Raw genomic sequence first — 144,179 nt, 5'->3', positions numbered from 1 at the left:
CTGAAGCTCGAGACCCCACAGTATGCTCCACAACCGTGGGGCATTTTAGTTTAACGGCTGTCCCCTCCTCCTCCTTTCTCGGTTGGGACAGTCTTTGGACATATGCCCCCTACCTCCGCAGGTCCAGCACTCTGGTCCTCGTTCTACCGATAGGTCAGGTACATGCCGTGCTGGGGCCGGGTAGGAACGTCTTTCTCGCTCTGGTCTCCGTCTGCGTTGGGCAGTACGGTCCGTAGGTAAGGGGGCAGTAGGGGTCTTTCTAATAGCATTCAACTCACCCCGAATGTCTCGAATTTCCTGACGTATTTCCCGTACCCAATCAGGCTCTTTGTTGGTGAATTCAGGGGCAATTTCCTCATGACTTCTAACTGTGGCTTTGAGAACAGGAACTTCTCTCTCCAGGACTCTAGCTTCAGACTCTACCTCCGGGAAGCCCAGATCAGGGCTCAATCGCAGCCGCTCCTTCAGGATCTGCCTCAGGGAAGGGTCTTTCAAGCCAGCAATCAGTTGGTCACGCAACACCTCATCCAATGGTCCCAGTCCTCGGTTCCCATCTCGAGCTTTCTTGGTGATATGGGCCGTCACTTCCTGCAATGCATTAACATACTGATTTACTGTCTCATTTTCCCCTTGGACCCGCTGAAACAACCGTAAGCGCAAGTGTCCCAGATCTGTGGTGTCACCGTGCATGTCCTCTATAATTTTTATCACTTTGTCCACGGTGTCACGGTCCCCAGGTGGGCGGTATATCACAGTCTGCCGGGCCTCTCCATCAAGGGTTAGGAGGGCCAGCTCCGCCTGGGCTAGAGGATCGAGGGGATACATACGTAGTATACTTCTCAGTCTTTCTATCCAGTCCCACAGTGACATGCCATCCCCCGTAAACTTGGGTAGGTGGCTGAGCATAGCCCCCAAAGGTATATGGCTCCGGCCGGACCCAGTCACAGGCTGCTCCGCCATCTCTGCGTCTGAATGTTGCATCCTGCCGACTACGCTAAATGTAATGCAGGTGCTGGAATGCAACGCACAGAGACACAAGGCGAGAACAGTAAGAGTTGAATATAAACAGTTTATATATATATTTAACAGGTACGCTGAATAAGGGATTGCAACAAGGGTAATAAACAGTAATTTGAAGTATTAGCAAAATGCAAAGTCTCTCAAGGTAATGTGGTGCCCTAGATCATGGGAGACACCACATGAGTTCCTTAACTGTGCATATGGCTCTAGCGGGGGTCACCGGTTATTCCCGCTAGGCCGTGAGTCTTTTTCCGGAAAAATTCAATTAGGTCACGTTGAGCTTCTTTAGCCCCAACTGTTCCCCTCCCCACCTGAGTACCTAAACCCAATTGTCCCCGGTACCATGAGTGAACAGTAGAAGTGACGGCCCTGTTCACGTATGCAGCTCCTCTGCTTTCGCTGGCGTAACTTTCCTGGGGCAGCCGTCTCTCAAGTCCTCTCTGCTTGACCGTTGAAGGCAGTCTCTCAAGCCTTGGGTAGGGGGGTCCAGTCCTCGTCTGTCAGCGGGCGGCGTCGGGTTCCGCGAACTCACTCAGCACCACAAGCAGGTTCCGAGTCTCCTCAGCAGGCACAGCACTCGGGTCACATCTGTGAGGGATCCGGAGCTCTTCTACTGGTGCCCGGCTGTGGCATCTCACAGGCCTCTGGCTTAGGCCTGTCACGCGGGGCTTCTCAGCACGCAGGGAACACGTCTGCTCCTTTCTGCTGCTTGGCGCCAAAGACCCCTCAGGTTTGGCGCGCTGGCCTCTTATCTCCCGGAACTCCTTCCTGAAAGTTACCTGATTGGGCCCAGCATCTAAATCTGCTCTCCCTTCAACTTCCCTTGCATATCTTGGTTCCGCTTGACTGTGTCTGGCCAGCAGATGGCAGCCTCTCTCTATCTTTGAAATATCATGTAGGAATTCCCTTACAAGCTCTCTCGCCTTTGCTACAATAGTACAATGGTTGCATCAGCTTTGAGGCATCTGGAATCCCTTGGCGACAATATGTGTTAATTCCTAAGAAAGCTTGTAATTGCTTAGGTCCTTTTGGTAGAGGAACGGTCTCAAAAGCAAGTTTCCTTTCACCCGTTAGGTGTTTCAGGTTTGGAGAGAGACAGTGGCCTAAAAACACAACTTTGGGCTGACACCACTGGATTTTGTTGAGGGACACCTTACAGTTTTGTTGTGCAAGATGAAAGAGAAGACTGAGACTCGACTCTTCAGGTGTCACCTGATCCGGCCAACATAGTAGGAGATCATCCACTTACTGAAGAAGGACAACTTGATGGTTAGTCTCTTTCCATGGCCGTAAACAGTGGATGCAGTGGTACACTGAAGAAAGCATTGACCAGATCGATGACACGTTTTGCATCTGATGGCATTTCTGACAATGTATGTGGATTGGGCACAATGGGACTTTCTATTACGATTGCCACGTTAACAGCTCGGAGCTTAAGTTTTTGGCAGAACTGAACATCAGAGTCCCATGTGGTGTCACTGACAAGTGAGGCATCATTAAATGCAGTGTCCATAACAGGCCAATATGCATCACCTGCTTTAAGATTTGCCAGGGAAATGAGATCTTGCCATGTGGCGGAGTAATTCCTTTGGATTTGAAGCATGCTTCTATAGAAAGGCATCGGCTGTTTTTCTGGATCTGGGAGTTGGTTCAGCAGAGTAGCAGCTTGCTGGGGTGTACGCACACTTTTCCGGACTATTGGAATTTGATCTCAAAATTCCGGATTATCGGAATTTAGCTAAAATTTTTATTTTAAGCCTTCTGTGTATCCCACTTCTGACACCAAAATGTTTTGCCAAGTATTTAAAGGGCTCGGATACGGCTTTAAAGAAGGCAATTAATTTTTATTATAATTAAATCATTACAGAAAATAGGAAATGGTGTGATATTGCGTACACTTTTGCATAGTATAAATCACAAAGGTAACGTAGTTACAGTGCACACTATACAGGAAAAACTTCACCAGGAGCAACATACATCATCTGTCCAGAAAAATATCAGCTGTGAGAAGCAAAACAGCGAAGACAGAGAAAAGTCCTGGGATGAATCCACACTGCGACGTCAGGGCGTCCCCTTTTAGTCCACAGGTCAACAGGCTTCTGTCTTAGCTGAAAACTTCACTAGCTTATATCTTGTTCAAAAACAAATGCTTGCGCAACCAAATGTTACACAAATTCTGCCAGGTTCTATTTGTTCAATATAGTATCTTTCTTCTGAGTGGCCAGCTGTTCAGATGTCAATTAACACCAAACAAATATATCAAATATATCACCGGAGATGAAATATGCCAAATGCTCCTGGTACCAGATGTCTTACCATTCTATAAACACAGCATATTCTCACCAAATATTGCCAACGAATATAAACATGCATCGCTCTCACTAAACATTGATAATGGAGCTATATGGTACTGGGTGATACTATAAACTAAACAATGATAATGGAGCTATGCAGTCCAGGTGTTTGAGAAAATTACAGAAAGTACAAGGCTATCAAGCTGAACTGTTACTGTGAAATATCTTAAAGGGTTCTTTAAAGACAGGCTACCAATATGAATTCCTGATGACCATTAACATCTTAGCACTACAGCATTACATTGCATCCTTTGGTATCTTCACATTTCATGATGCCTTGCACACAGTCAGGGCACCCAGTGCCAGAGGCAGCAAAACAACCCCAAAACATCTTTGAACCTCCACCATATTTGACTGTGGATACTGTGTTCTTTTCTTTGTAGGCCTTCCAAACAGTAGAATGATGTGCTTTACCAAACATCTCTATCTTGATCTCATCTGTCCACAAGACGTTTTCCCAGAGAAATTTTGGCTTACTCACACACATTTTGGCAAACTGCAGTCTAGCTTTTTTATGTCTCTGTGTTAGCAGTGGGTTCCACCTGGATCACCTGCCATAGCATTTCATTTCATTCAAATGTCGACGGATAGTTCACGCTGACACTGATGCACCCTGAGCTTGCAGGACAGCTAAAGTTACTTTAGAACTTGATTGGGGCTGCTTATCCACCATCCGGACTATCCTGCGTTGCAACCTTTCATTAATTTTTGTCTGCCGTTCATGTCGACAGAGATTAGCTACAGTGCCATGGGTTATAAACTTCTTGATTATGTTGCACACCATGGAAAACGGAACATCAAGATCTCTGGAGATGGACTTGTAACCTTGAGAGTGTTGATATTTTTCAACAATTTGAGTTCTCAAGTCCCCAGACAGTTCGACACACAATGCAAAGATTGAGTCAACTTCTACCATTTTTATCTTGTTTCAGGTGTGATTTTCATATTGCCCACACAATTTTGGAAAGTTGTCAGCAATTTTGTCCTGCTCATTTTAGTTTTTTTTTGTGAAATTATGTCCAATTTGCCTTTCTATCTCTGTTTTTTTGTGTTGTTCCAGTACACAAAGGAAATAAACATGTGTACAACAAAAGATGTGTAATTGCATTAATTTTCTGGAAGAAATACCGTATTTTGCGGATTATAATACGCACCGGTTTATAATTTTGGGCAGGAAAATAGGAATTTTTTTTTTTATAAACCGGTGCGTATTATAATCAGCTTGCCTGGGGGGCGGTGGCGTTGGTAGAGCGGGGTCCCAGGGTTGCCGCTGGCTGAGGCCGCAGATGCTGCGGGGTGCCGGAGATGCTGCAGGGTCAGGACGGGGTGTTCGGAAGTGGCTGCAGGCCCCATGCTGTCTGCCAAGTTCTGCGCTGGAGGTGTCTGGTGGTGTGGGGGATCCGCCGACATCTTGTGGCAGCCGGATGTTGGCGGAGCTCCCGCACCTTCCATGCTGTCCTATGCAATGAACTCCGTGAAAATGGTCGCCAGAGGCGGCGCATGCTCAGATTGAGATCTCGGCACCAAGATCTCAGGAGACGAGATCTCAGTGCAAAAATCTCAATCCGGCAGCCATTTTCCCGGAGCCCATCGCATAGGACAGCATGGAAGGTGCGGGGCTCCGGCTGCCACAAGATGTCAGCGGATCCCCCTCACCACCGGACATCTACAGCGTAGAACTTGGCAGACAACATGGGGGCCGCCTCAGAACACCCCATCCTGACCCCGCAGCATCTCAGGCACCACGTCCGCATCTCTGGCACCCCGCAGCATCTCCGGGACCCGCTCGACCGCAGCCGGTAAGGTGATTTCGCTTTCTAAGACGCACCCCTATTTTCCCCCCTAATATGGGGGGAAAAAGTGCGTCTTATAAATCAAAAAATAAGGTACTTCATTATCTGGAACAATTTCAAGGGTACCAACACTTTCGGACATGAATGTACATACACCATAGGTGATATTGTATATAGATGGATAGATAGACGCTGTAAATATTTTAGATATATATTCAGTAACATTACTGATGTTATCACTGATCTCGCCGGGTCTCGCAGAGCACAGCTTGACCAGGAGTGACCTAAGAGGCTTTGTTCTCAAAACAAGACTCCAACGGCTGTACTACAGAATCGGTCGTGGGATCGCCATGGATTACATGGGCGGCTGCGGGCTGGTATTGTTAGGCAGGGAAGAGGCCAATATCTGTGGCACCCCAGTGGTCCGGTTGCCACAGTGGCTTTGCCTCCCTCAAAAGAGGTAATGCCATGCCTGGAAGCAAGCAGGGATCCCCTAGTCAGGGATACTAAGCATGCAACATTTTCCTGGCTCCAGACCAGCAAGGGGAGCTCCTCCCCTTGGCAACTGGGATTTGGGGGCGGGGTTAGTTAGTCTTAGTATTGGGAGTTGAGTTTAGGACGTCGAAGAGAGAGGAGCTAGGGACTGGAGCTGAGGTAACTCGTCCTAGCTAGAAAAAACCCAGAGGACCGGACACTGAAGTCCGAGGCTGTGGAGCACTGAAGGCCCAGCAGCAGATACCGTAGGGCAGGAGACTGAAGGTCTCCTAGCCCCATCAGATGCCCGGAGGCTCAGCAGCACAGAAGGACAAGCACCCCTACGTGGGATCAATGCATGAGTAAGGCCCAAGCTGCAAGCCATACGGGTGAGCACAGAACGTTACACTCAGGGACGTGGGCTATAGCACAGCTACAAGCAGCAAAGCCAAAGAGTATAGTGAGAAGGGGAGGCCTACAACTTCACCTGGCAAGGAGGACTCTATGCTTGCTTCCAGGCTAACCGGACTCTTACCTGTAGCCAGTACCCCAATCCAGGCTTGCTTAATTGTCATCAGTAAAGACCCTGGGACTGCACTATACTGTCTCTGTGGTTATTACTGCACTACGACACCCTGCACAACCACCAACATCCACACCCTGCCCTGAAGCTAACTCTTCCTGTGGGAAGTCATAACATCCTTGCTGCAATACCACCTGCTTCAGAGGACTGCTCCACAGCGGCGGCCCCTTTAGCCACATTCCACAGGTGGCATAGTCGGACTCTTTAATAAAACCTATACATATAATTTCCCTTGGATTGACCGCCCTGGATCACGGACCGGGTTACCGCCACTGTGACTACAACCCCCAGCATCTACCGGCCCGGCACCGGGTACCCCTTGGCCCAGGGGGCGTGTCAACTTTGGCGTAGTCGGCAGGATCTCGTGCCCGTTGCCACCGGGTACTGTGCGCTTTAACAAACTGTGTCGCATACCGTGGTGAAGTTTTGCGCCAATTACCGCTGTTTCCCGCCATTGTCCGCCATTTCCGAATTGCTGTGCGGGAAGAAGAGGGGCGTAACCGCTGGAAGCTCGCGAAGCCACAGCCCTGCCTCACGCACTGACGCAGCGTCAGGTCCTGGAAGGAAGCCGCCGTGACAGTAAGCAAATGCCCTGACGTCAAACGCAAGGGACGCCAGGTCCTGCAGCGGGAACTGCTATTCGAGCAGTTCTCCTCTTCCCGTCCGAGGGACCGCAGCCGGCTCAACAAGCAGGAAGGTAGGACGTGGTTCACTAGGGGGGAGGAAGATGCCCGACGTGGAAAAGGGTTCAACCTGCTGGCTCGGCCGCTGCCACTGTAATGCCGTTATCAATGCTATACATACTGGGGGCGGCATGGTTGCCCCAGTACTCAGGGGAGTCGCACACCCTGAATGACTTTGAGGAAAGACTGCACAGTTTGTTTAAAGTATACCCCCTGTCTGAGGAGCAGAAAGTCAGCATCCTCATAGGCCAGCTAATCGGTGCAGCCCAGAGAGAGGTGAAGTCCTGGCCAGGCAGAGACAAAGGCACTGTAAAAGAAATACTGGCCCGATTAAAGGATACCTTTGACACCCGCACCTCAGCGGAAATTAAAATTAAGTTTTACGGATGCAAACAAAGAGTACAGGACAGTGTACGGGACTATGCGCTAAACCTGCAGGAGGTGCTGCGGGCCATCAAACAGGTAGACCCTGACAGTGTGCGTGATGAGAACAGATTGCTAACTGAACAATTTATTGAGGGACTCCTGTCCAGCGCTCACAGGACGCAGCTGTGCATTATGGCTCTGCAAAACCCTGATCTGGACTTTGCACAATTTAAAGACAGAGCCATCAGGGTGCTGCGGGAATCAACACCAGGAGGCGCCACATCCCACCGGCGCCCAGCTATCACCTACCACCAGGAGGTGGCATCCTTTTCCCCAACACCTGTGGAGGCTGACGCGCAGACGCTGGACAATGACCCGTCTGCAGACCTGCGCCTTCAAGGCCAAGAGTTGACCAAAAGAGTGGCCGCGTTAACCAAAACAGTGCAGGCCATGCAAGTGTCTCCAGAGGAAAAGATCGAGCTGGCTTCCAGTCCAGATGACGTCCCGTGGCGACGACAGAAAAGAATCCCACCGATCAGAGGGAGGAACAGCGATCGCTACGACCAGGACGGACAACCCATCTGTCGCTGCTGTCAAAAGGCAGGACACTACGCAAGGTACTGTAATTTAAATGAGCAACACCTGGGGCAGAGGGCCAACCCCAAGGAGTAAGGCGACCAGGCCCACAAAGTTGGCGAGACAAGTACGTGGGATCACGGCCGGTCCTACCTGTCGTGCTTGACGGCATCCCATTGAACACGTTGCTGGACACTGGGTCCCAGGTGACCACGATGCCATATGTCCTTTATAAACAATACTGGACTGATTTAGACATTACTCGCCGTCCAGATGAATATGACTCACCCCCTGGGCCAGTGCTGTAGTGCGGCGCGCGTGCGCGCGGGGGATACCCGGAGCCGGATCCGATGGGGGTAGTAGTCTTCTTGTGGCGGTGACCCGGTCCGCGCCCAGGGTGGTCAAACTAAGTGGCAGTTATTGGTATGATGGTATTAGTGTCCGACTACGCCACCCGTTGAATGCGGTTATGAAACCGCCGCTGCAGGGCAGACCGCTGAGGCCGGTGGTATAGGTGTGCAGCAATGTTGATATAACCCCCAACGGGAGAGGTATGGCCTCAGGGCAGCGGATGTGGGTGATGTTGGGAGTGATGGTGTGGATGTCCCAGCACTAACGGTGCGACAAGGAAGCACGGAGACGCGAGGGTACAGTTCAGGGCCTTTACTGATGGTACAAGGCAAAATCCCCCGGGAGTACTGGCTAGTAGTTGGGGCCTGGTTAGTCTGCGAGTAAGCCGGAGTTCCCCTGGCCAGGTGGAGTTGTAGGCCGTCCCGTTAGTCTGTACCCTTCCTGGCTACCCTGCTTTCGGCGGTTACAAGTAGCCCACGTCCCTGGGTATACCGTGTGGTGCTCACCCGTATGGCTGGTGACCTGGGGCCTCCTGTTAGCCTCCGCTCCGGGATGGCAGTGCTGGTCCCTTCGTTGTGACTGAGCCTCCGGGCTTTTATGGCCAGAGGACCTGGAATCCCCTACCGGATGGATTCTGCTGCTGGGTATATCTTAGTCCCCACAGCCTCGGACTCCTGTGTCCGGTTTTAGTACCTTCTCCCAGGGCGAGCTCTGCACAGCTCCAGCCCCTGGCGCTTCTCCTTGGCTCCTACAGAGCTCCTGATGTCTATCTGTCCCTGTTTCTGCGTGTCCAGACCAGACTCCGTCTCTGTCTGGAACTCCTCTCTCTAACCCTGCCTCAGCCCCAGTTTATGTAGGGGAAGTTCTTCCCCTCCCAGGACTGGGCAGGAGGTGTGGTGGCATGCTTAGGATTCCTGCCCAGGAGACCTCCCACCTGCTCACAGACGTAATACTGCTATTACTGTGGAAACCAGACCCCTGGGGTGCCACATTCCCCCCTAGTGAAATTTAGTACTCCCGGACTAAACATATTTTTTTTTTTTTTTTCAAAACATAACAGGGTATAAACAATAACAATTAAATACATGAGATGGTCACGGCGTGTCCGTAACCGGGAAGCAATAAGGGTGTCCATTTCACCAAAGAACAGGGAGCCGTAACCAGGTAGGGGTCTGTCCTGCCCCGAGTCTTTAACAGTCTTTAGTCCATTCCTGGGTTACGCTCCAAACATATTTACAACAGAGTTCCGGTTACTCACTGTCCATAACCTGTCAGTCCATATAAAGAAATCTGTAACTGAAAAACATAAGCAACGGCTACAACAAAACAGGTAAACATAAAATAGTTAAAGCAACTAGCCAACTTAGATTCTCCAACGTACGGGCATCTGGCCTCTGGTAACTCTAGTGGACCTACGGAGCTCACTAACTGGTCCTGCACTACAGGGTGTAGGAGGTGTTATGGGCAGGCTGGGCAGCTTTCTGCGCACTCTTTGGCTCACTAGGGGCACGGCAGGCTCACTACTAGCAGAGGGTTGATCCTCCTGTACTGCTGGTGTGGACTCTTCTGCCTCTTGGGCCGGCTGCTCTTCCAGCTCTACTGGTTCCTCTGTAGGCACTTGCGGGGCTGGCTGGAGAAAGGTGAGGACGGGTACCACGACAGCACCGTTTACTTGTGTCCAAGACCGGGGGAAGTCTCCGAGTACAGTCCTGATCATTTCTTCCCTTTCCTCTGCGGGTCGAGGGTTTTCTTGATCTTCTTCTTCAGGGTTTTGCAGCTGCTCGGGACACTTTTTCAGGTGGTCTCTGGAGACAACGGCTGTGGTTTCTCCTCCATCCTTACTGATCACGCAAATCTTTGGGTTCTCATGGCTTGATGGCAGTACGGTGTACGGGTCCTTCTCCCACTGGTCGTCCAACTTGTGGAGCCGTCTTTTCCTCTTCAAGACCTGCTCTCCAGGTACCAGGGGAACAGCGGGAGCATACTGATTATAAGCCCTCTCTTGCCTTTCTCTAGCTTGAGACAGACTTCACTCCACGCTCTCCTGCACTTTCCGATACTGCTGCTGCCGTCCTGTATCCCAGTCTGCCTCTGGCGAGGTGTCCTCGGGCGTCAGGACTCCCATATCCAGGTCGATAGGCAGCTTACCAGGCCTCGCTCTCATTAGGTAAGCCGGGGTACAGTTGGTAGAACCTACAGGGATGTGGTTGTATAGGTCCACCAGATCAGGCAGCTTCTCAGGCCACAGACTGCGTTCTTCCAGGGGCAATGTTTTCAGGAGGTCTATCACCACCTGGTTCATCTTCTCGCAGAGTCCATTAGTTTGTGGGTGATAGGGCGTTGTTCTTATCTTCATGCAGCCATACAGGTTGCAGAACTCCTGGAAGACTTCCGCTTCGAAGGCTGGCCCTTGGTCTGTCAGCACTTGGTCCGGGTACCCGTGTGGACGGCAGAAGTGCTGCTGGAAGGCTCTAGCTGCTGTTTGAGCCGTTAAGTCCTTGACTGGGACCACCACCAGGAACCGGGAGTAATGATCTACGATTGTGAGGGCGTAGACATACCCAGATCTGCTTGGAGCCAGTTTCACATGGTCCAGGGCTACCAGTTCCAGTGGCTGTCGGGTGATGATGGGCTGCAAGGGAGTCTTCTGGCTGGCACGGTCCTTCCTTCTTAGGTGGCACGGTCCACAGTCTCTGCACCACCTCTCGATGGCTCCTCTCATGCCTACCCAGTAGAACCGTTCACGCAATAAGAACTCCAGCTTCTTCCACCCGAAATGTCCTGCTCCGTTGTGGTATGCCTCCAGAATCATAGCCGCGTCTCGTCTGGGGACCACTACCTGCCAGGTCAACTCATGTGTTCGAGAGTTAACCATTCTCCGGCACAACTTCTCCCTGTAGAGGAACAGCCTACTTTTCTCCTTCCACAGTTGCTTAGTATCCTCTGGGGCGTCTGGGTCCAGACTGGCATCGGCTTGGGTCAGCATTTCCTTCACCAGACGGACTGCAGGATCACTGTCTTGCGTCTCCGCCCAGTTGTAGTGGAGCAAGGGATTGAACGTCGCGGAGCGCCTGTCCTTCACACGGTGGGAATACAAGGTAATCCCATGAGGGTGGAACGCAGGGAGCTCAACTTCTTCCAGATCTTCTGGATCTTCCCCTACGTCCGGTAAGTTCGGCATTCTAGACAGGGCATCCGCGTTGGCATTTGAGCGTCCTGCCCGGTATTTGATGGTGAATTCAAAGTTGGACAGGCGAGCCATCCATCTCTGTTCCAGAGCACCGAGCCTTGCAGTGTCCAGGTGTGTCAACGGGTTGTTATCCGTGTACACGATGAATTTGGAGGAGGCAAGGTAATGCTTGAAACGTTCGGTCACTGCCCACACTACTGCCAGGAACTCCAGCTTGAATGAGCTATAATTCTCAGGGTTCCTCTCGGTGGGTCGTAGCTTTCGGCTAGCGTAAGCGATTACCCGTTCTTTTCCTTGCTGGATCTGGGACAGCACGGCTCCTAGCCCGATGTTACTTGCGTCCGTGTGGAGGATAAAGGGCTGGCTGTAGTCTGGATATGCCAGGATTTCATCCCCCGTGAGGGCCATCTTCAGCTGGCAAAAGGACTCCTCTTCCAGCTTTTCCCACCTGAAGGGCGGCTTCTGGTTTTTGGCTTTTCGAGATTGACCTATCAGGAGGTCCTGCATAGGGGCTGCCATTTTGGTGAAACCGGGAATGAATCTTCGGTAGTAGCCTACCAACCCGAGGAACTGCCGCACTTCCTTTATGCTGGAGGGTCTTGGCCAGTCCTTAATCACGGTGATCTTATCAGGGTCAGGAGCCACTCCGTCAGCACTCACCACGTGTCCCAGGTATTGCACCTTTGGTTTCAGGAGGTGACACTTGGAGGGTTTCACCTTTAGGCCGTAGTTTGCCAGAGCTTCGAACACTTCTGCCAGGTGTTTCAGGTGGTCCTCGTAGGTCTTGGAATAGACGATGACATCGTCCAGGTATAACAGGACCGTCTCGAAGTTCCGGTGTCCCAGACAGCATTCCATCAACCGTTGGAAGGTTCCTGGTGCGTTGCAGAGCCCGAACGGCATACAGTTAAATTCGCTGAGACCCATCGGGGTGGTGAATGCGGTCTTCTCCCGGTCTGCCTCTGCTACAGGAACCTGCCAGTACCCGCTAGTGAGATCCAAAGTAGAGAAGAAGTTAGCAGATTTTAATGCAGCTAAGGACTCTTCTATCCTTGGTAACGGGTACGCATCTTTGTGTGTGATACGGTTGACCTTCCTGTAGTCTACACACATTCTCATAGTGTTGTCCTTCTTTTTCACTAAGACTAGTGGAGCTGCCCAGGGGCTACAGCTGTCCCTGATTACCCCAGCCTCCTTCATGTCTCTAAGCATCCCCTTGGCGTGTTGGTAGTGTGCAGGGGGTACGGGTCGGTATCTCTCCTTTATGGGAGGATGGTCTCCCGTGGGGATGTGGTGTTCTACCCCCTTTACTCGCCCGAAGTCTAACGGGTGTTTACTAAACACTCTCTCGTACTCTTGAACCACCCGATAGACTCCTTGTTTCTGGTGTGAGGGAGTGGAGTCAGTACCCAGATGTAGTTGCTGACACCAGTCCTCCACTGGTTTCTTAGAGCCGTTACCTTCCTCTGGTTGAGATGGAGGCAAGGGTTCCACGGCCTGTACAGAATTCTGGTTTATGGTGAACAATTTAGCTAGCGTGGCATACCGGGGCAGGTGTACTTCTCTCTCACCGATATTTATGATGCGAACGGGCACCCTCCCATGGCGTACATCGACCACCCCCCGTGCTGTCAAAATGGTGGGTCTACTGTCTGAGTAGACGGGTTCTACCATTGCTTGGTAGTCTCTACCTCTTAGACCAATAGCTGCCCGACACCAAATCATCATCTCACTTTTTGGGGGCATGGCAATAGGGAACGGGTCACACATTCACACGCTACCTATCTCACCATCAGATAGTTCCACCTGTTGCCGCTTCATCAGTGCCCGGATCTCTTTTTGGAGCACACGCTGTTGGCCGGAACTGGCGTTCTTGGCAACCTGCTGTAAAATGAGAATCACCTCTGCAAGACAATTTTCAATTACATTGGTTCCCAGGGTGATTCTAGGGTGACTCTCATGACGGTCTATGTCCACTATAATCAGTCCTTGTGCCGCCAGTTCGACTTTACCGATTTTAATGGTCACCTCCTTGAATCCCACCTGCGGCACGGGCTGACCATTGCTGGCGATGATACTCAGGTCGTCGTCTGGGTAGCGGGTTATGTCCGAATAATTCCAGTACTGCTTGAAGAGCACGTACGGGATGGTGGTGACCTGTGACCCAGTGTCTAGTAGGGCACTCATAGGAATGCCATCCAGTACCACAGGCAAGATTGGACGTCCCCCTACGTATTTATCACGCCAGTTTGATGGGCCTGATGGTCTTATGCCTGGGGGTTGGCCCTCTACCCCAGGTTGTGCCCGTTTAAATGACAGTACCTTGCCACATGTCCGGGTTGATTGCAGCGGCGGCAAATAGGTCGTCCGTCCTCGTTGTATCGATCGCTGGGTCTTCCTCTGGCCGGTGGGGTCCTCCTTGGTCGGCGCCACGGGATGTCCTCCGGTCCGGATGCCAGCTCGATCTTCCCTGCAGTAGAAACCTGTAAAGACTGCACAGTTCGGGTTAGCGCGGCAACGCTTTTAGTTAGCTCTTGGACCTGATGGTGCAGGTCTGTAGCCGGGTCACTGTTTAAAGCCTGCGCATCAGCTCCCACAGGCCCTGCAGACAAGGGCGCCGTCTCCTGGTGATAAGTGATAGCAGGGCGCCTGTGGGTCACAGCGCCACCTGGTGCCGGTTCTCGGAGCACCCGGATGGCTCTGTCCTTGAACTGTGCAAAGTCCAGGTCAGGGTCCTGTAAGGCCATTGCCCCCAACTGGGTTCGGTGGGCATTGCACAGTAGACCCTCAATGAATTGTTCAGTCAACAGCTTATCTTCATTTCCCACGCTGTCAGGGTCTGCCTGCTTAATGGCTCTCAGGGCCTCTTGTAGGTTTAGAGCATAGTCTCTTATACTCTCATGTGCCCGTTGTTTGCACCCATAAAATCTTAGTTTTATTTCGGCTGAGGTGCGGGTGTCAAATGTGTCTTTCAGCCGGGTTAGTATGTCTCTGACAGTCCTCTTCCTCCCAGGTGGCCAGGACTTTACCTCCCTTTGGGCTGCCCCGATTAATTGGGCCACCAGGATGCTCACTTTTTGCGCCTCCGTGAGGGGATACACCTGGAAGAGGCTATCCAGCCTTTCTCTGAAGTCATTTAGGGTATGTGACTCCCCTGAGTACTGGGGTAGCCAGGCTGCCCCCGGGATATAGGGCATGGTGAAAGGCATGACCGCAGCAGCGGTGGCGCTGGCGGCGGCTGTGGCGGTGAAGCTCTCCTCCGTATCCGACATCCTCCTCCCCCCTAGTGGACCGTGGCCTACCTTGCGATGATCCTCTTCCGTAGGCCGCGGCTCCGCAGTCGATCGTCGGGGTTGAGGACCTGGCGTCGCGCTCCGATGACGTCAGCGTCGCTCTTCCTCCCTTCCAGGACCTTGCGCAGCGTCACTGTGTGGGGCGGAGCTTCGGATCCCGCGCGCTTTCGGCGTCCACGCCCCTCTTCTTCCTGTGCGGCGTCCCGAAGATGGCGTCCGAAGGCGGGAAGCAGCTGCGGATGGCGGGAAGAAGGCAGAAGACGGCGGGAAACGGTCCAAGATGGCGTCTGATGGCGGGAATTGGCTCCGGATGGCGGGAAACGACTCCGGACGGCGGGAAACTTCACCACAGGTAAGTATAAAAGTCTCTTTTTCAGGCACGCAGTACCCGGTGGTTGCGGGCACGAAATCCTGCCGACTACGCCAAAGTTGACTCACCCCCTGGGCCAGTGCTGTAGTGCGGCGCGCATGCGCGCGGGGGATACCCGGAGCCGGATCCGATGGGGGTAGTAGTCTTCGTGTGGCGGTGACCCGGTCCGCGCCCACGGTGGTCAAACTAAGTGGCAGTTATTGGTATGATGGTATTAGTGTCCGACTACGCCACCCGTTGAATGCGGTTATGAAACCGCCGCTGCAGGGCAGACCGCTGAGGCCGGTGGTATAGGTGTGCAGCAATGTTGATATAACCCCCAACGGGAGAGGTATGGCCTCAGGGCAGCGGATGTGGGTGATGTTGGGAGTGATGGTGTGGATGTCCCAGCACTAACGGTGCGACAAGGAAGCACGGAGACGCGAGGGTACAGTTCAGGGCCTTTACTGATGGTACAAGGCAAAATCCCCCGGGAGTACTGGCTAGTAGTTGGGGCCTGGTTAGTCTGCGAGTAAGCCGGAGTTCCCCTGGCCAGGTGGAGTTGTAGGCCGTCCCGTTAGTCTGTACCCTTCCTGGCTACCCTGCTTTCGGCGGTTACAAGTGACGCGCCCCCTGGGCCGTGTGCTGTGCAGGGGAATACCCGGAGCCGGATCGCTGGGGGTTGTAGTTCTCCGTGCCGGTGACCCGGTCCGTGCCCAGGGCGGTCAAACCAGTGGCAGTCTATTGGTGTTATAATTGTCCGACTACGCCACCCGTGGATTGCGGTCAGTGGGGACCGCCGCTGCGCTGCAGACCGCTGAGGCTGATGTTGTTTGTGCAGCTGAGTATGGGATGACTCCCCACGGGAGGAGTATTGCCTCAGGGCAGCTAGTGTGGATAATGATGGGAGTGATGGTGTGAGTGTCCCAGTACTGATGGTGCTGGTGCGGCGATGAAACACAGAGACTTGTAATTGCAGTTTCCAAAGCTTTACTCACGGTTGTTATTCAGGTCAATGCTGCAGGCGATGACTGCCCAAGCCGTGCTGCTTCCACCAGGTGAGGGACTCGGTCAACTCCCAGGCAATTCCAGAGTGTGGCTCAGAGCTCCCCTCTCTTCCTTTCTACTGGCCGTCCCCACCAGGGACCCACCTTTGTCCAGCTTCCTCGGGCCTTCTGTTGGCGAAACCTCTCCCGGTTTCCCTGACCCTATACGGTATGCCTTTCTGGTGGATGTAGTGAGGGGTCGCACCAAGATGTGGTCACAACCTCCGGTTTTGGCTGAGGATTAGTCGCCTCCACCAATCTGGGTTCCGGTACCCTGCTCTGCCAACCCTTCACCCTGTATCTCCTGGGCATATGGGGTTCCTTCTGCCTTCGTGTCTCTGGGCCTTTCTCTGTGTTCCTGTTCCTTGCTTCCTTTCTCCTCTGTTCCAGTTCCTTTCTTACTTTCCTTTCTGTTCCTCCTTCTCTCTCTCTCTCTCAGGCTCCAGCCTCCTGACAAGGCCTGCCTGCAGAGCAGAGCCCATGCAGGGGCTTTGCTTCCTGTCTTCTCCTCAGACTGTCTCCACTGAACTGAACCCTGAACTAAGATGGTGCCCACCTTTTATACCTCCTTCTGTGTGTGAGCCCAGGTGACTAGCAACCAATGGGCTCCTACCTATGCCCAGAGACCCACCCCTATCTGCTCCTACACCACTGGGTGTACTTTCCCCTCCCCACTCCAGCCAGGAACAGAAGCTGTCGTGCCTGCACTCTGTCTAGTGGGAGCACCGTTGGTCTGTTCCTCGGAAATGGGGTGTGTGTGGTGCATGCAGCTTACTGAGCCCCAGTCCACACTCCATCCTTACCCGGGAGTGGAATATCACACCTCTGGTTCGAGGTGCAATACCCCTGTAGCAGCCGAGTCCTCGGGGTGCTACATTCCCCCCTGGTAAATCACAGCACGTCCTCGGGCTGGAAAAGAGCAAAGACAATTCAAAAACATACAAAATTTTAGAATGCATTCGTATATAAGACATTAACTTTTCACCCATCCCTTTATGGGAGGTACCCTTCTCTTTTTAACGTTACTGGTATAAAACATTTTTATAAAACATTCTACTAATGCCACTGGAACTCTTTTTGCAAAACACCATATAAAACTTTTGCCATTACTATTTTAGCAGCATATTAAACTTTCCATTATAAGACATTTTCACATAAACATTTTCAAAACATATTCTTGAGCTCTGGCCGCTGTGCAACTTGCGACCAGGTAAAGGTGCAACAGTCCATTTTAATTTTGAGGTAGACGTTGCGGTTCTTGTATAAAACCAGTAGGGGGCGCTTTAAGAAGCGCAACTATGTACAAGGGTATGGCCACTCTCAGTCCTCGGCCAGTGGGGATAGGGGAATGGCTGCTCACAGTCCTCAGCCTGGTTAGGGATTAGGGGCACACACGTAACAGTCCTTTAACTATTCCACACGAGTCCCAACGGGGACCACACTTCACTCAGCAACAGTTCCACAACAGTAAACAGTTCCTGTACCCTGACGGGTAACTATGTACAGTTTGTGTACCATCACCTTTCAGTGGCGATGTCCTCCTGCTTCATACTCTTCAGACCCGTCCGGGCCCTCTTGGCACTCGGCCTTGCGACCAGGCCGGTGGTCGCTTGTTGGTCGCGCCCGGGGGTGGCACCGCCAAGGTAGGGGGCGCTGGTGAGGCAGCGGCGCCCGGGTGTGCTGGGTCTTGCGTCCTGGCCCGTGACGTCTCACGCTGTACGGCGCCAGGGTTCAGAGGACACAGCGCGGGGCGGGGCGTGACGACGGTGCTTGCTGCCTGAGGCCTAGCTGGTGGCGGTGGAGGCGTGGTGTCAGGTACGGTCCCCTGGGCTTCGGGTCCCGCAACGGAGGGTGAGGGCAGGCTGGTGTTCCCCGGGCTTGGGGTGGTGGCATCCCCATTACCTGCCTCGGTCTCCGTGGCCTCCTCCGCGGCTTCATCTGCAGCTGCCGGTCCCTCTTCTCCGCGCCCAGTGGTAAGCGCGCTGCCCGGTTCCGGCGGGGTCCTCTGCTGGTCACCTCCGTGCTGCCGGGCCATCTCCTCTCTCCACCCGGCAAACACATCCCGCTGCGCCCGGACCATCCTCCTATTCAGATCTTCCAGCGCTGCGCGCGCACGATCCGGGTCTCTAGGCAGTTGGGCCAGCAGTTCTGTCAGGCTGCAGGGTGGCTCCACTTGCAGCAGGCTGCGGGCCAGGGTGCTGGTGGAGTTTTCTGCTCCCTCCATCTCCGGGTGCAGCAGGTCCAGACTGATCCAGGCCGCACCCAGCCCCTCAGTTTTCTTTCCTATCCGCCCCCATGGGGGTTGGTCTTGGGGGCATCTGCTGACAATCACCTTCAGGGGCAGCCCCCCCACGTTGATGGACATCTCCATTGCTGCATTCATGGCTGGTGGGGGCGGGCTCCTTCTTTGGCGCCACTCTGGGACCTGGCCCACGATGGGAGGTGGCTTCCTGCTGTCCTTTGGTGCGCACATAATGGCGTCCGCTCTGCCAGGGCGGGAAAAACTGATGAAGATGGCGGGAAACGATCCAAAATGGCGTCTGATGGCGGGAATCGGCTCCGGATGGCGGGAAACGACTCCGGACGGCGGGAAACTTCTGGAAATGGCGGGAGACTTCTTTTTAAGGTACATGTGCAGTTTTCTTCAGGCACGCAATACCCGCTTGTGGCGGGTTGGTAATGATCCTGCCGACTACGCCAAAGTTGACGCGCCCCCTGGGCCGTGTGCTGTGCAGGGGAATACCCGGAGCCGGATCGCTGGGGGTTGTAGTTCTCCGTGGCGGTGACCCGGTCCGTGCCCAGGGCGGTCAAACCAGTGGCAGTCTATTGGTGTTATAATTGTCCGACTACGCCACCCGTGGATTGCGGTCAGTGGGGACCGCCGCTGCGCTGCAGACCGCTGAGGCTGATGTTGTTTGTGCAGCTGAGTATGGGATGACTCCCCACGGGAGGAGTATTGCCTCAGGGCAGCTAGTGTGGATAATGATGGGAGTGATGGTGTGAGTGTCCCAGTACTGATGGTGCTGGTGCGGCGATGAAACACAGAGACTTGTAATTGCAGTTTCCAAAGCTTTACTCACGGTTGTTATTCAGGTCAATGCTGCAGGCGATGACTGCCCAAGCCGTGCTGCTTCCACCAGGTGAGGGACTCGGTCAACTCCCAGGCAATTCCAGAGTGTGGCTCAGAGCTCCCCTCTCTTCCTTTCTACTGGCCGTCCCCACCAGGGACCCACCTTTGTCCAGCTTCCTCGGGCCTTCTGTTGGCGAAACCTCTCCCGGTTTCCCTGACCCTATACGGTATGCCTTTCTGGTGGATGTAGTGAGGGGTCGCACCAAGATGTGGTCACAACCTCCGGTTTTGGCTGAGGATTAGTCGCCTCCACCAATTTGGGTTCCGGTACCCTGCTCTGCCAACCCTTCACCCTGTATCTCCTGGGCATATGGGGTTCCTTCTGCCTTCGTGTCTCTGGGCCTTTCTCTGTGTTCCTGTTCCTTGCTTCCTTTCTCCTCTGTTCCAGTTCCTTTCTTACTTTCCTTTCTGTTCCTCCTTCTCTCTCTCTCTCTCAGGCTCCAGCCTCCTGACAAGGCCTGCCTGCAGAGCAGAGCCCATGCAGGGGCTCTGCTTCCTGTCTTCTCCTCAGACTGTCTCCACTGAACTGAACCCTGAACTAAGATGGTGCCCACCTTTTATACCTCCTTCTGTGTGTGAGCCCAGGTGACTAGCAACCAATGGGCTCCTACCTATGCCCAGAGACCCACCCCTATCTGCTCCTACACCACTGGGTGTACTTTCCCCTCCCCACTCCAGCCAGGAACAGAAGCTGTCGTGCCTGCACTCTGTCTAGTGGGAGCACCGTTGGTCTGTTCCTCGGAAATGGGGTGTGTGTGGTGCATGCAGCTTACTGAGCCCCAGTCCACACTCCATCCTTACCCGGGAGTGGAATATCACACCTCTGGTTCGAGGTGCAATACCCCTGTAGCAGCCGAGTCCTCGGGGTGCTACACAAGTAGCCCACGTCCCTGGGTATACCGTGTGGTGCTCACCCGTATGGCTGGTGACCTGGGGCCTCCTGTTAGCCTCCGCTCCGGGATGGCGGTGCTGGTCCCTTCGTTGTGACTGAGCCTCCGGGCTTTTATGGCCAGAGGACCTGGAATCCCCTGCCGGATGGATTCTGCTGCTGGGTATATCTTAGTCCCCACAGCCTCGGACTCCTGTGTCCGGTTTTAGTACCTTCTCCCAGGGCGAGCTCTGCACAGCTCCAGCCCCTGGCGCTTCTCCTTGGCTCCTACAGAGCTCCTGATGTCTATCTGTCCCTGTTTCTGCGTGTCCAGACCAGACTCCGTCTCTGTCTGGAACTCCTCTCTCTAACCCTGCCTCAGCCCCAGTTTATGTAGGGGAAGTTCTTCCCCTCCCAGGACTGGGCAGGAGGTGTGGCATGCTTAGGATTCCTGCCCAGGAGACCTGCCACCTGCTCACAGACGTAATACTGCTATTACTGTGGAAACCAGACCCCTGGGGTGCCACAAATATCTTTGCCAGCAATGGTCAGCCCTTGCCTCAGGTGGGGTATAAAGAGGTGACCATAAAAGTTGGCAAAGTAGAATTGCTATCACAAGGAATGATAATTGTTGATATTGATCGCCGAGAAAGTCATCCCATGATAACCTTAGGCACTAATGTTATAGAAAATTGTCTTTCAGAAATTATTGTCTACTCTAATAGTAGGCCCACCATTTTGACAGCCAGGGGGGTGGTTGATGTCCGCAATGGGAGAGTGCCAGTCCGCATCCTGAATTGTGGGGAGGAGGAGGTCCATTTACCCCGCTATGCTACCCTTGATAAATTATTCATAGTTAGTAACAACTCTACAAAAGCAGTAGAGCCCCTGCCTCTATCCAAACCGGCGGAGGATAATGGCTCTAAGGGACAGATGGAGGATTGGTGTCAGAAGCTACACGTGGGCACTGACTCCACCCCTCAGCACCAAAAACATGGAGTATACCGGGTGGTCCAGGAGTATGAGCGGATCTTCAGCAAACACCCACTAGATTTTGGGCAGGTAAAAGGGGTACAACACCATATCTCCACGGGAGATCATCCACCTATTAAAGAGCGGTACCGGCCTGTGCCCCCAGCTCACTATCAATGTGCCAAAGGGATGTTACGGGAGATGAAGGAGGCTGGGGTGATAAGAGATAGTTGTAGCCCCTGGGCTTCTCCATTAGTTCTCGTCAGGAAAAAGGATGGTACAATGAGAATGTGTGTTGACTACAGGCAAATTAACTGCATTACACATAAGGATGCCTACCCGTTGCCCAGAATTGAAGAGTCCCTAGCTGCATTAAAATCTGCTAATTATTTCTCTACATTGGATCTCACCAGTGGGTATTGGCAGGTTCCTGTAGCAGAGACGGATAAAGAAAAGACCGCATTTATAATGCCGATGGGCCTCAGCGAGTTCAACTGCATGCCATTCGGGCTCTGCAATGCCCCAGGAACCTTCCAGCGGTTGATGGAGTGCTGTCTGGGACACAAGGACTTCGAGACTGTCCGGCTGTACCTGGATGATGTCATTGTTTACTCCAAGTCCTATGAAGACCACGTGAAGCACCTGGCAGAGGTGTTTGAAGCCCTAGCTGGGTTTGGCCTGAAGGTGAAGCCGTCCAAATGCCACCTGTTGAAGCCCAAGGTACAGTACCTAGGTCATGTGGTAAGCGCCGAAGGTGTAGCACCAGACCCTGAAAAGGTCACCGTAATCAAGGACTGGCCAAGGCCCTCCACTATTAAGGAAGTGCGGCAGTTCCTCGGGGTGGTAGGCTACTACCGAAGGTTTATCAAAGGCTTCACCAAGATAGTGGCACCTATGCAGGACCTCCTAGTAGGCCAGTCCAGAAAGGCCAAAACCCCGAAGCCTCCGTTCAAATGGGATAGGCCAGAAGACGAATCCTTCACCCGACTGAAGATGGCCCTCACGGGAGACGAAGTCCTGGCCTACCCCGACTATGGCCAACCCTTCATACTCCATACGGACACGAGCAACGTGGGGTTAGGAGCGGTGCTGTCCCAGATACAGCAGGGCAGAGAGGGAGTAATTCCCTATGCCAGCAGGAAGCTCCGGCCCACGGGAAGGAACCCCGATAACTACAGTTCCTTCAAGTTGGAGTTCCTCGCCGTAGTCTGGGCTGTGACAGAGCACTTCAAGCACTATCTCTCCTCCTCCAAAGTTACAGTCTTCACGGACAATAACCCGCTGATGCACCTGGAAACTGCGAAGCTTGGTGCCCTGGAACAACGATGGATGGCCCGACTATCTAACTACAAGTTCACCATCAAGTATCGGGCTGGGCACAAAAATGCAAATGCTGACGCACTGTCCAGGATGCCCAACTTTCCAGATGGGGGGGAAGACCTGGAAGAGATAGAGATACCAGCTTTCCATCGTCATGGGGTAACCCAGTGCTCCCATTGTGTGAAGAACAGGTGCTACGCCAATAGAGAGGTCACGTTCAACTCATTGCCCCACCATGGATGGGCAGAAACGCAGGATAGCGACCCGGTTGTCCGCCTAGTCAAGGAGTTGCTGACGCAAGCTGACTCGCGCCCTGACCCAGATACTCCACAGGAGACCCAACAGTTGTGGAAGAAGAAGGGCAAACTGTTAATTTACGAAGAAAAGCTGTGTCGAAGAAGCATCAGCTCCCAGACGCATGAACTTGTCTGGCAGGTGGTAGTCCCGAGGCGGGATGCGTCGATGGTCTTAGAAGAGTACCACGATGGAGCAGGACACTGGAAGAAGTTGGAAGTCCTGCTACGTGAGCGATTTTACTGGGCTGGCATGAGAAAAGCAATCGAGAGATGGTGTTGAGAATGCGGACCATGCAACCTGAGACGAAAAGACCGTGACAGCCAGAGGGCTCCCCTGCAGCCCATCATCACCAAACAGCCACTCGAACTGGTAGCCTTGGACCACATGAAGCTAGCCCCAAGCAGGTCAGGCTATGTCTACGCTCTCACCATCGCAGACCACTACTCCCGGTTTCTGGTAGTAGTGCCAGTGAAAGACCAGACGGCTCAGACGGCAGCCAAGGCATTTCAAAAGCACTTCTGTCGCCTGCACGGTTACGCTGACCGTGTGCTTACTGATCAAGGTCCAGCCTTCGAAGCGGAAGTGCTCCAGGAATTCTGCAACCTGTACGGCTGCAAGAAAATCAGGACAATGCCGTATCACCCCCAAACCAACGGGTTGTGTGAAAAGATGAACCAGGTGGTGATAGACCTGTTGAAGACGTTGCGTCTTGAAGAATGCAGCCTGTGGCCAGAGAAGTTGCCAGATCTGGTGGATCTATATAGTCACATCCCGATGAACCAATTGTACACCCGCTTACCTGATGAGGGCAAGACCTGGTAAGCTGCCTGTCGACTTGGACATGGGGGTCCTAACACCAGAGATAACCTCACCAGATGCGGATTGGGATACCGAGCGGCAGCAAAAATACTACAAAGTGCAAGAGTGTGTTGAAAGAAGTTTGTCCCAGGCAAGACAGAAGCAAGAGAAAACTTAAAATCAACATGCACCTGCTGTCCCCTTGCTACCTGGAGAACAAGTTCCTAAGAGAAAGAGACGACTCCACAAACTAGATGATCAGTGGGAGGTAGAGCCGTACACCATCCTACCCTCGAGTTACGATAACACCTAAGTGTGCCTCATCAGCAAAGATGGAGGAGAAACTTCAGCGGCAGTCTCAAGAGACCACTTGAAGATATGTCCTGAGCAGTTAAAACACACTAAACAAAATCAAGACAACCCTCAGCCCACAGAAGAATTGGAGGAAGTGGTCCAAACAGTGCTCGGAGAATTTCCCCGGTCGTGGACACAGGTAAACAATGCAATTGTAGTACCGGTCATTAACTTTCTCCAAGCAGCCTCACCGGAAGTTGCAGAACTCCCAGAACAGCTGGAAGACCAGTTGGCCCCAGAGACGGAAGTTTCATCATCAGCAGACCAGGAGAATCAACCCTCTGCTAGCAGTGAACCTGTCGTACCCATGGTGAGCCAAATAATTCGTAGGAAATTACCCAGCCTACCAGTGTTACCTCAGAATACCTGTAGTGTAGTTCACACTGAACCCACCACACCAGGGGTAGACACAAGGGACCAGGGTAGAGCAGTAACTACCGATGTACTACGTAGATCGACTAGGAGTACAAAAGGTCAGCTCCCTGCCCGTTGGAGAAACTAAAATGTAAAGTTTAAAGTATAAAAGTATTAAAATGTATGCTGTATATAGTTACCCGTAAGGGTATGCCAGAGACATTGCCAGTTTGACAAGTTTTATATGTGTTTATCCAGTTACCTGAAAGGGGTACAAAGACTTGTAGGTTATGGACAGTGAATAACCAAAGAACTTTCCATTGTAAATAGTTGCACTTATTAGAGTGCCCCCCTTATTGGTTTTATGATTATAACAAATGACCTTAGAACAAAAACCCGTTTGGCATGGCCGAAGACGTGGTCCAACACCTGGATCATCCATGCCCTGCAGCCACGCCCAGGGCCTACGTTGAGGGTTTGCGGACGGGTCCCTCATGTTCAAGTTTGCACCTTAATAAGGAAAATGGACACCTGGTTGCAGATTATACTGTAACCTGCTAAAGACTGTAATGTTAATAATTTTCTATGTGCCTTGTTGTTGTTATTTGTTACTTTTGAAAAATATTCTCAGTCCGGGAGTACTGAAATTAACAAGGAGGGAATGTGGCACCCCAGTGGTACAGTTGCCACAGTGGCTTTGCCTCCCTCAAAAGAGGTAATGCCATGCCTGGAAGCAAGCAGGGATCCCCTAGTCAGGGATACTAAGCATGCAACATTTTCCTGGCTCCAGACCAGCAAGGGGAGCTCCTCCCCTTGGCAACTGGGATTTGGGGGTGGGGTTAGTTAGTCTTAGTATTGGGAGTTGAGTTTAGGACGTCGAAGAGAGAGGAGCTAGGGACTGGAGCTAAGGTAGCTTATCCTAGCTAGAAAAAACACAGAGGACCGGACACCGGAGTCCGAGGCTTTGGGGCACTGAAGGCCCAGCAGCAGATACCGTAGGGCAGGAGATTGAAGGTCTCCTGGCCCCATCAGACGCCCGGAGGCTCAGCAGCACAGAGGGACCAGCACCGCTACGTGGGATCAACGCATGAGTATGGCCCGAACTGCAAGCCATACGGGTGAGCACAGAACGTTACACTCAGGGACATGGGCTATAGCACAGTTACAAGCAGCAAAGCCAAAGAGTATAGTGAGAAGGGGAGGCCTACAACCTCACCTGGCAAGGAGGACTCTATGCTTGCTTCCAGGCTGACCGGACTCTTACCTCTAGCCAGTACTCCAATCCAGGCTTGCCTAATTGTCATCAGTAAAGACCCTGGGACTGCACTATACTGACTCTGTGGTTATTACTGCACTACGACACCCTGCACAACCACCAACATTTACACCCTGCCCTGAAGCTAACTCTTCCTGTGGGGAGTCATAACATCCTTGCTGCAATACCACCAGCTTAAAAGGACTGCTCCGCAGCGGCGACCCCTTTAGCCGCATTCCACAGGTGGCGTAGTTGGACTCTTTAATAAAACCTATACATATAATTTCCCTTGGATTGACCGCCCTGGGTCACGGACCGGGTCACCGCCACTGTGACTACAACCCCCAGCATCTACCAGCCCGGCACCGGGTACCCCACGGCCCAGGGGGCGCGTCATATCCATAGACCTTCCCAGCCTGATAATATCAGTAATATCAGCCTGTAGCTGTCTGCTTTACCTTGGCTGGTTATTAAAAATAGGGGGGACGCCACGTCATTTTTTTAAATTCATTACTTATTAAATAGGTCAGAAAATGTTAAAAACACCATGAAAGGTAGTAAAGGGTACAATTGTATAATATTTAGGGTGGGACGTAGAATAATATAAGCTCTCCCTTTTTAGGTCAACTCTCTCTGAACTGCTTCCAGAGGACAGTGTGGTAAGCTTCGCCTCACAGGGTCTTCTATAAACCCGATGGCGCAATGCAGCCGGCCAATCACAGTAATGCCAATAACCAACATGGCTAAGGCCATGTGTATGGAAAACATTTCCTGCATGTTTGTCAGCTGTCACAGCCGCACAATATGCGGGCCGGGGGCTTGAGCATGGCGCGTGAGCATAGTAGAATTAATTCTCAGCCTATTAGTTCAGCCACAACAGTCACAATTTCTTATGTGGCCCCTCAGGAAAATGAATTGCCAACCCCTGATCTAAATGATTTGTAACTTGAGTCGCTTATCTTTAATTGCTCAATAGTTGTCACAGTTGTTAATAGTCATGTGCAACCAATGAGTTAAATGTTCTATGGTAAAAAAAGACACATGAGAAATAAATCTACACAATGTTTCCAGTAACATAGCAGAGTATATTTTTAAGGTATGTTCACAGTTGGCAGTTTTTTTTCAGCCTTTTTTTTTCTTCTGAGGAAATAAAACGCTGCATTTTACAGAGCCGGCTTAGAGATGAGATTTCTAAACTCTCAATCACACGCTGCATTTTACAGAGCCGGCTTAGAGAATGAGATTTCTAAACTCTCAATCACACGCTGCATTTTTTTTCCTGTGTTTTTTTAAATCTGCAGCTTGTCAATTCTTTCAGTTTTGCAGCGCTTTTCACCCATTAAAATGAAAAAAAAAAACATTAAAAGAGCTGCAAAAACGCGAGTATTGTATGCAGCGTTGTTCCTCCTACCACTCAGGTTTTCGGGGTAGAAAAAAATGCTGTGAAAATGCAACGTGTGAACATCCCCTTATCCTGGTTGTGCTGTAATTGGAAATAAAATAAAACGTCCATAATAACATGGAGATGTAATTCATTCTATGGTGTTTGCACTTTCAGTATTGCTAGGTGGCATCTTTTTGTGCAGAGCCGCCAGTTTAACATTCTGTGACAAGATTCTATGATGACATCACTGGTGATGGTCGGCCATTATGACATCACAGCTCACAGCCATTACTTATAGAATGTACACAGGGTCACGGGTGCCTTTCTTGGCTTCATAGCGACTGATAGCATTTGCAGTTTTTCGCTATGGCTGAATTACTTTTGGATAATCTTCAGGTAGACGCACTATGGGAGATTATTATCAATAATAACCCAGACACTGCGCTTCTACCACCTGATGGCGTCCTCAGCTTCACTCACCGGATGGTGATAAAGCTAGTAAATGACTGCCTGACCAAACACTACCAAGGTCATCTAACGTCAGACTATCTGACGGATTTACCTCAGAACATCAGGACTTTACTACAGCAGGTAAGCGGTGGACGCTCCGCACAAATCTTCTCCATAATCATAGATAATAATAGCGGGACAGAAACTTCTTCAGAGGAGCAGATGTCGCATACAATGGCCGCCTCCATTGTGCCCTTTCTCACTCAGGATTTTCATTTTTATTTCTTTTCTTTTTTATAGGCTGAAAAAAGATTTCAAAACGGCGATTTGGCTTTTATTAAAGAACTCGCCGAGAAAGTCCTGTCTGTACTGGAACGTCCGGCCCGCTCATCGGAACGCCTGGTAAGGAGCCGTCATCTTCCCTATCACACGTCCTTGTTCTCTGATCTTCTCCAGATCAGCAGTCAGATATCAGATCTGGTGGTAGATGTTACAGGCCTCCTGTCAGCTCCTGGCAGGCTCAGCATATGTATGGCCGCCAGTCTGTGCTGCTCCCTCGCCTGTGAGGACAGTCTGTATTCTGCTGATGTAGTCACAGCTCAGTGGTGGGAAGTCTGTATTACCGCTTCTGTCTATCACTATTATCAGAGTCTTCCTGCTTGTAAATGCTGAAGCTGAGATAATAGGCGATAATAGTGCACACAAGTCTCTTCTACACTATATTAACATGGACTTGTGGAGAGGAACTGTAGTGTAAAGCAATTCCACCCAATACTGTAGGGAATGGAGTACAAGATGTACCCATGATATAAAGAATGCAGGTAACACAGCTCTGGGGTATCAGTGCAGAAAAGTCGAAGTTTACACTGAACGTTTGATTTTTCAATCTAAATTTATCTTAATCCACCTAAATCAGAGAACTTTCTGAGAAATATTATCAAGATGGCGCATTATTTGTATAGTTACAATTGCTGCATCTGTAAATGTGGGTTTAGTGCTTCCTGATTTATGTGTTTCGTGATTTGGTGAAATCTTCCACATATTAAATATATATATTATAATTATTAGGAAACAGCAAAAGGCAACACCAAAGATGGGCAAAATCTACACCCGGAAATAATCCCTGACCCTAATACGAGTCAGCCGGAACTGACCAGTGATCTGATTACAGGTAAGCCGATCATCCGACCTTCTACCTATAATATAATCAGGGATGTGACAGAGACAGAAAGACACATCCCAGACTGGGAGGGAGGAGGATGAGGATGGAGGAGGAGTGTGGTGACTGATAAAGCGGTATGCGTAGGCGCTTACCGTGTATTGCGATCTCCAGTGGGGACATACCCTGATCTTCAGAGAGGCCGGTGGAGGAGACTGGCGCCAGAGGATGAGGGGGAGCATATACCAGGATGGGGGACCAGGATGGGGGAGCATATACCCGGCTGGGGGGGAACATATAACATGATGGAGGAGTATATACCAGGATGGGGGATCAGGATGAGGGAGCATATACCAGGATGGGGGACCAGGATTGGGGAGCATATACCAGAATAGGGGACTACGATTTGGGAGCATATACCAGGATGGGGGGTAGCATATACCATGATGGGGGAGCATATACCAGGATGGGGGATCAGGATGGAGAAGCATATACCAGGATGGGGGACCAGGATTGGGGAGCGTATACCAGGATGGGGGAGCATAGACCAGGATGGGGGAGCATATTCCAGGATGGGGGACCGGGATGGGGGAACAAGGACCAGGATGGGGGACCATATACCAGGATGGGGGAGCATGGAGCAGGATGGGGGAGCATATACCAAGATAGGGGACCAGGATGGGGGAGCATATACCAGGATATGGAACCAGGATGGGGGAGCATGGACCAGGATAGGGGACCAGGATTGGGGAGCATATATCAGGATAGAGGAACAGTATTGGGGAGCGTATACCACTATAGGGGACCAGGATTGTGGAGCATATACCAGGATGAGGGAAAGCATATACCAGGATGAGGGAGCATGGACCAGGATGGGGGAGCATATACCAGTATAGAGGACCATGATGAGAGAGCATATAACAGGATGGGGGACCAGGATGGGGGAGAATATACCAGGATAGGGGACCAGTATGAGGGAGCGTATACCAGAATGGGGGGAGCATATACCAGGATGGGGGACGAGGATAGGGGAGCATATACCAGGATAGGGGATTAGGATGGGGGAGCATATATCAGTATAGGGGACCAGGATGGAGGGGAGCATATACCAGGATGGGGGACCATATACCAAGATGAGGAACAATATACCAGAATGGGGGACAATATACCAGGACTGGGGAGCATATACCAGGATAGGGGAGCATATACCAGGATAAGGGAGCATATTCCAGGATGGAGGAGCACATACTATAATGGGGGCCCAAGATGGGGGAGCATATACCATGATGGGGGAGCATATACCAGGATGGGGGAGCATATACCAGGATGGAGGATCAGGATCCAATGTCTTAGTCATGAGAAATCTAATATAAATCTGGATGGAAGTTCACTGGGGGGGGGGGGGGGAGTCAGAGTGCAGTAACATGCCCCCAGTGCTCTTCCAGGCTAATTTGCATATGGCTGCTCTGCTTGAACTGTCTCTTCCCATCACTCACATGTACAGTGAGGGTGATGAGTTCCTCATTCATGTGATGATTGGGGATTCCTCCATCATTTATATTACATGTATCTGTCTATGGATGTGCCGTACGTTCTCATATTTAGAATCCCCATATAATTAGTAATAGCCCCATTTACAGACGTTCTGCCATTTCTCCATTATATTGCTGTATTGTGTATATAGGATTGATATCATCTAATACATTTTATTTCTTCATCGTTTTATCACTATTTTAGATACAACTGAGCTGGCGGATGCTGACAGTGTAATCTGTGAGATCCCAGAGATCCAAGAACCTGCCGCTGTAAGTATCATAGAGGGAGATGTCAGTATATCACCAGATCATGGGGTGTGAATGACACGTCCAGTATTATCCCCATATAACCATGGGACATCTCTATTCTAAATGTAGATGACACTATTGTGTTAGATAATAGCACTTATACTAAAGGGAATCTGTCACCAGATTGTGCTACTCATCTGAGAGCAGCATGATGTAGGGGCAGGGACCCTGATTCCAGCAATGTCACTTACTGGGTGCAGCAGTTGTGATAAAATCTCTCTTTCTCTGCATGCTGGGCTATGTATAACTGCCCACAGCACTGATTGGCAGCTTTCTTGTACAGTACGCTGTGGATAGGCAGAAATCCGCTAATCAGTGGTGGGGGCAGGGTTACACAGAGCAATAGGACTACATGGCACAAGACAACTAGTCCTGTAGTGATAATCTCTTGCTGATTAAACACTGATTTTAATAAAACAACGACACAGACCCTAGTAAGTGACACATAGCCGGAATCAGGATTTCGGCCCTTACTTCATGCAGTTCTTAGATTACATATAAAAAACAACTTGCTGACAGATTCCTTTTCAGTTCTCTTCTGTGATCTCCCATATTATTCTGCACTGTACAATGATTCCAGTGTATGGAGGATCCCCCTTAAATTACCCCCATGTCTGCGGGGCGTCCTGCTTGTATCGCCCCCTACATACAATCAGTGTAAATCAGCCGGGACATAACATAGGTGGAAGATGGTTTTGTATCCGGAGCTTTTTTCTTGCAGCTTTTTTATCTGAAAATCATTTCTTATTTTTTTATAGAGTGTGATCGAATCATTGATTCCGGCGAGAAAGCCGCATATGAGCGACTTCAAAACATCCAAACTGATCGGCAGCGGAGCTTTTGGGTGAGATTTCTGCTGGTATAATTCATATTTCTCAGGTTCCCTATGACAATGCTTCTGCCTCTGTGCTCTGCCATTCAGTGTTATCATAGGGAAATGATCTGAGTCCACATCACTGTTCTAATTCTCACTATTCAGGTCATTTATATACAGCTGAGCAAACTGATCTATAACAAATCAGACTGTAAGGGCCTGTGCACACATTGCAGATTTTTTGCATTTTTGCTGTTTTTTCTGCTCAGAATTGTCACAAAACCTGAGGGATTTCATGTTGCCAGCAAAGTGATGGAGATTCCTGAAATCTTATGCACACGATGCTTATTTTTCCTTGCAGATTTGCAGCACATCTGCATCATGTCATTTCTTTCAGTATTTTTTCTGCAGATTTCACACATAATAATAAGTGGGGAAAAATCTGCAACAAAAACGCAGGTAAAAACATGACAAAACGCACCTCTTTTTTGCATAGTTTTTCCTGCCTAGGGATGCAGATTTGGTGGAAAACTTTCTGCTCCAAATACTTCATATGGACACATACCCTTAAGGAAAGAGATTAAAATAATAGATTCCATTCCCCTGTCCTAGCCCCTCACCTGTTCTTATGCTGCACCTCCACCAGGGCTTCCTTCTCCTCCTCAGCGGACTTTGTTTTTTTTGGGGCGGCTCCATTATGGAGCTGATAAGAGAGATTGGCTGCACACGGTCACGTGAGGATTGACACGATACTGACGTCAATGACATCTGCACCCACATCCTCCACCATGACAATGTGAGTCCAATCACTGGCCTCAGCACCAGAAGGGGGCGCCAGAACATCCAGAGACTGGCACAGAGGACGCAGGACTGCAGTGATGGACAGGCGAGAGCCTAGGATAGGTGGGTATAACATGTTTTATTATTTTTTAACTACTTCCATCCCCTCCTTTTATTATGCCATAGGGTATGGGAGGAGCATAACAAATTTCTTCTTACAGCAATTGGAGGAATTTCAATTTGCAGTAAATTTCACTTGGACAGAATCGTATCTATTCACCAAATATAGAGAATCTGGCCAAGAAGAATTTCGGTAGATTCTGTCCCATGTCTCTAATGCGACATGGGTGAGGCCTCAGACAGACATGGCATTGCGCAGATCTCCCATAGTTGATCTAGAAAGTGCTATTTTATTAATTTCTTGAAATGAATATCCAGTGACGGACAGATTTCAAGAATTGGTACAGAAGATCATGTAATGACTTCTATAGATGGACTATTAATAAGGATTCATTATAACCCATAGATTCTCCTTTTCTCCAGGGCCGTATACTTAGTGCACCATAAAGACTCACACCAGATCTTTGCAATGAAGAAAATGGCCAAGCAGAACCTGGATACTCCAAGAAAAGTGGAATTGGCCTTTCTGGAGAGGGACATCTTAACATTCGCTGATTGTCCCTTTGTGGTCTCCATGCTCTGCTCCTTTCCAACTAAATCTCACCTGTGTATGGTTATGGAGTATGTAGAAGGTAGGACATGTACATTATATTATATTCAATCCATGTCTGCTTACATCTTATCACCGCTCATATAATTAGGATTTGTCCAAGTGGTTGGCTACATCCCCACAGAGAATTTACTATAGGTTATATATTACCAAGATACCTGGAAATTCATTGATCTGTGTGCACGGGTACTATGGTGCCCATGAGTCGGAGGGGTCCTGCACCACTTTGCTTTGTTTCCCATCCCTGATCCTATCATCAAAATTTCAGCATAGCCACATCCTCAGAATGCGAATATGGCTGAACAGAATGGTGGATAAAGAAGCCAAAAGCTCCCTGATCCACCATCAGCCTGTGGTGAGTCTGAGACTCTGTGCACTGAAGGTGAAAAGTCGCAATAGCATCACGCCTGTAGTGTGGCGACTCAGTACTCACACTGCACTGACCAGAATGCCTGGGGAATGGGGTGAGATGAGTAGTGCTTTTTTATGTTAGTATTTGCAGGGGCCATAATACTGAATGGGTGGCTGGCAGTAGCCAATCATACTGTTTGGGGCACTGGTGGGGGTCATCATGCTGATTTCAGGGGGGCAAAATACTGAGTGGTGGGGCTGAAGGGAGCAATAATAATGAGCTGGGGGCTAGTGGGGACAATTATACTGAGTGGTGGCAACCATAATACTGAATAGGGGGCTGAAGGTAGCCAATCATACTAATTGGAGCATTGATGGGGGCCATCATACTGATTTGGAAGATGGGGGGGCATGATACTGATTGGAGGCTTGGTGAGGGCCATAATACTGAGAGTTGGTGGGTGCCATAATACTGTGTAATGGGGCTGGAGGGGGGCATCATACTGAGTGCTGGGGCCATTTTACTGATTAGATGGATGGTTAGGGCCATAATACTAAGTGGTAGGGCTGGTGGAGGCCATGATACTGATTGGAGCGCTGGTGAGGCCCATAATACTGATTGGTGGGGCTGGTGGGGGCCATGATACTGATTAGATGGCTGGTGAGGGCCATAATACTGAGTGGTGGGGCTGGTGAGGTCCATAATAATGAGTGATGGGGCTGATGGGGGCCATAATACTGAGTAGTGAGGCTTGTGTTAGCCATAATACTGAGTGGTGGGGCTGCTGGGAGTCATAATATTGAGTTAAGAGGCTCGTGGGAACAACTATACTGATTTGTATAAGTGGTGGGGCTGGAGGCGGCCATGATACTGATTGGAGGGCTGGTGAGGCCCATAATACTGATTGGTGGGGCTGGTGGGGGGCCATGATACTGATTAGATGGCTGGTGAGGGCCATAATATGAAATAGTGAGGCTGGTGGGTGCCATAATACTGAGTGATGTGGCTGGTGGGGGGCATAATACTGAATTGGGGGCTGTGGGAGACATAATATTGTGTGAGAGGCTATGGGAGACTGTGAATGCTCCTATATTGAGTTGCCGACTGTGAATGCCCCTAAACTGAGTGGGGTCCTCATACTGAGTGGTGTGCTGTGGGAGTCCTTATTCTGTGTGGGGATCCTCATTCTATGTTGTGGTCAAAATTATGTGTGAGGGGCCACTCATATTAAGTGGGACATGTATTTATGTAATTAGTTAAGGACCACATTTTACCACTACTTTAGTCTAATATTATGTGCACTATCCTTTACATCTGTATATATTCTCTCCTGCCAAATATATCTGCTGACTTCTCATTATTCGTCACAGGGATCTGATTTATAAACCCCTCACCTGTCATATTTCCTTTTTTTCTATAGGTGGAAACTGTCAGACCCTTCTAAACACCAGGGGTCATTTATCTGTCCCCTTGACCCGCTTGTACTTTGCAGAAGTGGTTGTTGCAGTGGAATACTTGCACAGCTGTGGTGTGGTGCACAGAGACCTGAAACCGGAGAAGTAAGTGCCCCTGTAGTATAATAAGGAGGGAAAGTTATTATTTATTATCATATAGTCTGTAAGGCTAAAATCATCTTTTTTTTCGCAGCCTCCTGATAACATCTGCTGGACACATTAAAGTTACCGATTTTGGGCTTTCAAAAGTTGGTGTCATGATACCAAAAACCAACATCTACAAGCAATTAACAGAGGACATCACCAGAGAGTTCCGGGACCATGAGGTCAGCATCACTTACAGAAACCCAGCTTGTTCTTTACAAATCTCATCACACTATTGCTTCTTCTCTACGTTCTTCATTCCTAGAGAACTTTTCCACTGATATTTTATCTTCTGTCATTGTGTTTTTATGGTGAGAACTTGTCATATTAATGGTATCATCAATCTCATCTCTTTCTTCTATTGGTTTCCAGGTCTGTGGCACCCCATATTATGTAGCCCCAGAGGTCATCCTGAAAAAAGGCTATGGGAGACCTGTTGACTGGTGGTCAATGGGGATCATACTACATCAATTTCTTGTGGGATTGGTTCCATTTTATGGAAATTCCCCAACTGAGATTTATGAAAATGTTGTCACAGGTAAGTAGAATAATCCGATTATAGCTTTGATTGGTTACATTTTTTTACTTATTTCCTTTGCTTTATCGTACAGTCCAATAAAGAGGTTTCATTTTCTGTCTTCTTCTATATAACAGGAGGCGTAATTTGGGATTGTAATCCCGTTCCTCCCTTTGTTGCTCAGAACCTCATCACTAAACTGCTCAGAAAAATTCCTGCACAAAGACTTGGGACAGGTAACAGTTTACTTATTACACCAAGGACATATCGCTCAAGTCCATGAGACTCAGCACTTCTCTATCAGCTCATCCATTTTTAGTTTGCCATAATATGACTTTCAGTATATTTCCTGCATGTTTGCTCAGTTATGTCATTAGTTCAGATTAAGTTAAACAGTTCAGATATGGAGCAGTCTCTGACAATATCCGCAATACTTTTGTTTTGTCTTCTACAGCAGGAGCATTTCAGATCAAAGGTCATCCATTCCTGAGTGATGTAGACTTTGACAACCTTTTAAGTCAGAAGCCTGAGTACGTTCCTCAGCTTTTGTCAGACGTGGACACAAGCTCCCCTATCAGTAAGTAGAAGGAGACGTCATCTAGACAAAGCAGCTATTTGTCTCGTCTACCATAATTTGAGACAATTGGCTCCCATTAATATTATGGATAAATGGTGACTGTGCTAAACTAACAATCTCTAATAATACTTCATTACTTATCTCTGGTAGATCACTCTGATATAAACAAACATCTCGTCTCAGAGGATGAGGAGGACAATGAGAGCTTTAACTTCCAGAATTTTACATCTTCTTCTGAAAAGCTTTCTAAAGTAAGTATGAGAACAATAAATCTAAAATATGTAAAAAAAAGACCTCTAAAAGTAAAAAAAAAGTATTTAATATCTTCTTGTTGTCCGCATTTAGCTCTGTACCACCGCTACCAGGAGGATGAACAATGAGGATCCCAAGTCCCCTCCAGAGTGTACCCCGGCATCCAGCACAAGCATCTCAGAAATGTGAGTAGATTCTAGGGTCATTACTGGGAGCTCCATACTGACATATATGCACAAACCCAAATATAGGACATAAACACCATAACAACAAATACAGCATGCATCGCCCGTGATTAGCAGTCATTGTGCTTTTGGCTTCAGAAACCTCTGGTGGTGACAGCCCATAATTGCAGCTAGTCATGCACTTTTAGTGCTGCCCACACTGTAGGAGAGATGTAGTACTACATGCCAGCCATTCTTGGTAGTGGTTTTTCGCTCTGCTTTATAGAAGGTAGTTTTGAGTAGGAAACCTTCCCTACCATAACTGTTATATATCCTAATAGGCCTTATTGTTGATGTTAATCTAGTGAGACAACCCCTTCTATACCGAATTTACTTGTAATTTACACGTTTATCTTCTTCCAAACAGGCAGAAAGAATCTTTTCCTGTGTCTATTAGAGATGATGCTATTACCAGCTTGCCACCCTCGTCCCCATTGTCAGGTATGTACATGTCTACAGCACAAAAAATGAGAATGTTGATGTCAAGGCTCAAATATTTTCATATGGTATTTTTGTTAGTGGTCTTCTATGTTATACATGTTTCATGGATTCCAATTATGTTGCCCATAGGCCCATACTGTATCTCCATTTGCCTAATTTTGTAAAGCTTTTCCAGATTACCAGATGTATAGGGGACAGGAGTAGAACAATTCTACTATATGCAGGAAAGATACAAAGCAGATCCTATAAGAATATATTGTTAATGAGGGCTTTTTTCTACTTTCTGATTAGAAATTCCAGCTGACGTGGAAAGAAAATCTTCAATATATCTGAGTATAGAGCAAGAAATCTCAGAAAATGAAGAAAAGGGGGAAAAGAGACGAGGTAAGTGTGAGAGTCAGCTCCATGTTGTGTGATGTCATTCAGTGAGAATAATTCATGTGGAGCAGTTGTTATTAGGGATGGGCAGACCCGTGGATGTTCGGGTCCATCAGGCTCAAGAATGTTACCCTAACGTGATCCCGAACCCGAACGGGATGTGGTGAATATTCATGGGACTTTAATAGCGGGCACACAGACAGCTGAGCGCAGCAGGAGCCGCGCTGCGGCTACCACGTGCAAACTATTAGGGAAAATGAGTGGTCACTGCTCCCCACGCATGCAGTGAATATTCCAGCACAGAGGGGAACACAGCGCTGGAGGAGAGAGGAGGTGAGTATGATTGTTTATTTTTTTTATGAGCAGCGTGACAGAGATCAGGGGGTGCCAAGCATACCAGGATGAGGGGGCCATACATACAGGGATGAAGGGGGCCATGCATATAAGTGATGAGGGGGGCGATGCATACAAGGATGAGGGGGGCTATACATACAGGGATGAGGCATGAGGGGGGCCATACATACAGGGATGAAGGGGGCCATACATACTTGGATGAGGGGGTCCATACATACAGGGATGAAGGATGAGGGGGGCCATACATACAGGGATGAAGAGTGCCATACATACCAGGAAGAGGAATGAAGGTACCATACATACCAGGAAGAGGGATGAAGGTGCCATACATACCAGGATTGGTGTGCGGGGGCGCCAAACATAACAGGATGAAGAGTGCCATACATACCAGGAAGAGGGATGAGGGGGCCATGCATACCAGGATGGGGGATTGGGGTGCCATGCATACCAGGGTGGTGGATTGGGGTGCCATTGCATATCAGGATGGAGATGAGGGCCACATATAACAGGAAGGAGGGGGCCATATATACCAGGATGGGGGATATTAACGGAAGTGGGGTACATTACCCCTATAACAGTGTCAGCAGCAGACCCCCTCCAGCTTAACAGGGCATCATGACAACATTTTTTGCTTAAATTTTTTTTCTATTTTGCTCCTCTAAAACCTAGGTGCGTCTTATAGTCCGAAAAATATGGTATTCACCAGCCGGTGCCTGTGCATAGTTAGAAATTTGTCAGTGAGATATATAATTTAGTGCAGTGTGTGTGTGTGTAGCTTACTGTACATGTATTTAGATAATAATTAAAAAAATAAAATAAAAAAATGCCCAGATGAGGGAAAGCAGACAGCTCGGGTCTGGTGTTATTATTCTGGGAAGAGGCCAATGTCCATGAAGCTTCCCAGGCTATTAATATCAGCTCACGGCTGTCTGCATAGCCTTTACTGATTATTAAAAGGGGGTGCACCCCCAAAAATGACGTGGGGTCCCCTTTATACTGCGCCGGCCAATCACAGGCATACCAATACTTGGCATGGCTGTGATGGGGCCTGAAGTGCCCACACCAGAAAAGTTTGTTGATTGTCTGTGCTGCATCCTTTCAACAAGCTTTGTTCGGACTGCTGAACCCAAACAGTAACACAGACTTCCGGGAGACACTAGATGTCCAGTACGGACCATCACATATATGATGGCTAACAATGATCCCTGACCTCTTTATGAATAAGATTCCTCTGTCGTTCAGCCACAGTGACCGCACAGTAGTATCAAGTAATAAGTCGTCCCTTTACTTACATTATAGACACAAAGCAGATCTTATAAGAATATATTGTTACTGTTTTTTTTTTCTACTTTCTGATCAGAAATTCCAGCTGACGTGGAAAGAAAATCTTCAATATATCTGAGTATAGAGCAAGAAATCTCAGAAAATGAAGAAAAGAGGGAAAAGAGACGAGGTAAGCGAGAGAGTCAGCTCCATGTTGTGTGATGTCATTCAGTGAGAATAATTCATGTGGAGCAGTTGTTATTAGGGATGGGCAGACCCGTGGATGTTCGGGGAACACAGCGCTGGAGGAGAGAGGAGGTGAGTTTGATTGTTTATTTTTTTTATGAGCAGCGTGACAGGGATCAGGGGGTGCCAAGCATACCAGGATGAGGGGGCCATACATACAGGGATGATGAGGGCCATGCATATAAGGATGAGGGGGGCGATGCATACAAGGATGAGGGGGGCTATACATACAGGGATGAGGCATGAGGGGGGCCATACATACAGGGATGTGGCATGAGGGGGGCCATACATACAGGGATGAAGGGGGCCATACATACCGGGATGAGGGGGTCCATACATACAGGGATGAAGGATGAGGGGGGCCATACATACAGGGATGAATAGTGCCATACATAGTATACATACCAGGAAGAGGAATGAAGGTACCATACATACCAGGAAGAGGGATGAAGGTACCATACATACCAGGATGGGTGTGCGGGGGTGCCATACATAACAGGATGAAGGGTGCCATACATACCAGGAAGAGGGATGAGGGAGCCAAGCATACCAGGATGGGGGATTGGGGTGCCATGCATACCAGGATGGTGGATTGGGGTGCCATTGCATATCAGGATGGGGATGAGGGCCACATATAACAGGAAGGAGGGGGCCATATATACCAGGATGGGGTATATTAACGGAAGTGGGGTACATTACACAGTGTCAGCAGCAGACCCCCTCCCCCTTAACAGGGCAGCATGACAACATTTTTTGCTTACATTTTTTTTCTATTTTGCTCTTCTAAAACCTAGGTGCGTCTTATAGTCCGAAAAATACGGTATTCACCAGCCGGTGCCTGTGCATAGTTAGAAATTTGTCAGTGAGATATATAATTTAGTGCAGTGTGTGTGTAGCTTACTGTACATGTATTTAGATAATAATTAAAAAAATAAAATAAAAAAATGCCCAGATGAGGGAAAGCAGACAGCTCGGGTCTGGTGTTATTATTCTGGGAAGAGGCCAATGTCCATGAAGCTTCCCAGGCTATTAATATCAGCTCACGGCTGTCTGCATAGCCTTCACTGATTATTAAAGGGAGGTGCACCCCCAAAAATGACATGGGGTCCCCTTTATACTGCGCCGGCCAATCACAGGCATACCAATACTTGGCATGGCTGTGATGGGGCCTGAAGTGCCCACACCAGAAAAGTTTGTTGATTGGCTGTGCTGCATCCTTTCAACAAGCTTTGTTCGGACTGCTGAACCAAAACAGTAACACAGACTTCCAGGAGACACTAGATGTCCAGTACGGACCATCACATATATGATGGCTAACAATGATCCCTGACCTCTTTATGAATAAGATTCCTCTGTCGTTCAGCCACAGTGACCGCACAGTAGTATCAAGTAATAAGTCGTCCCTTTACTTACATTATAGACACAAAGCAGATCTTATAAGAATATATTGTTACTGTTTTTTTTTTCTACTTTCTGATCAGAAATTCCAGCTCTCGAGAAAAGAAAATCTTCGCTGTATTTGCTTAGAGAGCAACAAAACTCAGAAAATAAAGAAAAGAGGCAAAAGAGACGAGGTAAGTGTGAGAATCAGCTCCTTTACTTACATTATAAATACAAAGCAGATCCTATAAGAATATATTGTTACTGAGGGTTTTTTTTACTTTCTGATCAGAATTTCCAGCTCAGAAAGAAAGGAAATCTGAAAAAAATCTGAGTACACAGGAACAAAACTCAGAAAATGAAGAAAAGAGAGGAAGGAGACGAGGTAAGTGTGAGAATCAGCTCTATGTTGTGTGATGTCAGTGAGAATAATTCATGTGGAGCAGATGTCATCTGTCAGTGATGGGATTGTCGCATGTATGATGGCTAACAATGATCCCTGACCTCTGTATGATAAGATTCCTCTGCCGTTTGGCCGCAGTGTCCACGCAGTGGTATCATGTAATACGGAGTCCCATTACTTACATTATATTTATTTCTCTTCTCATAGGTTCCCTCCTCCGCCGGATCTTATCATCCTGCCGGCGTGGATTGTCCAGGGCTGCTCGGATATGTGCATGTTGTCACTGTTCCCCCAGCATCATCTAAAAGACTGAAAACCTCCGCATCTAGCGCCCAGAAATGCAGCAGATCCACCATCACTGCTGAACCTGTATAGAAGGACCTTCACCAGCTTCCTGTGGCCTTCTCACTGGAACATCTTTACCCGGATATGTTTTGCCTCTATCATCAGGCTCCGCGGTATTCATACTACTCGCCTGACTTGGCTTTTAATGATCACCTGGTATCTGACCCCAGCTGTGTTCATGACTATGATTTCATCTATTAATAATATTCATGGTTTTGTTCATGTCTTAACCTTCTATCCTATTATTAATAATAAAAAAATAAAAATAAAAGCTGTTACTGTTGCTCTGATTTTTTTTCATCTTGAGTTCACAACTAATTGTAACTCACTAATTGTGCTTCTTAACACTAAATGCATTTGTCATTATTCTGAATGCAGCAGCCAGGCTCATATTTCTGTCCAGCAGCTACACCGGCGCCTCCACAGTACCAGTCATTGCACTCTCCCACAAAGCTCTCCACAGTGCTGCACTGTTCTACAACTCCTCCCATATGTCAGTCTACTACCATATCTACACTCCAATGAGCCAAGACTAATATCCTCCATAATCAGGACCTCCCACTCTCACGTCCATGACTTTTTCTGTGCTGCACCAGTTCTCAGGAGTGCATCAGGTTCATTCCTACTGTCTATGGATTTAAGTGTTCACTAAAAACAGATAATTTTTAGCAAGACTATCAAGTCATGTCACTAATCTAAGTTTTGCCCCCAGCACTTAATATCTGTACATATGTACAGATATTGGCTGGTGACCTGTTCATTTAGTCCAGGGCCGGCTCCAGGTTTTTCTGGGCCCCGGGCGAAAGAGTCTCAGTGGGCCCCTTTAACACATACCATGATTCATGATGCAGAGACACGGCGGAGAAATATATATATATATATATTAGTACAATGCAAAGATTTCACTTCTTACATTACATGAGTGATATCCATTATAAATTCCACAATAGCTCAGAAACCGGTGAATCGCTCCACACAGAATAGTGGCCCCCATATAAGGCTCCATACGGAATACTGGCCCCCATATAAGGCCCCATACAGAATACTGGCCCCCATATAAGGCCCCATACGGAATACTGACCCCCATATAAGGCTCCATGCGGAATACTGACCCCCATATAAGGCTCCATGCGGAATACTGACCCCCATATAAGGCTCCAGGCGGAATACTGGCCCCCATATAAGGCTCCATGCGGAATACTGACCCCCATATAAGGCTCCATGCGGAATACTGACCCCCATATAAGGCTCCATGCGGAATACTGGCCCCCATATAAGGCTCCATGCGGAATACTGACCCCCATATAAGGCTCCATGCGGAATACTGGCCCCCATATAAGGCTCCATGCGGAATACTGGCTTCCATATAAGGCTCCATACGGAATACTGGCCCCCATATAAGGCTCCATACAGAATACTGGCCTCCATATAACGTTCCATACAGGATACTGGTCCCCTTATAAAGCTCCATACAGGATACTGGCCCCCATATAACGCTCCATACAGGATACTGGTCCCCTTATAAAACTCCATACAGAATACTGGCCCCCATATAACGCTCCATACAGGATACCGGTCCCCTTATAACGCTCCATACAGGATACTGGCCCCCATATAATGCTGCATGCAGGCTGTTACCCCCCACATAATGCCCCATACAGGTTGCCCCCCCTTATAATGCTCCATGCAGGCTGTTCCCCCCCACATAATGCCCCATACAGCCCCCCCCCTTTTAATGCTCCATGCAGGCTGTTACCCCCCCACATAATGCCCCATACAGGCTGCCCCCCCCTTTATAATGCCCCATGCAGGCTGTTCCCCACCTTATAATGCCCCATACAGGCTGTCACCCCTCCTCTTTATAATGCCCCATGCAGGATGTCCCCCCCCTCTTTATAATGCCCCATGCAGGCTGTTCCCCACCTTATAATGCCCCATGCAGGCTGTCACCACTCCTCTTTATAATGCCCCATGCAGGAATCCCCCCCCCCTCTTTATAATGCCCCATGCAGGCTGTCACCCCTCCTCTTTATAATGCCCCATGCAGGAATCCCCCCCCCCTCTTTATAATGCCCCATGCCTCCATACATAAAAAAAAAAAATCAAATACTCACCTCCCTTCTCACCTGCTGCCGCTGCTCGGGTCCGGACTCCAGCGTTGTCGGCGTCTTCCCGCTCAGCGCTCCCTGTGACGGCTCAGGGGAGGGCGCGGTGTAAAGGTGTCACTGCGCCCTCTGACCTGAGACGTCACAGGGAGCGCAGAGCAGGAAGACAGCGGATCTGCGGCGGCACGGGGAGAGGTAAGTATCCAGCTGCCGGGGCCCTGAGCAAGCGGCGGAGAAGGGTGGGCGCTGACACCGCTCTCCTCCGCCCATAGCCCAGCGGGGTGCGTGACCGCCAGTGGGCCCCTCTGCCTGCTCAGGGCCCCGGCATTTGCCCGGGTGCGCCGGGTGCTGACGCCGGCCCTGATTTAGTCTTAACTCCTCGAAGATAGGTGCTCCCTAAAACCACATCTGTTTAGGGCGGCCTATCACGCTCCTTAATCAAAGTCCTTTTATATATTTATAGCCCATTCATTATTTCTCCAAACATAAGTCACTCCACCGCACCCAAAACCACTACAAATCCTGACTGGTGACAGCTCCTGCAGCCTTTATCTCTCCCTCATCCCCTCAAGATGGCGGACCATCATTGTAAATAAGCCCCTGTACTTTGTGTCCCCCCACCTCATTATAGATTGTAAGCTCTTACCAGCAGGGTCCTCATTAGTTTTGCTTTAATTATTGTATTATCTTTAGCTATGTTACTTATGACTGTTGTATATGAACCTGAATTGTAAAGCGCTGAGGAATATGTTGGCGCTATATGAATAAAGATTATTATTATTATTAAAGCAAAACAACAACATGTTTCATACCGCCAAATCTTCCTTAACTCCTTAGTGACCAAGCCAATTTTGACATTAATGACCTGCCCAAATTTTTGAAGTTTGACCAATGTCAATTTATGTGGTAATAACTCTTTAACGCTTCAACGGATCCCACTGATTTTGAGACTGTTTTTCTCATGACATATTGTACTTCATAATAGTGGTAACAATTTTTCAATATGACTTTCATTTATTTGTGAAAATATCGGAAATTTGGCGAAAATTTTTAAAATTTCACAATTTTCAACCTTTTAGTTCTTACGCCCTTAAATCAGAATGTCATGTCGCACAAAATAGTTAATAAATAACATTTCCCACATGCTTACTATACATCTGCGTCCTCTTTGAAACATCGTTTTTTCTGTTAGGAAGTTATAAGGGTCAAGATTTGACCAGTGATTTCTCATTTTTACAACAAAATTTACTAAATATTTTTTTTAGGGACCACATCACATTTTAATTGACTTTGGGGGGCATATATGACACAAAATATCCAAAAGGGATACTATTCTAAAAATTGCACCCCTTAATTCCTCAAAACCACATTCAAGAAGTTTATTAACCTTTCAGGTGCTTCACAGGAACTAAAGCAATGGCAAGGAAAAAATAAACATTTTTTCCACAAAAATTTTACTTTAGCCCCATTTTTTTTATTTTCACAAGGGTAACAGGAGAAATGGACACCAAAAATTGTTGTGTAATTGGTCCTGAGTATGCCAATACCCTATATGTGGGATAAAACTACTGATTGGGCGCACGGCAGGGTTCGGAAGGGAAGGAGCATAATGTCTTTTTGAATGCAAAAATAGCTGGAATCGAGAGCAGACGCCATGTCGTTTGGAGAGCCCCATATGTGCCTAAACAGTGAAAACCCCTACAAGTGACACGATTTTGGAAACTAGACCTCTCAAGGAATGCATGTAGATGCCTGGTGAGCACCTTGAACGCCCAGGTGCTTCACAAAAGTTTATAACGCAGAGCCGTGAAAATAAAAAAAAATCTATTTTTTACCACAAAAATATACTTTTAGCCCCAAATTTTTTTCCCACAAGGGTAATGGGAGAAAATGGACCCAAAAATTTGTTGTGCAATTGCTCCTGAGTACGCCGATATCCCATATGTAGGGGAAAACTATTGTTTGGGCACATGGCAGGGTTCGGAAAGGAAGGAGTGACGTTTTGGAAAGCAGACTTTGATGGAATGGTCTGCGGGTGTCATGTCGCGTTTGGAGAGCCCCTGATGTGCCTAAGCAGTGGAAATCCCCCCTCAAGTTACCCCATTTTGAAAACTACCCCCCTCAAGGATTTTATCCAGGGTTATGTATAGTGAGCATTTGTAAACCACAGGTACTACACATAATTTGTTAACATTAGGTCGTCATATTGAAAATTGTCATTTATTTCACAAAAATGACGTTTTAGCCCCAAATTGATTATTTTCACAATGGACAATAGGTTAAAAAATAACGCGATGATCAAAAACTTCTATTTGGGCACATGGCAGGACTAGGAAAGGAAAGAGAGCTATTGGTCTGGAATATATTGTGAAGGCCATGTCGCATTTGGAAAGCCCCTGACATGCGAAAACAGCAGAAGCCACCACAAGTGACCCAATTTTGGAAACTAGTCCCCTCAAGGAATTTATCTAGGGATGTATTGAGCATTTTTAACTTACAGGTGATTCACAAAACTTTATAACTTCCAGACGTGAGAACAAAAAATTATTTTTTTATACTAAAATACTGTTTTAGCACCAAATTTATAATTTACACAAGTGGTAATAGGAGAAAATGGACCCCATAATCTGTTATGCAATTTTTACCGATCACAGTGATACCCCATATGTGGTTGTACACTAATGTTTGAGCACACAGCAGGGGTTGGATAGGAAGGAGCGCTACTTGGCTTTTAGAACACAGATTTCGTTTTAATACAGTAGTGTTCAAAACAATAGCAGTGTGTCCAAAAACATGAGTTAAGCACAAAATCTTTCTACTAGTTTTTATTTCCAGCATTGGGAACATTACACACTGTTTTCTAATTCAAAACATGAAGAGAAATGTATATAATTTTTAACTACTTTACAGAAAATAACAAAAAAAGGAGGCCAAGTACTTAAGCTACGTAGTTGGGAGAGGCGAAATTAAGCCACAGGTCAATAAGAACGAGGCAATTCAGAACTGGCTGCAACCGCTCTCCAAGAAGCAGGTGAGAGCTTTTCTTGGAATCGTGGGATATTACCGGCGGTTTGGCCCAAATTTTTATATGATTGCCGCACCACTGACGGACCTTCTGAAAGGCACAAAATCAACGAGGGCGAAATGGACGGTTGAAACCGAGATGACGTTCCAACAGCTGAAGCTGGCACTCTGTAAGCAGCCGGTCCTGGTTGCACCAGACTTTACTAAAGAGTTTGTGCTCCAGACAGATGACTCAGAAGTTGGCCTAGGAGCCGTGCCGTCACAGGAGATAAATGAGGAAGAGCATCCCATCCTGTATATGAGCCGGAAGCTCTCATCCTGTGAGAAAAATTATGCCATTGTGAAGAAAGAATGCTTAGCCATAAAATCAGCCATACACACGCTAAGATATTACCTACTTGGCCAAAAGTTTAAATTGGTGTCAGACTATGCCCCTTTGAGATGGTTGAGGGAAAAGAAGGGTAAGAATGCCTGAGCAACTAGGTGGTTCTTAGGTCTCAAAGACTTTAATTTTCACATGGAGCATAGACCTGGGAAGTTACACGCTAATGCTACTGCCCTCTCCAGAATTCCCTGCTGGGTGACTGAAGGTGCCCCCCAGCTTTTGGCAGAGGGGGGGAATATGTGACAGAGTCACTGGTATTATATGCGAGGGGAGGTATGCGTCACTCAGGATTCTCTCCTGTGTGAACTGAGACCTACTGAATCTCTGCCAGCATGTTATATGCTGTGGGTTACCTCTTTTAAAGGGTGTGGTTTTATGGGAATGATGTAGAGATGGGAGGGAAGTCATTCCCCATATCTCCTCCTCAGGGTGTGGCTGAGCAAGCTTTAAATGTTCAGTCCTGTTTTTTTTTCTTTGTGTTGTGTTTGGAGAGGCAAGGTCTCCAGGCTGGACAGCCATAGCTCAGGACAGAGCTGAAGGGTGGACATAACCTGTGTGGGTGAATGGCACATACACATATGGACTGTGCTATTGTTTATCTTTTGTTATGTTGTTTTGCTAGTAAGGCTGTGTTTATCTTTGCTGGAGTTGCAGAGCTTTTGTCACGGGTGTGTCAGAGGTGACAGACAGTCGCCCTACAGTGGGTTGCAGGAGACATCTACGTTTGGCATTGCAGACAGCTTCTTAGATAAGAGGCTGTCTTTAGGACCAAGTAGCTACCTCTCTCTTGCTAATTAGCTCTCTGGCCTGGGTGTATATATACCTGGTGTGTCTGAGAGGGAGTCGCCGGCTATATTCATTTCTACTTGTGAGGCTTATCAGGAGCAGCACTTCATCCTTTCTGGAGCTTGAGGCCATGTGTATATTTGAAATCATCTAAAGCTAAGCAATTTTCCCCTGTTTTGTCTTCTCTTGTTGTCTATAGTGTTTAGTGGAGGTTGACTAGTTCTCATCTCCTTCCATCCCTAGCCGTAGCCGTACGCCAGGGAAAGTAGGGCGAGGCACGCATACGGTGATTGCTGAAGAGGCAATATAGGTACGGTAGTTAAGACAGGGTGACGTTAGACCATACTAGGAGGTCTCTACTTCCTCCTTTCCCTTTTCCCTTTGTGTTGCACTAACTCCTGGCGTGACATTATAGCCGGCCGAGCACGTTTTGAAAAGAAAAAAAAAAAAAGCTGTAATTTTTTTTCCTTTGTCTGGAGAAGGGATATATCAGACCCTCATCTTCGCTAGTGGTGGCAGGGTTCTTCTTTGTGAAGAAAAAAGATGGCGGTCTACGTCCCTGTTTAGATTTCCGGGAATTACATCAAATTACCATCCATGATCCAAACCCTCTTCCTGATTCTTCCCTCCAGGCTTTTTCTTCCTTAAAGAACCATTTTGCCACTGCATGTATACTCAGTCAACCCGATGTTTCTCAACCCTTTAATGTGGAGGTTGATGCTTCTGATGTTGGGGTTGGGGCTGTGTTGTCTCAGGGTTCATCCCCTGGTAAATGGCATCCATGCGCCTTCTTTTCTAAAAAATTGTCTTCAGCAGAGAGAAATTAGGACATGGGTAATAGGGAACTTTTGGCGATCAAATTGGCGTTCAAGTAATGTCGACATTAGTTGGAGGAGGCTGTCCATCCTATTACTGTTATTACTGACCATAAGAACCCGTCATATCTCCAGTCAGCTAAATGTCTCAACCCTGGGTTCAATTTTGTTGTCACTCTTCGTCCAGGGGTCAAAAATGTCAAGGCTGATGCTTTGTCCCGGAGCTTCCCTGGTGGTGGTGACCATGAGAACCCTGCCCTGATATTACAGAAAGGGGTAGTCATTTTCGCTCTTTATCCTGAACTGGACGGTGAGGTGTTGGAGGCTCAGGGGGACGCCCCTGCCTTCTGCCCTTCAGGAAAGTTATTTGTACCATCTGACCTGCGCCGCAAAGTAATCAAGGAACATCATAACTCTGTGCTTGCTGAGCATCCAGGTGGTAAGGCAACTGCGGACCTCCTCTCTCATCGTTTTTGGTGGCTGGGGTTGCATCGGGATCCAATTGAACACTTAGCTGCTTGTAGTATTTGCGCGCGTTCTAAGGTTTCGTATACCCCTCCGTCTGGTACTCTTCTTCCGCTACTTATCCCTAGTAGGTCATGGACACACTTGTCCATGCATTTTATTACTGACCTACCGGTTTCTGCAGGTGAAACGGTGGTTTTGGTGCTAGTAGATAGGTTCAGTAAAATGGTTCACTTTGTCGCATTACCTGCACTTCCCAATGCCAAGACACTTGCTCAGGTGTTCATAAATTATATTGTGAAGCTTCACGGGGTTCTCTCTGATGTGGTGTCTGATCAGGGGACCCAGTTTGTTTCCAAGTTCTGGAAGGCATTCTGTTCTCGACCGGGGGTGCAGCAGTCCTTTTCATCTGCCTTCTACCCTCAGTCGAATGGTCAGACCGAGCGTGTCAATCAGAACTTGGAGACATACCTCAGGTGTTTCGTTTCCGAAAATCAGGAGGATTGGACATCCTACTTACCGCCAGCAGAATTTGCCATCAATAATCATCGTCAAGAATCCACTGGCAGGTCACCGTACTTCGGTACATATGGTTATCATCCACAGTTTGGTACCTTCAGTGGGGGAAGAGCTTCATGAGTTTCTGAGGAGGAACGGTTTACATCATTGCTCTCCTCCATATGGCAGGGTGTTCTTTGAAACTTAAAGACCATGTGAAACAGGTATAAACGTATGGCCGACAGAAAAAGCTTGCCAGGTCTGGACCTGAATGTGAATGATTTTGTATGGTTGTCTACCACGAATATAAGATTAAAAGTTCCTTCTTGGAAGCTGGGACCTAGGCTAATAAGCCCTATAAAATAACCACCGTCATTAACTCAGCAGCGTTTCATCTTGAACTTCCTCAGGCCCTTAAAGGTCCATAATGTGTTCCACATATCCTTACTCAAAAGGTATGTGGAACCTCTTGAACCCTCAAGTCTACCACCGCCCCCAGTACTGGTTGATGGTAATCTGGAGTTCCAGATTTTGAGGATTGTAGATTCTCATCTCAAATGTCGTTCTTTACAATACTTGGTGCACTGAAAAGGCCATAGTCCAGAGGAGAGGATGTGAGTTTCAGCGTCAGAGGTGAACATTCCCAGATTGGTTAGCTCATTCCACACCTCTTTTCCTGAGAAACCCGGTCCTGAGGCCACTCGTAGAGGGGGGGCTACTATCGCAAGTGTGTCAAAGGTGACAAACAGTCGCCCTGCAGTGGGTTGCAGGAGATCTCTACGTTTGGCATTACAGATAAGATAAGATTGTAGATAAGAAGCTGTCTTTAGGACCAAGTGGCTACCTCTCTCTTGCTAATTAGCTCTCTGGCCTGGGTGTATATGTAGCACCCCGAGGGCTCGGTTGCTACAGAGGTATTGCATCTCAGCCAGATGTGCGATATCTCACTCTCAGGTATGGATGCAGTGTGGATCAGGACCCTGACACCTGCATGCTTTACACCACATTTCCAGGGGGCAGGGCGACCGATATGCTCCAAGTAGAGCACGACAGTCCCTGTCCCTGGCTGGAGTGGGGGGAGGGAACACCGAGGAAGTGGGAACCCTGTAGTGCAGGAGCAGGGAGGAGGTAGTTCCTGGGAGCACCTAGAGGGAGGTATAAAAGGTGGGCACCATCTTAGATCAGTGTTCAGTCTGAGAGAGGAAGTGACAGAGCAGGGCCTCTGTGGAGCTCTGCTCCGGAGGCGGGCCTAGCCTGTGAGGCCCAGCAAGCACTAAAAGAGAAGACAGTTCAGTGAGAGAAGAAGAGGGAGCAGGAGGTGGGAGCAGAGGCTGGTGAGCACAGTACGACGTAGGCAGCCGTTACCTGCAGAAGTGGTCTGGATAATAAGAACTGTGAGTAAAGACCCTGGACTGCATCACTGACTCTGTGTCGTCACTGCTACTCCTGCACCATCACTCCCATCCTCCGCATACACTGCCCTGAGACTACACTCCTCCCGTGGGGAGTTGTACTACACTCTGCTGCACTTACAACACCAGCCTCAGCGGTCTGCCCTGCAGCGGCGGTTCATCCTGACCGCAATCCACGGGTGGCGTAGTCGGACATTTAATATCATAAAAACCACACAAATAGACTGCCATTTGAGTTGACCACCCTGAGCCACGGGACCGGGTCCCCGCCGCACGAAGACTACAACCCCCAGCATCCGCAATGAGTCCGGTTCCGGGTTTCCCCACACGCGCGCGGCCCAGGGGGCGTGTCATATATATACCTGGTGTGTCTGAGAGGGAGTCGCCGGCTATATTCATTTCCACTTGTGAGGCTTATCAGGAGCAGCACTTAGTCCTTTCTGGAGCTTGAGGCCGTGTGTATATTTGAACTGATCTAAAGCTAAGCAATTTCCCCGTTTTGTCTTCCCTTGTTGTCTATAGTGTTTAGTGGCGGTTGACTAGTGCTCATCTCTTTCCATCCCTAGCCGTAGCCATACATGAGGGAAAGTAGGGCGAGGCACGCGTGCAGCGATTGCTGAAGAGTCAATATAGGGGCGGTAGTTGAGAAACAGTGATGCTAGACTAGACTAGGAGGTCTCCACTTCCCCCTTTCCCTAGTGTCTGGGCTCCCTTTCCCTTTTCCCTCTGTATTGCACTAATACCTGATGTGACAGCATTATGCCATATAATAAAGCCTGCAGAGAAAACCTGGTTCCTGAGTCTACTTCCGGAAGCGGCCGAGCAAGTCGACCTACCACACCATGTATAAAAAGGCTACCACACCATGTATATTTTTACTGTCCCTATTCTAGTCCTATTAATTACTCTCATTTTTTTTAATTGTTTTATCACACACAAAAAAAATAAATAATCGGATGCCGATCAGCGCTCAATGGCTGTAGGACGCATACACAGATCTGGTGAAAAAAGAGGATAAAAAAAATAGAAAGGAAAGAAAAAAGTCCTAGCCAAATGTGAGCATTGGTTCCAATTAGTGATGCGCGTCTGATCAGCGGCTCGGCGGCTGCAGGACGCATGCACGGAAGTGGTGTAAAGGAAGGGTGGAGGTCGGGGATTAGAGGAAAAAAAATTACTGGAAAACAGCGAGCACGAGTGACGATTAGTGATTTGTGTCACTGATCAGTGCTCGGTGACTGCAGGACGCATGCACGAGTAACTAAAATGCTCCTTACTCGGACCAAACAATTCCTAATGCTCGGGTGCTCGTTTCGAGTAACGAGTATAATGGGAGTCAATGAGAAATCTGAGCATTTTTCCGGCAGACCCTACAAGGAGGTCTGGGGGGCAGAGAAAATGTGCAAATGGATGAGAAAGGTGCTGAATGGAAGGAGAACAGCATGGGGAAGACCCCTGGAAGCATCTCTGACTCCCAGATCACAGCTGAGAACAATGGTTTCACACTTTTACTCCACTTTAAGGACTGACAATAAAACATTCCAAATCAACGATAAATTGCATTTTAGATGAAAAAAAATGTTAAGAAATATGTTTCCTGTATAATAACTTGTATATAAGGCAAAATTTAAAAAGCATTTTAAAAAAATTATAATTTAAGTAAACCAAAATTGTTTTTTTTATGAAAAAATAGTAAACTTCAGTGTAATTTATGAAGGAAGCACGAACTGCCAAAAATTATCGACTCGGATACACCCTGTATTAGACATAAAGGAGGGTCTCATACACATTCTGTTCAAATTGTCATGTAGTGGTACTCCTAGACTCATAAAGGCTATGCACTAAGTGCAAATCCTGCCAAAAATTACAAGCAGGGTTATCCATACTCTCTTGAAGGCACCAACTGTAGTGCCTCATTCAAATATTGTGAACAAAGTGTAGTTGTGGTACTCCTACATTCATAAAGGCTTTGCACAAGTACAAAGGCAGGAACAAATTATAAGTAAGGTCATCCATAGACCCTAGAAGGCAACAACTGGCAGGCCTCATTCAAATATAGAACATTAAAAACACTTTATATGCTGCTGTCATCAGGTGGTGTGTAAAAGCCTGGTATAATCCATGCTTTGTTCATTGTTATCAGTCAGCCTTTCTGTTGCAGGAGAAAGCGCCTGTCCGTTATGACCCCCCTTTGGCACTAAAAATCTGCTGAGACAAGACCCTAGCGGCAGTGCAGCACAACACCTCCAAGGCATAGAGGGACAGCTCATGCCAGGTGTCCAGCTTTGAGACCCAATAGCTGAAGGTCGCAGAGGAATTAACAAATAAGCTGGTTTGGTCGGCCAGGTATTGCTTGACCATCTTTGAAAACTTTTCCTTCCTTGTCAAAAATACCTGGCCATGATGACGCGCCCCCTGAGCCATGGGGATACCCGGAGCCGGGCCTTGTAGATGCTGGGGGTTGTAGTCACCGTGGTGGTGACCCGGTCCGTGACCCAGGGCGGTCAAACCAAGGGGGTAGTCTATATGTACAAATGTTAATGTCCGACTAAGCCACCTGTGGATTGCGGTCATTGGTAACCGCCACTGCGGAGCAGTCCGCTGAAGCTGGTGGTATGTGCAGCAAGGTGATGTGACTCCCCACAGGAGGAGTGTAGCTTCAGGGCAGCGTGCTTGGATGATGGTGGTGATTGTGCAGGGCGTTCTAGTGCTATGAGTGCTGGCGCCGCAAGGAACACAGAGACAGGATAGTGCAGTCCCAGGGTCTTTACTCACTGTTGTTGTAGTTCAGATTACAGGTACCAAGCAATCTTCCCCCGTCGTGCTGTGCGTACTCAGTGAGGGGTTCAGTCCACCCTCAGGTATTTCCAGAGCACTTATCAGGACCCCGTTCTGTGTACCTTCCTCTGGCCTCTTCCTGCACCTCACACCCAGCGCCACTTCTATCCGGTACCCTCGGGCCTTGGCGGGCGACGTGTGTTCTGTCCCCTGGGTCCTGTGCTGATACCTTCTTAGTGTACTGGTGTGGACTTGTGGTCTGCAGTACTTGAAATGCTGCAGCCTCCGGTTCCTAGTTAAGCATTTGCTGTTTCTCTACTAGTTGAAGGACCCGGTTCCCTGTTCTAGCCTGACCCCTCTACCTCCTGGTACGGGTGGCTTGCTGCACGGCCCGTACCCCTAGGGTCCCTTCACTCCTCATTCCTGGAGCCGTCCTGCTCCCTCTCCTCTCTCTCAGGCTCAGGCCTCCTGACTTGGCCCGCCTTTGGAGCAGAGCTCATACAGAGCCTCTGCTCCCTGACTTCTCCTCAGTCTGTCTGACTGGAACTCCACCTGCTCTTCTGTCTGAACCAAGATGGTTCCTTACTTTTATACCTCCTACACATGTGCTCCCAGTATCTATGTCCTCCACCCCATCCACTACATAGTTCCCCCTCTCTAGGTGGTTCCCCCCACTCCAGCCAGGGACCAGGGACTGTGCTCTCCTGTAGGAGCAATCTCGCCCTGTCCCCCGGAAATGTGGTGTAGTGAATGCTGGTGTTAGGGTCCTGAGCTGTACTCTTTCCTTACATGGGAGTGAGATACCACACCTCTGGGTGAGATGCAATACCTCTGTGGCGACCGAACCCTCAGGGGCGCCACACACCCCCCTGGTAAAACACAGCACATCCACGGGCTGGAACAGAGCAAAAGACAGGGTAAATTAGGACATGCAAATTTTTGGATGCATCACATTATATAACATTATGGATACTTTTTAAAGGACATTTCTCTTCACACTTATAAAATATTTCTTCACACATATAAGACATTTTTAATATAAACATTCTTCATATCAACACATTTTCAAGTAAAACTTTTGGTCAACCGGTCACAGTAATGCCTGCAACCAGGTGTCCATTTTTCGATAAAGTGCAAACTTGCAAACATGAATATGACGGACCCGTTCCAAACCCTCAACGGAGGCCCTGGGGTGGCTGCAGGGCTTAGACGATCCAGATGCTGGACCTCGTCTTCGGTCACCTACAACGGGTTTTTGTTCTGAGGTCACTCGTTGTAGTTCTTATAAAACCAATAAGGGGCACCTCAAGAGGTGCAACTATTTACAAGAAGCGGCTGCTCCCAGTCCTCAGCCAGTTAGTCTCTGGACCCTTTACGGGTAACTAAACAACCTAGTAAAAACACAAACGGTGAACCTGCAGCGTCTATGCTGCTGTACGGGTACTGATTACTACTGGCAGTCCTTAGTAGTATTGCTCCCTCCAGGGAGGCTCTAGTTCATCACAAGCTGACCCAGCCGGGTCTTCAGCTTCATACTGGTAGAAGCCGTGCTCTTCTACCACCTTGTGGACATTTAAGGCATACCAGCCTCTGACTCCTTTGTGATGGGTATAGGTCACGATGTCTCCGGGGTAGAGGTCCCTATCAGGGTGACCTGCTATTAGGTGGGACTCCACGTCCCTCCTGTTGACGAACAGATCAATGTCTGTGTATGGGTCCCGGATGAATCCCCACCCGGCATCCAAATTGAATTTAACTACGGTCCCTTCTTCCTTGGGACCGTGGGTGGCTTTGTTGGCCTGGCAGGCCCGGGTCTTTTCCTGCATATTCTGGGCCTCTAATTTCTCCCACCGCACGCGCCGTGAGCTGCGCTCTTTTTCCTTTTTGAAATTGGACCAGCTGCTGGTGGCAGAACTCTTTGCGATGGGCTGCGGCTGCCCTGGTCTCCTGGGACAACCCCATCAGGTCCTCCCCAGAGTGATCCCACTCAAACTGGACCTCGTCTTCCGGCAACCGGGAGATGGCGGCAGGCTGCGGAGCGGGTAGGAGCGAGGGCCGCTGGTCCTCCACCTCCGTGGACCAGTCCCACCTGCGACGTCTGTATACCCACTTGGCTGGTGGGGGAGTTGGTTCCTGCAGGGGACCCAGAAGCTGGCTGGCTGTGCCGGTGCCCGGAGGTGGCGGTGTCTGGGCTTGCGGGGCGTGCAGGGCAGGCGCGCCCGGGACTTGTGGACCTTGCGGCGGGGTCAGGTGCGGGCCTCCGCTGGTGGCGCCTGGGGTCAGCAGCTCCACCAGCGGGCCCAGGAGCAGGTCGACGCTGGCGGCGCCCGGGGCTGGAGGGCTTGGCTGGGGGCCTAGGAGCGGGCCGCCGCTGGTGGCGCCCGGGGCTGGAGGGCTTGGCTGGGAGCCTTGCTGCGGGGTCAGGAGCGGGCTGGTGTTGGTAGCGCCCGGGGTCAGCGGCTCCACCAGGGGGCCCAGGAGCAGGTCGACGCTGGCAGCGCCCGGGACAGGGAAACTCCTCCTACCTGCTCCCGCGGCCGCTCCTGCGTCACGTGTCGCCTCCTGGCGCTGGTTGGGCTCCGCTAAGGCTGGGGCACCGCCGGTGCTTGGTAGCGTCGTCGGCTGCCGGTTCGCCATCCGCAGTTCCATCTCCCGTCTCCACCCGGTGATGGCGTCTCGCTAGGCCCTCTCCATCCTCCGGCCCTGGTCTTCCATCCCAGAGCGGAGGAACTCCGAGTCCTCCTGGGGCAGCTTAGCCACTAGCTCCTCCAAGGTGTAGGGTGCTGCGGCCTGCAGCAGGCCGCTGACTGGGGCTCTTGTGCTGCCGTCCTCCATCTTCCCTACAGGGTGCGGTCTGTCTAGACTGATCCAGACCACGCCCTGTCTCCCAGTTTTCTTCTCTCCTCTCCCCTTTTGGGGGCGGTCCCAGGGCAGTTTGTTGTGGTCCCATGGCAATCTGCTGTCGGTTACTTTCAGGGTCAGCCCCCCCAACTTGATGGACACACTTGCATACATGACCACTGCTGTTTGGGGCGGGCTCCGCTTCTGGCACCATTCTGGGACCTGGCCCACGATGGGAGGTGGTTTCTTGTCGTCTTTTAGCACGCACATAATGGCGCCCATTCTTCTGGGGCGGGCGCCACATTTAGTAGAAAACAGTCTTTAGGCGCGCGATACCCAGTGATAACGGGTGGGCTCATATCCTGCCGACTACGCCAAAGTTGACGTGCCCCCTGGGCCGTGGGGTACCCGGAGCCGGGCCGGTAGACGCTGGGGGTTGTAGTCACTGTGGCGGTGACCCGGTCCGTGACCCAGGGCGGTCAATCTAAGGGTAGTATTTGTGTGTAGGGGTTTTATAATGTCCGACTACGCCACCTGTGGAGTGCGGGCAATGAGGCCGCCGCTGCGGAACAGTCCTCTGAAGCTGATGGTTTGGCAGCACATGTGGTATAACTCCCCACAGGAAGAGTGTAGCTTCAGGGCAGTGTGAGTGGATGATGGTGATTGTAGGGCAAGGAGTCAGTAATGAAAACAGAGTCCGTGTGATGCAGTCCCAAGGTCTTTACTCACAGTTATTGCAGTTCTGGTTACAGGGACCCATGTAATGGCCCTCGTCGTTCTGTGCTCACTCAGTGAGGGGTTCAACCGACCCCCAGGTAACTCCGGAGTATTTAGCAGGATCCTCCTCTGTGTGTCTTTTCTCTGGCCTTCTCCCTGCACCTCACACTCAGTGACACTTCTATCCGGTACCCTCGGGCCTTGGCGGGCGACGTGTGTTCCGTCCCCTGGGTCCTATGTGGCTACCTTCTTAGTGAGACTGGTGTGGACTTTTGGCTTACGGTACATAAAGTGCTGCAGCTTCCGGTTTCTAGTTGAGCCTTGCTGTTTCTCTGCTAGTTGAGGGACCGGTTCCCCTTATCTGGCCTGACCCCTCTACCTCCTGGTAGCAGCGGGCGTACGGGTGGCCTTCTGCATGGCCCGTACCCCTAGGGTCCCTTCAGTTCCTGGAGCCTTCCTGCTCACAGGCTAGGCCCACCTCTGGAGCAGAGCTCATACAGAGCCTCTGCTCCTTCACTTCTCCTCCTCTGACTGAACTCTCTAAGATGGTGTCCCTATTTTATACTGCTCCCACTCAAGTGTTCCCAGGATCTGCGTCCTTCACCCCATCCACTACATGGTTCCCCCTCTCTAGGTGGTTCCCCCCACTCCAGCCAGGGATCAGGGACTGTGCTCTCCCGTAGGAGCAATCTTGCCTTGTCCCCCGGAAATGTGGTGTAGCGAATGCTGGTGTTAGGATCCTGAGCCATACTCCTTCCTTACCTGAGAGTGAAGTACCACACATCTGGATGAGATGCAATACCTCTGTGGAGACCGAACCCTCAGGGGCGCCACAGCCCCAACAGTGCAAACAACTCTGTATGATGCCCCTGAAACCCCCCACATATAGTATACAGCTCCAACTTTGCCCACAACACTTTATGATGCCCCCTCAGCCCTCCACACATCGTATATGGCCCCAATAGTGCCCACAACACTGCATGATACCCAACAGCCTCTCACACATAGTATACAGCCCTAACAATGCCCACACACTGTATGATGCCCCACAGACCCCAATCACAACATAGTATTATGTTCCATAAAGTGTACACACACTCAGCTGTCACACACAGACACAGATAGACACACTGTGTATATACACTGCTCAAAAAAATAAAGGGAACACTCAAATAACACTTCCTAGATCTGAATGAATGAAATATTCTCATTGAATACTTTGTTCTGTACAAAGTTGAATGTGCTGACAACAAAATCACACAAAAATCATCAATGGAAATCAAATTTATTAACCAATGGAGGCCTGGATTTGGAGTCACCCCCAAAATTAAAGTGGAAAAACACACAACAGGCTGATCGTACTTTTATGTAATGTCCTTAAAACAAGTCAAAATGAGGCTCAGTATTGTGTGTGGCCTCCACGTGCCTGTATGACCTCCCTACAACGCCTGGGCATGCTACTGATGAGGTTGTGGATGGTCTCCTGTGGGATCTCCTCCCAGACCTGGACTAAAGCATCCGCCAACTCCTGGACAGTTTGTGGTGCAATGTGTAGTATTGAGCGAGCATGCTCGACACTGCTCGGTACTCGCCCGAGCATCACGCTACTCGAGATGTTCGGCGAGCACCGAGCATTTCCGGGTTACTCGGGCGGGAGCTCGGGTCTCCGCCCTGCATGTTTGGCGCTCTTTACAGAGCCAATGAACATGCAAGGATTGCCAGCCAGTCACTTTAATGCCGCAGCCATGTTGTTTGTGGGCATTACAGTGATTGGCTGGCCGCACAGCGTCACCTCGAGTATTTAAAACTGGGCGCCGCCATCTTGGACACAGTCGCTCCAGAACAGACAGTGTAGGGACAGCGCTGTTGATTTAGGGAGAGATATAAACTGCGAAATAGTTAGTGTAGGGTCTGTAAAGGCTGCCAGATCAAACAAACAGTCCTTCTAAGGACTAATATCCATCCCAGATATCAGGCAGGCAGGCTGTATAGGAGACGCAGTGGTTATACCAGCAAACGCTGCATTACAGTCCTGTGTGCTCCTGTTGCTGAAATTGCTGGACTTAGCTCCAGGTCTCGGGGGCCAGGAAAAGTCCCTTTTTTTCATCTAAATGCTTTTGGCATTTTTTGCCGTAAAAAAAAAATAATAGTGTCTCCCTGATTTTTCAGACACAAATATATCTGTTGAAAATAGTCTGGTGTAGGCCAGAGAGACAGAAGTGTGGTTTTGCTGTTCCACGGTAAAAAATCTCTATTATCCTGCTTTTGGCATTTTTTGCCGTAAAAAAAAAAATAATAGTGTCTCCCTGATTTTTCAGACACAAATATATCTGTTGAAAATAGTCTGGTGTAGGCCAGAGAGACAGCAGTGTGGTTTTGCTGTTCCACGGTAAAAAATCTCTATTATCCTGCTTTTGGCATTTTTTGCCGTAAAAAAAAAAATAATAGTGTCTCCCTGATTTTTCATGAACAAATAAAGTAGCACACTGTAACACTGAGTATATAGATGTGAAATATGAAATATGAATAGCATAACTGCTATGAAAAATAGAAATAAATGAAAAATTTTTTGAAATTTTTTTTTATAGCGCATGAAATATGAAGTATGGAAAATGAATAGCATTACTGCTGTAAATAAATGAGAAATCTTAGCGCATAAATTGGCCAATTCATGTGTACCTGACAGCCGCGGTAAGGCGTTTCTCGATGTCAGGACCTACCAATGTGAATACCTCTCTAAGACACCTCCGTCTGCTTATGTGTGGGAAAGACAGATCCTGATGCATTTAAAACCACCTGCGGCATGGGGGTGGGGGTGGAGTGCTCAGTCAACGCTAAATCTAGTAACAAAGAGAATGACGGCACTTCCACTACAAAAACTAGGTGTGAACAGGTGCTTACTAAGAGCAGCTAACTCCATATATAATGAACAAATAAAGTAGCACACTGTAACACTGAGTATATAGATGTGAAATATGAAATATGAATAGCATAACTGCTATGAAAAATAGAAATAAATGAAACATTTTTTGAAAATTTTTTTTATAGCGCATGAAATATGAAGTATGGAAAATGAATAGCATTACTGCTGTAAATAAATGAGAAATCTTAGCGCATAAATTGGCCAATTCATGTGTACCTGACAGCCGCGGTAAGGCGTTTCTCGATGTCAGGACCTACCAATGTGAATACCTCTCTAAGAGACCTCCGTCTGCTTATGTGTGGGAAAGACAGATCCTGGTAGGTCCTGACATCGAGAAACGCCTTACCGCGGCTGTCAGATACACATGAATTGGCCAATTTATGCGCTAAGATTTCTCATTTAATTACAGCAGTAATGCTATTCATTTTCCATACTTCATATTTCATGCGCTATAAAAAAAATTTTCAAAAAATTTTTCATTTATTTCTATTTTTCATAGCAGTTATGCTATTCATATTTCATATTTCACATCTATATACTCAGTGTTACAGTGTGCTACTTTATTTGTTCATTATATATGGAGGTAGCTGCTCTTAGTAAGCACCTGTTCACACCTAGTTTTTGTAGTGGAAGTGCTGTCATTCTCTTTGTTACTAGATTTAGCGTTGACTGAGCACTCCACCCCCACCCCCATGCCGCAGGTGGTTTTAAATGCATCAGGATCTGTCTTTCCCACACATAAGCAGACGGAGGTCTCTTAGAGAGGTATTCACATTGGTAGGTCCTGACATCGAGAAACGCCTTACCGCGGCTGTCAGGTACACATGAATTGGCCAATTTATGCGCTAAGATTTCTCATTTATTTACAGCAGTAATGCTATTCATTTTCCATACTTCATATTTCATGCGCTATAAAAAAAAATTTCAAAAATTTTTTCATTTATTTCTATTTTTCATAGCAGTTATGCTATTCATATTTCATATTTCACATCTATATACTCAGTGTTACAGTGTGCTACTTTATTTGTTCATTATATATGGAGGTAGCTGCTCTTAGTAAGCACCTGTTCACACCTAGTTTTTGTAGTGGAAGTGCCGTCATTCTCTTTGTTACTAGATTTAGCGTTGACTGAGCACTCCACCCCCACCCCCATGCCGCAGGTGGTTTTAAATGCATCAGGATCTGTCTTTCCCACACATAAGCAGACGGAGGTCTCTTAGAGAGGTATTCACATTGGTAGGTCCTGACATCGAGAAACGCCTTACCGCGGCTGTCAGGTACACATGAATTGGCCAATTTATGCGCTAAGATTTCTCATTTATTTACAGCAGTAATGCTATTCATTTTCCATACTTCATATTTCATGCGCTATAAAAAAAAATTTCAAAAATTTTTTCATTTATTTCTATTTTTCATAGCAGTTATGCTATTCATATTTCATATTTCACATCTATATACTCAGTGTTACAGTGTGCTACTTTATTTGTTCATTATATATGGAGGTAGCTGCTCTTAGTAAGCACCTGTTCACACCTAGTTTTTGTAGTGGAAGTGCCGTCATTCTCTTTGTCCCTGATTTTTCAGACACAAATATATCTGTTGAAAATAGTCTGGTGTAGGCCAGAGAGACAGAAGTGTGGTTTTGCTGTTCCACGGTAAAAAATCTCTATTATCCTGCTTTTGGCATTTTTTGCCGTAAAAAAAAAAATAATAGTGTCTCCCTGATTTTTCAGACACAAATATATCTGTTGAAAATATTCTGGTGTAGGCCAGAGAGACAGAAGTGTGGTTTTGCTGTTCCACGGTAAAAAATCTCTATTATCCTGCTTTTGGCATTTTTTGCCGTAAAAAATAAATAATAGTGTCTCCTGATTGTTCAGACACAAATATATCTGTTGAAAATAGTCTGGTGTAGGCCCGAGAAATACAAGTGTGGTTTTGCAGTTCCACAGGTCAAATCTCTGTATTATCCTGCTTTTCGCAATTTTTGCCGGAAAAAATAAATAATAGTGTCTCCTGATTGTTCAGACACAAATATATCTGTTGAAAATAGTTTGGTGTAGGCCCGAGAAATACAAGTGTGGTTTTGCAGTTCCACGGTTCAAACCTCTGTATTATCCACTTTTGGGCCATTTGTATCTAAAAAAAACAGTTTGAGTGTATCGCTCACTGTTCAGCCGCAAATATATGTAATTAAAAAAGTCTGGTATACACCAGTAAATTATAACTGTGGTTTTGCTGTTCCACGGTAAGAAATCTCTATTATTCAGCTTTTGGTATTTTTTCCGTAAAGAAAAACAGTAATAGTTTCTCCCTGATTGTTCAGATTGTTTAAAAGAGTCGGGTGTAGGCCAGAGAAAGAACTGTGGTTTTCCTCTTCCCCGGTTCTAATCTACTTTTTATTACCCTTGTTCCATTGATAGTGCGAGTGTAAGCTATTTTGCTTCCTTTACAATGGGCAAGGCACGTGGCAAGGGACGTGGAAGTGGACGTTCTGGTGATGGTGCGTGCAGAGGACGGGGCCGTGGCCAAGGTGAAAATGTGCCACAACCAACAGCCACATCTTCTTGCTCCCACTTCTTGACCGAATTACTAGGGAAGCACAGAACAACACCAGTATTGTGAACTGATCAGTGTGAACAGGTTATTAATTGGATAACAGATAATACTTCCAGTTACCTGGGCACCACCACCTCCGGCCTGTCTTCCACACGGTCGACTCTTAGTAGCCGTGAGTCTCGACCGCATACTCCTCCTCACGCTGATGCTCCTTCCCCCCACCATGCCGAGTGTCGTCAGACAGTAACTGATCCCACACTTGGACACTCTGAAGAGCTGTTCACTGGTCATTTCCAGATTTGTGCCCCTCGCCTGCTCCGCTTGAAGTGGTGGAAGAGGAGATCCCATGTAGCGATGCCCAAATATTTGAACAGCCACGGCCACAGGAAGTCGACGCTGGCAATTTGTCACAAGAGGTGGACGATGATGAGACACAATTGCCAGGAAGTGAGGAGGAGGATCGTGGTGCGCAAGTGGAAGAGGAGGAGGTGGTGGATGATCTAGTAACTGACCCAACGTGGCAGGAGGACATGCAGAGTGACGCCAGCAGCACTAAGGGGGAAGGAGGCAGAGTACCCCAACAGACAGGAAGAAGCAATGTGGTGGCCGCAGACTGAAGGCGGGCAACAGTTCCTCGTAACACCAACACGAGGGACGTTGGCAGTACAAGCGGTAGGTCTTCCAGAGTCTGGAATTTTTTTAAAGACTCTGCTGATAACCCCAAAAGGGCCATTTGTGCCACCTGCCATGCCAGCATCAGCAGGGGTGACAAAACTACCAGCCTGACCACCACCAGCATGATCAGGCACATGGCAGCAAAGCACCCGACTTTGTGGGGCGAACCCCAGGGTCCACGACCAGTGTCAGCGGGTGTCACCACTGCTTCTTCCGCTGTTGTGCATCCAATAGAACCCCCTGTTGTGTGTGCAAGGCAATCCCCTGTCCATACTGCATGTAAAGATGCCCCCTCCTCTCAGTCTTCACTTGTTATGGCAGTTTCTCAAGAAACAGCATCAACGTCCACGTCCCACCGCAGCGTTCAATTGTCCATATCCCAGACCTTTGAATGAAAGCGGAAATTCGCAGCTAACGCCCCACAGGCCACAGTCCTAAATTCGCACATTTCACGACTGCTTGCATTGGAAATGCTGCCTTTTAGGCTGGTGGAGACGGAATCCTTCCGCAACCTTATGGCGGTGGCCGTCCCTCGGTACTCGGTCCCCAGCCGACACTATTTTGCCCGGTGTGCCATCCCCGGACTACACAAGCACGTGTCCCAAAACAACTGCCGTGTCCTCAACAAAGCAGTTACTGGGAGAGTCCACCTGACAACGGACACGTGGACAAGTGCTTGTGGCCAGGGACGGTACATCTCCCTGACGGCACACTGGGTAAACATAGTGGAAGCCGGGACCCAGTCGGACCTTGGGACGGAACACATCCTCCCCACACCGAGGATTGCGGGCCCTATGTCAGTCAGAGTTGCCCCCACAGTGTACAGCTCCTGCGCATCATCTTCCTCCTCCTCATGTTCAGCCTCCATCTCAGATATCTCCACATCAGTTACAAGCTGGAAGCACTGCAGTACTGCCTCCCCCAAGCGGCAACAGGCTGTGCTGAAACTCATAAGCTTAGGTGAGAAACCTCACACTGCTTGTGAGTTGTGGACAGCTGTGAAAGAGCAGGCAGATCTGTGGCTGAGACTGCTGAACCTACATCCAGGCATGGTTGGGTGTGACAATGGCCGTAACCTGGTGGCGGCTCTGAGGCGAGATCACACACGTACCATGCCTGGCTCATGTGCTTAACCTCGTGGTTCAGCAGTTTCTTAAATCGTACCCCAAGTTGCCAGATCTGCTCATCAAAGTACGCCGCCTGTCAGCTCATTTTCTCAAGTCGGCTACAGCTTCCGCCGCCCTTGCTGTGTTGCAGCAGCGATTGCAGCTTCCCTCACACCGATGGTGTGTGATGTCCCCACACATTGGAACTCTACCCTCCACATGTTGCAAAGGATTTGTGAGCAGAAGAGAGCAGTTGTGGAGTACCAGCTGCAACAAGGCAGTCGATATTCAGGTCAGACTCCACACATAAGACCTCAGGAGTGGACCTAGATGTCTGACATCTGTACCATCTTGACAAACTTTGAGGAGTCCACCCAGATGGTGAGTGGCGATGACGCCATCATTAGTGTCAGCATTCCACTTGTCTGTCTTTTGCAACGCTCTCTGCAGAGAATTAAAGAGGAGGCATTGCAGCCAGAGTATGATGAGATGGATCAAGAAGCCGTAGCGGTCGATTACACACAGCACAGCCTCATCTCATCCCAACGTGCATTGGGGGACAATGAGGGAGAGGAGGAGGAGAAGGAAGAACAGGAGCTTGTATCATGCGCTGTAGACGGTAGTACCTGTACAACTGTCATACCGTCGAGTCAGCGTGGGTGGCCTGAGAACAGAGGGGAGGAGGAGGAGGGAATAATGTTTGTAATATGCTGTACTGCATGGCTCTTGTAAGGGGCATTGCTTGTTCCTCCGTCCTAATTTTTGGCAGCTTTTGCTTGGAAGGCATAAGCAAATACTATGGGAGACACACTCCCCAATCATGGGAATAATGTTTTTAAGATGCTGTACTGTATGGCTCTTGTAAGGGGCATTAAAACAGTCTTGTTAAGCTACTGCGACCTCCACCACTTTTCCGAGGGGCATTAAAACCGTCTTGTTAAGCTACTGTGACCTCCATGTCTCTTCCAAGGGGCATTCAAACCGTCTTGTTAAGCTACTGGGACCTCCACGTCTTTTCCGAGGGGCATTAAAACCATCTTGTTAAGCTACTGTGACCTCCACGTCTCTTCAAAGGGGCATTAAAAGCGTCTTCTTAAGCCACTCTGAACTCCACAGCTCTTCCAAGGGGCATTGAAATGTTGTTTTTAATTACCTCTAACCTCCACCACTCTTCCAACGGGCATTGCATTTCCTCCTAATTTTAGTCAGCTTTTGCTTTTCAATGCAAAGGCGAAAACTAAGGGAGACCCACTCCCCAATAATGGGTAGAAAGTTTTTAGTACGCTGTAATCCACGTCTGTTTCAAGGGGCATTGCAGTTCCTCATAATTTTTGGAAAGCCTTCCATTCACTGCTTAGGCCAACAGTGTACAGGAGACCCAGTTGCTATAAATGGAAAAAAGGTTTAGTTAAGGCCCTCTGACCTCCATGTCATTTCCAAGGGGCATTGGAGTGCCTCAAAATTTTTGGTAGGCATTGCACTCACTGTATGCCCTATAACTGTGTAGCCGAACCGCTCCTTTTGTTACAGAAACATATCCTACAAGACATATGTGGTTGACTGGCCTGATATTGATGTGAATGGTCCCTGTTCCTCCTGCTCTTTCTCCTTTGCCACTACCTCATCCATTATTTATCACCTGAAGCTTTGTTTTAACGGGAGTCATAGAACTGGAATAGTAGCAGGAAAACATCCAGCAATCCACGGAGGAGGTAGGATATGCACCAAAATGCTGACCACCTCAGGCCTAGCCGCTACTACATACATGCGCTTGCATTCCAAGAAAACAAAGCAGATGCTGACTTCTATCATCATCATCATGGTCCTCACCTTGGCACTCTCAACTCCCCTGATGGAGAAGCCAGGGCCCACCGGAGGAGTCTGGTTCTCTGGTGGGCTCGTCCAATGCTGCCCTAAAGCAGGCCGGGCTAAGAAAAGTGTGTGTGGGGATGTTCCAAGGAGAAATAGGGGCGGCTGGGGACCATTTATGGACACCCGGCTGCCCCCAGGCGGCTGGGGACCGTGTGTGGACACCCGGCCACCCCCTTGCGGCTGGGGACCGAGTGTGGACACCCGGCCGCCGGGCGGCTGGGGACTGAGTATGGATACCAGGCAGCCAACGCAGCCATGACGTGGTGGCCAGATTCCGCCTCCACATGCCTAAAAGGCCCAATTTCAAGTGCAAGTAAGCAGTATGGTATTGCAGCCTGGGGGTGGGTGGGTGGCAGGCTGCACACTTACGCTTGCATTCCAAGAAAACAAAGCAGATGCTAACTTCTATCATCATCATCATGCTCCTCACCTTGGCACTCTCAACTCCCCTGATGGAAAAGCCAGGGCCCACCGGAGAAAAGTGTGTGGGGGATGTTCCAAGGAGAAATAGGAGCGGCTGGGGACTCTTTATGGACACCCGGCTGCCCCCAGGCGGCTGGGGACCGTGTGTGGACACCTGGCCGCGGGGCGGCTGGGGACCGAGCATGGACACCCGGCCGCCCCCTTACGGCTGGCGACCGAGTGTGGACACCCGGCCGCCGGGCGGCTGGGGACTGAGTATGGATACCAGGCCGCCAACGCAGCCATGACGTGGTGGCCAGATTCCGCCTCCACATGCCTAAAAGGCCCAATTTCAAGTGCAAGCAAGCAGTATGGTATTGCAGCCTGGGGGTGGGTGGGTAGTTGGCTGCATATTTGTGCTTGCATCGCAAGGAATGGGGGAGGTACAATTGAGCACTGCCCTGGGACAAGAACTTGCACGGGGATAGCTGCAAGTCTGTATCTTCTGATGCGGCAAGGATGACTTCTGATGGGCACACATTTAGGCAGTGATCTGGGTGTCAGAGATGCTTTCAGGGGTCTTCCCCATGCTGTTCCCATGTCTTTTCAGCACTGTATGCATGTGTCACACAGCACATGGCCAGATAAGGTTGTAAAATGTTAAAATGACATTTCCCGGTGAATGCATTTGTCACGGTTGAAGGCAATACAAAAGTGTAAAAACGCATAAAAAATGCTACTTGTGAACATAGCCCAAGGTGTGGAGGAGTATTTTTTTGGGGTTATTTATTTTACCTTATACACAAGTCTTTACCCTGGAAAGGAACTTCCTTAACATATTTCACAGGAAAGCACTTCAGTTTCGTTTTTGAACATTTTATTGTGAGCCCTTAACAGTGGCTTAATATCTCTGACCACGTTGCTGACAGCAGTGACCTGGGGGTCAGAAATGCTTCCTGGGGCGATCCCCATGCTGTCCCCATGTCATTTCAGCACTGTCACTATCGTTTTGGGCACTTGTTAGGCTTTTAAAAGACTGCCGGGGGAGCCGCCGCAAAAATGCTCGGGTCTCCCATAGACTAACATTGGGCTAGTTGCTCGGGTCGAGCACCCGAGTATCACGGCGAGCTCGGCCCGAGCTTCAAGCACCCGAGCATTTTAGTGCTCGCTCAACACTAGCAATGTGACGTTGGTGGATGGAGCGAGACATGATGTCCCAGATGTGCTCAATCGGATTCAGGTCTGGGGAACGGGCGGGCCAGTCCATAGCTTCAATGCCTTCATCTTGCAGGAACTGCTGACACACTCCAGCCACATGAGGTCTGGTATTGTCCTGCATTAGGAGGAACCCAGGGCCAACCACACCAGCATATGGTCTCACAAGGGGTCTAAGGATCTCATCTCGGTACCTAATGGCAGTCAGGCTACCTCTGGCGAGAACATGGAGGGCTCTGCGGCCCTCCAAAGAAATGCCACCCCACACCATTACTAACCCACTGCCAAACCGGTCATGCTGAAGGATGTTGCAGGCAGCAGATCGCTCTCCACGGCGTCTCCAGACTCTGTCACGTCTGTCACATGTGCTCAGTGTGAACCTGCTTTCATCTGTGAAGAGCACATGGCACTAGTGGCGACTTTGCCAATCCTGTTGTTCTGTGGCAAATGGCAAGCGTCCTGCACGGTGTTGGGCTGTGAGCACAACCCCCATCCGTGGACGTTGGGCCCCCATACCACCCTCATAGAGTCGGTTTTTAACAGCTTGTGCAGACACATGCACATTTGTGGCCTGCTGGAGGTCATTTTGCAGGGCTCTTGCAGTGCTCCTCCTGTTCCTCCTTGCACAAAGGTGGAGGTAGCGATCCTGCTGCTGGTTTGTTGCCCTCCTACGGCCCCCTCCACGTCTCCTGGTGTACTGGCCTGTCTCCTGATAGCGCCTCCAGCCTCTGGACACTACGCTGACAGACACAGCAAACCTTCTTGCCACATCTCGCATTGATGTGCCATCCTCGATGAGCAGCACTATCTGAGCAACTTCTGTGGGTTGTAGAGTCCGTCTCATGCTACCATGAGTGTGAAAGTACAACCAACATTCAAAAGTGACCAAAACATCAGCCAGAAAGCATTGGTACTGAGATGTGGTCTGTGGTCCCCACCTGCAGAACCACTCCTTTATTGAGTGTGTCTTGATAATTGCCAATAATTTCCATCTATTGTCTATTCCATTTGCACAACAGCATGTGAAATTGATTGTCAATCAGTGTTGCTTCCTAAGTGGACAGTTTGATTTCACAGAAGTTTGATTTACTTGGAGTTATATTCTGTTGCTTAAGTGTTCCCTTTATTTTTTTGAGCAGTGTATATACATACACAGTGGGGGAAATAAGTATTTGATACCTTGCTGTTTTTGTAAGTTTGCCCACTTACAAAGACATGAACAGTCTATAATTTTAAGGGTAGGGTAATTTTAACATTGAGAGATAGAATATCCAAAAAATGTGTTCCTTTGGAGGTGATCAGTCTCCGTATCAAGCCTCGCCGATGTGTCCCGCGGCATCTCCTTCGGTTGCTGGAGTGGGGGCGCCTCCCCCACGTTGGGCGCCAAGAATGTTAGGGTGGTCCTATATCAGGACGCTCGATTGCCTGCTCCTGACCTAATGGTTTAAATCAAGTGCATGCGCAGAAGAAATAAAACCAGACACAGTCAGGTGCAGCTCCTCTCTTGACAGAGTAGGTGCGTCAAATCTTTATTGCGACACAAGCAAGGGGCATTTTATATCATCGCATACTAAGGCGTAGCTAGCTGATTGTCATGTCCTTTTCCATTGGATAGTCCATATATGGTCTTTGCATTGCGTAGACTTCCAGCACGAGATATCTTGCTTTCCAGGGCTTGGTCCTGAGTGCAGGCGCCATCTTGTCTCACAGCACTTTCTAGCATCTCTACTGACTCATATAAAGGCAATAATTAATTTCATAAACAACTTAATTTATTCATCTTAACACCTGTGTCTACAAAAAATCAGTTTTGCAGAAGATTACTAACTACATTGTTTCTTTCTTCCTGACCCTCTCCCAATGCTGCACTGAGATTTGTGAAGTAAGTATAATAGGATCTGCAATTATCAAGTGAGAAAACCTTACAAGGTCCAGCACAGAAGGTGGGTGTGCATGCATTTGCCTGAGTATGCATGTCCCTGTGTCTGCAAAATATAATTTTTGTTGATGATTATTAACTGCATTATTTCTTTCTTCCTGGCCCTCCCGAAATGTTGCCCTGAGATTTGTGAAATAAATATCGTAGGACTTGCAATTATCAAGTGAGAAAACCTTTTAAGGTCAAGCACAGAATGTGTAAATGCACGCATGCACACCCACCTTCTGTGCTGAAATTTGAAAAGTTTTCTCACTTGATGATTGCAGGTCCCATGATATTTACGCGACAAATCTCAGTGCAGCATTGGGGGATGACCAGGAAGAAAGAAACAATGCAGTTAATAATCATCAGCAAAAATTATTTATTGCACACACAGTCACATGCATACATAGGCAAATGCACGCACACTCACCGTCTGTGCTAGACCTTGAAAGGTTTTCTCACTTGATAATTGCAGGTCCTATGATACTCAATACACAAATCTCTGTGCATCATTGGGGGACGGTAAGGAAGAAAGAAACAATGCAGTTAATAATCATGTGCAAAGATGATTTTTTGCAGACACAGGCACATGCATGCACAGGCAAATGCCTGCACACCCACCTTCTGAGCTGGACCTTGAAATGTTTTCTAACTTGATAACTGCAGGTCCTACGATACTTCACAAGTTTCAGTACAGCATTGAGGGAGGATCAGGAAGAAAGAAAAAATGCAGTTAACAATCATCAGCAAAAATTATTTATTGCAGAAACAGGCACATGCATACACAGGCAAATGCATGCACACCCACCTTCTGTGCTGGACCTTGAAATGTTTTCTCACTTGATAATTGCAGGTCCTATGATACTTAGTCCACAAATCTCAGTGCAGTCTTGGGGGAGGGGCAGGAAGAAAGAAACAATGCAGTTAATAATCTTCTGCAAAACTGATTTTTTGCAGACACAAGCACATTTACTCACACCCTCCTTCTGAGCTGGAATTTGAAAAGTTTTCTTACTTGATTATTGCAGGTCCTATGGTACTTAGTCCATCATTGGGGGAGGGTAAGAAAGAAAGAAACAATGCAGTTAATAATCATGCACAAAGATGATTTTTTGCAGACACAGGTACATGCATGCACAAGCAAATGCATGCACACCCACCTTCTGTGCAGGACCTTCAAATGTATTCTCACTTGATATTTGCAGGTCCAATGATACTTACTACACAAATCTCAGTGCAGCATTGGGAGAGGGTCAGGAAGAAAGAAAAATTTAGTTAAAAATCTTCTGTAAAAATGATTTTTTGCAGACTCAGGCATATGCATACACAAGCAGAGGCATGCACACACACCTTCTGTGCAGAACGTTGAAAGGTTTTCTCACTTGATAATTACAGGTCCTATGATACTTAGTCCACATATCTCAGTGAAGCATTGGGGGAGGGTCAGGAAAAAAGAAACAAAGCAGTTAATAATCTCCTGCAAAACTGATTTTTTGCAGACACAGGCACATGCATACAAAGGCAAAAGCATGCACACCCACCTTCTGTGATGGATCCTAAAAGGTTTTCTCACTTGATGATTGCGGGTCCCATGAAATTTACGCCACAAATCTCAGTGCAGCATTGGGGGATGGCCAGGAAGAAAGAAACAATGCAGTTAATAATCATCAGCAAAACTGATTTTTTGCAGACACAGGCACATGCATACATAGACAAATGCACGCATGCACACCCACCTTCTGTGCTGGAATTTGAAAAGTTTTCTCACTTGATGATTGCAGGTCCCATATTTACGCCACAAATCTCAGTGCAGCATTGGGGGATGACCAGGAAGAAAGAAACAATGCAGTTAATAATCATCAGCAAAAATTATTTATTGCACACACAGGCACATGCATGCACAGGCAAATGCATGCACACCCACCTTCTGTGCTGGACCTTGAAATGTTTTCTCACTTGATAATTGCAGGTCCTATGATACGCGACAAATCTCAGTGCAGCAATGGGAGATAGTCAGGAAGAAAGAATAATTCAGTTAATAATCATCAGCAAAACTGACTTTTTGCAGCCACAGGCACATGCATATACAGGCAAATGCACGCATGAACACACACCTTCTGTTTTGGACCATAAAAGGTTTTCTCACTTGATAATTGCAGGTCCTATGATACTTACTCCACAAATCTCAGTGCAGCATTCGAGAAGGGTCAGGAAGAAATAAACAAGGCAGTTAATAATCATCTGAAAAAAAATTTTTTTTGCAGACAAAGGCACATGCATACACAGGCAAAGGCACGCACACCCACCTTCTGTGCTGGACCTTTAAAGTTTTTTTCACTTGATAATTGCAGGTCCTATGATACTTCTCAAGTTTCAGTACAGCATTGAGGCAGGATCAGGAAGAAAGAAAAAATGCAGTTAATAATCATCTGCAAAAAAGATTTTTGTAGATACAGGCACACGCATGCAAAGGCAAATGCACACATGAACACCCACCTTCTGTGATGGATCTTAAAAGGTTTTCTCACTTGATGATTGCAGGTCCCAAGAAATTTACACCACAAAGTGCAGCATTGGGGGATGGTCAGGAAGAAAGAAACAATGCAGTTAATAATCATCAGCAAAAATTATTTATTGCAGACACAGTCAAATGCATGCACACCCACCTTCTGTCCTGGACCTTGAAATGTTTTCTCACTCGATAATTGCAGGTCCTATGATACATGACAAATCTCAGTGAAGCATTGGAGGATGGTCAGGAAAAAATAAAAATTCAGTTAATAATTATCAGCAAAACTGATTTTTTTGCAGACACAGGCACGCATGCACACCCACCTTCTGTGTTAGACCTTTAAAGGTTTTTTCACTTGATAATTGCAGGTCCTATGATAATTCGTCCACAAATTTCAGTGCAGCATTGGGGGAGGATCAGGAAAAAAGAAAAATGAAGTTAATAATCATCTGCAAAACTGATTGTTTACAGACACAGGCACATGCATACACAGGCAAATGCACGCATGCACACCCACCTTCTGTGTTGGAATTTGAAAAGTTTTCTCACTTGATGATTGCAGGTCCCATGATATTTACGCCACAAATCTCAGTGCAGCATTGGGGGATGACCAGGAAGAAAGAAACAATGCAGTTAATAATCATCAGCAAAAATTATTTATTGCACACACAGGAACATGCATACATAGGCAAATGCACGCACACCCACCTTCTGTGCTAGACCTTGAAAGGTTTTCTCACTGGATAATTGCAGGTCCTATGATACTTACTACACAAATCTCCGTGCATCATTGGGGGAGGGTAAGGAAGAAAGAAACAATGCAGTTAATAATCATGTGCAAAGATGATTTTTTGCAGACACAGGCACATGCATGCACACCCACCTTCTGAGCTGGACCTTGAAATGTTTTCTAACTTGATAACTGCAGGTACTACGATACTTCACAAGTTTCAGTACAGCATTGAGGCAGGATCAGGAAGAAAGAAAAAATGCAGTTAACAATCATCAGCAAAAATTATTTATTGCAGACACAGGCACATGCATACACAGGCAAATGCATGCACACCCACCTTCTGTGCTGGACCTTGAAATGTTTTCTCACTTGATAATTGCCGGTCCAATGATACTTACTACACAAATCTCAGTGCAGCATTGGGAGAGGGTCAGGAAGAAAGAAAAATTTAGTTAAAAATCTTCTGTAAAAATGATTTTTTGCAGACACAGGCATATGCATACACAAGTAGAGGCATGCACACACACCTTTTGTGCAGAACGTTGAAAGGTTTTCTCACTTGATAATTACAGGTCGTATGATACTTAGTCCACATATCTCAGTGAAGCATTGGGGGAGGGTCAGAAAGAAAGAAACAATGCAGTTAATAATCTCCTGCAAAACTGATTTTTTGCAGACACAGGCACATGCATACAAAGGCAAAAGCATGCACACCCACCTTCTGTGATGGATCCTAAAAGGTTTTCTCACTTGATGATTGCGGGTCCCATGAAATTTACGCCACAAATCTCAGTGCAGCATTGGGGGATGGCCAGGAAGAAAGAAACAATGCAGTTAATAATCCTCAGCAAAACTGATTTTTTGCAGACACAGGCACATGCATACATAGACAAATGCACGCATGCATGCACGCATGCACACCCACCCTCTGTGCTGGAATTTGAAAAGTTTTCTCACTTGATGATTGCAGGTCCCATGAAATTTACACCACAAATCTCAGTGCAGCATTGGGGGATGACCAGGAAGAAAGAAACAATGCAGTTAATAATCATCAGCAAAAGTTATTTTTGCACACACAGGCACATGCATACACAGGCAAATGCATGCACACCCACCTTCTGTGCTGGACCTTGAAATGTTTTCTCACTTGATAATTGCAGGTCCTATGATACTTACGCCACAAATCTCAGTGCAGCAATGGGACATGGTCAGGAAGAAAGAAAAATTCAGTTAATAATCATCAGCAAAACTGATTTTTTGCAGCCACAGGCACATGCATACATAGGCAAATGCACGCATGCACACCCACCTTCTGTGCTAGACCTTGAAAGGTTTTTTCACTTGATAATTGCAGGTCCTACGTTACTTTGTCTACAAATCTCTGTGCAGCATTGGGGGAGGATCAGGAAAAAAGAGATTTAGTTAAAAATCATTTGTAAAAATTATTTTTTGCAGACACAAGCATATGCATACACTTGCAAAGTCACGCACACCCACCTTCTGTGCTGGACCTTGAAAGATTTTCTCACTTGATAATTGCAGGTCCTATGATACTTAGTCCACAAATCTCAGTGCAGTCTTGGGGGAGGGTCAGTAAGAAAGAAACAATGCAGTTAATAATCTTCTGCAAAACTGATTTTTTGCAGACACAGGCAACTTTACACACACCCTCCTTCTGAGCTAGAATTTGAAAAGTTTTCTTACTTGATTATTGCAAGTCCTATGATACTTAGTCCACAAATCTCCGTTCATCATTGGTGGGAGGGTAAGGAAGAAAGAAACAATGCAGTTAATTATGATGCGCAAAGATGATTTTTTGCAGACACAGGTACATGCATGCACAGGCAAATGCATGCACACCCACCTTCTGTGCTGGACCTTCAAATGTTTTCTCACTTGATAATGGCAGGTCCTATGATACTTCACAAGTTTCAGTACAGCATTGAGGCAGGATCAGGAAGATAGAAAAAATGCAGTTAATAATCATCCACAAAAATGATTTCTGCAGACACAGGCACACGTATACAAAGGCAAAAGCATGCACACCCACCTGCTGTGATGGATCTTGAAAGGTTTTCTCACTTGATGATTGCAGGTCCCATGAAATTTACGCCACAAATCTCCATGAAGCATTGGGGGATGGCCAGGAACCAAGAAACATTGCAGTTAATAATCATCAGCAAAACTGATTTTTTGCAGACACAGGCACATGCATACATAGACAAAGGCACGCATGCACACCCACCTTCTGTGCTGGAATTTGAAAAGTTTTCTCTCTTGATGATTGCAGGTCACATATTTACGCCACAAATCTCAGTGCAGCATTGGGGGATGACCAGGAAGAAAGAAACAATGCAGTTAATAATCATCAGCAAAAATTATTTATTGCACACACAGGCACATGCATGCACAGGCAAATGCATGCACACCCACCTTCTGTGCTGGACCTTGAAATGTTTTCTCACTTGATAATTGCAGGTCCTATGATACTTACGCCACAAATCTCAGTGCAGCAATGGGAGATAGTAAGGAAGAAAGAATAATTCAGTTAATAATCATCAGCAAAACTGATTTTTTGCAGACACAGGCACATGCATACATAGGCAAATGCACGCATGCACACCCACCTTCTGTGCTAGACCTTGAAAGTTTTTTTCACTTGATAATTGCAGGTCCTATGATACTTTGTCCACAAATCTCCGTGCAGCATTGGGGGAGGGTCAGAAAAAAAACAAAAATTCAGTTAATAATCATCTACAAAACTGATTTTTTGCAGACACAGGCACATGCATACACAGGCAAATGCACGCATGAACACACACCTTCAGTGTTGGACCATAAAAGGTTTTCTCACTTGATAATTGCAGGTCCTATGATATTTACTCCACAAATCTCAGTGTGGCATTCGAGAAGGGTCAGGAATAAACAAGGCAGTTAATAATCATCTGAAAAAAAAATTTTTTTGCAGACAAAGGCACATGAATACACAGGCAAAGGCACGCACACCCACCTTCTGTGCTGGACCTTTAAAGTTTTTTTCACTTGATAATTGCAGTTCCTACGATACTTCACAAGTTTCAGTACAGCATTGAGGCAGGATCAGGAAGAAAGAAAAAATGCAGTTAATAATCATCCGCAAAAAAGATTTTTGTAGACACAGGCACATGCATACACAGGCAAATGCACACATGAACACCCACCTTCTGTGATGGATCTTAAAAGGTTTTCTCGCTTGATGATTGCAGGTCCCATGAAATTTATGCCACAAAGTGCAGCTTTGGGGGATGGCCAGGAAGAAAGAAACAATGCAGTTAATAATCATCAGCAAAAATTATTTATTGCAGACACAGGCACATGCATACACAGGCAAATGCATGCACACCCACCTTCTGTCCTGGACCTTGAAATGTTTTCTCACTTGATAATTGCAGGTCTTATGATACGCGACAAATCTCAGTGAAGCATTGGGGGATGGTCAGGAAAAAAGAAAAATTAAGTTAATAATCATCTGCAAAACTGATTTTTTTTGCAGACACAGGCACGCATGCACACCCACCTTCTGTACTAGACCTTGAAAGGTTTTTTCACTTGATAATTGCACGTCCTATGATAATTCGTCCACAAATCTCAGTGCAGCATTGGGGGAGGGTCAGGAAAAAAGAAAAATGAAGTTAATAATCATCTGCAAAACTGATTGTTTACAGACACAGGCACATGCATACACAGGCAAATGCATGCATCCACACCCTCCTTCTGAGCTGGAATTTTAGAAGTTTTCTTACGTGATTATTGCAGGTCCTATGGTACTTAGTCCATCATTGGGGGAGTGTATGAAAGAAAGAAACAATGCAGTTAATAATCATGTGCAAAGATGATTTTTTGCAGACACAGGTACATGCATGCACAAGCAAATGCATGCACACCCACCTTCTGTGCAGGACCTTCAAATGTTTTCTCATTTGATAATTGCAGGTCCAATGATACTTACTACACAAATCTCAGTGCAGCATTGGGGGATGGCCAGGAAGAAAGAAACAATGCAGTTAATAATCATCAGCAAAACTGATTTTTTGCAGACACAGGCACATGCATACATAGACAAATGCACGCATGCACACCCACCTTCTGTGCTGGAATTTGAAAAGTTTTCTCACTTGATGATTGCAGGTCCCATGAAATTTACGCCACAAATCTCAGTGCAGCATTGGGGGATGACCAGGAAGAAAGAAACAATGCAGTAAATAATCATCAGCAAAAATTATTTTTGCACACACAGGCACATGCATACACAGGCAAATGCATGCACACCCACCTTCTGTGCTGGACCTTGAAATGTTTTCCCACTTGATAATTGCAGTTCCTATGATACTTAGTCCACAAATCTCAGTGCAGTCTTGGGGGAGGGTCAGGAAGAAAGAAACAATGCAGTTAATAATCTTCTGCAAAACTGATTTTTTGCAGACACAGGCACCTTTACACACACCCTCCTTCTGAGCTGGAATTTGAAAAGTTTTCTTACTTGATTATTGCAGGTCCTATGATACTTAGTCCACAAATCTCCGTTCATCATTGGGGGGAGGGTAAGGAAGAAAGAAACAATGCAGTTAATAATGATGCGCAAAGATGATTTTTTGCAGACACAGGTACATGCATGCACAGGCAAATGCATGCACACCCACCTGCTGTGCTGGACCTTCAAATGTTTTCTCACTTGATAATTGCAGTTCCTATGATACTTCACAACTTTCAGTACAGCATTGAGGCAGGATCAGGAAGAAAGAAAAAATGCAGTTAATAATCATCCGCAAAAATGATTTTTGCAGACACAGGCACACGTATACAAAGGCAAAACGATGTACACCCACCTTCTGTGATGGATCTTAAAAGGTTTCCTCACTTGATGATTGCAGGTCCCATGAAATTTACGCCACAAATCACAGTGCAGCATTGGGGGATGGCCAGGATGAAAGAAACAATGCAGTTAATAATCATCAGCAAAAATTATTTATTGCAGACACAGGCACATACAGACACAGGCAAATGCATGCACACCCACCTTCTGTGCTGAACCTTGAAATGGCTTCTCACTTGATAATTGCAGGTCCTATGATACTTATGCGACAAATCTCAGTGCAGCAATGGGAGATGGTCAGGAAGAAAGAAACAATGCAGTTAATATTCATCAACAAAACTGATTTTTTGCAGACCCAGGCACATGCATACATAGGCAAATGCACGCATGCACACCCACCTTCTGTGCTAGACCTTGAAAGGGTTTTTCACTTGATGATTGCGGGTCCTATGATACTTACTCCACAAACCTCAGTGCAGCATTGGGGGAGGGATAAGAAGAAAGAAACAATGCAGTTAATAATCAATTGAAAAGCTGATTTTTTGCAGACACAGGCACATGCATACACAGGCAAATGCACGCACGCACACAAACCTTCTGTGCTGGACCCTGAAAAGTTTTCTAATTTGATAATTGCATGTCCTATGATACTTACTCCACAAATATCAGTGCAGCATTCAGGGATGGTCAGGAAGAAAAAAAAATGCAGCTAATAATCATCCGCAAAAATGATTTCTTGCAAACGCATGCATACACACCCACCTTCTCTGCTGGACCTTGAAATTTTTTTCACTTGATAATTGCGGGTCCTATGATACTTACTCCACAAATCTCAGTGCAGCAATAGGAGAGGGTCAGGAAGAAAGAAATAATGCAGGTAATAATTATCTGTGAAAATAATATTTTGCAGACACAGGCACATGTACGCACACCCACCTTTTGTGCTAGAATTTAATGTTTTCTTACTTGATTATTGCAGGTCCTATGATACTTACTCCACAAATCTGAGTGCAGGATTGGGGGAGGGTCAGGAAGAAAGAAACAATGCAGTTAATAATCATCAGCAAAAATCATTTTATGCAGACACAGGCACACACATGCACACCCACCTACTATGCTGGACCTTGAAAGGTTTTCTCACTTGATAATTGCAGGTCCTATGATACTTACTCCACAAATCTCAGTGCAGCATTGGGGGATGGCCAGGAAGAAAGAAACAATGCAGTTAATAGTCATCAGCAAAAATTATTTTTCGAAGACACAGGCACATGTATAGACAGGCAAATGCATGCACACCCACCTCCTGTGCTGGACCTTGAAAGGTTTTCTCACTTGATAATTGCAGGTCCTATGATACTTACTCCACAAATCTCAGTGCAGCAATAGGAGAGGGTCAGGAAGAAAGAAATAATACAGTTAATAATTATCTGTAAAAATAATATTTTGCAGACACAGGCACATGTACGCACACCCACCTTCTGTGCTGGACCTTCAAATATTTTCTCACTTGATAATTGCAGGTCCTATGATAAAATCTCCATGCAGCATTGGGGGAGGGTCAGGAAGTAAAAAATAATGGAGTTAATAATCATGCGCAAAATTTATTTTTTTCAGACAGAGGCACATGCATACACTGGCAAATGCACGCACACCCACCTTCTGTGCTGGACTGGGAAAGGTTTTGTCACCTGATAATAGCAGGTTCTATGATACTTCTTCCACAAATCTCTGCGCAGCATTGGGGGATGGTCAGGAAGAAATAAACAAAGCAGTTAAAAATCATGCGAAAAATGATTTTGTCACATGGTTACCACGACAGTTTGGAGCCAGGAGACCTAAGCGTCATATTGCTCCTACTCCGGCTCTGAGACAAATCACTTCTCTGTCATTTTAATTGTATTTATTCTGGCTGAACAGGGGTTAAGCGGCCATGTTGGATTTCCCTGTGCTCACAGCTGAGCTCGGTTAGCCACTCCTTTTCCCTTTATAATCTGGGCTCTGATACTAATCTATGTCAGAGGAGGGAGAGGAGTTTCTTATGAGAAGGAGTGTTGGAGGAATTACTTGTGACTGGTGTCTGGTTTGTATGCGTGTAATTCCTTATCCTTCTCCATTTTGGTTTATTCCCCCTACCTTCACACCCTGGTGTTTCCCTCTGTAATATGTGAGTGAATATTTCGTATGCCTGGAGTTTTCTATTAACCCCTGTCTTTGTAGCCCTGTTTGTCGGGTTGGTGTAGTACAGTGCACAGTAGCGCCACTCTTCCCCAGGTGGCGGAGAACAGAAGGAGGGCTAAGGCAGGAGTTAGGGCGAAGGCGGAGGCCAGCGCCGGACTGGAGTGTCTGGGGCCCACCAGGGAAATTGACTCCAGGGGCCCACCCACCCAGGCCAACCCACCCTTCAGCTATTTGCAAATACCGGTTAGCCGTTATACCCATTATATTGGCGGCTCCTGCCCATCACTGTGCCCTCACCAGAACTGCGATGTTCAATTACTGTAGTTTGCATTAAAGGGTTTTTATTGGTGAAAACAAGTTATCAGCGATGCACAGGTTGGGAAGGTGATCACTTATTTATTGGTGGAATCCGCACTGTCAGAAGATTGTGGCACTTTGAGTATTTGGTGAGATTTTTACCTCAGTATTTATAAGACAAAACCAGGAGTGGAGCAATCCGAGGTAATGTTTCATGCATTTCTCACCCACTTCTGTTTTTTTCTTATAAATACAGAGGTCAAAATCTCACCAAATGCCAACTTGCTTTCTCTGGTGAACCTCTGTAACTGCATCTCTGCTGCTGTGTAATAGTTACAGGACAGGGTGGGGTTAAACATCCAAGTATTTAATATCTGTTGGAAATGAAGAGGTTTCCCCTAATTGATATCAGATAAAACAAATGACCAACCACAATCCACTCTACCAAGACCAATATTACCAGATAGAAGGCAGAAATACTACCACACCGTGACCAGATCACATATTACCACCACATAGTGCCCAAATAATGCCACATACAAGGCACAAATACCGCCACACCATGACCAAAGCACATAATGCCACCACATAGTGACAAATAATGCTAAAATAATAAAAATGTAAAAAAGCTCTGTATATTGGGTCAGTGTACAGGTTATACAGTGATCACCAGTGACATTATACACAGGAGCTCTGTATATAGTGTACAGGTTATACAGTCATCACCAGTGACATTACACACAGGAGCTCTGTATATAGTGTCAGTGTGTGTGTGTATAGGTAATACAGTGATCACCAGTGACATTACACACAGGAGCTCTGTATATAGTGTCAGTGTGTGTGTATAGGTAATACAGTGATCACCAGTGACATTATACACAGGAGCTCTGTATATAGTGTCAGTGTGTGTGTATAGGTAATACAGTGATCACCAGTGACATTACACACAGGAGCTCTGTATATAGTGTCAGTGTACAGGTAATACAGTGATCACCAGTGACATTACACACAGGAGCTCTGTATATAGTGTCAGTGTGCGTGTATAGGTAATACACATACTCACAAGTTCTTTATCTGCCGCAGACCAATATATCACATCTTCTATGCAGGACTTATCTCTGCAGAAAATAACTATAGCTATAACTGATCACTTCCAGAGCACAATCCACACTTTTCCCAAGATTTCTACACTGCATGAAATGACAAAAAAAGCAACCTAGTGCCGCACTACACAGTAACAGAGCTCCAGTGTCATTCTTTGCCTGCTCATCTCTGTCAGCAGACCTATTTGTCTGATGGCAAAGATGTAGCAGAGCTGAAGACAGAAGACCTATGGATTACGTTGGAGTGAGGATTTTTCTTTATTAAAGATGGAGTCCCTAAATGTGTTTTATTTTTAATAAAAAAAAAAAATTCTGTCTTTTTTTTTTTTTCTGTTTACTAGAAATTCATGGTGGCTATGTCTAATTTGGCGTGACACCATGAATTTTGGGCTTAGTACCAGCTGATAATACAAAGCTGGCCTGGTACTAACCCTATTATTACCCAGGGTGCCACTCCCACCAGGGCCGCTGGAATAGCCAGGTAAAGCATGTGGAAATGGTGCTAGGATGAATGCGCCATTTTCAGGGGTGGCTGCGGGCTGCGATTTTCAGCGTGGGGGGCCAAGAACGCTTGGGCCTTACCATGCCATGCTGCGAATCCCAGCCCCCAGCTGCCTTGTTTTATCTGGCTGGCGATCAACATATGGCGGGAGCCCACGCATTTTTTTTTTTTTTAAATGTTAAATACGTTTAAAACAAATATTCGGCTTCTCTGTCTTTTGATCGCCAGCCAAGGTAAAGCCAGGCAGCTGGGGGTGGCAGGCCGTAGTTGTCTGCTTTATCTGCGGTGAGAATCAAAAATTCTGCGGAGCGCTACATCGTTTTTAAAAATTTCTTTTCACACTTCTATATGTGACAGACCCAACAGCCAATCGCAGATGCTGTCAAAGAGGATGGGCCTCTGTGATTGACTGTTCGACTAATGTACAATTAGCCCATATATTCTAGTATGGTACTATGTATGGGCTGCTTTCAGGTTACTCAAGCAGCCAATCACGATGCCCATTCTCTGTGTCAGCGTCTGTGATTGGCTGTTGGGACTGTCACACATATAGAAGTGTGAAAATAAATAAATAATAAAACAAAAATGACATAGCGTTCCGCAGAATTTGTGATTCTCAGCGCAGATAAAGCAGACAGCTAAGGGCTGCCACCTCTGGCTGCCTGGCTTTACCGTGGCTGCTGATCAAAAGTCTGGAAAGGCCAATGGTTTTTTTTTAAATTATTTAAAAAAATAACAATAAAAAAAAATGCGTGGACGCCCACCATATTTTGATCGCCAGCCAGGTAAAACCAGGCAGCTGGGGGCTGGGATTCTCAGCATAGTAAGGCCCAAGCATTCTGGGCCCCCATGCTGAAAACGGCAGCCCGCAGCCACCCCTGGAATTGGCGCATTCATCGTAGCGCCATTTCCAGGCACTTTATCCAGCTCTTCCAACAGCCTGAAATTCATGGCGTCAAGCCAAATTAGACATGGCCACAATGAATTTCTAGTAAACAGAAAAAAAACACAACACAGAGAAAAAAATGTTTTAATAAAAATAAAACACATGTAGGGACTCCATCTTTAATAAAAAACAAAATGGGCAATGGGCATGCATGATGGTACCACCAGTGGCTGGCAGGACATGCTGGGCATGATAGTACCACAGAGGCAGGCAAGACATACTAGGCAGGCATGATTCATGCCTAGTATGTCCTGTCAGCCTCCGTGGTACTATCATGCCCACCCAGCATGTTCTGCCAGCCACTGGTGGTAGTACATGCTGCTGGGCATAGTACCAGTAACCAGAGGCTGGCAGCAGGACATGCTGGGCAATGGGCATGATGATAATCATGCCCATTGCCCAGTAGTATTTACTGCCAGCCTCGGCCAGGGGTTCTCCCCCCCCCCGCGTTTCATACTCGCGTGCCGAGTTGCCAGGGGCGACGCCGGGTCCGTCCTCCACAGGAAGCAGTCCCAGGGCGATGACATCATCGCACAGGAAGCAGTCCCAGGGCGATGACGTCATCGCCCTGAGACTGACCTCCTGTGCACGCGCTGGCAGTGTCGCGCTGCGCAGACGAGGCAGAGGGGCACTGCGGCAGCAGGCAGATCGCTCTCCCTGCTTTGCCGCTGTAGAGAGCCCATCACTAATCATATCGGCAGTGCTACCGATATGATTAGCGAACCAGGGGGCCCTCTGTTCAGGGTCCATGAAGGATAGGGGGTGGAGCTTGGGGGCGTGGCCATCGGGACTCGGGGCCCACCGGGGGTTTTCCCGATCCTCCGGTGGGCCAGTCCGCCCCTGGCATCCTCACCTTCAGAGGTATCCCGGGGAATAGGGTGAGCTAGAGCACCCTGTAGTGTTAGGTTCAGGGTAGGAGCCCCTGATCTCTAGTCACCCGACAGCTGTGTTGTGACATTATCTCTGACCATAACCGTTTTTCTGCTCCATTATGGATCCTTTTACTGCTCTGACGGGGCAATTGCAGCAGCTCAGTCTGGAGGTGGCGGATTTAAGCACAGTGGTTTTGCGGTCCCTTAATACATCGGGTGTGGGTGTCTCGTCTCTCAGACAAACCATAGTGGAGCCCAAGGTTGCATTGCCTGACAGGTTCTCTGGGGGGCGGGACAACTTTGTGGTCTTTAGAGAGGCCTGTGAACTGTACTTCAGGCTACATTCCGTTTCCTCAGATTCAGAGGAGCAACATGTGGGCATAATAATCTCGCTCCTGATTCACCGTCGCTCCAGACGGTGGAGGGGTTTTTGCGGACTCTAGGCCATATATATTATGACCCCGATCGTGTCTCCTTAGCGGAGTCCACACTGCACCAACTTCAGCAAGGAGATCGGCCGGCGGAGGAATATTGCTCCAAGTTTCGGAAGTGGGCCACGGATACCATGTGGAACGACCCCCACTTGGTAGTCTCTTTTGTGAGGGGCTTTCAGTAAGTGTGAAGGATGCCTTGGCCCTGTATGAGACTCCAGACTTCCTTGAGACAGCCATGTCTCTGGCGATCCGGGTTGACTGCCGTCTTCGCCAGAGACATAGGGAGTCCGTGTGTGGGGGATCCGGGGTCACGGGAAGTCAGCGTTGAGCCAACTGTGAATCTCATGCAGGTGGGAGCGGCATCCTCCGCTGGCAAATTGACTGTAGTCCGTCGTAAGGGGGAGTGTGTTCCTTTTGTGGGAAAAGTGGACATTTCGTAGGCATGTGTCCTTCCCAGTGTAAGCAACCACCGGAGAAGCCTGATAGCCCAGGTTGCTGGGAGGTTAGCAACCTGGGTGTATTCATCACCTCCATGGGTAAGACACAATTTTTTCTACCAGCCGTGGTTCATGTGGGTGGAGTTAAGGCGGAGGTGTGGGCCTTTCTGGACAGTGGGGCCGTGTTAAATTTGATCGACTCTAGGTTCGTCCAGGTCCAAGTCCCCATCCCACATCCACTGTCCAGACCCATTCACATTGTCGCCATCGACTCCACCCCCTTGAGACAAGGGCACTTTACTCAAGTCATCTGTGACGTGTGGCTTCAGGTGGGGGCTATGCACACTGACGTGTTAGACTGCTATGTGCTAGAGGGTCTGCCCTCACTTGTAGTACTGGGACTCCCTTGGCTCACCGTGCACAAACCTGTTGTTGATTGGCAGACTCAGGAGATTGTTAAATGGAGTGGGTATTGTCAAGAGCACTGCTTGGGTACCCGGTTGGCAAGGGTGGATACCCGGTCTGTGCCTAATTACCTGTCAGATTTTGGGGAAGAGTTCTCGGAGCAGGGGTGCCAAAAACTCCCTCCCCATCGTCCTTATGATAGCACTATAAATCTCATTCCGGGGGCCAAGCTGCCAAAGAGCAGACTCTATAACATATCTGGTTCGGAGAGGCAGGCCATGAAAAACTAAATCACGGAAAGCCTGACTAAAGGTCATATCAGACCATCCTCTTCCCCATTGCGCTGGTTTCTTTTTTGTAAAGAAAAAAGATGGGGGGGTTACGCCCTCACCTGGATTTCCTTGAACTTGTCAGTGATCCTTATCCGCTTCCTCTCATTCCTGACCTCTTCAATCAAATTGAAGGGGCAAAATGGTTCTCTAAGATGGGCCTTAGGGGGGCGTATAATCTTGTCCGAATTAAAGAGGGGGATGAGTGGAAAAAAGTGTTTAACACGCCTGAGGGACACTATGAGAATCTGGTGATGCCCTTTGGGTTGACAAAGGCACAAGCTGTCTTTCAAAACTTCATAAACTACATTTTTAGTCATCTGATAGATAACCACAAATCTGCCTATCTGGATGACATACTAATTTATTCTCCTGACCTTGAGTCGCACCAGGTTCACGTCAGGCAGGTTTTACATATTCTTCGAGACAAAAAATTATATATTAAGCCTAAGAAGTGTAAGTTCTCAGTTGAGGAGATGCCTTTCCTAGGATATGTGTTGTCCTCCACCGGTTTTCGCATGGATCCAGCAAAAGTCCGGGCGGTATTGGAATGGGATCATCTGGAGGATTTGAAGGCATTACAAAAGGCACTACATAAGTACATGCACACCTCCAATAGAAAAATCGCAAAAAGTTTATTGAACATAAGCACACTATTAAAAGCATTTAAAAACCATAGACATGGTATACAACTGTTTCCCACATGACAATAGTCATCAATAATAGTAAATAATAAGCATACAGACCCCAAGATGCACAATCTATAGCCAAATCCACACTAGCAATGGTAAATCCCAAATACAATACAGAAACCCAGACAGTTAATGAACAAGGGAAAGAAGGCCATCATAAAAGTGGGAAGATACTACACAAGGTAGTGTCATCATATACAGTTCCCAATACGTACAAATAACATACAAATATAACAAAAAGACGTCCTAAATATATTCCTAGCAGATAACCAAAGGCAGGAGGCAATAGCATACATGAACATGCAAAAATGGGTTGCTCTGGGAGAGGTATATAGAAATGCCTATGATGTCAAACACTTTACACAGTTGAATGTAGCTGTTCTAGTGGGTCATAATAAAAAAAGAACGGTAAAATCCAAGCATAGAGCCATCTCACGCCAGAGACTGCATGAAAAGGTGCATGTAATGAGGTGGTAGAATATTACCCATTGCTGTCAGTATGTGCAAAGAGGGGTTGTGGTGTCAGAGGGGATGCAGGGAGAACCCTACGCGTATTGCCGTGACCCACAAGACTTCGTGGGGAATATGTTTCTCCATGAATGTTCAATGTATTTTATCATAACCATAATTAGAGGTAAACGGTTGCCGGTGATGATCAGTGTTCCACAGCCAGTCCGGACCGGAAGTCATGAGACCAGAAATGACGATGTAAGTGATGTATCAGTGTGTTATACCCATACACGGGGAGAGGAGGAGAGGGACGTGTGTATCGCATGAGTTGTATCCCGAGGGCGGATACATACACGCCCACATTGAGAGAGGCAGTGAGAAAAAAACTACCTGAACTGTGGCGATCGGGGGACTGGCATCATCATGATAATGCCCCTTCCCACACAGCGCAGAAAATCAACCAGGATTTAGCAAAAACGGCATGACAATGACTTCTCACCCGACATACACCCCTGCGACTTCTTCTTATTCCCAAAGATGAAGAAAAACTAAAAGGGAAGCGTTTTCAGGACAAAAAAGAGGTTAACAGAAAATAGCTGGAGGCATTTAACAGCATTAGTTCAGAAGAAGATAAAAAATGTTTCGAACTCTGGAAAACCCATTGGAACAAGTGAAAATCATCTAATGGACAGGATTTTTGAAGAGGACTAATGTTTTCAAGATGTTATGTTAAATAAAAAAGAAATAATTCTCATTTTTGGGGTACCTATATATATATATATATATATATATATATATATATATATATATGTGTGTATGTATATATATAAGTATGTGACGTGTCGTGATGGGATGGCTCTTACGTTTTTTATTTAACCAGTGGCAGCTAAGCACCCTATACCCTATGTTATTTACATGTACTATTCTTATTTACTTACTACAGGATATTTGCTCATTTTGTTTTTATCTCACGTTCTGCTTGTCAAATGGCCACAGTGTCACTGCACATCTATGCATTGCACGTATGACAACATATGCCCTGTCTCAATTTTTGGAGTTTTTGGTATGTGTATATATATATATATATATATATATATATATATATATCAGTATATATATACACACACATACATATACGTACACACACACATACATATATATGTAACACATTGCAAACACAAGAAAACTTGTGCCACTGGATATCTGAAATTGCTACATGATGACGTGTTGCCCTCTTTATGCACTGAAGATGGCACGTTCTCTGAGATTTTCTAACAAGATGGTCACCACCACATTATGGGTGTCAGGTGCGAGCATTCCTACATGAACAGTTTCCTGGAAAGTGGATTGGTCGGCGTGGGCCAGTTGAATGGCCACCAAGGTCTCCCAATCTGACCCCCTTAGAATTTTATCTTTGGGGTCATCTGAAGCCAATTGTCTATGCTGTGAGGATACGAGATGTGCAGCATCTGAAACAACGGATACTGGAAGCCTGCGCTGGCATTTCTTCTGCGGTGTTGCTATCAGTGTGTCAAGAGTGGGAGAAGAGGGCGGCATTGACAATCCAACACAATGGGCAGCACTTTGAACACATTTTATCAGTGGTCATAAACTTGTAAAAAGCTCATGAAAGAATAAAGTTACGTTAAAAACAAATACACCATTGTTTTTCTTATGAAATTCTGAATAAGTTTGATGTGTTACATGACCCTATTCCCATTGAAAAAAATAAAGTTGGATCCAAAATGGCCGACTTCAAAATGGCCGCCATGGTCACCACCCATCTGGAAAAGTTTTCCCCCTCCCATATACTAATGTGCCAAAAACAGGAAGTTCACATCACCAAGCATTCCCATTTTATATAGGTGTTTCCATATAAATGGCCCATCCTGTACTTTGCACGTGCACCCCTTCCTTGTTATGCGAATGTTACCTCCCTGATTTTACAATAAACTTTACACTATATTTCTACTTTGTATCTAGACTTTTTTGGTCGGTTTTCTTTCTCCCCTTTTTTCTGAACTTCTCAGACTGTCTAGGCTGCCATCATCATCATCCCACATAAATTACACAGATTACAGTGTGACATTTTTACTCTAGGCTATACAAATACCTTATACTCCGTTACTTCTATACCACACTTTTATGTGTTCCCTTGGTTGCATTTAAATATATGTGTTAGATATATACTGCATATATACAGTGCAGACCAAAAGTTTGGACACACCTTCTCATTTAAAGATTTTTCTGCATTTTCATGACTACGAAAATTGTACATTCACACTGAAGACCTCAAAACTATGAATTAACACATGTGGAATTATATACTTAACAAAAAAGTGTGAAACAACTGAAAATATGTCTTATATTCTAGGTTCTTCAAAGTAGCCACCTTTGGCTTTGATGACTGCTTTGCACACTCTTGGCATTCTCTTGAGCTTTTTTGTTAAGTATATAATTCCACGTGTGTTAATTCACAGTTTTGATGCCTTCAGTGTGAATGTACAATTTTCATAGTCATGAAAATACAGAAAAATCTTTAAATGAGAAGGTGTGTCCAAACTTTTGGTCTGTACTGTATATCTGATTTAAGGGCATGGAAATTAAAATTTTGAAAATTGTGAAATTTTCAAAATTTTCATCAAATTTCTGATTTTTTTCACAAATAAATGCAAGTGATATCGAAGAAATTTTATCACTAACATGGAGTGCAATATGTCACGAAAGGACAGTCTCAGAATCAGTGGGATCTGTTGAAGCGTTCCAGAGTTATTACCTCATAAAGTGACAGTGGACAGAATTGTAAAAATTGGCCTGATCATTAAGGACATAATTGTCTCCGTCCTTAAGGGGTTAATGTAGTTTTGAAAAAAATACTGTTTTATTAGCAGCAGATTATCAGGACTACTTGGCCTGATGCTAGGTAGTCCAACCCCGCCTCCATCACTGATTGGCAGCTCAGTGGTGTGAGGGCGGAGCTATCTAGATCTCAGAATTCAGAGATCTCTTAGATCTGTGGCAGATAAAACGGTTTTTAATCAATACTGCAGCACCCAGTAAAGTAAGTGATACATCGCTGTAATCATGGTCTCTGCCTCTACATCATGCAGGTGGTTACAGATTCTCTTTAATAAATTTTAGTGTGATTAATATAACTCAACTAAAAATAGCAATAAAATACCGCAGTAATATACAACCATGATGAATGCAAGCAGAAAGAACTTCAATACTACTCCTTTTTGTAAGGTAATAACATTATTCCAGCCATTAATTCACTGAGAGAAAATCTAATAACGCTCAGTTTCCAGCCTATCGAGAAATTTCAAAAACACAAGTCTCTAAGTAAAAAGGATTATACATTCAGATAACTCCTACTCCTCCATTCTCATCAGTCAGACTGATGAGCAGAAATTGTCAAGAACTCGAAGTACGGCTCACTGCGCTTTTATTTCGTGTCTGCTCTGAAGTTTTCTATTACTTGCAGCCCAGCCCCTTGGGGAACCTGAATATATATTTTATTCCATCTGCTCCAAACTCAGAATTCAGTAGAAGAAATAAACTGCAACACAGGAGACAATGAGAAGCAAAGAGCCAATGCATCGGGAAATAGTGAGATTCCAAGCTGCGGGAAAATATTTTATGATAAAGGTAAATTATCAACATTATAGATGATGAGCCCAGATGGGGGCTGGAAAAAAAAGATTCCTGGAGCAGGCATTTATGAAGACTCTGAACTGACATGTTGTCATGTTAAAGGGAAGCTGTCACATCCTAGTTACTATGTAAACTGCCCTCATAGCGTTGATAGTGATGCAATGTACATCACTAACACACTTTTTTCATTATAATTGGTGCAACTATAATGAGTGTATAGCACTTTATATACTTATACCCTACCTGCTCGTTCAGTCATAGGGGTGTGATCCTCACATTCAGTCATGGGTGGCGCCGCCCAGGTGTTTGAATTTTGCTCCCGGTGAGCGCTGAAGTTATGGGACGCTTGTGCAGTATGACACAGCTGACAGCAAAGCTTGTAGTGCTGGGAGCCGCGCATGCGCTGTGACGATTGGGGGTGAGGGGTACCACGCATACCAGGAATGGGGGTGAGGGATACCACGCATACCATGATTGAGGGGTACCACGCATACCAGGATTGGGGGGTGAGGGGTGCCACGCATACCGGGATTGGGGGTGAGGGGTGCCAGGCATACTGGGATTGGGGATGAGGGGTGCCATGCATACCGAGATTGGGGATGAGGGGTGCCACGCATACCGGGATTGGGAATGAGGGATGGGGTGCCATGCATACCAGGATGAGGGATACCATACACACCAGGATAAGGATGAGGGGTGCCATGAATACCGGGATTGGGGGTGAGGGGTTCCACGCATACCGGGATTGGGGGTGAGGGGAGCCACGCATACCGGGATGAGGGGTGCCACGCATAACGGGAATGGGGGTGAGGGGTGCCACGCATACCGGATTGGGAGTGAGGGATAGGGTGCCATGCATACCAGGATGAGGGATACCATACACACCAGGATAGGGATGAGGGGTGCCACGCATACCGGGATTGGGGGGATGAGGGGTGCCAGGCATACTAGGATTGGGGATGAGGGGTGCCACGCATACCGGGATTGGGGATGAGGGGTGCCACGCATACCGGGATTGGGGATGAGGGATGGGGTGCCATGCATACCAGGATGAGGGATACCATACACACCAGGATAGGGATGGGGTACCATGCACACCAGGATAAGGATGAGGGGTGCCACGCATACTGGGATTGGGGGTGAGGGGTGCCACGCATACCGGGATTGGGGGTGAGGGGAGCCACACATACCAGGATGAGGGGTGACACGCACACCGGGATTGGGGGTGAGGGGTGCCACGCATACCGGGATTGGGAGTGAGGGATAGGGTGCCACGCATACTAGGATGAGGGATACCATACACACCAGGATAGGGATGAGGGGTGCCACGCATACTGGGATTGGGGGGATTAGGGGTGCCAGGCATACTGGGACTGGGGATGAGGGGTGCCATGCATACCGGGATTGGGGATGAGGGGTGCCACGCATACCGGGATTGGGAATGAGGGATGGGGTGCCATGCATACAAGGATGAGGGACACCATACACACCAGGATAGGGATGGGGTACCATGCATACCAGGATGAGGGATACCATACACACCAGGATAAGGATGAGGGGTGCCATGCATACCGGGATTGGGGGTGCCACGCATACCGGGATTGGGGATGAGGGGAGCCACACATACCGGGATAAGGGGTGACACGCACACCGGGATTGGGGGTGAGGGGTGCCACGCATACCAGGATTGGGAGTGAGGGATAGGGTGCCATGCATACCAGGATGAGGGATACCATACACACCAGGATAGGGGTGAGGGGTGCCACGCATACCAGGATTGGGGGTGAGGGGTGCCATGCATACCAGGATTGGGGGTGAGGGGTGCCACGCATACCAGGATTGGGGGTGAGGGGGGCCCACGCATACCAGGATTGGGGGTGAGGGGGGCCCACGCATACCAGGATTGGGGGTGAGGGGGGCCACGCATACCAGGATTGGATGGTGGGGACAGGATGGGGGCAGCACAAATACAAGGAGGGGGGCAGCACATACCAGCATGGGAGACCATATACCAATAAAAATGCTCGCCACCTGGACGTAGAACGGGTTCAATAGCTAGTAAGTATGTAAAGTGCTATACACTCATTATAGTTGCACCAATTATAATGAAAAAAGTGTGTTAGTGATGTACATTGCATCACTACCAACGCTATAGGGGCAGTTTACATAGCAGCTAGGACGTTTCCCTTTAAGGAAATAGATGGCATTTAGATGAGTTTAATGATGCTTGGACACATCGCACAATATTGATCTGTGCTCTCCATTCATCTCCACCTTTTATCGCACAGCTGGGAAGTTAGAATGACAGGGGGCAATGCTCTTTCCAGGATTAATCTGTTTTTTTTTCTAGGCTTTAACATCAAAATGACACTGAAAAAAATCACATTGAGATATCTATTCTAAGGTGGGGGCATGGACCGGGGGTGGGGAGAGGTGGAGTATGGACCGGGGGTAGGGTGAGGTGGGGCATGGACCGGGGGTGGGGCAGAGGTGGGGGCATAGACCGAGGATGGGGTAGAGGTGGGGGCATGGACCGGGGGTGGGGGCATAGACCGAGAGTGGGGTGGAGGTGGGGGCATGGCCGGGGTGCGGGGTGGAGGTGGGGGCATGGACCGGTAGTGGGGTGGAGGTGGGGGCATGGACCGGGGTGCGGGGTGGAGGTGGGGGCATGGACCGGGGGTGGGGGCATGGACCGGGGGGTGGGGCATGGACCGGGAGTGGGGTAGAGGTGGGGGCATGGACCTGGGGTGGGGCATGGACCGGGGGTGGGGTAGAGGTGGGGCATGGACTGGGGGGGGTGGGGTATAGGTGGGGCATGGACTGGGAGTGGGGCAGAGGTGGGGCATGGACCGGGGGTGGGGCATGGACCGAGGGTGGGGCAGAGGTGGGGCATGGACTGGGGGTGGAGCATGGACAGGGGGTGGGGCAGAGGTGGGGGCATGGACCGGGGGTGAGGCATGGACCGGGGGTGGGGGAGAGGTGGGGCATGGACCAGGGGTGGGGCATGGACCGGGGGTGGGGCAGAGGTGGGGCATGGACTGGGGGTGGAGCATGGACAGGGGGTGGGGCAGAGGTGGGGGCATGGACCGGGGGTGAGGCATGGACCGGGGGTGGGGGAGAGGTGGGGCATGGACCAGAGGTGGGGCATGGACCAGGGGTGGGGCATGGACCGGGGGTGGGGCAGAGGTGGGGGCATGGACCGAGGGTGGGGGCATGGACCGGGGGTGGGGCAGAGGGGGGGCATGGACCGGGGGTGGGGCAGAGGGGGGGCATGGACCGGGGGTGGAGCATGGACCGGGGGGTGGGGTAGAGGTGGAGGCATGGACCGGGGGTGGGGCAGAGGTGGGGGCATGGACCGGGGGTGGGGCATGGACCGGGGGGTGGGGTAGAGGTGGGGCATGGACCGGGGGTGGGGCAGAGGTGGGGCATGGACTGGGGGGGGGTAGAGGTGGGGCATGGACCGGGGGTGGGGTAGAGGTGGAGCATGGACCGGGGGTGGAGCTTGTGCCTTGAGCACTGTTAGCCGGGAGAGCTGTCACTGTGTGGTCAGTGTTGTGGCACCAGTCACCTGCCATCACCTTCCCCAGCAGCTCACCCATCACACCTGTCCCTGTGCTGTAGCTGCTCTGTGTCCAGCTGACAATCCTCTCCTGCTCCTCACAGACCTGTATAATGGAGCAGCTCTTCTGAGGGATAACGTCACCAGGCGGCAGAGCTTCCCACAGTGCGGAGCTCATACACGGAGGTCGCAGCACAGTCCGCAGGTCACTACGAGGAGCCCGGTCCTGCAGGCTGAAGTGATGTAGTAGCGCAGCTACCGGGGGCAAAGACTGTGACCGCCCCGGGCCCCGCGCTCTGAGGGGCCACCCGGAGCTGAAAAGGTTAAACTGTGCGGCTTTGCCTCTATTGGGCCCTTTGAGCTGGGGGCCCCTCCGCAGGGTCACTGTATAGGCGACATCTGCAGATACACTTGAAAGCGATGGAGGACGAAACGTCACAGCTGACGCTCCCTCCCCCATCGTTCTATCTCAGCGTCTAACGTCTCAGCACGATGACGTCACTACGTAGCGTCCTCTACGCTGGGAGGTGCGACGCATAGAACACAAGCTGCGGCGACCGCGGAGGAGAGGTGAGTATTGTATTTTTTTTTTTAGGACATTGTTGTGGCCATTAAATTACATTTAAGACTATGGGGCTGCATTATACTATATGGGAGTGCTTTACACTGAATGGGCAATAGGGGTGCATTATACTATATGGGGCTGCTTTATACAGAGCTATATAGAGGGTCTGAGAGGTGGGATATACTGCAGGATGGGACGGTATATAGATGAGAGGGGGGATATACTGCAGGATGGGACGGTATATAGGTGAGAGGTGAGATATACTGCAGGATGGGGCTGTATATAGGTGAGAGGTGGGATATACTGCAGGATGGGGCTGTATATAGGTGAGAGGTGGGATATACTGCAGGATGGGACGGTATATAGGTGAGAGGTGGGATATACTGCAGGATGGGACGGTATATAGATGAGAGGTGGGATATACTGCAGGATGGGACGGTATATAGATGAGAGGTGGGATATACTGCAGGATGGGACGGTATATAGATGAGAGGTGAGATATACTGCAGGATGGGACGGTATATAGGTGAGAGGTGGGATATACTGCAGGATGGGACGGTATATAGATGAGAGGTGGGATATACTGCAGGATGGGACGGTATATAGATGAGAGGTGGGATATACTGCAGGATGGGACGGTATATAGATGAGAGGTGGGATATACTGCAGGATGGGATGGTATATAGATGAGAGGTGGGATATACTACAGGCTGGGGCTGTATATAGATTAGAGGGGGGATATACTGCAGGATGGGACGGTATATAGGTGAGAGGTGGGATATACTGCAGGATGGGACGGTATATAGGTGAGAGGTGGGATATACTGCAGGATGGGGCTGTATATAGATGAGAGGTGGGATATACTACAGGATGGGGCTGTATATAGGTGAGAGGTGGGATATACTGCAGGATGGGGTTGTATATAGGTGAGAGGTGGGATATACTACAGGATGGGGATGTATATAGGTGAGAGGTGGGATATACTGCAGGATGGGGCTGTATATAGGTGAGAGGTGGGATATACTACAGGATGGGGCTGTATATAGGTGAGAGGTGGGATATACTGCAGGATGGGGCTGTATCACTATTCTGCTGTTACATCGTGTCTTATCCTCCATTCACCTCCAGAGCTGCACTCACTATTCTGCTGTTACATCGTGTCTTATCCTCCAGTCACCTCCAGAGCTGCAGTCACTATTCTGCTGTTAAATCAGGTCTTATCCTCCAGTCACCTCCAGAGCTGCACTCACTATTCTGCTGTTACATCGTGTCTTATCCTCCAGTCACCTCCTGAGCTGCACTCACCATTCTGCTGTTACATTGTGTCTTATCCTCCAGTCACCTCCAGAGCTGTAGTCACTATTTTGCTGTTACATCATGTCTTACACTCCAGCCACCTCCAGAGCTGCAGTCACTATTCTGCTGTTACATCATGTCTTATCCTCCAGTCACCTCCAGAGCTGCAGTCACTCTTCTGCTGTTACATTATGACCTATCTTCCAGTCACCTCCAGAGCTGCAATCACTATTCTGCTGTTAAATCATGTCCTATCTTCCAGTCACCTCCAGAGCTGCAGTCACTATTCTGGTGTTACATCAAGTCTTATCCTCCATTCATTTCCAGAGCTGCAGTCACTATTCTGCTGTAATATCGTGTCTTATCCTCAAGAGCTGCACTCACTATTCTGCTGTTACATCATGTCTTATCCTCCAGTCTCCTCCAGAGCTGCAATCACTATTCTGCTGTTACATCGTGTCTTATCCTCCAGTCACCTCCCAAGCTGTAGTCCCTATTCTGCCGTTACATCGTGTCTTATCCTCCTGTCACCTCCAGAGCTGCACTCACTCTTCTGCTGTTACATCGTGTCTTATCCTCCAGTCACCTCAAGAGCTGCAGTCACTATTCTGCTATTACATCGTGTCTTATCCTCCAGTCACCTCCAGAGCTGCAGTCACTATTCTGCTGTTACATCGTGTCTTATCCTACAGTCACCTCCAGAGCTGCAGTCACTATTCTGCTGTTACATCAGGTCTTATCCTCCAATCACCTCCAGAGCTACACTCACTATTCTGCTGTTACATCGTGTCTTATCCTCCAGTCACCTCCAAAGCTGCACTCACCATTCTGCTGTTACACTGTGTCTTATCCTCCAGAGCTGTAGTCACTATTCTGCTGTTACATCATGTCTTATCCTCCAGCCACCTCCCGAGCTGCAGTCACTATTCTGCTGTTACATCATGTCTTATCCTCCAGTCACCTCCAGAGCTGCAGTCACTATTCTACTCTTACATCATGTCCTATCTTCCAGTGACCTCCACAGCTGCAGTCATTATTCTGCTGTTACATCAGGTCTTATCCCCCAGTCACCTCCAGAGCTGCACTCACTATTCTGCTGTAATATCGTGTCTTATCCTCCAGTGACCTCAAGAGCTGCACTCACTATTCTGCTGTTACATCATGTCTTATCCTCCAGTCGCCTCCAGAGCTGCAATTACTATTCTGCTGTTACATCGTGTCTTATCCTCCAGTCACCTCCCGAGCTGTAATCTCAATTTTGCTGTTACATCATGTCTTATCCTCCAGTCACCTCCAGAGCTGCGTCACTATTCTGCTGTTACATCAGGTCTTATCCTCCAGTCACCTCCAGATCTGCACTCACTATTCTGATGTTACATCGTGTCTTATTCTCCAGACACCTCCAGAGCTGCAGTCACTATTCTGCTGTTACATCGTGTCTTATCCTCTAGCCACCTCCAGAGCTGCACTCACTATTCTGCTGTTACATCGTGTCTTATACTCCAGACACCTCCAGAGCTGCAGACGCTATTCTGCTGTTACATCGTGTCTTATCCTCCAGTCACCTCAAGAGCTGCACTCACTATTCTGCTGTTACATCGTGTCTTATCCTCCAGTCACCTCAAGAGCTGTGGTCTCTATTCTGCTGTTTCATAAGGTCTTATCCTCCAGTCATCTCCAGAGCTGCACTCACTATTCTGCTGTTACATCGTGTCTTATCCTCCAGTCACCTCCAGAGCTGCAGTCACTATTCTGCTGTTACATCGTGTCTTATCCTCCAGCCACCTCCAGAGCTGCACTCACTATTCTGCTGTTACATCGTGTCTTATCCTCCAGACACCTCCAGAGCTGCAGACACTATTCTTCTGTTACATCGTGTATTATCCTCCAGTCACCTCCAGAGCTGCGTCTCTATTCTGCTGTTACATCAGTTCTTATCCTCCAGTCACCTCCAGATCTGCACTCACTATTCTGCTGTTATATCGTGTCTTATCCTCCAGACACCTCCAGAGCTGCACTCACTATTCTGCTGTTACATCGTGTCTTATCCTCCAGTCACCTCAAGAGCTGCACTCACTATTATTTTGTTACATCGTATCTTATCCTCCATTCACCTCCAGAGCTGCAGTCACTATTCTGCTGTTACATCGTGTCTTATCCTCCGTTCACCTCCAGAGCTGCAGTCACTATTCTGCTGTTACATCGTGTCTTATCCTCCAGACACCTCCAGAGCTGCAGACACTATTCTGCTGTTACATCGTGTCTTATCCTCCAGTCACCTCCAGAGCTGCAATCACTATTCTGCTGTTACATCGTGTCTTATCCTCCAGTCACCTCCAGAGCTGCAGTGACTATTCTGCTGTTACATCGTGTCTTATCCTCCAGCCACCTCCAGAGCTGCACTCACTATTCTGCTGTTACATCGTGTCTTATCCTCCAGACACCTCCAGAGCTGCAGACACTATTCTGCTGTTACATCGTGTCTTATCCTCCAGTCACCTCCAGACCTGCGTCTCTATTCTGCTGTTACATCAGGTCTTATCCTCCAGTCACCTCCAGATCTGCACTCACTATTCTGCTGTTACATCGTGTCTTATCCTCCAGTCACCTCCACAGCTGCAGTCACTATTCTGCTGTTACATCGTGTCTTATCCTCCAGACACCTCCAGAGCTGCAGACACTATTCTGCTGTTACATCGTGTCTTATCCTCCAGCCACCTCCAGAGCTGCACTCACTATTCTGCTGTTACATCGTGTCTTATCCTCCAGACACCTCCAGAGCTGCAGACACTATTCTGCTGTTACATCGTGTCTTATCCTCCAGTCACCTCCAGATCTGCACTCACTATTCTGCTGTTACATCGTGTCTTATCCTCCAGTCACCTCAAGAGCTGCACTCAATATTATTTTGTTACATCGTATCTTATCCTCCATTCACCTCCAGAGCTCCAGTCTCTATTCTGCTGTTACATCGTGTCTTATCCTCCGTTCACCTCCAGAGCTGCACTCACTATTCTGCTGTTACATCGTGTCTTATCCTCCACTCACCTCAAGAGCTGCACTCAATATTATTTTGTTACATCGTATCTTATCCTCCATTCACCTCCAGAGCTGCAGTCACTATTCTGCTGTTACATCGTGTCTTATACTCCAGTGATCTCCAGAGCTCCTGTCTCTATTCTGCTGTTACATCGTGTCTTATCCTCCAGTCACCTGCAGAGCTGCAGTCACTATTCTGCTGTTACATCGTATCTTATCCTCCGTTCACCTCCAGAGCTGCACTCACTATTCTGCTGTTACATCGTGTCTTATCCTCCAGACACCTCCAGAGCTGCAGACACTATTCTGTTGTTTCATAGTGTCTTATCCTCCAGTCACCTCCAGAGCTGCAATCACTATTCTGCTGTTACATCGTGTCTTATCCTCCGTTCACTTCCAGAGCTGCACTCAATATTCTGCTGTTACATCGTGTCTTATCCTCCACTCACCTCAAGAGCTGCACTCAATATTCTGCTGTTACATCGTGTCTCATCCTCCTGTCACTTCCAGAGCTGCACTCACTATTCTGCTGTTACATCGTGTCTTATACTCCCGACACCTCCAGAGCTGCAGTCACTATTCTGCTGTTACATCGTGTCTTATCCTTCAGTCACGTCAAGAGCTGAACTCACTATTATTTTGTTACATCGTATCTTATCCTCCAGTCACCTCCAGAGCTGCAGTCACTATTCTGCTGTTACATCGTGTCTTATACTCCAGTCATCTCCAGAGCTGCAGTCTATATTCTGCTGTTACATCACGTCTTATGCTCCAGTCACCTCCATAGCTGCACTCACTATTCTGCTGTTACATCGTATCTTATCCTCCAGTCACCTCCAGAGCTGCAGTCACTATTCTGCTGTTACATCATGTCATATCCTCCAGTCACCTCCAGAGCTGCACTCTCTATTCTGCTGTTACATCATGTTTTATCCTCCAGTCACCTCCAGAGCTGCACCCACTATTCTGCTGTTACATCACGTCTTATCCTCCAGTCACCTCCAGAGCTGCTCTCACTATTCTGCTGTTACATCGTGTCTTATCCTCCAGTCACCTCCAGAGCTGCGTCACTATTCTGCTGTTACATCAGGTCTTATCCCCCAGTCACCTCCAGATCTGCACTCACTATTCTGCTGTTACATCGCCTCTTATCCTCCAGTCACCTCCAGAGCTGCACTCATCATTCTGCTGTTACATTTTGTCTTATCCTCCAGTCACCTCCAGAGCTGTAGTCACTATTCTGCTGTTACATCATGTCTTATCCTCCAGCCACCTCCAGAGCTGTAGTCTCTTTTCTGCTGTTACATCATTTCTTATACTCCAGCCACCTCCAGAGCTGCAGTCACTCTTCTGCTGTTTCATCGTGTCTTATCCTCCAGTCACCTCCTGAGCTGTAGTCACTATTCTGCTGTTTCATCGTGTCTCATCCTCCTGTCACTTCCAGAGCTGCACTCACTATTCTGCTGTTACATCGTGTCTTATACTCCCGACACCTCCAGAGCTGCAGACACTATTCTGCTGTTACATCGTGTCTTATCCTCCAGTCACCTCAAGAGCTGCACTCACTATTCTGCTGTTACATCGTGTCTTATCCTCCAGTCACCTCAAGAGCTGTGGTCTCTATTCTGCTGTTTCATAAGGTCTTATCCTCCAGTCACCTCCAGAGCTGCACTCACTATTCTGCTGTTACATCGTATCTTATCCTCCATTCACCTCCAGAGCTGCAGTCACTATTCTGCTGTTACATCGTGTCTTATCCTCCAGTCACCTCTAGAGCTGCAGTCATTATTCTGCTGTTACATCGTGTCTTATCCTCCGTTCACCTCCAGAGCTGCAGACACTATTCTGCTGTTACATCGTGTATTATCCTCCAGTCACCTCCAGAGCTGCGTCTCTATACTGCTGTTACATCAGGTCTTATCCTCCAGTCACCTCCAGATCTGCACTCACTATTCTGCTGTTACATCGTGTCTTATCCTCCAGACACCTCCAGAGCTGCACTCACTATTCTGCTGTTACATCGTGTCTTATCCTCCAGTCACCTCAAGAGCTGCACTCACTATTATTTTGTTACATCGTATCTTATCCTCCATTCACCTCCAGAGCTGCAGTCACTATTCTGCTGTTACATCGTGTCTTATCCTCCAGTCACCTCAAGAGCTGCACTCACTGTTATTTTGTTACATCGTATCTTATCCTCCATTCACCTCCAGAGCTGCAGTCACTATTCTGCTGTTACATCGTGTCTTATCCTCCGTTCACCTCCAGAGCTGCAGTCACTATTCTGCTGTTACATCGTGTCTTATCCTCCAGACACCTCCAGAGCTGCAGACACTATTCTGCTGTTACATCGTGTCTTATCCTCCAGTCACCTCCAGAGCTGCAGACACTATTCTGCTGTTACATCGTGTCTTATCCTCCAGTCACCTCCAGAGCTGCAGACACTATTCTGCTGTTACATCGTGTCTTATCCTCCAGTCGCCTCCAGAGCTGCGTCTCTATTCTGCTGTTACATCAGGTCTTATCCTCCAGTCACCTCCAGATCTGCACTCCCTATTCTGCTGTTACATCAGGTCTTATCCTCCAGTCACCTCCAGAGCTGCAGTCACTGTTCTGCTGTTACATCGTGTCTTATCCTCCAGCCACCTCCAGAGCTGCACTCACTATTCTGCTGTTACATCGTGTCATATCCTCCAGACACCTCCAGAGCTGCAGACACTATTCTGCTGTTACATCGTGTCTTATCCTCCAGCCACCTCCAGAGCTGCACTCACTATTCTGCTGTTACATCGTGTCTTATCCTCCAGACACCTCCAGAGCTGCAGACACTATTCTGCTGTTACATCGTGTCTTATCCTCCAGTCACCTCCAGATCTGCACTCACTATTCTGCTGTTACATCGTGTCTTATCCTCCAGACTCCTCCAGAACTGCACTCACTATTCTGCTGTTACATTGTGTCTTATCCTCCAGTCACCTCAAGAGCTGCACTCACTATTCTGCTGTTACATCGTGTTGTATACTCCAGTCATCTCCAGAGCTCCAGTCTCTATTCTGCTGTTACATCGTATCTTATCCTCCAGTCACCTCCAGAGCTGCAGTCACTATTCTGCTGTTACATCGTGTCTTATCCTCCGTTCACCTCCAGAGCTGCACTCACTATTCTGCTGTTACATCGTGTCTTATCCTCCAGACACCTTCAGAGCTGCAGACACTATTCTGTTGTTACATCACGTCTTATCCTCCAGTCACCTCCAGAGCTGAAATCACTATTCTGCTGTTACATCGTGTCTTATCCTCCGTTCACTTCCAGAGCTGCACTCACTATTCTGCTCTTACATCGTGTCTTATCCTCCAGACACCTCCAGAGCTGCAGTCACTATTCTGCTGTTATATCGTGTCTTATCCTTCAGTCACGTCAAGAGCTGAACTCACTATTATTTTGTTACATCGTATCTTATCCTCCAGTCACCTCCAGAGCTGCAGTCAATATTGTGCTGTTACATCGTGTCTTATACTCCAGTCATCTCCAGAGCTACAGTCACTATTCTGCTGTTACATCATGTCATATCCTCCAGTCACCTCCAGAGCTGCACTCTCTATTCTGCTGTTACATCATGTTTTATCCTCCAGTCACCTCCAGAGCTGCACTCACTATTCTGCTTTTACATCACGTCTTATCCTCCAGTCACCTCCAGAGCTGCTCTCACTATTCTGCTGTTACATCGTGTCTTATCCTCCAGTCACCTCCAGAGCTGCGTCACTATTCTGCTGTTACATCAGGTCTTATCCTCCAGTCATCTCCAGATCTGCACTCACTATTATTTTGTTACATCGTATCTTATCCTCCATTCACCTCCAGAGCTGCAGTCACTATTCTGCTGTTACATCGTGTCTTATCCTCCAGACACCTCCAGAGCTGCACTCACTATTCTCCTGTTACATCGTGTCTTATCCTCCAGTCACCTCAAGAGCTGCAATCACTATTATTTTGTTACATCGTATCTTATCCTCCATTCACCTCCAGAGCTGCAGTCACTATTCTGCTGTTACATCGTGTCTTATCCTCCAGTCACCTCTAGAGCTGCAGTCACTATTCTGCTGTTACATCGTGTCTTATCCTCCGTTCACCTCCAGAGCTGCAGACACTATTCTGCTGTTACATCGTGTATTATCCTCCAGTCACCTCCAGAGCTGCGTCTCTATACTGCTGTTACATCAGGTCTTATCCTCCAGTCACCTCCATATCTGCACTCACTATTCTGCTGTTACATCGTGTCTTATCCTCCAGACACCTCCAGAGCTGCACTCACTATTCTGCTGTTACATCGTGTCTTATCCTCCAGTCACCTCAAGAGCTGCACTCACTATTATTTTGTTACATCGTATCTTATCCTCCATTCACCTCCAGAGCTGCAGTCACTATTCTGCTGTTACATCGTGTCTTATCCTCCAGTCACCTCAAGAGCTGCACTCACTATTATTTTGTTACATCGTATCTTATCCTCCATTCACCTCCAGAGCTGCAGTCACTATTCTGCTGTTACATCGTGTCTTATCCTCCGTTCACCTCCAGAGCTGCAGTCACTATTCTGCTGTTACATCGTGTCTTATCCTCCAGACACCTCCAGAGCTGCAGACACTATTCTGCTGTTACATCGTGTCTTATCCTCCAGTCACCTCCAGAGCTGCAGACACTATTCTGCTGTTACATCAGGTCTTATCCTCCAGTCACCTCCAGATCTGCACTCCCTATTCTGCTGTTACATCAGGTCTTATCCTCCAGTCACCTCCAGAGCTGCAGTCACTGTTCTGCTGTTACATCGTGTCTTATCCTCCAGCCACCTCCAGAGCTGCACTCACTATTCTGCTGTTACATCGTGTCATGTCCTCCAGACACCTCCAGAGCTGCAGACACTATTCTGCTGTTACATCGTGTCTTATCCTCCAGCCACCTCCAGAGCTGCACTCACTATTCTGCTGTTACATCGTGTCTTATCCTCCAGACACCTCCAGAGCTGCAGACACTATTCTGCTGTTACATCGTGTCTTATCCTCCAGTCACCTCCAGATCTGCACTCACTATTCTGCTGTTACATCGTGTCTTATTCTCCAGACACCTCCAGAACTGCACTCACTATTCTGCTGTTACATTGTGTCTTATCCTCCAGTCACCTCAAGAGCTGCACTCACTATTCTGCTGTTACATCGTGTTGTATACTCCAGTCATCTCCAGAGCTCCAGTCTCTATTCTGCTGTTACATCGTATCTTATCCTCCAGTCACCTCCAGAGCTGCAGTCACTATTCTGCTGTTACATCGTGTCTTATCCTCCGTTCACCTCCAGAGCTGCACTCACTATTCTGCTGTTACATCGTGTCTTATCCTCCAGACACCTCCAGAGCTGCAGACACTATTCTGTTGTTACATCACGTCTTATCCTCCAGTCACCTCCAGAGCTGAAATCACTATTCTGCTGTTACATCGTGTCTTATCCTCCGTTCACTTCCAGAGCTGCACTCACTATTCTGCTCTTACTTCGTGTCTTATCCTCCAGACACCTCCAGAGCTGCAGTCACTATTCTGCTGTTATATCGTGTCTTATCCTTCAGTCACGTCAAGAGCTGAACTCACTATTATTTTGTTACATCGTATCTTATCCTCCAGTCACCTCCAGAGCTGCAGTCAATATTGTGCTGTTACATCGTGTCTTATACTCCAGTCATCTCCAGAGGTACAGTCACTATTCTGCTGTTACATCATGTCATATCCTCCAGTCACCTCCAGAGCTGCACTCTCTATTCTGCTGTTACATCATGTTTTATCCTCCAGTCACCTCCAGAGCTGCACTCACTATTCTGCTTTTACATCACGTCTTATCCTCCAGTCACCTCCAGAGCTGCTCTCACTATTCTGCTGTTACATCGTGTCTTATCCTCCAGTCACCTCCAGAGCTGCGTCACTATTCTGCTGTTACATCAGGTCTTATCCTCCAGTCACCTCCAGATCTGCACTCACTATTCTGCTGTTACATCAGGCCTTATCCTCCAGTCACCTCCAGAGCTGCTCTCATCATTCTGCTGTTACATTGTGTCTTATCCTCCAGTCACCTCCAGAGCTCTAGTCACTATTCTGCTGTTACATCATGTCTTATCCTCCAGCCACCTCCAGAGCTGTAGTCTCTTTTCTGCTGTTACATCATTTCTTATCCTCCAGCCACCTCCAGAGCTGCAGTCACTAATCTGCTGTTTCATCGTGTCTTATCCTCCAGTCACCTCCTGAGCTGTAGTCACTATTCTGCTGTTTCATCGTGTCTTATCCTCCTGTCACCTCCAGAGCTGAAGTCACCATTCTGCTGTTACATCATGTCTTATCCTCCAGTCACCTCCAGAGCTACACTAACTATTCTGCTGTTGCATAGTGTATTATCCTCCAGTCACCTCCAGAGCTGCACTCACTATTCTGCTGTTACATCATGTCTTATCCTCCTGTCACCTCCAGAGCTGCAGTCACTATTCTGCTGTTACATCATCTATTATCCTCCAGCCACCTCCAGAGCTACAGTCACTATTCTACTGTTACATCGTGTATTATCCTCCAGTTACCTCCAGAGCTGAATTCACCATTCTGCTTTTACATCATGTCTTATCTTCCAGTCACCTCCAGAGCTGCAGTCACTATTCTGCTGTTACATCAGGTCTTATCCTCCTGTCACTTCCAGAGCTGCAATCACTATTCTACTGTTACATCCTGTCTTATCCTCCAGTCACCTCCAGAGCTGCAGTCACTATTCTGCTGTTACATCATCTATATTCCTCCAGTCACCTCAAGAGCTGCACTCTCTATTCTGCTGTTACATCGTATCTTATCGTCCAGTCAACTACAGAGCTGCACTCACTATTCTGCTGTTACTTCATGTTTTATCCTTCAGTCACCTCCAGAGCTGCAGTCACTGTTCTGCTGTTACATCATGTCTTATCCTCCAGCCACCTCCAGAACTGCACTCACTATTCTGCTGTTACATCATGTCTTATCCTCCAGTCACCTCCAGAGCTGTAGTCACTATTCTGCTGTTACATCAGGTCTTATCCTCCCCTCACCTCCAGAGCTGCAGTCACTATTCTGCTGTTACATCATGTCTTATCCTCCAGTCACCTCCAGAGCTGCTGTCACTATTCTGCTGTTACATCAGGTCTTATCCTCCATTCACCTCCAGAGATGGACTCACTATTCTACTGTTACATCGTGTCTTATCCTCCAGTTACCTCCAGAGCTGAATTCATCATTCTGCTGTTACATCATGTCTTATCCTCCAGTCACCTACAGAGCTGCACTCACCATTCTGCTGTTAAATCATGTCTTATCTTCCACTCACCTCCAGAGCTGCAGTCACTATTCTACTGTTACATCAGGTCTTATCCTCCAGTCACCTCCAGAGCTGCAATCATTATTCTGCTGTTACATCGTGTCTTATCCTCCTGTTACCTCCAGAGCTGCAATTACTATTCCACTGTTACATCATGTCTTATCCTCCAGTCACCTCCAGAGCTGCACTCACTATTCTGCTGTTACATCGTATCTTATCCTCCAGTCAACTCCACAGCTGCACTCACTATTCTGCTGTTAAATCATAAAACCTACAAAAGACAAAAATATATCTCATACCCTACCATCATTATATATAAATGTAAAGCAAAGTTGCATAATAAATATAGGGTACTTAGTGAACTATTTTTGATCAAAAAAAGTATACAAGCCGTCCCACCAGCGGCAAGGTGACCCTAAATTGGGATGGTACCTATACTGCCTATATTAAAAACCTTACTGTATATCAAAGTTGAAGCAATGCATATAAAAGGGTAGACAAATAGGACCGGGTCCCAACTCCAGACCACCAGGCCCGTGGTAAGCTACATATATACCAGTCAGCTCAACAAAGTGGATGCCACACCCTTAAATTGCACAGAATGCAAACAAGACAAAAAACCAGGCAATGTGAACTGAGGTCTAAGATGGTAGACATGCAAGAAATAGGAGCATGTTCACACTAGCAAAAAAGAAACAAAACCGACAAAAGACAAAAATATATCTCATACCCTACCATCATTATATATAAATGTAAAGCAAAGTTGCATAATAAATATAGGGTACTTAGTGAACTATTTTTGATCAAAAAAAGTATACAAACCGTCCCACCAGCGGCAATTTAGGGTCACCTTGCCGCTGGTGGGACGGCTTGTATACTTTTTTTGATCAAAAATAGTTCACTAAGTACCCTATATTTATTATGCAACTTTGCTTTACATTTATATATAATGATGGTAGGGTATGAGATATATTTTTGTCTTTTGTAGGTTTTGTTTCTTTTTTGCTAGTGTGAACATGCTCCTATTTCTTGCATGTCTACCATCTTAGACCTCAGTTCACATTGCCTGGTTTGCTGTTAAATCATGTCTTATCCTCCAGCCACCTCCAGAGCTGCACTCATTATTCTGCTGTTAAATCATGTCTTATCCTCCAGTCTCCTCCAGAGCTGCAGTCACTGTTCTGCTGTTACATCATGTCTTATCCTCCAGTCACCTCATGAGCTGCACTCACTATTCTGCTGTTACATCAGGTCTTATCCTCCACTCACCTCCAGAACTGCACTCACTATTCTGCTGTTACATCAGGTCTTATCCTCCACTCACCTCCAGAACTGCACTCACTATTCTGCTGTTACATCATGTCTTATCCTCCAGTCACCTCCAGAGCTGCAGTCACTATTCTGCTGTTACATCAGGTCTTATCCTCCACTCACCTCCAGAGCTGCAGTCACTATTCTGCTGTTACATCATGTCTTATCCTCCAGTCACCTCCAGAGCTGCAGTCACTATTCTGCTGTTACATCGTGTCTTATCCTCCATTCACCTCCAGAGATGGACTCACTATTCTACTGTTACATCGTGTCTTATCCTCCAGTTACCTCCAGAGCTGAATTCATCATTCTGCTGTTACATCATGTCTTATCCTCCAGTCACCTACAGAGCTGCACTCACTATTCCACTGTTACATCATGTCTTATCCTCCAGTCACCTCCAGAGCTGCACTCACTATTCTGCTGTTACATCGTATCTTATCCTCCAGTCAACTCCAGAGCTGCACTCACTATTCTGCTGTTAAATCATGTCTTATCCTCCAGCCACCTCCAGAGCTGCACTCACTATTCTGCTGTTAAATCATGTCTTATCCTCCAGTCTCCTCCAGAGCTGCAGTCACTATTCTGCTGTTACATCGTGTCTTATCCTCCAGCCACCTCCAGAGCTGCAGTCACTATTCTGCTGTTACATTAGGTCTTATCCTCCACTCACCTCCAGAGCTGCAGTCACTATTCTGCTGTCACATCGTGTCTTATCCTCCAGACACCTCCAGAACTGCAGTCACTATTCTGCTGTTACATCATGTCTTATCCTTCAGTCACGTCAAGAGCTGCACTCACTATTATTTTGTTACATCGTGTCTTATACTCCAGTCATCTCCAGAGCTGCAATCACTATTCTGCTGTTACATCATGTTTTTTCCTCCAGTCACCTCCAGAGCTGCACTCACTATTCTGCTGTTACATCGTGTCTTATCCTCCAGTCACCTCCAGAGCTGCACTCACTATTCTGCTGTTACATCATGTTTTATCCGCCAGTCACCTCCAGAGCTGCACTCACTATTCTGCTGTTACATCGTGTCTTATCCTCCAGTCACCTCCAGAGCTGCGTCACTATTCTGCTGTTACATCAGGTCTTATCCTCCAGTCACCTCCAGATGTGCACTCACTATTCTGCTGTTACATCGCCTCTTATCCTCCAGAGCTGCACTCATCATTCTGCTGTTACATTGTGTCTTATCCTCCAGTCACCTCCAGAGCTGTAGTCACTATTCTGCTGTTACATCATGTCTTATCCTCCAGCCACCTCCAGAGCTGTAGTCTCTTTTCTGCTGTTACATCGTGTCTTATCCTCCAGTCACCTCCTGAGCTGTAGTCACTATTCTGCTGTTACATCAGGTCTTATCCTCCTGTCACCTCCAGAGCTGAAGTCACCATTCTGCTGTTACATCATGTGTTATCCTCCAGTCACCTTCAGAGCTACACTATTCTGCTGTTACATAGTGTATTATCCTCCAGCCACCTCCAGAGCTGCAGTCACTATTCTGCTGTTACATCATGTCTTATCCTCCTGTCACCTCCAGAGCTGCAGTCACTATTCTGCTGTTACATCAGGTCTTATCCTCTAGTCACCTCCAGAGCGGCAATCATTATTCTGCTGTTACATCGTGTCTTATCCTCCTGTCACCTCCAGAGCTGCAATCACTATTCTACTGTTACATCCTGTCTTATCCTCCAGTCACCTCCAGAGCTGCACTCACTATTCTGCTGTTACATCATCTATATTCCTCCAGTCACCTCAAGAGCTGCACTCTCTATTCTGCTGTTACTTCATGTCTTATCCTCCAGCCACCTCCAGAGCTGCACTCACTATTCGGCTATTACATCATGTCTTATTCTCCAGTCACCTCCAGAGCTGCAGTCACTATTCTGCTGTTACATGGTGTCTTATCCTCCAGCCACCTCCAGAGCTGCTGTCACATCAGGTCTTATCCTCCACTCACCTCGTGAGCTGCAGTCACTATTCTGCTGTTACATCATGTCTTATCCTCCAGTCACCTCCAGAGCTGCTGTCACTATTCTGCTGTTACATCAGGTCTTATCCTCCATTCACCTCCAGAGATGCACTCACTATTCTGTTACATCGTATCCTATCCTCCAGTCAACTCCAGAGCTGCACTCACTCTTCTGCTTTTAAATCATGTCTTATCCTCCAGCCACCTTCAGAGCTGCACTCACTATTCTGCTGTTACATCGTGTCCTATCCTCCAGTCACCTCCAGAGCTGCACTCACTATTCTGCTGTTACATCGTGTCCTATCCTCCAGTCACCTCCAGAGCTGCAGTCACTATTCTGCTGTTACATGGTGTCTTATCCTCCAGACACCTCTAGAGCTGCAGTCACTATTCTGCTGTTACATCAGGTCTTATCCTCCACTCACCTCCAGAGCTGCAGTCACTATTCTGCTGCTACATCATGTCTTATCCTCCAGTCACCTCCAGAGCTGCTGTCACTATTCTGCTGTTACATCAGGTCTTATCCTCCATTCACCTCCAGAGATGCACTCACTATTCTACTGTTAAATCGTGTCTTATCCTCCAGTTACCTCCAGAGCTGAATTCACCATTCTGCTGTTACATCATGTCTTATCCTCCAGTCACCTACAGAGCTGCACTCACCATTCTGCTGTTAAGTCATGTCTTATCTTCCAGTTACCTCCAGAGCTGCAGTCAGTATTCTGTTGTTACATCAGATCTTATCCTCCAGTCACCTCCAGAGCTGCAATCATTATTCTGCTGTTACATCGTGTCTTATCCTCCTGTCACCTCCAGAGCTGCAATCACTATTCCACAGTTACATCATGTCTTATCCTCCAGTCACCTCCAGAGCTGCACTCACTATTCTGCTGTTACATCGTATCTTATCCTCCAGTCAACTCCAGAGCTGCACTCACTATTCTGCTGTTAAATCATGTCTTATCCTCCAGCCACCTCCAGAGCTGCACTCACTATTCTGCTGTTACATCATGTCTTATCCTCCAGTCTCCTCCAGAGCTGCAGTTACTATTCTGCCGTTACATCGTGTCTTATCCTCCAGTCACATCCAGAGCTGCAATCACTATTCTGCTGTTACATCGTGTCTTATCCTCCAGCCACCTCCAGAGCTGCAGTCACTATTCTGCTGTTAAATCATGTCTTATCCTCCAGTCACCTCCAGAGCTACACTAACTATTCTGCTGTTACATAGTGTATTATCCTCCAGTCACCTCCAGAGCTGCACTCACTATTCTGCTGTTACATCATCTATTATCATCCAGCCACCTCCAGAACTACAGTCACTATTCTACTGTTACATCGTGTATTATCCTCCAGTTACCTCCAGAGCTGAATTCACCATTCTGCTGTTACATCATGTCTTATCTTCCAGTCACCTCCAGAGCTGCAGTCACTATTCTGCTGTTACATCAGGTCTTATCCTCTAGTCACCTCCAGAGCGGCAATCATTATTCTGCTGTTACATCGTGTCTTATCCTCCTGTCACCTCCAGAGCTGCAATCACTATTCTACTGTTACATCATCTATATTCCTCCAGTCACCTCAAGAGCTGCACTCTCTATTCTGCTGTTACATCGTGTCTTATCCTCCTGTCACCTCCAGAGCTGCAGTCACTGTTCTGCTGTTACATCATGTCTTATCCTCCAGCCACCTCCAGAGCTGCACTCACTATTCTGCTATTACATCATGTCTTATCCTCCAGTCACCTCCAGAGCTGCAGTCACTATTCTGCCGTTACATCGTGTCTTATCCTCCAGTCACCTCCAGAGCTGCAGTCACTATTCTGCTGTTACATGGTGTCTTATCCTCCAGCCACCTCCAGAGCTGCACTCACTATTCTGCTGTCACATCAGGTCTTATCCTCCACTCACCTCCAGAGCTGCAGTCACTATTCTGCTGTTACATCATGTCTTATCCTCCAGCCACCTCCAGAGCTGCACTCACTATTCTGCTATTACATCATGTCTTATCCTCCACTCACCTCCAGAGCTGCACTCACTATTCTGATGTTACATCAGGTCTTATCCTCCAGTCACCTCCAGAGCTGCTGTCACTATTCTGTTGTTACATCAGGTCTTATCCTCCAGTCACCTCAAGAGATGCACTGACTATTCTGCTGTTAAATCATGTCTTATCCTCCAGTCACCTCATGAGCTGCAGTCACTATTCTGCTGTTACATCGTGTCTTGTCCTCCAGTCACCTCCAGAGCTGCACTCACTATTATGCTGTTACTTCATGTCTTATCCTCCACTCATCTCCAGAGCTGCAGTCACTATTCTGCTGTTACATCATGTCTTATCCTCCAGTCACCTCCAGAGCTGCACTCACTATTATGCTGTTACTTCATGTCTTATCCTCCAGTCACCTCAAGAGCTGCACTCACTTCTGCTGTTACATTGTGTCTTATCCTCCAGTCACCTCAAGAACTGCACTCACTATTCTGCTGTTACCTCATGTCCTATCTACCAGTCACCTCCAGAGCTGCACTGACTATTCTGCTGTTACATCGTGTCTTATCCTCCAGTCACCTCCAGAGCTGCACTCACTATTCTGCTGTTACATCGTGTCTTATACTCCAGTTACCTCCAGAGCTCCTGTCACTATTCTGCTGTTACATCATGTCTTATCCTCCAGTCACCTCCAGAGCTGCACTCACTATTCTGCTGTTACATCATGTCTTATCCTCCAGTCACCTCCAGAGCTACAGTTACTATTCTGCTGTTACATCATCTATTATCCTCCAGCCACCTCCAGAGCTACAGTCACTATTCTACTGTTACATCGTGTATTATCCTCCAGAGCTGAATTCACCATTCTGCTGTTACATCCTGTCTTATCCTCCAGTCACCTCCAGAGCTGCAGTCACTATTCTGCTGTTACATCATCTATATTCCTCCAATCACCTCAAGAGCTGCACTCTCTATTCTACTGTTACATCGTGTCTTATCCTCCAGTTACCTCCAGAGCTGAATTCACCATTCTGCTGTTACATCATGTCTTATCCTCCACTCATCTCCAGAGCTGCAGTCACTATTCTGCTGTTACATCATCTATATTCCTCCAATCACCTCAAGAGCTGCACTCTCTATTCTGCTGTTACTTCATGTCTTATCCTCCAGTCACGTCCAAAGCTGCAGTCACTATTCTGCCGTTACATCGTGTCTTATCCTCCAGTCACCTCCAGAGCTGCAGTCACTATTCTGCTGTTACATCGTGTCTTATCCTCCAGCCACCTCCAGAGCTGCAGTCACTATTCTGCTGTTACATCAGGTCTTATCCTCCACTCACCTCCAGAGCTGCACTCACTATTCTGCTGTTACATCATGTCTTTTCCTCCAGTCACCTCCAGAGCTGCTGTCACTATTCTGCTGTTACATCAGGTCTTATCCTCCATTCACCTCCAGAGATGCACTCACTATTCTACTGTTACATCGTGTCTTATCCTCCAGTTACCTCCAGAGCTGAATTCACCATTCTGCTGTTACATCATGTCTTATCCTCCAGTCACCTACAGAGCTGCACTCACCATTCTGCTGTTAAATCATGTCTTATCTTCCAGTCACCTCCAGAGCTGCAGTCACTATTCTGCTGTTACATCATGTCTTATCCTCCAGTCACCTCCAGAGCTGCACTCACTATTCTGCTGTTACATCATGTCTTATCCTCCAGTCACCTCCAGAGCTGCACTCACTATTCTGCTGTTACATCAGGTCTTATCCTCCACTCACCTCCAGAGCTGCAGTCACTATTCTGCTGTTACATCATGTCTTATCCTCCAGTCACCTGCAGAGCTGCTGTCACTATTCTGCTGTTACATCAGGTCTTATCCTCCATTCACCTCCAGAGATGCACTCACTATTCTACTGTTACATCGTGTCTTATCCTCCAGTTACCTCCAGAGCTGAATTCACCATTCTGCTGTTACATCATGTCTTATCCTCCAGTCACCTACAGAGCTGCACTCACCATTCTGCTGTTAAATCATTTCTTATCCTCCAGTCACCTCCAGAGCTGCAGTCACTACTCTGCTGTGACATCGTGTCTTATCCTCCTGTCACCTCCAGAGCTGCAATCACTATTCCACTGTTACATCATGTCTTATCCTCCAGTCACCTCCAGAGCTGCACTCACTATTCTGCTGTTACATCGTATCTTATCCTCCAGTCAACTCCAGAGCTGCACTCACTATTCTGCTGTTAAATCATGTCTTATCCTCCAGTCTCCTCCAGAGCTGCACTCACTATTCTGCCGTTACATCGTGTCTTATCCTCCAGTCACCTCCAGAGCTGCAGTCACTATTCTGCTGTTACATCGTGTCTTATCCTCCAGCCACCTCCAGAGCTGCAGTCACTATTCTGCTGTTACATCAGGTCTTATCCTCCAGTCACCTCCAGAGCTGCAGTCACTATTCTGCTGTTACATCATGTCTTATCCTCCAGTCACCTCCAGAGCTGCTCTCACTATTCTGCTGTTACATCATGTTTTATCCGCCAGTCACCTCCAGAGCTGCACTCACTATTCTGCTGTTACATCATGTCTTATCCTCCAGTCACTTCCTGAAGTGCAGTCACTATTCTGCTGTTACATCGTGTCTTATCCTCCAGTCACCTCCAGAGCTGCGTCACTATTCTGCTGTTATATCAGGTCTTATCCTCCAGTCACCTCCAGATGTGCACTCACTATTCTGCTGTTACATCGCCTCTTATCCTCCAGTCGCCTCCAGAGCTGTAGTCACTATTCTGCTGTTACATCATGTCTTATCCTCCAGCCACCTCCAGAGCTGTAGTCTCTTTTCTGCTGTTACATAATTTCTTATCCTCCAGCCACCGCCAGAGCTGCAGTCACTATTCTGCTGTTTCATCGTCTCTTATCCTCCAGACACCTCCAGAGCTGTAGTCACTATTCTGCTGTTACATCGTGTCTTATCCTCCAGTCACCTCCTGAGCTGTAGTCTCTATTCTGCTGTTTCATCGTGTCTTATCCTCCTGTCACCTCCAGAGCTGAAGTCACCATTCTGCTGTTAAATCATGTCTTATCCTCCAGTCACCTCCAGAGCTACACTAACTATTCTGCTGTTACATAGTGTATTATCCTCCAGTCACCTCCAGAGCTGCACTCACTATTCTGCTGTTACATCATCTATTATCATCCAGCCACCTCCAGAACTACAGTCACTATTCTACTGTTACATCGTGTATTATCCTCCAGTTACCTCCAGAGCTGAATTCACCATTCTGCTGTTACATCATGTCTTATCTTCCAGTCACCTCCAGAGCTGCAGTCACTATTCTGCTGTTACATCAGGTCTTATCCTCTAGTCACCTCCAGAGCGGCAATCATTATTCTGCTGTTACATCGTGTCTTATCCTCCTGTCACCTCCAGAGCTGCAATCACTATTCTACTGTTACATCATCTATATTCCTCCAGTCACCTCAAGAGCTGCACTCTCTATTCTGCTGTTACATCGTGTCTTATCCTCCTGTCACCTCCAGAGCTGCAGTCACTGTTCTGCTGTTACATCATGTCTTATCCTCCAGCCACCTCCAGAGCTGCACTCACTATTCTGCTATTACATCATGTCTTATCCTCCAGTCACCTCCAGAGCTGCAGTCACTATTCTGCCGTTACATCGTGTCTTATCCTCCAGTCACCTCCAGAGCTGCAGTCACTATTCTGCTGTTACATGGTGTCATATCCTCCAGCCACCTCCAGAGCTGCTGTCACTCTTCTACTGTTACATCAGGTCTTATCCTCCATTCACCTCCAGAGATGCACTCACTATTCTACTGTTACATCGTGTCTTATCCTCCAGTTACCTCCAGAGCTGAATTCACCATTCTGCTGTTAAATCATGTCTTATCTTCCAGTCACCTCCAGAGCTGCAGTCACTATTCTGCTGTTACATCATGTCTTATCCTCCAGTCACCTCATGAGCTGCAGTCACTATTCTGCTGTTACATCGTGTCTTGTCCTCCAGTCACCTCCAGAGCTGCACTCACTATTATGCTGTTACTTCATGTCTTATCCTCCACTCATCTCCAGAGCTGCAGTCACTATTCTGCTGTTACATCATGTCTTATCCTCCAGTCACCTCCAGAGCTGCACTAACTATTCTGCTGTTACATCGTGTCCTATCCTTCAGTCACCTCCAGAGCTGCAGTCACTATTCTGCTGTTACATGGTGTCTTATCCTCCAGCCACCTCCAGAGCTGCAGTCACTATTCTGCTGTTACATCAGCTCTTATCCTCCACTCACCTCCAGAGCTGCACTCACTATTCTGCTGTTACATCATGTCTTATCCTCCAGCCACCTCCAGAGCTGCACTCACTATTCTGCTATTACATCATGTCTTATCCTCCAGTCACCTCCAGAGCTGCAGTCACTATTCTGCCATTACATCGTGTCTTATTCTCCAGTCACCTCCAGAGCTGCTGTCACTATTCTGCTGTTACATCAGGTCTTATCCTCCAGCCACCTCCAGAGCTGCAGTCACTATTCTGCTGTCACATCAGGTCTTATCCTCCACTCACCTCCAGAGCTGCAGTCACTATTCTGCTGTTACATCATGTCTTATCCTCCAGTCACCTCTAGAGATGCACTCACTATTCTCTGTTACATGGTGTCTTATCCTCCAGCCACCTCCAGAGCTGCAATCATTATTCTGCTGTTACATCGTGTCTTATCCTCCTGTCACCTCCAGAGCTGCACTCACTATTCTGCTGTTACATCGTATCTTATCCTCCAGTCAACTCCAGAGCTGCACTCACTATTCTGCTGTTACATCGTATCTTATCCTCCAGTCAACTCCAGAGCTGCACTCACTATTCTGCTGTTAAATCATGTCTTATCCTCCAGCCACCTTCAGAGCTGCAGTCACTATTCTGCTGTTACATCATGTCTTATCCTCCAGTCTCCTCCAGAGCTGCAGTCACTATTCTGCCGTTACATCGTGTCTTATCCTCCAGTCACCTCCAGAGCTGCAGTCACTATTCTGCTGTTACATCGTGTCTTATCCTCCTGCCACCTCCAGAGCTGCAGTCAATATTCTGCTGTTACATCAGGTCTTATCCTCCACTCACCTCCAGAGCTGCAGTCACTATTCTGATGTTACATCAGGTCTTATCCTCCAGTCACCTCCAGAGCTGCTGTCACTATTCTGTTGTTACATCAGGTCTTATCCTCCGTTCACCTCCAGAGATGCAGTCACTATTCTGCTGTTACATCTTGTCTTATCCTCCAGTCACCTCCAGAGCTGCAGTCACTATTCTGCTGTTAAATCTTGTCTTATCCTCCAGTCAACTCAAGAGCTGCAGTCACTATTCTGCTGTTACATCGTGTCTTGTCCTCCAGTCACCTACAGAGCTGCAGTCACTATTCTGCTGTTACATCATGTCTTATCCTCCAGTCATCTCCAGAGCTGCAGTCACTATTCTGCTGTTACATCATGTCTTATCCTCCAGTCACCTACAGAGCTGAACTCACTATTCTGCTGTTACATCGTGTCCTATCCTCCAGTCTCCTCCAGAGCTGCAGTCACTATTCTGCTGTTACATGTTGTCTTATCCTCCAGCCACCTCCAGAGCTGCAGTCACTATTCTGCTGTTACATCAGGCCTTATCCTCCACTCACCTCCAGAGCTGCAGTCACTATTCTGCTGCTACATCATGTCTTATCCTCCAGTCACCTCCAGAGCTGCAGTCACTATTCTGCTGCTACATCAGGTCTTATCCTCCATTCACCTCCAGAGATGTACTCAATATTCTACTGTTAAATCGTGTCTTATCCTCCAGTTACCTCCAGAGCTGAATTCACCATTCTGCTGTTACATCATGTCTTATCCTCCAGTCACCTCCAGAGCTGCACTCACTATTATGCTGTTACTTCGTCTTATCCTCCACTCATCTCCAGAGCTGCAGTCACTATTCTGCTGTTACATCATGTCTTATCCTCCAGTCACCTCCAGAGCTGCAGTCACTACTCTGCTGTGACATCGTGTCTTATCCTCCTGTCACCTCCAGAGCTGCAATCACTATTCCACTGTTACATCATGTCTTATCCTCCAGTCACCTCCAGAGCTGCACTCACTATTCTGCTGTTACATCGTATCTTATCCTCCAGTCAACTCCAGAGCTGCACTCACTATTCTGCTGTTAAATCATGTCTTATCCTCCAGCCACCTCCAGAGCTGCACTCACTATTCTGCTGTTACATCATGTCTTATCCTCCAGTCTCCTCCAGAGCTGCAGTCACTATTCTGCCGTTACATCGTGTCTTATCCTCCAGTCACCTCCAGAGCTGCAGTCACTATTCTGCTGTTACATCGTGTCTTATCCTCCAGCCACCTCCAGAGCTGCAGTCACTATTCTGCTGTTACATCAGGTCTTATCCTCCAGTCACCTCCAGAGCTGCAGTCACTATTCTGCTGTTACATCATGTCTTATCCTCCAGTCACCTCCAGAGCTGCTCTCACTATTCTGCTGTTACATCATGTTTTATCCGCCAGTCACCTCCAGAGCTGCACTCACTATTCTGCTGTTACATCATGTCTTATCCTCCAGTCACTTCCTGAAGTGCAGTCACTATTCTGCTGTTACATCATGTCTTATCCTCCAGTCACCTCCAGAGCTGCAGTCACTACTCTGCTGTGACATCGTGTCTTATCCTCCTGTCACCTCCAGAGCTGCAATCACTATTCCACTGTTACATCATGTCTTATCCTCCAGTCACCTCCAGAGCTGCACTCAATATTCTGCTGTTACATCGTATCTTATCCTCCAGTCAACTCCAGAGCTGCACTCACTATTCTGCTGTTAAATCATGTCTTATCCTCCAGCCACCTCCAGAGCTGCACTCACTATTCTGCTGTTACATCATGTCTTATCCTCCAGTCTCCTCCAGAGCTGCAGTCACTATTCTGCCGTTACATCGTGTCTTATCCTCCAGTCACCTCCAGAGCTGCAGTCACTATTCTGCTGTTACATCGTGTCTTATCCTCCAGCCACCTCCAGAGCTGCAGTCACTATTCTGCTGTTACATCAGGTCTTATCCTCCAGTCACCTCCAGAGCTGCAGTCACTATTCTGCTGTTACATCATGTCTTATCCTCCAGTCACCTCCAGAGCTGCTCTCACTATTCTGCTGTTACATCATGTTTTATCCGCCAGTCACCTCCAGAGCTGCACTCACTATTCTGCTGTTACATCGTGTCTTATCCTCCAGCCACCTCCAGAGCTGCAGTCACTATTCTGCTGTTACATCAGGTCTTATCCTCCAGTCACCTCCAGAGCTGCAGTCACTATTCTGCTGTTACATCATGTCTTATCCTCCAGTCACCTCCAGAGCTGCTCTCACTATTCTGCTGTTACATCATGTTTTATCCGCCAGTCACCTCCAGAGCTGCAGTCACTATTCTGCTGTTACATCGTGTCTTATCCTCCAGTCACCTCCAGAGCTGCGTCACTATTCTGCTGTTATATCAGGTCTTATCCTCCAGTCACCTCCAGATCTGCACTCACTATTCTGCTGTTACATCAGGTCTTATCCTCCAGTCACCTCCAGATGTGCACTCACTATTCTGCTGTTACATCGCCTCTTATCCTCCAGTCGCCTTCAGAGCTGTAGTCACTATTCTGCTGTTACATCATGTCTTATCCTCCAGCCACCTCCAGAGCTGTAGTCTCTTTTCTGCTGTTACATAATTTCTTATCCTCCAGCCACCGCCAGAGCTGCAGTCACTATTCTGCTGTTTCATCGTGTCTTATCCTCCAGACACCTCCAGAGCTGTAGTCACTATTCTGCTGTTACATCGTGTCTTATCCTCCAGTCACCTCCTGAGCTGTAGTCTCTATTCTGCTGTTTCATCGTGTCTTATCCTCCTGTCACCTCCAGAGCTGAAGTCACCATTCTGCTGTTAAATCATGTCTTATCCTCCAGTCACCTCCAGAGCTACACTAACTATTCTGCTGTTACATAGTGTATTATCCTCCAGTCACCTTCAGAGCTGCACTCACTATTCTGCTGTTACATCATCTATTATCATCCAGCCACCTCCAGAACTACAGTCACTATTCTACTGTTACATCGTGTATTATCCTCCAGTTACCTCCAGAGCTGAATTCACCATTCTGCTGTTACATCATGTCTTATCTTCCAGTCACCTCCAGAGCTGCAGTCACTATTCTGCTGTTACATCAGGTCTTATCCTCTAGTCACCTCCAGAGCGGCAATCATTATTCTGCTGTTACATCGTGTCTTATCCTCCTGTCACCTCCAGAGCTGCAATCACTATTCTACTGTTACATCATCTATATTCCTCCAGTCACCTCAAGAGCTGCACTCTCTATTCTGCTGTTACATCGTGTCTTATCCTCCTGTCACCTCCAGAGCTGCAGTCACTGTTCTGCTGTTACATCATGTCTTATCCTCCAGCCACCTCCAGAGCTGCACTCACTATTCTGCTATTACATCATGTCTTATCCTCCAGTCACCTCCAGAGCTGCAGTCACTATTCTGCCGTTACATCGTGTCTTATCCTCCAGTCACCTCCAGAGCTGCAGTCACTATTCTGCTGTTACATGGTGTCATATCCTCCAGCCACCTCCAGAGCTGCTGTCACTCTTCTGCTGTTACATCAGGTCTTATCCTCCATTCACCTCCAGAGATGCACTCACTATTCTACTGTTACATCGTGTCTTATCCTCCAGTTACCTCCAGAGCTGAATTCACCATTCTGCTGTTAAATCATGTCTTATCTTCCAGTCACCTCCAGAGCTGCAGTCACTATTCTGCTGTTACATCATGTCTTATCCTCCAGTCACCTCATGAGCTGCAGTCACTATTCTGCTGTTACATCGTGTCTTGTCCTCCAGTCACCTCCAGAGCTGCACTCACTATTATGCTGTTACTTCATGTCTTATCCTCCACTCATCTCCAGAGCTGCAGTCACTATTCTGCTGTTACATCATGTCTTATCCTCCAGTCACCTCCAGAGCTGCACTAACTATTCTGCTGTTACATCGTGTCCTATCCTTCAGTCACCTCCAGAGCTGCAGTCACTATTCTGCTGTTACATGGTGTCTTATCCTCCAGCCACCTCCAGAGCTGCAGTCACTATTCTGCTGTTACATCAGGTCTTATCCTCCACTCACCTCCAGAGCTGCACTCACTATTCTGCTGTTACATCATGTCTTATCCTCCAGCCACCTCCAGAGCTGCACTCACTATTCTGCTATTACATCATGTCTTATCCTCCAGTCACCTCCAGAGCTGCAGTCACTATTCTGCCATTACATCGTGTCTTATCCTCCAGTCACCTCCAGAGCTGCTGTCACTATTCTGCTGTTACATCAGGTCTTATCCTCCAGCCACCTCCAGAGCTGCAGTCACTATTCTGCTGTCACATCAGGTCTTATCCTCCACTCACCTCCAGAGCTGCAGTCACTATTCTGCTGTTACATCATGTCTTATCCTCCAGTCACCTCTAGAGATGCACTCCCTATTCTCTGTTACATGGTGTCTTATCCTCCAGCCACCTCCAGAGCTGCAATCATTATTCTGCTGTTACATCGTGTCTTATCCTCCTGTCACCTCCAGAGCTGCACTCACTATTCTGCTGTTACATCGTATCTTATCCTCCAGTCAACTCCAGAGCTGCACTCACTATTCTGCTGTTACATCGTATCTTATCCTCCAGTCAACTCCAGAGCTGCACTCACTATTCTGCTGTTAAATCATGTCTTATCCTCCAGCCACCTTCAGAGCTGCAGTCACTATTCTGCTGTTACATCATGTCTTATCCTCCAGTCTCCTCCAGAGCTGCAGTCACTATTCTGCCGTTACATCGTGTCTTATCCTCCAGTCACCTCCAGAGCTGCAGTCACTATTCTGCTGTTACATCGTGTCTTATCCTCCAGCCACCTCCAGAGCTGCAGTCAATATTCTGCTGTTACATCAGGTCTTATCCTCCACTCACCTCCAGAGCTGCAGTCACTATTCTGATGTTACATCAGGTCTTATCCTCCAGTCACCTCCAGAGCTGCTGTCACTATTCTGTTGTTACATCAGGTCTTATCCTCCGTTCACCTCCAGAGATGCAGTCACTATTCTGCTGTTACATCTTGTCTTATCCTCCAGTCACCTCCAGAGCTGCAGTCACTATTCTGCTGTTAAATCTTGTCTTATCCTCCAGTCAACTCAAGAGCTGCAGTCACTATTCTGCTGTTACATCGTGTCTTGTCCTCCAGTCACCTACAGAGCTGCAGTCACTATTCTGCTGTTACATCATGTCTTATCCTCCAGTCATCTCCAGAGCTGCAGTCACTATTCTGCTGTTACATCATGTCTTATCCTCCAGTCACCTACAGAGCTGAACTCACTATTCTGCTGTTACATCGTGTCCTATCCTCCAGTCTCCTCCAGAGCTGCAGTCACTATTCTGCTGTTACATGTTGTCTTATCCTCCAGCCACCTCCAGAGCTGCAGTCACTATTCTGCTGTTACATCAGGCCTTATCCTCCACTCACCTCCAGAGCTGCAGTCACTATTCTGCTGCTACATCATGTCTTATCCTCCAGTCACCTCCAGAGCTGCAGTCACTATTCTGCTGCTACATCAGGTCTTATCCTCCATTCACCTCCAGAGATGTACTCAATATTCTACTGTTAAATCGTGTCTTATCCTCCAGTTACCTCCAGAGCTGAATTCACCATTCTGCTGTTACATCATGTCTTATCCTCCAGTCACCTCCAGAGCTGCACTCACTATTATGCTGTTACTTCGTCTTATCCTCCACTCATCTCCAGAGCTGCAGTCACTATTCTGCTGTTACATCATGTCTTATCCTCCAGTCACCTCCAGAGCTGCACTCACTATTCTGCTGTTACATCGTGTCCTATCCTTCAGTCACCTCCAGAGCTGCAGTCACTATTCTGCTGTCACATCAGGTCTTATCCTCCACTCACCTCCAGAGCTGCAGTCACTATTCTGCTGTTACATCATGTCTTATCCTCCAGTCACCTCTAGAGCTGCTGTCACTATTCTGCTGTTACATCAGGTCTTATCCTCCATTCACCTCCAGAGATGCACTCACTATTCTCTGTTACATGGTGTCCTATCCTTCAGTCACCTCCAGAGCTGCACTCACTTTTCTGCTGTTACATCGTATCTTATCCTCCAGTCAACTCCAGAGCTGCACTCACTATTCTGCTGTTAAATCATGTCTTATCCTCCAGCCACCTTCAGAGCTGCAGTCACTATTCTGCTGTTACATCATGTCTTATCCTCCAGTCTCCTCCAGAGCTGCAGTCACTATTCTGCCGTTACATCGTGTCTTATCCTCCAGTCACCTCCAGAGCTGCAGTCACTATTCTGCTGTTACATCGTGTCTTATCCTCCAGCCACCTCCAGAGCTGCAGTCAATATTCTGCTGTTACATCAGGTCTTATCCTCCACTCACCTCCAGAGCTGCAGTCACTATTCTGATGTTACATCAGGTCTTATCCTCCAGTCACCTCCAGAGCTGCTGTCACTATTCTGTTGTTACATCAGGTCTTATCCTCCGTTCACCTCCAGAGATGCACTCACTATTCTGCTGTTACATCTTGTCTTATCCTCCAGTCACCTCCAGAGCTGCAGTCACTATTCTGCTGTTACATCGTGTCTTATCCTCCAGTCAACTCAAGAGCTGCAGTCACTATTCTGCTGTTACATCATGTCTTATCCTCCAGTCACCTCATGAGCTGCAGTCACTATTCTGCTGTTACATCGTGTCTTATCCTCCAGTCACCTCATGAGCTGCTGTCACTATTCTGCTGTTACATCATGTCTTATCCTCCAGTCATCTCCAGAGCTGCAGTCACTATTCTGCTGTTACATCATATCTTATCCTCCAGTCACCTACAGAGCTGCACTCACTATTCTGCTGTTACATCGTGTCCTATCCTCCAGTCTCCTCCAGAGCTGCAGTCACTATTCTGCTGTTACATGGTGTCTTATCCTCCAGCCACCTCCAGAGCTGCAGTCACTATTCTGCTGTTACATCAGGCCTTATCCTCCACTCACCTCCAGAGCTGCAGTCACTATTCTGCTGCTACATCATGTCTTATCCTCCAGTCACCTCCAGAGCTGCAGTCACTATTCTGCTGCTACATCAGGTCTTATCCTCCATTCACCTCCAGAGATGCACTCAATATTCTACTGTTAAATCGTGTCTTATCCTCCAGTTACCTCCAGAGCTGAATTCACCATTCTGCTGTTACATCATGTCTTATCCTCCAGTCACCTCCAGAGCTGCACTCACTATTCTGCTGTTACATCGTGTCCTATCCTTCAGTCACCTCCAGAGCTGCAGTCACTATTCTGCTGTTACATGGTGTCTTATCCTCCAGCCACCTCCAGAGCTGCAGTCACTATTCTGCTGTTACATCATGTCCTATCCTCCAGCCACCTCCAGAGCTGCAGTCACTATTCTGCTGTTACATGGTGTCTTATCCTCCACTCACCTCCAGAGCTGCACTCACTATTCTGCTGTTACATCATGTCTTATCCTCCAGCCACCTCCAGAGCTGCACTCACTATTCTGCTATTACATCATGTCTTATCCTCCAGTCACCTCCAGAGCTGCAGTCACTATTCTGCCATTACATGGTGTCTTATCCTCCAGCCACCTCCAGAGCTGCAGTCACTATTCTGCTGTCACATCAGGTCTTATCCTCCACTCACCTCCAGAGCTGCAGTCACTATTCTGCTGTGACATCATGTCTTATCCTCCAGTCACCTCCAGAGCTGCTGTCACTATTCTGCTGTTACATCAGGTCTTATCCTCCATTCACCTCCAGAGATGCACTCACTATTCTCTGTTACATCGTGTCTTATCCTCCAGCCACCTCCAGAGCTGCAATCATTATTCTGCTGTTACATCGTGTCTTATCCTCCAGTCTCCTCAAGAGCTGCAGTCACTATTCTGCTGTTACATCATGTCTTATCCTCCAGTCACCTCATGAGCTGCAGTCACTATTCTGCTGTTACATCGTGTCTTGTCCTCCAGTCACCTCCAGAGCTGCACTCACTATTATGCTGTTACTTCATGTCTTATCCTCCACTCATCTCCAGAGCTGCAGTCACTATTCTGCTGTTACATTGTGTCCTATCCTCCAGTCACCTCCAGAGCTGCAGTCACTATTCTGCTGTTACATCATGTCTTATCCTCCAGTCACCTCCAGAGCTGCTGTCACTATTCTGTTGTTACATCGTTTCTTATCCTTCATTCACCTCCAGAGATGCAATCACTGTTCTGCTGTTACATGGTGTCTTATCCTCCAGTCACCTCCAGAGCTGCAGTCACTATTCTGCTGTTACTTCATGTCTTATCCTCCAGTCACCTCAAGAGCTGCACTCACTTTTCTGCTGTTGCATTGTGTCTTATCCTCCAGTCACCTCCAGAGCTGCACTCACTATTCTGCTGTTACATCGTGTCCTATCCTCCAGTCACCTCATGAGCTGCAGTCACTATTCTGCTGTTACATCATGTCTTATCCTCCAGTCACCTCATGAGCTGCAGTCACTATTCTGCTGTTACATCGTGTCTTGTCCTCCAGTCACCTACAGAGCTGAATTCACCATTCTGCTGTTACATCATGTCTTATCCTCCAGTCACCTCCAGAGCTGCACTCACTATTATGCTGTTACTACATGTCTTATCCTCCACTCATCTCCAGAGCTGCAGTCACTATTCTGCTGTTACATCATGTCTTATCCTCCAGTCACCTCCAGAGCTGCACTCACTATTCTGCTGTTACATCGTGTCCTATCCTTCAGTCACCTCCAGAGCTGCAGTCACTATTCTGCTGTTACATGGTGTCTTATCCTCCAGCCACCTCCAGAGCTGCAGTCACTATTCTGCTGTTACATGGTGTCTTATCCTCCACTCACCTCCAGAGCTGCACTCACTATTCTGCTATTACATCATGTCTTATCCTCCAGTCACCTCCAGAGCTGCAGTCACTATTCTGCCATTACATCGTGTCTTATCCTCCAGTCACCTCCAGAGCTGCAGTCACTATTCTGCCATTACATGGTGTCTTATCCTCCAGCCACCTCCAGAGCTGCAGTCACTATTCTGCTGTCACATCAGGTCTTATCCTCCACTCACCTCCAGAGCTGCAGTCACTATTCTGCTGTTACATCAGGTCTTATCCTCCATTCACCTCCAGAGATGCACTCACTATTCTCTGTTACATGGTGTCTTATCCTCCAGCCACCTCCAGAGCTGCAATCATTATTCTGCTGTTACATCGTGTCTTATCCTCCAGTCACCCCAAGAGCTGCAGTCACTATTCTGCTGTTACATCATGTCTTATCCTCCAGTCACCTCATGAGCTGCACTCACTATTATGCTGTTACTTCATGTCTTATCCTCCAGTCACCTCCAGAGATGCAATCACTGTTCTGCTGTTACATGGTGTCTTATCCTCCAGTCACCTCCAGAGCTGCAGTCACTATTCTGCTGTTACATCGTGTCTTGTCCTCCAGTCACCTCCAGAGCTGCACTCACTATTATGCTGTTACTTCATGTCTTATCCTCCAGTCACCTCAAGAGCTGCACTCACTATTCTGCTGTTACATCGTGTCTTATCCTCCAGTCACCTCCAGAGCTGCAATCACTATTCTGCTGTTACATCGTGTCTTATCCTCCAGTCACCTCCAGAGCTGACCTCACTATTCTGCTGTTAGATCATATCTTATCCTCCAGTCACCTCCAGAGCTGCACTCACTATTCTGCTGTTACATCGTGTCCTATCCTCCAGTCACCTCCAGAGCTGCACTCACTATTCTGCTGTTACATCATGTCTTATCCTCCAGTCACCTCCAGAGCTGCTGTCATTATTCTGTTGTTACATCGTTTCTTATCCTCCATTCACCTCCAGAGATGCAATCACTGTTCTGCTGTTACATGGTGTCTTATCCTCCAGTCACCTCCAGAGCTGCAGTCACTATTCTGCTGTTACATCGTGTCTTGTCCTCCAGTCACCGCCAGAGCTGCACTCACTATTATGCTGTTACTTCATGTCTTATCCTCCAGTCACCTCAAGAGCTGCACTCACTTTTCTGCTGTTGCATTGTGTCTTATCCTCCAGTCACCTCAAGAACTGCACTCACTATTCTGCTGTTACATCATGTCTTATCCTCCAGTCACCTCCAGAGCTGCACTCACTATTCTGCTGTTACCTCATGTCTTATCCTCCAGTCACCTCCAGAGCTGCACTGACTATTCTGCTGTTACATCGTGTCTTATCCTCCAGTCACCTCCAGAGCTGCACTCACTATTCTGCTGTTACATCGTGTCTTATACTCCAGTTACCTCCAGAGCTGTTGTCACTATTCTGCTGTTACATCATGTCTTATCCTCCAGTCACCTCCAGAGCTGCACTCACTATTCTGCTGTTACATCATGTCTTATCCTCCAGTCACCTCCAGAGCTGCAGTCACTATTCTGCTGTTACATCATCTATTATCCTCCAGCCACCTCCAGAGCTACAGTCACTATTCTACTGTTTCATCGTGTATTATCCTCCAGAGCTGAATTCACCATTCTGCTGTTACATTGTGTCTTATCTTCCTGTCACCTCCAGAGCTGCAGTCACTATTCTGCTGTTACATCGTGTCTTATCCTCCTGTCACCTCCAGAGCTGCAATCACTATTCTACTGTTACATCCTGTCTTATCCTCCAGTCACCTCCAGAGCTGCAGTCACTATTCTGCTGTTACATCATCTATATTCCTCCAATCACCTCAAAAGCTGCACTCTATTCTGCTGTTACATCATATCTTATTGTCCAGTCAACTCCAGAGCTGCACTCACTATTCTGCTGTTATTTCATGTCTTATCCTTCAGTCACCTCCAGAGCTGCAGTCACTGTTCTGCTGTTACATCATGTCTTATCCTCCAGCCACCTCCAGAGCTGCACTCACTATTCTGCTGTTACATCAGGTCTTATCCTCCACTCACCTCCAGAGCTGCACTCACTATTCTGCTGTTACATCATGTCTTATCCTCCATTCACCTCCAGAGCTGCTGTCACTATTCTGCTGTTACATCAGGTCTTATCCTCCAGTTACCTCCAGAGCTGAATTCACCATTCTGCTGTTAAATCATGTCTTATCTTCCAGTCACCTCCAGAGCTGCAGTCACTATTCTGCTGTTACATCATGTCTTATCCTCCACTCACCTCCAGAGCTGCACTCACTATTCTGCTGTTACATCATGTCTTATCCTCCAGCCACCTCCAGAGCTGCACTCACTATTCTGCTATTACATCATGTCTTATCCTCCAGTCACCTCCAGAGCTGCAGTCGCTATTCTGCCATTACATCGTGTCTTATCCTCCAGTCACCTCCAGAGCTGCAGTCACTATTCTGCTGTTACATGGTGTCTTATCCTCCAGCCACCTCCAGAGCTGCAGTCACTATTCTGCTGTCACATCAGGTCTTATCCTCCACTCACCTCCAGAGCTGCAGTCACTATTCTGCTGTTACATCATGTCTTATCCTCCAGTCACCTCCAGAGCTGCTGTCACTATTCTGCTGTTACATCAGGTCTTATCCTCCATTCACCTCCAGAGATGCACTCACTATTCTCTGTTACATGGTGTCTTATCCTCCAGCCACCTCCAGAGCTGCAATCACTATTCCACTGTTACATCATGTCTTATCCTCCAGTCACCTCCAGAGCTGCACTCACTATTCTGCTGTTACATCGTATCTTATCCTCCAGTCAACTCCAGAGCTGCACTCACTATTCTGCTGTTAAATCATGTCTTATCCTCCAGCCACTTCCAGAGCTGCACTCACTATTCTGCTGTTACATCATGTCTTATCCTCCAGTCACCTCCAGAGCTGCAGTCACTATTCTGCTGTTACATCGTGTCTTATCCTCCAGCCACCTCCAGAGCTGTAGTCAATATTCTGCTGTTACATCAGGTCTTATCCTCCACTCACCTCCAGAGCTGCAGTCACTATTCTGATGTTACATCAGGTCTTATCCTCCAGTCACCTCCAGAGCTGCTGTCACTATTCTGTTGTTACATCAGGTCTTATCCTCCGTTCACCTCCAGAGATGCACTCACTATTCTGCTGTTACATCTTGTCTTATCCTCCAGTCACCTCCAGAGCTGCAGTCACTATTCTGCTGTTACATCGTGTCTTATCCTCCAGTCAACTCAAGAGCTGCAGTCACTATTCTGCTGTTACATCGTGTCTTGTCCTCCAGTCACCTACAGAGCTGCAGTCACTATTCTGCTGTTACATCATGTCTTATCCTCCTGTCATCTCCAGAGCTGCAGTCACTATTCTGCTGTTACATCATGTCTTATCCTCCAGTCACCTACAGAGCTGCACTCACTATTCTGCTGTTACATCGTGTCCTATCCTCCAGTCTCCTCCAGAGCTGCAGTCACTATTCTGCTGCTACATCATGTCTTATCCTCCAGTCACCTCCAGAGCTGCAGTCACTATTCTGCTGCTACATCAGGTCTTATCCTCCATTCACCTCCAGAGATGCACTCAATATTCTACTGTTAAATCGTGTCTTATCCTCCAGTTACCTCCAGAGCTGAATTCACCATTCTGCTGTTACATCATGTCTTATCCTCCAGTCACCTACAGAGCTGCACTCACCATTCTGCTGTTAAGTCATGTCTTATCTTCCAGTTACCTCCAGAGCTGCAGTCACTATTCTGCTGTTAAATCATGTCTTATCCTCCAGTCAACTCCAGAGCTGCACTCACTATTCTGCTGTTAAATCATGTCTTATCCTCCAGCCACCTCCAGAGCTGCACTCACTATTCTGCTGTTACATCATGTCTTATCCTCCAGTCTCCTCCAGAGCTGCAGTCACTATTCTGCCGTTACATCGTGTCTTATCCTCCAGTCACCTCCAGAGCTGCAGTCACTATTCTGCTGTTACATCGTGTCTTATCCTCCAGTCAACTCAAGAGCTGCAGTCACTATTCTGCTGTTACATCGTGTCTTGTCCTCCAGTCACCTACAGAGCTGCAGTCACTATTCTGCTGTTACATCATGTCTTATCCTCCTGTCATCTCCAGAGCTGCAGTCACTATTCTGCTGTTACATCATGTCTTATCCTCCAGTCACCTACAGAGCTGCAGTCACTATTCTGCTGTTACATCGTGTCCTATCCTCCAGTCTCCTCCAGAGCTGCAGTCACTATTCTGCTGCTACATCATGTCTTATCCTCCAGTCACCTCCAGAGCTGCAGTCACTATTCTGCTGCTACATCAGGTCTTATCCTCCATTCACCTCCAGAGATGCACTCAATATTCTACTGTTAAATCGTGTCTTATCCTCCAGTTACCTCCAGAGCTGAATTCACCATTCTGCTGTTACATCATGTCTTATCCTCCAGTCACCTACAGAGCTGCACTCACCATTCTGCTGTTAAGTCATGTCTTATCTTCCAGTTACCTCCAGAGCTGCAGTCACTATTCTGCTGTTAAATCATGTCTTATCCTCCAGCCACCTCCAGAGCTGCACTCACTATTCTGCTGTTACATCGTATCTTATCCTCCAGTCAACTCCAGAGCTGCACTCACTATTCTGCTGTTAAATCATGTCTTATCCTCCAGCCACCTCCAGAGCTGCACTCACTATTCTGCTGTTACATCATGTCTTATCCTCCAGTCTCCTCCAGAGCTGCAGTCACTATTCTGCCGTTACATCGTGTCTTATCCTCCAGTCACCTCCAGAGCTGCAGTCACTATTCTGCTGTTACATCGTGTCTTATCCTCCAGCCACCTCCAGAGCTGCAGTCACTATTCTGCTGTTACATCAGGTCTTATCCTCCACTCACCTCCAGAGCTGCAGTCACTATTCTGATGTTACATCAGGTCTTATCCTCCAGTCACCTCCAGAGCTGCTGTCACTATTCTGTTGTTACATCAGGTCTTATCCTCCGTTCACCTCCAGAGATGCACTCACTATTCTGCTGTTACATCTTGTCTTATCCTCCAGTCACCTCCAGAGCTGCAGTCACTATTCTGCTGTTACATCGTGTCTTATCCTCCTGTCACCTCAAGAGCTGCAGTCACTATTCTGCTGTTACATCATGTCTTATCCGCCAGTCACCTCCAGAGCTGCTGTCACTATTCTGTTGTTACATCGTTTCTTATCCTCCATTCACCTCCAGAGCTGCACTCACTATTATGCTGTTACATCGTGTCTTATACTCCAGTTACCTCCAGAGCTGCTGTCACTATTCTGCTGTTACATCGTGTCTTGTCCTCCAGTCACCTCCAGAGCTGCACTCACTATTATGCTGTTACTTCATGTCTTATCCTCCAGTCACCTCAAGAGCTGCACTCTCTTTTCTGCTGTTGCATTGTGTCTTATCCTCCAGTCACCTCAAGAGATGCAGTCACTATTCTGCTGTTACATCAGGTCTTATCCTCCACTCACCTCCAGATCTGCACTCACTATTCTGCTGTTACATCATGTCTTATCCTCCAGTCACCTCCAGAGCTGCACTCACTATTCTGCTGTTACCTCATGTCCTATCTACCAGTCACCTCCAGAGCTGCACTGACTATTCTGCTGTTACATCGTGTCTTATCCTCCAGTCACCTCCAGAGCTGCACTCACTATTCTGCTGTTACATCGTGTCTTATACTCCAGTTACCTCCAGAGCTGTTGTCACTATTCTGCTGTTATATCATGTCTTATCCTCCAGTCACCTCCAGAGCTGCACTCACTATTCTGCTGTTACATCATGTCTTATCCTCCAGTCACCTCCAGAGCTGCAGTCACTATTCTGCTGTTACATCATCTATTATCCTCCAGCCACCTCCAGAGCTACAGTCACTATTCTACTGTTACATCGTGTATTGTCCTCCAGAGCTGAATTCACCATTCTGCTGTTACATCGTGTCTTATCTTCCTGTCACCTCCAGAGCTGCAGTCACTATTCTGCTGTTACATCAGGTCTTATCCTCCAGTCACCTCCAGAGCTGCAATCATTATTCTGCTGTTACATCGTGACTTATCCTCCTGTCACCTCCAGAACTGCAATCACTATTCTACTGTTACATCCTGTCTTATCCTCCAGTCACCTCCAGAGCTGCAGTCACTATTCTGCTGTTACATCATCTTTATTCCTCCAATCACCTCAAGAGCTGCACTCTCTATTCTGCTGTTACATCGTATCTTATTGTCCAGTCAACTCCAGAGCTGCACTCACTATTCTGCTGTTATTTCATGTCTTATCCTTCTGTCACCTCCAGAGCTGCAGTCACTGTTCTGCTGTTACATCATGTCTTATCCTCCAGCCACCTCCAGAGCTGCACTCACTATTCTGCTGTTACATCATGTCTTATCCTCCAGTCATGTCCAGAGCTGCAGTCACTATTCTGCCGTTACATCGTGTCTTATCCTCCAGTCACCTCCAGAGCTGCAGTCACTATTCTGCTGTTATATCAGGTCTTATCCTCCACTCACCTCCAGAGCTGCACTCACTATTCTGCTGTTACATCATCTCTTATCCTCCAGTCACCTCCAGAGCTGCTGTCACTATTCTGCTGTTACATCAGGTCTTATCCTCCATTCACCTCCAGAGATGCACTCACTATTCTACTGTTACATCGTGTCTTATCCTCCAGTTACCTCCAGAGCCGAATTCACCATTCTGCTGTTACATCATGTCTTATCCTCCAGTCACCTCCAGAGCTGCACTCACTATTATGCTGTTACTTCATGTCTTATCCTCCACTCATCTCCAGAGCTGCAGTCACTATTCTGCTGTTACATCATGTCTTATCCTCCAGTCACCTCCAGAGCTGCAGTCACTATTCTGCTGTTACATCGTGTCCTATCCTCCAGTCACCTCCAGAGCTGCAGTCACTATTCTGCTGTTACATCAGGTCTTATCCTCCACTCAACTCCAGAGCTGCAGTCACTATTCTGCTGTTGCATCATGTCTTATCCTCCAGTCACCTCCAGAGCTGCTGTCACTATTCTGCTGTTACATCAGGTCTTATCCTCCATTCACCTCCAGAGATGCACTCACTATTCTACTGTTACATCGTGTCTTATCCTCCAGTTACCTCCAGAGCTGAATTCACCATTCTGCTGTTACATCATGTCTTATCCTCCAGTCACCTCCAGAGCTGCACTCACTATTCTGCTGTTACATCGTATCTTATCCTCCAGTCAACTCCAGAGCTGCACTCACTATTTTGCTGTTAAATCATGTCTTATCCTCCAGCCACCTCCAGAGCTGCACTCACTATTCTGCTGTTACATCATGTCTTATCCTCCAGTCTCCTCCAGAGCTGCAGTCACTATTCTGCCGTTACATCGTGTCTTATCCTCCAGTCACCTCCAGAGCTGCAGTCACTATTCTGCTGTTACATCGTGTCTTATCCTCCAGCCACCTCCAGAGCTGCAGTCACTATTCTGCTGTTACATCAGGTCTTATCCTCCACTCACCTCCAGAGCTGCAGTCACTATTCTGATGTTACATCAGGTCTTAACTTCCAGTCACCTCCAGAGCTGCAGTCACTATTCTGCTGTTACATCATGTCTTATCCTCCAGTCACCTCATGAGCTGCAGTCACTATTCTGCTGTTACATCGTGTCTTGTCCTCCAGTCACCTCCAGAGCTGTAGTCACTATTCTGCTGTTACATCATGTCTTATCCTCCAGTCACCTCATGAGCTGCAGTCACTATTCTGCTGTTACATCGTGTCTTGTCCTCCAGTCACCTCCAGAGCTGCACTCACTATTCTGCTGTTACATCGTGTCTTATCCTCCAGTCACCTCAAGAGCTGCAGTCACTATTCTGCTGTTACATCATGTCTTATCCTCCAGTCACCTCATGAGCTGCAGTCACTTTTCTGCTGTTACATCGTGTCTTGTCCTCCAGTCACCTCCAGAGCTGCACTCACTATTATGCTGTTACTTCATGTCTTATCCTCCACTCATCTCCAGAGCTGCAGTCACTATTCTGCTGTTACATCATGTCTTATCCTACAGTCACCTCCAGAGCTGCTGTCACTATTCTGTTGTTAAATCGTTTCTTATCCTCCATTCACCTCCAGAGATGCAATCACTGTTCTGCTGTTACATGGTGTCTTATCCTCCAGTCACTTCCAGAGCTGCAGTCACTATTCTGCTGTTACATCGTGTCTTGTCCTCCAGTCACCTCCAGAGCTGCACTCACTATTATGCTGCTACTTCATGTCTTATCCTCCAGTCACCTCAAGAGCTGCACTCACTTTTCTGCTGTTACATTGTGTCTTATCCTCCAGTCACCTCAAGAACTGCACTCACTATTCTGCTGTTACATCGTGTCTTATGCTCCAGTCACCTCCAGAGCTGCACTCACTATTCTGCTGTTACATCGTGTCTTATCCCCTTGTCACCTCCAGAGCTGCAATCACTATTCCACTGTTACATCATGTCTTATCCTCCAGTCAACTCCAGAGCTGCACTCACTATTCTGCTTTTAAATCATGTCTTATCCTCCAGCCACCTCCAGAGCTGCACTCACTATTCTGCTGTTACATCATGTCTTATCCTCCACTCACCTCCAGAGCTGCAGTCACTATTCTGATGTTACATTAGGTCTTATCCTCCAGTCACCTCCAGAGCTGCTGTCACTATTCTGTTGTTACATCAGGTCTTATCCTCCGTTCACCTCCAGAGATGCACTCACTATTCTGCTGTTACATCTTGTCTTATCCTCCAGTCACCTCCAGAGCTGCAGTCACTATTCTGCTGTTACATCATGTCTTATCCTCCAGTCACCTCATGAGCTGCACTCACTATTCTCCTGTTACATCGGGTCTTGTCCTCCAGTCACCTCCAGAGCTGCACTCACTATTATGCTGTTACTTCATGTCTTATCCTCCACTCATCTCCAGAGCTGCAGTCACTATTCTGCTGTTACATCATGTCCTATCCTCCAGCCACCTCCAGAGCTGCACTCACTATTCTGCTGTTACATCATGTCTTATCCTCCAGTCACCTCCAGAGCTGCAGTCACTATTCTGCCGTTACATCGTGTCTTATCCTCCAGTCACCTCCAGAGCTGCAGTCACTATTCTGCTGTTACATCGTGTCTTATCCTCCAGCCACCTCCAGAGCTGCAGTCACTATTCCACTGTTACATCATGTCTTATCCTCCACTCACCTCCAGAGCTGCAGTCACTGTTCTGATGTTACATCAGGTCTTATCCTCCAGTCACCTCCAGAGCTGCTGTCACTATTCTGTTGTTACATCAGGTCTTATCCTCCGTTCACCTCCAGAGATGCACTCACTATTCTGCTGTTACATCTTGTCTTATCCTCCAGTCACCTCCAGAGCTGCAGTCACTATTCTGCTGCTACATCGTGTGTTATCCTCCAGTCACCTCATGAGCTGCAGTCACTATTCTCCTGTTACATCGTGTCTTGTCCTCCAGTCACCTCCAGAGCTGCACTCACTATTATGCTGTTACTTCATGTCTTATCCTCCACTCATCTCCAGAGCTGCAGTCACTATTCTCCTGTTACATCATGTCCTATCCTCCAGTCAACTCCAGAGCTGAAGTCACTATTCTGCTGTTACATCATGTCTTATCCTCCATTCACCTCCAGAGCTGCTGTCACTATTCTGTTGTTACATCATGTCTTATCCTCCATTCACCTCCAGAGATGCAATCACTGTTCTGCTGTTACATGGTGTCTTATCCTCCAGTCACCTCCAGAGCTGCAGTCACTATTCTGCTGTTACATCATGTCTTATCCTCCATTCACCTCCAGAGATGCAATCACTGTTCTGCTGTTACATCGTGTCTTGTCCTCCAGTCACCTCCAGAGCTGCACTCACTAGTATGCTGCTACTTCATGTCTTATCCTCCAGTCACCTCAAGAGCTGCACTCACTTTTCTGCTGTTGCATTGTGTCTTATCCTCCAGTCACCTCAAGAACTGCACTCACTATTCTGCTGTTACATCATGTCTTATCCTCCAGTCACCTCCAGAGCTGAACTCACTATTCTGCTGTTACCTCATGTTCTATCTACCAGTCACCTCCAGAGCTGCACTGACTATTCTGCTGTTACATCGTGTCTTATGCTCCAGTCACCTCCAGAGCTGCACTCACTATTCTGCTGTTACATTGTGTCTTATACTCCAGTTACCTCCAGAGCTGCTGTCACTATTCTGCTGTTACATCATGTCTTATCCTCCAGTCACCTCCAGAGCTGCACTCACTATTCTGCTGTTACATCATCTATTATCCTCCAGCCACCTCCAGAGCTACAGTCACTATTCTACTGTTACATCGTGTATTATCCTCCAGTTACCTCCAGAGCTGAATTCACCATTCTGCTGTTACATCATGTCTTATCTTCCTGTCACCTCCAGAGCTGCAGTCACTATTCTGCTGTTACATCATCTATATTCCTCCAATCACCTCAAGAGCTGCACTCTCTATTCTGCTGTTACATCGTATCTTATCGTCCAGTCAACTCCAGAGCTGCACTCACTATTCTGCTGTTACTTCATGTCTTATCCTTCAGTCACCTCCAGAGCTGCACTCACTATTCTGCTGTTACATCATGTCTTATCCTCCAGTCACCTCCAGAGCTGCTGTCACTATTCTGCTGTTACATCAGGTCTTATCCTCCATTCACTTCCAGAGATGCACTCACTCTTCTACTGTTACATCGTGTCTTATCCTCCAGTTACCTCCAGAGCTGAATTCACCATTCTGCTGTTACATCATGTCTTATCCTCCAGTCACCTACAGAGCTGCACTCACCATTCTGCTGTTAAATCATGTCTTATCTTCCAGTCACCTCCAGAGCTGCAGTCACTATTCTGCTGTTACATCAGGTCTTATCCTCCAGTCACCTCCAGAGCTGCAATCATTATTCTGCTGTTAGATCGTGTCTTATCCCCTTGTCACCTCCAGAGCTGCAATCATTATTCTGCTGTTACATCGTGTCTTATCCCCTTGTCACCTCCAGAGCTGCAATCACTATTCCACTGTTACATCATGTCTTATCCTCCAGTCACCTCCAGAGCTGCACTCACTATTCTGCTGTTACATCGTATCTTATCCTCCAGTCAACTCCAGAGCTGCACTCACTATTCTGCTTTTAAATCATGTCTTATCCTCCAGCCACCTCCAGAGCTGCACTCACTATTCTGCTGTTACATCATGTCTTATCCTCCACTCACCTCCAGAGCTGCAGTCACTATTCTGATGTTACATTAGGTCTTATCCTCCAGTCACCTCCAGAGCTGCTGTCACTATTCTGTTGTTACATCAGGTCTTATCCTCCGTTCACCTCCAGAGATGCACTCACTATTCTGCTGTTACATCTTGTCTTATCCTCCAGTCACCTCCAGAGCTGCAGTCACTATTCTGCTGTTACATCATGTCTTATCCTCCAGTCACCTCATGAGCTGCACTCACTATTCTCCTGTTACATCGGGTCTTGTCCTCCAGTCACCTCCAGAGCTGCACTCACTATTATGCTGTTACTTCATGTCTTATCCTCCACTCATCTCCAGAGCTGCAGTCACTATTCTGCTGTTACATCATGTCCTATCCTCCAGCCACCTCCAGAGCTGCACTCACTATTCTGCTGTTACATCATGTCTTATCCTCCAGTCACCTCCAGAGCTGCAGTCACTATTCTGCCGTTACATCGTGTCTTATCCTCCAGTCACCTCCAGAGCTGCAGTCACTATTCTGCTGTTACATCGTGTCTTATCCTCCAGCCACCTCCAGAGCTGCAGTCACTATTCCACTGTTACATCATGTCTTATCCTCCAGTCACCTCCAGAGCTGCACTCACTATTCTGCTGTTACATCGTATCTTGTCCTCCAGTCAACTCCAGAGCTGCACTCACTATTCTGCTTTTAAATCATGTCTTATCCTCCAGCCACCTCCAGAGCTGCACTCACTATTCTGCTGTTACATCATGTCTTATCCTCCACTCACCTCCAGAGCTGCAGTCACTATTCTGATGTTACATCAGGTCTTATCCTCCAGTCACCTCCAGAGCTGCTGTCACTATTCTGTTGTTACATCAGGTCTTATCCTCCGTTCACCTCCAGAGATGCACTCACTATTCTGCTGTTACATCTTGTCTTATCCTCCAGTCACCTCCAGAGCTGCAGTCACTATTCTGCTGCTACATCGTGTGTTATCCTCCAGTCACCTCAAGAGATGCAGTCACTATTCTGCTGTTACATCATGTCTTATCCTCCAGTCACCTCATGAGCTGCAGTCACTATTCTCCTGTTACATCGTGTCTTGTCCTCCATTCACCTCCAGAGATGCAATCACTGTTCTGCTGTTACATGGTGTCTTATCCTCCAGTCACCTCCAGAGCTGCAGTCACTATTCTGCTGTTACATCGTGTCTTGTCCTCCAGTCACCTCCAGAGATGCACTCACTAGTATGCTGCTACTTCATGTCTTATCCTCCAGTCACCTCAAGAGCTGCACTCACTTTTCTGCTGTTACATTGTGTCTTATCCTCCAGTCACCTCAAGAACTGCACTCACTATTCTGCTGTTACATCATGTCTTATCCTCCAGTCACCTCCAGAGCTGAACTCACTATTCTGCTGTTACCTCATGTCCTATCTACCAGTCACCTCCAGAGCTGCACTGACTATTCTGCTGTTACATCGTGTCTTATGCTCCAGTCACCTCCAGAGTTGCACTCACTATTCTGCTGTTACATCATGTCTTATCCTCCAGTCACCTCCAGAGCTGCAATCACTATTCTGCTGTTACATCATCTATTATCCTCCAGCCACCTCCAGAGCTGCAGTCACTATTCTGCTGTTACATCAGGTCTTATTCTCCAGTCACCTCCAGAGCTGCAGTCACTATTCTGCTGTTACATCGTATCTTATCGTCCAGTCAACTCCAGAGCTGCAGTCACTATTCTGCTGTTACATCGTATCTTATCGTCCTGTCACCTCCAGAGCTGCAGTCACTATTCTGCTGTTACATCGTATCTTATCGTCCAGTCACCTCCAGAGCTGCAGTCACTATTCTGCTGTTACATCGTATCTTATCGTCCAGTCAACTCCAGAGCTGCACTCACTATTCTGCTGTTACTTCATGTCTTATCCTTCAGTCACCTCCAGAGCTGCAGTCACTGTTCTGCTGTAACATCATGTCTTATCCTCCAGCCACCTCCAGAGCTGCACTCACTATTCTGCTGTTACATCATGTCTTATCCTCCAGCCACCTCCAGAGCTGCACTCACTATTCTGCTGTTACATCGTGTCTTATCCTCCAGCCACCTCCAGAGCTGCAGTCACTATTCTGCTGTTACATCAGGTCTTATCCTCCAGTCACTTCCAGAGCTGCTGTCACTGTTCTGTTGTTACATCAGGTCTTATCCTCCGTTCACCTCCAGAGATGCACTCACTATTCTGCTGTTACATCTTGTCTTATCCTCCAGTCACCTCCAGAGCTGCAGTCACTATTCTGCTGCTACATCGTGTGTTATCCTCCAGTCACCTCAAGAGATGCAGTCACTATTCTGCTGTTACATCATGTCTTATCCTCCAGTCACCTCATGAGCTGCAGTCACTATTCTCCTGTTACATCGTGTCTTGTCCTCCAGTCACCTCCAGAGCTGCACTCACTATTATGCTGTTACTTCATGTCTTATCCTCCACTCATCTCCAGAGCTGCAGTCACTATTCTGCTGTTACATCATGTCCTATCCTCCAGTCACCTCCAGAGCTGAAGTCACTATTCTGTTGTTACATCATGTCTTATCCTCCATTCACCTCCAGAGATGCAATCACTGTTCTGCTGTTACATGGTGTCTTATCCTCCAGTCACCTCCAGAGCTGCAGTCACTATTCTGCTGTTACATCGTGTCTTGTCCTCCAGTCACCTCCAGAGCTGCACTCACTATTATGCTGTTACTTCATGTCTTATCCTCCAGTCACCTCAAGAGCTGCATTCACTTTTCTGCTGTTACATTGTGTCTTATCCTCCAGTCACCTCCAGAGCTGCACTCACTATTCTACTGTTACATCGTGTCTTATACTCCAGTTACCTCCAGAGCTGCTGTCACTATTCTGCTGTTACATCAGGTCTTATCCTCCAGTCACCTCCAGAGCTGCAATCATTATTCTGCTGTTACATTGTGTCTTATCCTCCTGTCACCTCCAGAGCTGCAATCACTATTCTACTGTTACATTATGTCTTATCCTCCAGTCACCTCCAGAGCTGCACTCACTATTCTGCTGTTTCATCGTGTCTTATCCTCCAGTCACCTCCAGAGCTGCTGTCACTATTCTGCCGTTACATCGTGTCTTATCCTCCAGTCACCTCCAGAGCTGCAGTCTTATCTACTGTTACATCCTGTCTTATCCTCCATTCACCTACAGAGATGCACTCACTATTCTGTTGTTACATCGTGTCTTATCCTCCAGTTGCCTCCAGAGCTGCAGTCACTATTCTGCTGTTACATCATGTCTTATCCTCCAGTCACCTCCAGAGCTGCACTCACTATTCTGCTGTTACATCATGTCCTATCTACCAGTTACCTCCATAGCTGCACTCACTATTCTGCTGTTACATCCAGGGCTGTGGAGTCGGAGTCGTGGAGTCAGAGTTAGTTTTGGTTGGAGTCGGTAGAAATGTACCGACTCCGACTCCAGCTTTAAAAAAATGTATTAATATTTCATAATTGAACTTTCATATGAATTTTATAAATGTTACTTAAATATATATGTTCTATCAAACTATGAACAACAGTGATAAGCAGTTCTGCTGGAGATAGAGACATTTCTTACTTTTTGTGTGTCACTGTTCTCCACTGCCCTTATCTAATCTTATACTTGGTTAACCTCATGCTGCCCCAACTCCCCTACTTACAATGTATGAAACTGAAAGTGAAAATGTGTTGCAAATTCTTAGTAGTAAAGCTCCTCCTCTAGACTAGATGTTTACTAGGTGTGCGTCTTCCAAGCATCTCACAGCTGCTACTCAGAAGAGGAAGACTGTAAGAAGTATAATCCTTTCAACAAACTTTGCATCAGTTAACTGTGAGTACATGAGGAATAACAGTATTACTGACCACTATATCAGTTGTACGACCTGGCAATAATTTTGTACAATTGTTTTTAGGAAAAACAATTGTCATTTGGATTGTGAAACGCAGAATTAAAAACCTGAGAATGTCAAAGAAGCGTCACATTAAATCAGCTGTATTTGAACATTTCACCATCACTCAAGATAGAAAACATTATGTCTGTCAGTGTATGACAAATGATCCAGACAAAAACAAATGCTGTGAAGCCAAGATCAGTGCATATTCAGACAAAGATAAAAATGCTCCTACCAGAGCTTCTAATCTAAAGAGACATTTACAGTGCTTTCATCCAGAAGTACTGAAAGCAGTGGATGAGAAAGACTGCATCCAAACCAATGAACCAGTGCCCAGCTCTTCCAGCCAAACAAAGGAGCAGAGAACTTTGCAGCCATCAGTTGCAAGATATTTTGTCAGTGACAAAGTTACTGTGACAATGACAGTAGATACATTTAAAAAAACAGATCATAGAGCTTGTTGTAAAGGATAGTGTGCCTATTTCATTATTTTCACGACCAGCTTTTATGTGTCTGAATGGGGAAATGGCCCGCAAGCTTGGTGTTTCTCTGGAGAGAGAGAGTATTAGAAAATTAGTAATCGAAGAAGCTTTTAAACAAAAGGAAGAGCTTAAAAAAACTCTCAAGGGACGCTTTCTGTTTCTTAAAATGGATGCCTGCACACGTCACAGAGTGAACTATTTTGCCATCAATGTCCGATTTGTTTGTGACAAAAATGAAATAGTTACCAAGACATTGGCAGTAAAAGACACCAAAGCTCATCACACCAGTGAGTTTCTCCAGGTCTTGGTGGAAAAGGTTCTGCAAGACTATGAACTTAAAAAAGAGCAAGTTCAATGCTTCAAATATGATAAGTACTATTAAGCTAATGAATGAGAGTAATGATGGTGACCAGCAGCTAGAAGAACATTCTGGGTCCACAGACACAGAAATGTTTGAAATAGAGGAACACAGTATTGTAACTGAGGAGCAAACTGAAGTTGCTTCAGATGAACAGCAACATGATAGTTTAGATGATCTTGTTGAAACTGTGACAATCCGTTCTTTCATTCATCACATGCGCTGTGTTGTGCGTACGCTACAGCTGGCTATAAGAGACAGTCTGCAAGAAGGACATGCTGCTGCACTGATTGGCAAGGGGAGAAAATTGGCTACTGTTGCCAGAACCCCTAAAGTTGACTCAATTTTGAAGAGACGTGCTGGAAAAGGGGCAATTATTGATCAAGCCACACGATGGGGCAGTACTTACTTAATGATTCAGCGCTTGGTTGAACTGAAAACCTTTCTTGTAGACATGGCTAACCCTCAACTGACGCTAAATGAAAGTCAGTGGAATCAGGTGACTGAGCTGGAAAAATTGCTAGAGCACCCATTTACAGTGATTAAAAAATGACAAGCAGAGGACTTAACTCCAGGTATTTTCTTAAAGGAGTGGAAGAACCTGATGTTTCGCCTGTCCCAAAGAGGAGGGTTAATTGCAAGTGGCATTGCTACATCAATGAAAGGAGAGAGGAGCTACTATTACAAAATACCATTCTTTTGGCAGCTGTTTATGTAGACCCAATGCATCGGATTCTTCTAGATGATCAACAGCTAACTAAAGGAAAAGAAGCTCTGTTTGAAATAGCAGTAAGGATGAAAGGGTTGCAGAACAGTCAGGAGGAACAAGAAGAGCTTGGTCGTCCTGCCACATCTTCACCCTCATCATCAACTGATGAAGAATTTAATTTCGAAAAATATTTGGATCACAAGGACCGTGCAAAGCGTTCCCGCATAGAAGAAGAGTCATCCCCATCAAAGAACACAGCCAGTACATTTCAGCAGAATTTTTCATGTGCACTAAAAGAAATTGAGAAATTTGACCGTTCATCAAAAATAACAGTGAAACAAGCGATTCCTCTGTATCCTGACATTGTCAGAGATGTTGCCCGAGTGGTTACTGCTTTGCCACCAACCCAAGTTAGTGTAGAGAGGTTGTTCTCAGCTCTCAAAATAATTAGATCAGATTTGAGGGCATCCATGAAGAGGCAGAGGCAATACTTTTTCTGAGGACAAATTTATAGATTTCTTCTTATTAATTGCATAACAGTGTTTATTGCATATTTACTTACAAGAGTTTAGAAAAGTTTATAAAAGTTATTTGCTATATTCTAATTGTATTCTAATAAATATAGTTTTTGCTCTAAGTGGTCTGATTACTTATATGATGGTGAGAAACTGAATAAGCACGATGTTAATATTTTACAACAGTAAATTTATTGTTACGAATTGGCCATTTATGAAGGAGTCGGAACCTGATAAAATCCAGGAGTCGGAGTCGCAACTGTGGCTTACCGACTCCACAGCCCTGGTGAGCACGCAGCCTAAGTCTTCAAAGGTGTTGTCCATGATTAGAAACTTGTGTTTTTTTGTCTAAAAACAGCACCACAACCTGTCTACAGGTTCTGTGTGGTATTGCAGCTCAGCTCCATTTATTTCAGTAGAGCTGAAGTCCAGTGCCAGTCACAATCTATAGACAGATGTGATATTGCTTTTGAAAGAAAACAATAATGTTTTTCTAATCCTGTATGTGAAGATCTGAGGTTGTGGGTTGCAATAATCACCTAGACATCCAAGGTTTTACTACAACTCTAGGTAAATGGCCAAAATACATTGCCCCCAGTGCACAAGATACCCTTCCTGGGGCGGTAGTTCAACTGCCTTTGTACCAGGCGATACTCACTGTTTCCCAACTTTTGGTTGGCTCACAGATTTCGTATCGCCAACCAGTATAGTTTGTATTCACATTCCTCGCTCCTCCAGACGACAAGATAAAACAATAGAGACACAGGTATCCAGTAGCAACAGTCCTTAAGAAAGTTCATCAAATCCAGACGACAGATTCCACAACTGTAGCATATTTATCCAGCCCAGTGATCAACCGATCTTCAAACTCCATAGGCCATTCATCCATGGGTCCAGGACCTCAGCCTAGATCCTTTCCCTTCAACGTCATTTCACCAACTTCCTAAAGATGGGGCTTTTTTTCCTCCCTTCATGGGAGCATTTGAGGGTCATCAGAGAGGTTCACATACAGCTATTTGAATTGGTTTTAAAAATAATATTTTTCTTTCATATATTTTCACGTTTTGGGTGCAGTTTTTGTTTATGTCCTAGATCATATTTATGTCTTTTTAGCATTGTATAAATAAAGGTTACATTTTATTATTAGATCCTTTTATGATTTCTGACTTTTTGAGACCTCTATATACATTTGACCATTAACCTGCAGATTAACTGCATATCTGCAGGTTAATAGCCTTTCTTTCACGTGACTGGTTCCCTTGTAGGGTTGTCGTATGAATGCAATTCTTAATAAACCCAATCCTGTCTATGCTATATATACCCCTGTCCAGATCTATATTATAAAAGTATACAGTTGACATCTATCTGATGGATACATTTTTTTGCCAAACCTGTTTTCTAGTTCGCCCGTTATATTAATGCTGCAGCGTGGACTTACTTTACAGAGTGTTTTTTATAGCAGCGTGCTTTAGTAGAGGCATTTCCATGGGGATTTTTCACTTGATGTGATATGCATGTAACATTTTACTGTATATGCCGTGCTGCCAATGTGGTTTTCTGTAAAAAGATGTAGTAAATTAATTATTAAAACACTGCGCTACGACAGCCATCAATTAGATCCCATAATGATACAATAACCAGTACAGTTCTATTATCCTCATTAGACAGCGGTGTACACAGTTTATTGTATAGACCTTTGCTGCACAATGGGACAGTGTTCATTTATGTAAAATAATCCATAGATGTGGGACAGGTCCATAGGGATATGTACAAACACCCTCCATATAAATGTGCACATATAAGCTAACACTGCCCCCTACAGCTTCAGTGGCTGATCTCAGGTGCCCACAGGGAATCAGTGCCCATGTATTGTTAGTAGACTTCCATTGTAGTCTTTATTAACACATCTACAACCCTTTGTATTATTCTGAACCTCCATAGAAGTGAATGGAGAAAGCCTATGATGCACAGCCACTTCTATGTTCACATTAACTAGAGATACAGCC

This window comes from Phyllobates terribilis, unplaced genomic scaffold, assembly GCF_046119375.1.
Source record: "Phyllobates terribilis strain yellow unplaced genomic scaffold, ASM4611937v1 Scaffold_420__1_contigs__length_1611072, whole genome shotgun sequence".
Lineage (NCBI taxonomy): Eukaryota > Metazoa > Chordata > Amphibia > Anura > Dendrobatidae > Phyllobates > Phyllobates terribilis.
This window is presented reverse-complemented; position numbering follows the sequence as displayed.